The 144,179-nt window shown below is 39.8% G+C and overlaps 7 protein-coding genes across 7 annotated transcripts; 6 read left to right on the top strand and 1 right to left on the bottom strand.

The window, feature by feature from the left end:
- The first annotated feature begins 84,291 nt into the window (after positions 1–84,291).
- tbc1d22b (TBC1 domain family, member 22B) lies at positions 84,292–98,853 on the top strand. The gene is made up of 13 exons (XM_053317242.1): positions 84,292–84,562; positions 89,255–89,444; positions 89,568–89,742; positions 92,028–92,195; positions 92,816–92,886; positions 93,012–93,140; positions 93,283–93,348; positions 95,179–95,293; positions 95,449–95,555; positions 95,639–95,714; positions 95,971–96,098; positions 96,810–96,905; positions 97,117–98,853. Exons 1-13 carry the CDS (start codon positions 84,507–84,509, stop codon positions 97,243–97,245), a joined length of 1,506 nt encoding a protein of 501 aa, XP_053173217.1. The 5' UTR covers positions 84,292–84,506; the 3' UTR covers positions 97,246–98,853.
- A 1,347-nt stretch (positions 98,854–100,200) lies between these two features.
- Positions 100,201–102,681, top strand: si:ch211-148l7.4 (uncharacterized protein LOC563603 homolog). The gene is made up of 2 exons (XM_053317696.1): positions 100,201–100,330; positions 100,757–102,681. Exon 2 carries the CDS (start codon positions 100,782–100,784, stop codon positions 102,363–102,365), a length of 1,584 nt encoding a protein of 527 aa, XP_053173671.1. The 5' UTR covers positions 100,201–100,330; positions 100,757–100,781; the 3' UTR covers positions 102,366–102,681.
- Positions 102,682–105,227: 2,546 nt separating this feature from the next.
- Positions 105,228–107,489, top strand: snrpg (small nuclear ribonucleoprotein polypeptide G). Its single transcript, XM_053317672.1, has 4 exons — positions 105,228–105,341; positions 105,533–105,555; positions 106,539–106,663; positions 107,250–107,489. The coding sequence occupies exons 1-4, from the start codon at positions 105,310–105,312 to the stop codon at positions 107,298–107,300; spliced, it is 231 nt and encodes a 76-aa protein (XP_053173647.1). The 5' UTR covers positions 105,228–105,309; the 3' UTR covers positions 107,301–107,489.
- A 2,181-nt stretch (positions 107,490–109,670) lies between these two features.
- Positions 109,671–113,558, top strand: plpbp (pyridoxal phosphate binding protein). Its single transcript, XM_053318163.1, has 8 exons — positions 109,671–109,810; positions 110,576–110,683; positions 110,798–110,833; positions 110,919–110,994; positions 111,071–111,211; positions 111,311–111,453; positions 112,526–112,624; positions 112,776–113,558. The coding sequence occupies exons 1-8, from the start codon at positions 109,721–109,723 to the stop codon at positions 112,947–112,949; spliced, it is 867 nt and encodes a 288-aa protein (XP_053174138.1). The 5' UTR covers positions 109,671–109,720; the 3' UTR covers positions 112,950–113,558.
- A 556-nt stretch (positions 113,559–114,114) lies between these two features.
- tmed4 (transmembrane p24 trafficking protein 4) lies at positions 114,115–118,275 on the bottom strand. Its single transcript, XM_053317238.1, has 5 exons — positions 118,103–118,275; positions 116,868–116,968; positions 116,638–116,763; positions 116,027–116,173; positions 114,115–115,909 (listed from the first exon to the last, which is right to left on the bottom strand). Exons 1-5 carry the CDS (start codon positions 118,239–118,241, stop codon positions 115,760–115,762), a joined length of 663 nt encoding a protein of 220 aa, XP_053173213.1. The 5' UTR covers positions 118,242–118,275; the 3' UTR covers positions 114,115–115,759.
- Positions 118,276–119,720: 1,445 nt separating this feature from the next.
- Positions 119,721–133,896, top strand: ikbkg (inhibitor of nuclear factor kappa B kinase regulatory subunit gamma). Its single transcript, XM_053317268.1, has 13 exons — positions 119,721–119,987; positions 120,501–120,641; positions 121,496–121,770; positions 123,890–123,964; positions 124,782–124,967; positions 125,974–126,035; positions 127,927–128,124; positions 128,234–128,386; positions 129,357–129,429; positions 129,620–129,754; positions 130,909–131,045; positions 131,319–131,395; positions 132,743–133,896. The coding sequence occupies exons 2-13, from the start codon at positions 120,503–120,505 to the stop codon at positions 132,907–132,909; spliced, it is 1,677 nt and encodes a 558-aa protein (XP_053173243.1). The 5' UTR covers positions 119,721–119,987; positions 120,501–120,502; the 3' UTR covers positions 132,910–133,896.
- A 998-nt stretch (positions 133,897–134,894) lies between these two features.
- Positions 134,895–142,189, top strand: sephs3 (selenophosphate synthetase 3). The gene is made up of 8 exons (XM_053317786.1): positions 134,895–135,306; positions 136,805–136,908; positions 138,324–138,431; positions 138,585–138,739; positions 138,939–139,029; positions 139,154–139,253; positions 140,713–140,925; positions 141,516–142,189. Exons 1-8 carry the CDS (start codon positions 135,030–135,032, stop codon positions 141,764–141,766), a joined length of 1,299 nt encoding a protein of 432 aa, XP_053173761.1. The 5' UTR covers positions 134,895–135,029; the 3' UTR covers positions 141,767–142,189.
- Positions 142,190–144,179: the final 1,990 nt, after the last annotated feature.

Raw genomic sequence — 144,179 nt, 5'->3', positions numbered from 1 at the left:
AAGGAGAAGGAGGAGGAGTGTTTGGCGAAACCGGTGACGGAAGACTGACAACTCCCCCCCCCCCCACCACCCCACCACCCAAAAAAAAAAGAGAAAAAAATTACCTTGCGGACAGCAGATGCCAATTAGAGGAGCGCTGCACAGTTCCCTACAAGGAGTGGACGGCTCTGCGTGGCCTCCATGTTAGATCAGCGCACGGTGAGCCCTTCCACAGTTTCACTTTAATAATTCACATGAGGCAGAGCGGAGCGGGGAGGGAGGGAGGGAGGAAGGGGAGGGCATGTTTCTCACTTCATATGCGAAAAAAGACAGCGCCCCTATAATGGGTCAGATGTGTGTGTATGTGTGTGTGTGTGTGTGTGTGTGTTTATTAGTCGTCCTGATATGATTTGTGCATTCATAGCTAAACATCTCTGCTCTTCTCATCTGCTCTTATCCTAATAAGAAGCTTCTATGACAGGTATCACATGCCAAACAGATGGGGGGGGGGGGGCTGCCTCCTCAGATGATGGAGTGTTTGAAACTGACGCCTCCCTCTCTCTCTCTCTCTCTCTCTCTCTCTCTTTCTCAACAGCAGAAATCAAACCAAATCAATAAAAGTCATCTCTTCAGATGAACCTGAGCCATCGGGAGGGGGGCGGGTGGGGGGGGGGCAAAACAACTCTTACTGGGCCCAGGGGAAAACAACCCCCCCTGACCCCTCTGCCATCCTACCTCCCCCTCCCTCCTCTTCCACCTACTCTCCTCTCTCTTTCAATCTCCCTTCAATCCCTCCATCTCTTTGTTAAGTGCAGTCAGTTGTGATGCACGGAGGAGGGGACAAGGAGAAGAAGAAGAAAATAAATAAAGGGGGGGGGGGGCAGATGTTTTGCAGAATAGAGAAATAACCTTGGATTGGCAGTAATGTGAGTGAGAAGTTTCAGACTTCTAAGAAAGAGAGGAGGCAGGTTAAAAAGAGAGGAAAAGAGGTAGAAGGAGAGAGGGACAGTATTTTTGTACTCTGCTGATAAGGAGTAATATCATGGACCAAAAAAAAAAAATGAGCAGCTCAAGGACATCCTTTTGAATTTCTTTTTTTATTGTATTTCACTACAAAAAAAAATCCTGTGAAGTGAAGTGAACTCAGCAGCGGCGGTGAAAACGCTGAGCTGTGCCATGCTGAGCTTAACTAAACTGAACTAAGCTGAACCAAGGCTGGATGGGCAGGGCCAAGCGGGAGATTTGATGTGCTGTTTGATTCATGTGTTTCTGTCTGGCGTGGCCATCAGCGCCCCCCCCCCCCCCCCCCCCCCCTCCTCCTCCTCCTCCTTATCCACTCCACAACACACACACAGCCTGCCTCATCCCTCCATCCCTCCATCCCTCCATCCTCCCTCTGCCTCCACCCTTTTTTTCTACTTTCCCCGCTGAGTTAGGGATTGGGGAAATGCCCAGGAAGCAGAATCAGGTTGGCGGTGGGGTGTGCAGGGGTTAGCGGTGAGTGCTGAGGGGTGGAGGAGGGGTTGAGAGAGGGGAGGGAGGGGGGCAGGGGGGGTTGAGGGGGCCTTGTCACTCACCATGATTGGTCGACGGCTCTGCAGTCTCTGGGAGGCCTGACAGCGGCTGCTGGTCCTCTCGCCTCGTGTCCACCGCTGGTTCACCAGCTCACCCCGAAACTCATTTTCTAACAACAGGAAGAGAGGAAGAAGCGAGGAGGTGGGACGAAAAGGGGGGGAAGGGGGAGGGAGAGATTTTACAATTTGGAAGGTGGGGAGGAGAGAGATGGGGATGGAGATGGGGGAAAAAACAGAGGGAGAGGGGGGAGAAAAAAAGAGAGTTGTCATACTAAATCATCAGCATCAGCACCAGTGGACAAAGAGGTAGTTTTTGAGGAGGGGGATTGGATAAAGGGAGGAAGAGGAGGAGGGTGTGTGTGTGTGTGTGTGTGTGTGTGGGGGGGGGGGGGGGGGGGGGTTGCTACTTTGAGGGACGGTCGGGGCACTCGAGCATGCTGCACACACACCTTTATTAACTAAAGGAAGTGTGTGTGCATGCTTTAGACACACACACACACACACACACACACACACAGCCACAGTTAAGTGCCCCAGCTGGGGTCCCTGTCAGTCTGCTATTAGAATCAATCAAATTTGCGCATTTTTATCAAGCTTTTCAGGGTGCATGTATAAGCGAATGAGGGGAAGGGGGGGGGGGTGATGTGAGAGGAGAGGGGGTGAATGGTCAGTAAATAATGAATCATCCATAAATCAAGCCTCTTTTTTTTTCTTTTTTTCTTTCCTCTCTCTCTCTCTCTCTCTCTCTCTCTCTCTCTCTCTCTCTCTCTCTCTCTCTCTCTCTCTCACTCACTCTCTCCTCTTTTTTTTCATCAAGGTAATAGCTCTTCACTTCATCTTCCTGATCGCCCAAGAGAAACATACTAAATCTATTCCAAATCCCTTCTCTATTCTTCCTACTTTCACAGAAGCTTGCTGATGTGAGGATGTGTTAGATATAAAACAGGGAGTTGTCCTAATAGTTTTTTTTTTTTTGTTAGTTTTTTTTTCCTCTTCAGTTTTGAGTTCAGGGAGAGTGCCGAGTATTTTTCTATGAATGCCCAAGGCTGAACTTTTCAACTAGTGTAGCTTTAAGACACTGAAACAACCGGATGTCGCTTCCTCTCTCTCTCGCTCTCTCTCTCTCTCTCTCTCTCCCTCTCTGTTTTTTTTCTTTTTCATATGCAGGGTTGAGCTGGCGCGGTGAAACCTGATTCTCTTTCGGATATATATACACACATACACATCTATACTCTTTAGTTTTCAACCTTCATATGGCTCGTGCGTCTCTGCAGCGGGCAGCAGAACGCGCGCAGTGAAAGAGGAAGCGCCCTTGAGTTTATAGAGACTCTTCTTCTTGTATGGGCTACCTCTCTGTCTGGTGTTCCTCAAGAACATCAGAGAGAAAATAATACTCAAACAGAGCACGGTTTGGGTCAACGCACTCTTGAATCCACTCCATTGAAAATGCAAATTGAAGCGGTGATAATTATTCACAATGCATGGTTTTACACACAGTGGGAATTCAAGGCGAAGTGTTATGATGATTTGAATTCTGACATTAAAAAAAAAGAGAAAAGAATGTTCTCCTGTAATACAGCGCTACAGAAATAGACTTCAATATAGATATAAGATCCTAGCCTTTATATGGTGTATTTCACTTCCATCATCTATCCATCATCTCTACCTTTTCATCTCTCAGTAAGTTCTTTCTCTCTGCACATGTCTGTCCTGCGCGTGAACCCAGCAGCGCAAAAAAAGAGGAAAGTGCTCACTAAAGAGACAACAAAAGGCTGCGTGTTCGTATATTTGGGAGGGGGGCACGAAGCAGACCGGCCCTACCCTCCACCCTCTACCCTTCATCCTCCAGCCGCCCCTTCCTCCATCCTCCTCCTTCTCCTCCTCCCCATCCATCTCCGTGCCCATCCCTACTTTCGCCCATTACATGCAAACCCTCGCCAAAGCCCAGCCAGCACTCTGCAAAATGCTTGTTTATCAACTTTCACTACCCCCCCCCCCCCCCCCCCCCTTCAGCCAAGAAGTGATTACAACAGCAATACTGTTGGTTTGCATCTCTATCTCTGTCTCTCTATCTCAGCTATCTCGCACAGGCATGCATGCATCTAGTTTGCTTTTTTTTTTTTTTTTGGAAAATGTTTTCTCTTCTCTGTCTTTTTTTTTTTTTTTTTTTTTTGTGAAGTGAGCATCCGTCCTTGTATTGTTTGTTTGGGTGGTGGGTGGATTGGGTGCAGTGGGGGGGGGGGCAAGGAGCTAAGAGTCCTTCCTAAATGCCAAATATATAACAGCACTCTATTAGGACGCGCTGCCTCGGGCCATGTGTCAGCGGCCCTGCTTACTTTGTTCAGTCCTGGCCCGCTGCTGCTGCTGCTGCTGCTGCTTCAGAGAGACAAAACACAGCTGATCATCCTGCGCTACATATCTGATCAATCGGCTTTTATCAAATCAGGTAATTAATCAGAGGAAAAAAAAGGAGTAGCTGATTTGACCCGTCTATACTTTCATCTGTTGTTTCATGTGAACGCTTCATGTCTGAATCCTGCACATATAAAAAAAAACCCAAAAAACTAATTTGAGCCTCGTCTGCTTAAGATACGTACTCTCTCAGGATCCATATTGTATTATTCTTTGATAAGATGCTGCTCGTTTCTCACCTAAAACACTCGCAGCTCGTTATTTTTGCGGTGAACATTGGGAGAAGTACAAGACAATTAAGCCATTCACAGGGGAGGTTTGCTTAATCAGAGGCAAGGGGGGGCGTGGGGGGAGACAGATGAATTCAAAATGAATGGATTAAACAAAAAAATGATTATTTTACTGCCAGTTTTCTTTGTTTTTATCAAAGCTCACATTGCTGTGGGGCAAAGTTTCTTGTTTTCTGCTTGAAAAACACAAAAACAAAATCTAAAAAAGAAAACATTTAACCTTTAAATTGATAGAAAAGAAAGAAAGCTTTTTACCTGAAAACAAAGTTTAGGCTTGAGTAATATCATTACCGCCCCACGGCTTACTGTACTGGGACAATGGAGCAAAGAGGCCTAAATCCATAGTTAGATTAGATACCAGGGTGAAGTGACTGTAACAGTATTAGTGTACATACAGGGGCCGGGCGGACCGGGGCCAGCTGTACACCCCTGCTCCTGTTAAGCAGGATTTAGAGACAACTTAGTGTGATTACAGCAAGCCAGGCAGAAGAGACACAGAAATCAAAAGTTGTAGCAGTATACAGTCAGTCTCATATTACTGGCTGCTTTCTTTGTGTCACAGGACTACAAAAAAAAAAAACCTCACAGTAACCAGATTATGTGGCAGATGTAGAAATTGGATTTGGGATGTAGCCTATAGATAAGCAAAAAAAAAAGAAAGAAGAAGTGTGTCAAAACCTTCATCTGCTGCTTAAAACATCCAGTTAAATACATTTTTAAAAAAGGTAAGTAGAAAAAGGCACCAGGACAAATGTGTGATGTTATCAGTGATGGGATGGGAGTTTTAGGGGTTGGGGTGTGGAAGGGAAAGGGAAAGGCAAGCGCCATGGTAACCAGCTTTTGGAGAGCCCCCCCCCCCTCCCTCGAGGGCCACCCTGACCTCAGCTTTCTGAGAAACAACACAAACAGAAAACATAAAAACACCAGCTCAGCGCACCTGAGAAAGTCCTCCACCTATGACTGCACATGTCATCTCCTCTCTTCCTCTGACCATCACACAGAGAAATATGCACATTAAACTGACTTTTTAATTAATTTTCTGTCTTCTTTCCAATTATTTATTTATTTCCTCTTCTTTTTTTAATGCAGGGGGCATGAAATTCATTATTTCCACTCTTTTCATTTGAAATGCCTCCTCTCCATTGAAAAGCCTGGCCGACCCTGACCTTTGCTTGTATTGCTTTAGATTTCTGATAGGCTTTTGAATGAGGAGGGTGCAATTTGGCCCCAGCTGCTCCTCCAACATGTTTATTACTCTCCCCTCCTCCGGCACCTGCTGTCCTCACCACGGGCTATTCAACCCTTCATAAATAGAGAGGTTTCCTATCATGGTAACTAAAAAAAAAAAGAAGAAAAAACCGTAGAGAAGTAACTTCATATGAGGGTCTGTGCTGCATGCTGCTCTATAGCCACTGACAGCATAAGGCACCAATAACCTAATTCTGTAATCCCCTGAAACTAGGCTACATTTCACAGGAAAAGTAAGCAGAAGAAAAACAATAGGTGTTTTATCTCCATGCATTCAATCTTGACCTTATTTTATCACATTATCACATTAACAATGGACATATAGCATCACTGTAACGGCTCCTTCTATAGGTTTAAACACAAGATTCATTCACTAAATAGCCTTAAAAAGCTTGAACTACAACTGCAGACTATTTTAAAGCTGCACAGCCCTGCACTGATTTTAAAAGCATCATCATCATATTTTATATAATTAACACAAAAACACATGAAACAATTAGGCGGCATTTACTATGAAATGACTTGCCAAACTTACATTATGTCATACTTTTTTTTTTTTAAACTGGGAGCATTTCAAACACAAATACAGATGAGTGGAGTCAATGTAACCCTAAACCTCCTTCCTCCCCTTCTCCCTTTTCTTTTTTTAAACTATCATCTTAAAGTTTCAGCGATCAAGCCTTACATATATTGATAGTAACACAGGATGTTGCTACAGAGGAAAAACTTAAAGAGCAGAGAAAAAAGGGGGGATGGAGGAGGGTGTGTGTGTGTGTGGGGGGGGGGGGGGGGTGACATAACGCTGCCTGTATCATCATCCCTCATCTCTTTTCCTCCATCTTAGGACGCAGGTGCTTTGACAGACCGTGGGGCACACACACACACACACACACTTACACACACAGCACATTACGTGGCCATCTAAGCAAAGCAAGGAGGGGTGGAGAGAGAGAGAGAGAGAGAGAGAGAGAGAGAGAGAGAGAGAGAGAGAGAGAGAGAGAGAGAGAAAGAGAAAGGGGGTAGTAAAGGAAAGGAAAACACAACGTACAGGCTCACATTATGCAGCACGCGCAGTACTATCGGGGGTAAGATGATGGGCTTTAAAATAAAAAATAAAAAAAAGAGAGAGGTGGTGGTGGTGGTGTGTGTGTGTGTGTGGGGGGTGGGGGGGGGAGATGTGCAGCTGGAGCCTGCCTTCCCTGCCTCTCCCCGACACCCGGTGTTTATTTCCAGCTAGCGCTTCTCTTCTCACCACTTTTTTTTTCTTTTTTTTTTTCATCATTTCATCTGCACCACTAAAGGCGGCTGACATTTGAAGAGAGCATCTCTGTTTTTTTGCTGCAGAGGATCAAATGGCCAACCCCTCCCTCTCTCAAACACACTCACTCCATCCTTTCCATCCATCCATCCATCCATCCATCTGTCCGTATACACATACGCAAAAACACACGCACGCCCACTGTAACGTCGTGATAACACAACACACGCCATTCGGTACTGAAGTCTACACATCGTAGGTATATCAAGGGTACAATGTGTGTGTGTGTGTGTGTGTGTGTGTGTGTGTGTGTGTGTGTGTGTGTGTGTGTGTGTGTGTGTGTGTGTGTGTGAGAGAGAGAGAGAGAGAGAGAGAGAGAGAGAGAGAGAGAGAGAGAGAGAGAGAGAGTAGATACAGTAAACGAGCTAATTTATTCCTGGAGATCCACAGAAGGTGAAACTAGAGGACAGAGTAGAGAATACACTTCAGGTATGAATCAGATCAGAGGGATATAATATCTACACCGAGTGTGTTTTCTTAACCTCCCAAACACACTCACACTATCTCACTCACACACACACACACACACACACTCACACACACACACAGAGACAGAACTATCCAGCATGAAGCGGAGTGATGAGTGAGGTAAACACTGAGGTTTCCGAGAAAGCGCCATAGTTGATTTATTCCTACTTATAACGAGGCAGCGATATTAATATGAACACTTGAAAGCACAAACAGCATCTCATCTATTTCAATTTCTAACATCTTGAATGTGTAAATAAAAAACGGAGACGCACAAAATCAGGTCAAAGTGTGGAGCGATCGCAGCTGGGAGTAAGTTTGGAATTAGAGAAATATTTTTTTTTTTGAATATAAGAAATAAAACAGTCGGTTAAATGTGTTAGTGATGCTTTAAAATAGGCTATACTGTGCGGTAACATCAAAGTTAAGCATTCAAAATGAGGCCTGATAGAAATCGCGATTCATATTTTAAAAATCACATAAATGATAACGTAAGCTGCATCAAAACATAAGCACGGTTACCTGAAATCAACAATATTTCCTTTAAGGGAGGAGGGAAGGGGGGTAAAGGTTTGTCTCTGCGTCCTCGCTGTGTTTGGAGAGTTGTAGGTCGCTGTCAAGTAGTTTGCTCAGTTTAAAAAAGAAAAAAAAATATCCCGAGTAAAGGCTTTCAAAAAAAAAACGATCGTCTATCCCGTTACAAAATGCCCAGATGTGGTCAATAATCAGAGCGAGCGAAGGTGTTTTTCTCTCTCTCTCTCTCTCTCTGTATCTCTCTCTCTCCCGGGCGGCCTCTCCCTACACAGCGAACCGGTGCACGGCTCCGGATCGAGGCGTTAAGACGTTACTTGTTTGTAAGCAAAAAACATGGCTTCATTTGCCTTTGTCAGCGAGAAAAAACGTAATATTGACTTACCTTTCCCTCATGAGCCATTGTAACCCCCCCTCCTCCATTCCCTCTCGCTCTCTCTCTCTCTCTCTCTCTCCCCCTACACACACACACACACACACACACACACACACACACACACACACATACACACATACCCCCCTCCATCCATCCTCCATCCACCCCCCATCCCCCCCACCCCCAATCTCCTCCCTCCGCCCTTTGCCATGACATCACGGGATGTAGTAAAACCTCCAGCATCAGATGGGCAGGGCTTGAGGTCCCCCCTTACTACACACTAACTCAATGGGCATATGCACACACTCTCTCTCTCTCTTTCAATCCCCCTCTCTCTCTCTTCCCCCCTCCCCTCTTCTATATCTCTCAAACATCATCCGGTAAAGCTGACAAACTTCAAAAACTACATTTTAACATGATCCTCTACATTTTTTTTTGTCTCTTCATCCAAATATGACACAACCCCCCCCCCCCCGCCGCCCTCGTCTTCCTCCTCTCCCTAAACACCTCTAACATCATAAACAGTCCGTCCACACTCTGTAAAAAGAAAAACAATCTGTGCTCCTCTGGGTTCTACACAATACGCCACACACCGGAATGAGCTCATATTTTATACATTTCACCCTCTGACAAGTTGTTGATGTTCCGCAACTGCATTATAGAGGTTATAGCTACTGTAATCCTTCAACTTCTCTCCTTTCCCTTCACACAACACACACACACACACACACACGCACACACACTCCCCCACGCATCCTGTTCAAGTGGTACCGTCCAATAATTCATTCAGGGGACTTTTCTTTTTTTTTCTTCTCCTCCATCCAGGAGTCGGAATTGATGTAGTAGTTGTATGCAGAGTTAGTGTATGCACTGACAGCATCTGATAATTCCTTCATATATGGAAAAAAGAAGGGTTTTAACGACATATAGGAAAGGCAAGCAAATCTCCAAGGGCTTTTTTTTTTTTTTACTTAAAATTATTTACGCTCAGGGGAAGTGAAGGGGATGGGAGTGCGATATCAATATGAATTATCAAAGAGGAGGAGGAGGAGGAGGAGGAGGAGGGTTGCTACATACAGATAGTTTTTGAATCAGGTTGCGACACTCTATTGGACGCCTGCAGGAGTTTAAAGAAGACTGATCCCTGTCTCTTAAAGTGATTTGTTGATACTTTTTTTTGAAGCCTCATTGAGAGAATAATACCAACTGTCAGCGCAAGCTCCGAGCAACAAACAGCTAGTATTAATAGTGCAACTTGGAGTCGCTCCCAAATGTTGCTCACACCGATTTTTTTTTTTTTTTTTTTTTTTTTTTTTTTAGCTTTGCTGTTTTGAAACCATTAGTGGAAATGACAACCATTCATTACAAGCCATTTGAGAATAGTCCCCACAAATGCCATCCTTTATCTGCTGTCGCCACGCCGCGTACGCAGGGAATATTCAAAAAGACCCAACCTTCAGCTTTCAGAAATTCTATTAAATTCTTATCTCTTTGCAGCAGGCTCTTTTTGTGCAATCCCATTGTTATGCATTGGAGCTGAAATCAATCACCGGCCGTGCACGCCGCATCAGTATGATTTCAGACTTTGTGGGTGCGAGAAAGAGGAGGAGGAGGAGAGAGAGAGAGAGAGAGAGAGAGAGGAAGGATTCGCACAACAACGCCGTTGACAATCGAATAAACAAAAGGAGGGGGGTTGGGGGATGAGGAGGAGGTGGTGGGATATTAAAAAAAAATCCAAGATGTAGTTGGGGGGGGGGGGGGGGGGGGCATGCACGTGAAAATTTAGGCCTACAGGTCAGGTGAGCGGATGTGAGTGGAGAGAGGCCACCAGCTGGGGGGGGAGGTAGGGAGGTTGGGAGGTTGGGGCTAGGAAGCTTGGAGTGTTTCTCAACATGAAAGAGAAGAAGATAGAGAATAACTGTCTCACACAAACCTGTAATATAATATAAACTCACATTGTTATTATAGTTTCCTGCTGTGTGATTTCAGGACTGCGGACAGCTCCAAACTGCTATGAGTGAGTGTGTGTGTGATAGAGTGTGTGAGTGTGTTTTCAGCACCGTGGACAGCTCAGGCCCCGCTGAGGCTCTCAGGCCCGCACAATACCTTACATAAGCTTATTGTTGAGGTAACAAAGGCTTTTGTCTCCACGCTGCTCTCGCTAACTATCTGCCTCATTAGGTGTTGCATTAGACTCAGTTTAATGACAATACGCTAAACTAGAGTTTAGGAAGTCATTCTGGTTTACTTCACTTTTTAAAAACATTTTATATTGAAGGAGGAACTGTGTTAACCAGCAGCTGGTAAATCAGCTGGACACTTTTTTTTTAATGTGTTGTTACGCAATCTATGTGTTGTGTGTTACTATAATAAAAACACTTCAAATGGGAGCTGAGTGCTAACGGCTCATATCAATTTACACTAAATTAAACTTTAACTAATGTTACCCTCTTCATAAATTGTTTTTTAACTGAACTGAAAAACTAAACTTAACTAAAGTCATTTTACTCCTCATCATCAGCTTAAATAGTAGTGTGTTACTCAAATAGACTAAATCCAAAGAAACTTCGCTTTCACTTTTACATGCTTAAATGTTCTACTAACCCTAACTAAACTTAACTAAATTAAACTAAACTATATTAAACTAAACTAAACTATATTAAACTAAACTATATTAAACTAAACTAAACTATATTAAACTAAACTAAACTTAACTAAATTAAACTAAACTATATTAAACTAAACTAAACTATATTAAACTAAACTATATTAAACTAAACTAAACTATATTAAACTAAACTAAACTATATTAAACTAAACTTAACTAAATTAAACTAAACTATATTAAACTAAACTAAACTTAACTAAATTAAACTAAACTATATTAAACTAAACTAAACTATATTAAACTAAATTATATTAAACTAAACTAAACTATATTAAACTAAACTATATTAAACTAAACTAAACTATATTAAACTAAACTAAACTAAACTTAACTAAATTAAACTAAACTATATTAAACTAAACTAAACTATATTAAACTAAACTAAACTATATTAAACTAAACTAAACTTAACTAAATTAAACTAAACTATATTAAACTAAACTAAACTATATTAAACTAAACTAAACTTAACTAAATTAAACTAAACTATATTAAACTAAACTAAACTTAACTAAATTAAACTAAACTAAACTTAACTAAATTAAACTAAACTATATTAAACTAAACTAAACTTAACTAAATTAAACTAAACTAAACTTAACTAAATTAAACTTAACTATATTAAACTAAACTAAACTAAACTTAACTATATTAAACTAAACTAAACTAAACCGAACTAAATTAGACTAAACTAAACTACAGTAGTAACAACCAAATTGTTACAACTAAAAACCTGAACTCTTTGATGCTTTATAATAAGCCAGAATGAATAAATAATAAGCTTTAACTGAATTAAACTACCTAAACTCATTTTATTCCTCATTACTAAGCCAAAGAAAGAAAGAAAGTACACAATTCACTTTTAGAAGCCTGAACTATCACTACTACAAAGAATGACTCTAAACTACATTGAACACTATTAGTTCAAGTTATTTGATATTTAATTTTTTTAAAGGATGAGATTTTGTATTTAGCCAAGCAGCTGGAAAAAAAACTTTCCTGTGTGTTGATACAAAGTGAGTGTGCAGATGCAGATGGCACGAGAGGCCTGCAGCACTTTAATGGTCACGTCACTCCAGACTGGGAGTTGTATGGTGGTTATATTGTGCGCAGATAGGCCGTGTAGGCAGCCAGTATAAATATTACATGGGGCAGCAGCTGACTGAGCGCTGAGGTTGGGACCGGGGGAGGCCCCTATAGTCCCTCGACAGATGGAACAAGCCGACAGACTAACACAACAAAAAAAGTTTTTAATAAGCCCGCAGCTTGGCATTGTCCCCACGGTACCGGGGCCACACGGTCCCCTAGGGGACCAACTGTCCTTTGTCTGGCCAGTTTTTTTTGTTTTTGCCACGGGGGTCGAAGTATAGTCCTAGTTAGTATAAGCTGGAGAGAAGTTCACAAGTTTATTATTTAGAAATATTTGTGCATGAATTCAGCCTGCAGCTTGTTGTTGGCACACAAGTTTTTAAAGTTCCAGCTGGTGTGAGCAGACACAACTATAAGCCTCTTTTAATCCGGAACAGAGACGGCTACAATGTCTTTAACGAGGCTTATACTTTCAACATAAACAGAGCTGCTGACTCGAGTGGATAAAACTTTGAAATACTTAGTCTGTGTGATATTTAAGAGTTTTATTCCATTAGAATATACGCAGCGTCATGCGTAAAAGCGGAGACAGGATAAGACAAACGCGCATAGATACTGGATGATTATTAAGTTTAAAGAGAGATGCCGAAACATAAAAGTTCATCTTCTAAGTTGCTGCTGTAAAGTTTAAAAGAAGTTATTGATACGAACCTAGAAAAGTGCGACACAGCTTCATGTTTGCGGTCCTCCTCTCTGTCTCTCTATCTCTCTTCAATCCCGCAGCGACCGCCGGCTGCTGCCTTCAAGTTTACTTTACTTCTGCCGGACAAAGTTGCTCAAACTTTACTTCAACTTCCCCGGCCAAGGGGGAGGGGCGGGTTTGTAGGGGCGGGGACGAGCAGCTTGATTGACGCTCCAGGCGAGCCAATAGCGCTGCGCAGTGTCCTCCTGCTGCCGGGAGCTGGAACCAATCCCAGCCTGTCAAGTCTCAGCTTTCAACAACAATAGCGTGAAGTGCAACAAAGAGCATCTGCTGCGCCCGGCAACTTCTCACACTCACACTAAGCTCCCTCAGCAATCTGATTTAAACAATATAAACACACAACTGTGACTACACACTCATACAAGTGTAGCATTTGGGAACTATTTTTAGATTTGTGCTTTATTTCTTTCTTACCTAGGCCTATTAAACTGAGAATAACTTCATAAGAATCATAGAAATGATATGATACTATACAAATATTACATAAAAACTACAGCTGCAGAGAGGAACCACATAAAGTCACACACTGCAATATTATGATGATGTGTGAGCAGAAAAGCTCATTCACACTTTAGTTTTTTTTTTTATTCAGTCTGCTTCATCTCAATCTACCTATAAGCCATCATTCATTTACACTACTCTCCAAAATGTGCCTATTTTAAACACAATCTCTCTGTGATTGGTGTCAATCATGTGACCAAACTTAGCAGATGCACAGCTCATTTAGGTAAGTTAGAGGAACATTTTCACTCTAACTCCAGGCCTATTCACACTGTCTGTGTCTGGGACAGACAGACAGTTCCTCCCTCCCAATAGCAGATGGTCTGCCAGATAATGAGCTCTCCCATTGCTCGCTCCCATTACCCCCATCCCCATCTCTCCGAGATGTAATGGGGGGTAAACCACCCTCAACACACATTCTACTGCTTTTCTTCTCCGCTTCATTTTATTTCATTCACATTTAATGATATGATTGTTTTTCTCTTGTCTGTTTAAAAGGATTGTACATTACAAAATAAATGTGTCTCTTGCCAGGAAGATGAATGAATAGTAGGTTTATATCCACCAATCACCAGTCACTTCATTATGTACACCTGTGTAATATAATGCATCTAATTTAAATTCTACTTGGACAAAGTTTTTGTTAACATTGTCAGAAAGATGACAATTCTACATTTAATTTATTATATGGGTTGTAGCAGGTGATGGTGGTGGTGTACTGGAGTGCCCCCCCCTCCCCCCTCACATATGTTAATGAGGTGGACAAAATATTAGGAACACTTTCAATATAATGCACTCCAGTACACCACTAACACTAACTATGGTACTGAAAGCAACTCAACATCTAAAGTGAAACCATTTCACCCTCATGTTACTATCAATCTAAATCAAACAAACTGAACTCAAATGAACTAACTAAATTCAGTTGACTCAGTGTGGAACTAAACTAAACTAAACTAAACTAAACTAAACTAAACTAAATTAAAATAAACTAAACTAAACTAAAAGCTCTAATATTTGTGTGCCATTAAACAAAAGTAAAGAAATTAGGCAAAACTAAATTCAGTCAATAAGACTGAATTATCACTGCTAAACTAAACTTAACTAACTACAAGCTGACTAAACTACCTAAGTACGTAAGTAAGTAACTGACTGACTGACTGAAGTGAATTCAACTACCTTTAAAATATTCTTTTAATCACATAAGCATGTGCTACTAAACTTAACTGAACCTCAACAGAACATACATTTCTGAGCTCTTTAGTATAAGCTGAGTAATTGTGTGCTACTCACTAAATTAAACTAATTGTGTGTGTGGCTAAATTCAAGTAAAAGAAACTAAATAAAATCCACTTCACCTATTTTTATATGCTTGGATTGTTTCTGTTAACTAAAACTAAACCAAACTAAATTCAGTTGAACCATTGTTTTAATCCTGAATTATTGTAACTAATCTGAATTTAACCTAACTTCCCTGTTTTCTTATAATAAGCTAAATATGTGCAACTAAATCATTATGAACTGAACAGAATGAAACTAAACTTAGTTTATTCACTATTTTAAGCCTAAATAGTTGCAATAGTTCAACTCAGCTAAACTGTCTCAATCTGTTATTATGAGCATGAGTAACTACTGACTAAACTGAACTAAACTCACCTCCTTATTTTATACTTCAACAATATGTGCTCTAAACTTAACTAAAGTGAAAGAAACCAAACACAATGTACTGAACGCACTTTCATAAAGTTGGATCACTATAAAGTTAACTAAAATAAAATGAGGTAAATTCAGTTGAGAGACTATTATAAACTGAGATTATTCATATTAAACTGAACTACTCTCACTTCCTTATGTTATGCTGTAAACAATATCTAACTTAACTAAAGTGAATGGAACTAAACTAAATTCACTTCACCCACTTTTGTAAGCTTGGATTGTCACTATTAACTTAACTAGTCAGTTGAGCCACTATTATAAACCCAAATTATTGACATTAACCTGAACTAAACCCAACTTCCTTATTCTTCAATAATATGTGCACGTCTAAACTACTAAACTTATCCAACTTGTATAAGCTTGGATCGTCACTATAGACTCAACTTAAATAAAATGAGGTAAATTAAGTTGAACCACTATTTGAATCCTGAATTGTTACTAAACCCATTTTATTTATTAGTGAAAGAAACTAAACAATTTTTACTTATCTAACTTTTATAAATTTGGATTGTCACTATTAACTAAAATACAATGAGGTCAATTCAGTTGAGCCACTATTATAAACCCAAATTACTGATTTTAAACTGAAGTAAACTCAACTTCCTTGATCCTCAGCTGAGAGGCTGAATAATGATGTCATGTGCAACTAAACTAAACTAAACTAAACTAAACAGTCTGACTCATGTAAAGATGGACACATCTAACTAAAGTGAATCTACAGTCATGACATTTTTAAACATTTATCTAGTAAACAATTCTTGTGTTAGTGCTCTTAATAAACTCCAGTATATGCATCTCCATTCCCATCCCTGCTTCCATGGCACACACACACACACACACACACACACACACACAATAATGAATTCTGTGCTTATTAAACTGGCTTTTGGTGTGTGTGGACAAAGAAGGTGTCGCTGTTAAGGAGGACTGCCGGGTCTCCACTAATGCCACGGCAAGTTTTTTTATCTGAGGATGCCAGACAGCCTCTTGTATTCTTCCTGAGCACGGTGCTCTCATTAGCCTATTAACTTCACCATTCACCCCCCACCCTTCTGTTCCACTACACAGATAGGACCATACACACACATATACACACACACACACACACACACACACACACACACACACACACACACACATACTGCACGTTCACAGGCATATGCAAACGCACAGAAATGAATACACACACACACACACACAGTCACACACATTCACACACACACAAAACCCCCTCTCTCTCTCCTCTTATTCTCTGCTCTGTATAACAAGCAGCTGAACTCTGACATAGCCTCCAGCTGTCCTGGAGACGGTGGTGACAATAAAGTTTAAACAAACACACTCACACACACACTAATACACATACGCGCATGCACACACACATACTGAAGAGCAGGAAACAAGACCTTGTTGAGAAAATGACCCGTGTGAGCTAATTAATGGAAATTTCACTCCGTCTTCATCATCATCATTATTCAAAAGTCCTCTTAAACGTTCACTCCTACGCTTTCATTATCATTATTCAGCATCTCCAATGGTAACAACTTTTCTACCGAGCTGGTGGAGAGACAAAGGGGTCACCGCTCCGCTGGAAGGGAAAAGTATTTTTTTTCTTCTTTTCTTTTTTTTTAATAAATGTGCAGATTTGTGTTTGAAGTGTAACAAAGAAAGTGGAAGTTGTGTATAATTTTGGAAACACAAGAGGAACTTTGATCTGGAGATGTGTGTGAATTAAAAGAGAGAAAAGTGTTTTTTTTCTTTGCAGCTTTTCTTTGCTTAGTGTTGGACTCACACACACAAACACACACAAACACATATATATATGCACACACACATTCACACACTCAAACATCCTGGGCTCATGCACAGATGGACATTTGACATCAGAGTCCTGCTCCCAGTCTCATGATAACAATCAGGTTCATAACACCATGGCTTTATTGCCCTCTCTCTCTCTCTCTCTCTCTCTCTCTCTCTCTCTCTCTCTCTCTCTCTCTCTCTCTCTCTTTCACTTTTCACACCCCCAACCTCATTCTCTCTCTCTCTCTTTCTCTCTCTCTTTCTCTCTTTCTCTCTAACATCCGTGCAGCATGATCATACCCATATCTGTCAACTCCCATTAGACACAGCCAAGCGATTCACCCACTAGTACACAGAGGAAGGGATTTTCACTAAATCTATCTTTGTATTTTCGTTTTCAGCAATCCGTCCGACATAGCATGTTTGCTAACGTAATCGACTTTGCTATAAAAATATATGCCTGCATTGCATGGCTGCCTTTTAACATGATAAAGACACGAACCGCCTCTGGCTCTTCATTACTCACTTATTACACTTCTCCTTCCTCTCTCTCTCTCTCTCTCTCTCTCTCTCTCTCTCTCTCTCTCTCTCTCTCTCTCTTTCTCTCTCTTCTTTTTTTATTTGGTGGGAGTTATGAATTTTTAACAGGCACACACACACACACGCACAAACACACACACACACATTCAAAGTGAAAGGAAAAGGCCAAGAGACAGACAAAGTTTGGTCTGGGTGCCACTTTCGATGACCATCATCTCTAGAGACTTACACCCCCCCCTCCCCTCCTCCACCCTTCCACCCTTCGCCGCCCGCTATCTTCCCTCCTTACCCCACCCTATTCACAGCTTTTTTTTTTGGGGGGGGGGGGGTCTGATTTGGTTGAGGGAGGGTGGGAGTAGAGACACGTGGAATGGGGTCAGCTCTGCCAAAGGGCATCACATCGCTCCACTCATGTTTGTGTGTGTGTATGTGTGTGTGTGTGCGCGTGTCGCTGCACCTCTCCTGTCACACAAATTCTCTGAGCATCTTTCTTTATTCTCTCTCTCTCTCTCCCTCCCTCTCTCTCTCTCTCTCTCTCTCTCTCTCTCTCTCTCTCTCTCTCTCTCTCTCTCTCTCTCTCTCAAACTTCTCCCTCAAAGATCTCTTCATCTCCGCGGCGACACCTCCAGCCACCCAGCATCTGAAGGGAGTTGTAAACAGGCTCTCGTCACGCCCCTCCTTTTTTTTTTTTTCTAACCCCGTGGTCCAGACTTGCATCGCCAAGCTCGCCCTCCCCTGTGTCCCACCTCCGCCTCCTTCCTCCTTCCTCCTCCTCCTCCACCTCAGGTCGACTCCCTGACTCTCCATCACCCTCAAAAGTCAACATTCTTCCAGGCCTCCTCTCCACTCTCCTCTCCTTGCTTTCTTCACTTTTTTATCACCTTCTCTCCACACTTGACCCTCCCATCCTTTCCCTTTTTCCCTCCACATCCTCTCTCTACTCATTCCCTCTCTTTTTTTCCACCTCTCTCTGTGCTCTTATCTTTTCTCTCGTCTTTTGGTCTACCACAGTCCGACCTCCTGCGTTCTCCCCGGCAGCAGCAGCAGCAGCAGCCGGCTGGGCAAATATGCACCTTGAGCAGCGGTAAATACAGGCAGCACTTCACAAACAAGGCCTGATTACAATGACAAAGGCTGCCACACTTTAGGGAGGAGCTTGGAGCAATTTGGAGGCTGCGGGGGCCATTGAGCGAGTGGCATACTTAATGGGCTTTGTGTGCCAGAAGAAAAGGGTCTGAGCTTCTGGGCCCAGCTGTCACTATGGAAAATATCAGACTGACACAGCACCCGATGCTCTTTGGCTTGCTCTCTTTTCTTCTTTTAAACCCCCCCCCCCCTTTTTTCTCCTCTTCTCCCTCCCTCTTCTCTTCTCTCTCCACTCTTTTTTTCTCTAGTTAGCGAGCACAAAAAAGTGAAAGCTGTTGGAAAGAAAGAAAGAAAGAAAGAAAGCGAAAAAAAACTAAATGAGAACTCCTTCTCTTGATCTCACACACACATACACACATGAGAGAGAGTAAGAGGAGGGGGGGGGGGGGGGGGGGGGAGAAAAAAAGCAAGCATGCAGTCGCGGTCACACACACACACACACACACACACACACATACACACACAAATATAATGCACAGTAGGCTGACTCTGCAGCAATTATTCAAACCCTAAAACCCAGAGGGATAAATGACATTATTACATTTCACTACTTAATTACGTGTGTGGATAGTTACTAAGTGTTAGCCATCATGCATGCATAATGTGGCAAGATACAGTCACTTCGCTTCATAAAGCACCCTTTCATTACCAAATAGAAAAACAAATGCATGTGCACTGGGAGAAGGAGGGAAAAAAATGCACACGATACCTATATATATATAAGAAAAATAAGTGGAATAAATACACATTAAGAAAGAATATATGATTGTAAAAATAACTCAAGCACTTAAAGGGTTTTTTCCACCAAGCGCCAAAACGACAGTTTATTTTCTGGAAACGATTTCTCTCCAGTGATAATGGGTTTGGCTCAGAAACACAGGAGATTCTCTGAAGCAGCTCTCTGGTTACGCTTTCTCAATCCTTGTATGTGAAGGAGAAGAAGAAGAAGAAGAAGCGCCTCACACTCCAGATCCAACTGTATTACACCAGCTCTGTGACTTTATGGCACTGTAACACCGAGCATAATACACACACACACACACACCCACGTACACAGCTGAGCTTGTTCACTGGAGGCGAGCACAAACACACACACACACACACACGCACGCATGCACACACACACACACACACAGTCGCAGAGCGCTGCATTATTGAAACACAGCACAAAGCCAGAGTTGGATGTTGTTTCACCTAATCTCTTTGATACCACTGTGGTGCTGCTAAGCTCCAGAAAATCAGCTTAGCAGATGTCCTAAAGTGTAGGTGGCTTGTTTTATGAGGCAACAGAAGAAAACACTACAAGAAGAAGAAGAAGAAGAAGAAGAAGAAGTAGTTGAAGAGGGAGGGGGAGTGGGGGCAGGGCCACAGATTTGGAACGGGGCCCTGACGAGTCTAACTCAATCCCCTTTTTACTTCTGTCTGCCAGGCGCTGTTGTTCCAGCAAACTCCAGTTTTTTCTTCTTCTTCTCCCTCTCTCTCTCTTTCTCAATTCACCCATCACTCCATCCTTTTTTTCTTCCTCCCCCGACCTCTTACTTACTTTTCAGAGTGCTCACATTACTGCCTCTGTGTGTGTGTGTGTGTGTGTCATTTATCCAGGCCAAACAAGTTGTTGCACTTCTAGAAAACGGTGAGTGTTTTTTTTGTTTTTTTTAAAAGGTTGAACAAGCCCTAACCTGTACTCAGATGTCAGCTGATTACAGTCGCAGCCTACACACACTCTCTCTCTCTCTCTGTGTCACGCACACACACACACACACACACACACACACGTTGCATTATCAGCACAAGTGAGACATCTGTATGCAAATGTCATTATGCTGGAGGGGAGGAGGCTCGCAGTAGGCCGGGGTGTGAGTGATGTTATGATAGTGAAGGGTGGAGGGGGGGGCTGAAGAAGGTCGGGCTCTAAAGGAGTGTGTATGTCAAGAGCTAGTGCATATATGTATGGTATCCATAGTAACCAACTAACCCAACTCAAGATGGCTTACTGATACTGTCATCTTTTATCTTTTTTTTTCTCCGGCTTCATGTGTTGCACTTGTTTTACATCACAAGCCATCTATTGATAGTACAGCACACACTACTATGCTTTAAACAGATTAATAAATAAAAAATATCTTTCATTGAGATACACTAGTTTAATGGAGAGATGAAAACATGTTAATCATCCCAGGTGTTGCACATAGTGTCGTATCTATTGCCTCTCAAGTATCTGAAAAATGTACTTTATCTTCTGACTGTGAGGTATGGGTATTTGGCGAGCCAACGTCCATGGCGACGGGATGCAAAGAGGCAAAAAGGAATGAAAAGTGATGGAGAGGGGATGAAAAAAGAAGCTCTCATGACTCTAAAAAAGACATTCTGTGGCCACACCAAACAATACAGAATGTTCCTTTTTTTTCAGCGTGTGCATACGCCTGAGACGTAGAACTATAAATTGATTTACATTATGTATGTAGGTTTCAAAGGGCAGGTCAGTGTGTGTGTGTGTGTGTGTGTGTGTGTGTGTGTGTGTGTGTGTGTGTGTGTGTGTGTGTGTGTGTGTGTGAAAGCCTCCAAAGGTTTTTCTCTGTGTGTTTTTTCCCCTGAGGAAAAAAAATTCAAAAAAGACACATTTATTTTAGCATGACTTTAGGGGAAATTTGCGCCAATTAATTTAGAATGGTACTGAAACGATGTTGATGTGATGTGTAAAGTAGAATCTGGTTAATCCTACAGCCAGCAAGCTTTAAAATGAATTTTTAATTACTGTGCATATGCAACGGTGTAATGATGGAGTTATTAGAATTTGAAGACTTGCAATGGAACATGTAAGACAGAATTAAGCCAACTAAAACTTTATTTGTCTTTTTTTCCTCCAGCCTTTTGTTTTGGATTTATAAGTTATGTGTTCTTATTAAGTCTGCTCTGCTACATATAGTATTGCTGTTCCAGGTTGAATGTATTTTATGTGTCTTTTGTAGCTCTCATTACACCTGCCCAGGGACTGCAGTTGAAGATGATTAAAACTGGCACATCTGACTCAGATTATTATCATTGTCACAACACTAATATTACTCTTGTACATAAAGTTACTATTTATTTACTATATGTTTTACTACTATTGTTTTTATTGCTTGTGTACTTATTTATTGTTCTTTATTCTTTTATTGATGCTTTTTTCGATTTTTTTCTATCTACTTGCTGCTGCAATATTGTACATTTCCTCACTGTGGGACTAATAAAGGAATATCTTATCATATTGTATCATATCGTATTGCGTTGTATTGCATTGTATTGTATAGTATCATATCATATTGTATCATATACTATTGTATCGTATCGTGTAGTGTTGTATCATATTGTGTAATATTGTATCATATCATTTCTTATCGTTTCGTACAGTATTGTATCGTATTGTGTAGTATTGTATTGTATTGTTTTGTATTGTATAGTATCATATCGTGTAGTATTGTATAGTATCATATCGTGTAGTATTGTATAGTATCATATCGTGTAGTATTGTATAGTATCATATCGTGTAGTATTGTATAGTATCGTATTGTGTAGTATTGTATTGTATTGTATCGTGTAGTATTGTATTGTATTGTATCGTGTAGTATTGTATCGTATCGTATCGTATCGTGTAGTATTGTATCGTATTGTGTAGTATCGTATTGTGTAGTATCGTATCGTGTAGTATTGTATTGTATCATATCGTGTAGTATCGTAACGTGTAGTATCGTATCGTGTAGTATCGTATCGTGTAGTATTGTATCGTATTGTGTAGTATCGTATCGTGTAGTATTGTATTGTATCATATTGTGTAGTATCATAACGTGTAGTATCGTATCGTATCGTGTAGTATTGTATTGTATCGTATCGTGTAGTATCGTAACGTGTAGTATCGTAACGTGTAGTATCGTAACGTGTAGTATCGTAACGTGTAGTATCGTATCGTGTAGTATTGTATTGTATCGTTTTGTATCGCATAGTATCGCATAGTATCATATCATATTGTATTGTATCATATCGTATCGTATTGTATCATATCGTATCTTTACATAAAAATGTATTAATGTGCACTGTCCCTGTAACTTTAAACTGTATGAATAAATAAATAAATGAATAAATAAAGTATTCATGCTAATTGGCGCAATACATGAAAAGATGTATCTTCTACAAAGAGATTGATGTAAAAACACAAACACTATTTTTCACTATCTCAATAGAAAGAATATAGTTCTGATGAAATCAACTTCTCTTCAGTATCAGAATTAGAGGTAATGTTAATATCTGCTTCATCAGGACTGTGTAGGTTTTGATTGACATGTTGCTAAACTCTGATTGATTGACACAAAAGTACAAGACATCATCTCTCTCCTACCAAGTCTTCCTTCATGTAGGATTCCATCACTTGGAGATCTGACTGAGGAATCAGGTTTGAGGGCCTTTAAAACTGCATTCATGGGCCTCATTACTCACTGCAATATAGAAACGACCCTAATTCACCACTGTCTACTTGTATTTCCAACCACTGAGACTGAGTCAGACCATTTCACTTACAAAAGGTAATGATCCCCCATTTCCAAATATAAAGTAGATGACAGAGCAGATATTATTTCTGTATCCTGTGTGGTGGTTTAACTCTTCGCTGTTGGTTTCAGTTGGCTCTCGGCTCTAATTAGGCTCCATTTAGGCTCTAATTAGTTTACTTTCCTCTGTTGTGAAAATGGACTGATAAGAGTAAGCGATACGTTATATATTATAGTATTTTTATTCCCTTTTGTCTTTGATAGAGGTCAATAAAAAGTTGATATACTGCACCCACTGTAAAAGTCAGCATATCAGTGTACACCACAGTCAAAATGAAACCAATGAAAAACACTTACTTATTAATTACACTTATTAATAACAGCTGTATTTTAGACTCCAACCAGCTGAAGAAAATACTACTTTAATGATGAAATGTGTCTGTAATTTTTGCCATTATATGATTACTGCTATTATTATGATTATTACTGCTGCCACGAGCTTCATGTGGATCTATGTTTTGTTGGTGGAGAAAATTGGAAATTAGGGAAGTCAGCTGACAAACATTTCTGCATTCATATACAGTCATTTCTTACAGATATGATTATACAGTGAACAGTTATGGAAGATGAAGAATTATTAAGCATTGGTAGGTTTGGCTCAACCTTGTTGCTTTGTGTATGAAAGCATTCATAAATACTAATGTGATATTTCTTATTCTTATGCAGTATTTCCTATTTTAATATTAGGACACAGATTGGACAGAGCAGTGTTAGACACATAAGGATTAAAAGCACAAAATAGAAGAATAACATGAAATGCAATTATGTTTAGCCTAAATTTAAATATGTTAGATAAAAAACAAAATTAATATATTTTGATAATGATCAAAACACAACTATTGCATAATTATTGCTGTTGAGTTTCTCCTCTTCAATGCATGAAAATTATTCAACCTCCCAAGAAGGAAACCTCTCTGTTAGCGGTTAGCATCTACAGCAGGGGTGTCAAACATATGGCTCGTGGGCCAGAAACCAGCCCACCAATGGGGTCCAATCCGGCCCACTGGATAACTTTGCAAGGTATGAAAAATAATGTGGTCATATTTAAACCATTTATATATTGAACATTGTGCAAAATGTTGTTAATCAACAGCTTCTGTGCAAAATAATCTGTAAAAGACAAAGAGACATAATATTGTTGAAATTGTATGAAAAGTGTTAAAAGTGATAAAAGTGTTATTAAGACATCTCAGGCTGTTCATCTGTTTTGTAAATGGATAGTTTATTATAGTACATTTATGATATATATATTTGTAGGTTATTAGGCTAATAAATAATGATGAAATAATAATGACATTGTTTCATGTGGTTTAAGCTTTGCCTGTATATGCTTAGTAATATAACATACAGTTGCACATAATACACTTACAATGGAAGTGATGGAAGACTAAATCCACAGTCCTCCTTCTGTGTAAACATGGACTTAAAAGTTGATGTGAAGCTAATATGAAGCTTCAGTCAAATCTTCATCTTCTATGTTTCAACGTTACAGTGTTTTTAGTAGCAAAGTCTTTTTGTTACTATACTTCCACCACAGCTCAACAGGAAACACTAAGAGGGAATTTGATGCTAAAAAGACTGTAAATGTGTCAGATATCACTTGATATGAATAACTCACACGGATGAAGCTCAATAGAAGCTGGTCATCTACTTTTAATAAAACCTCTTTCACTGTTTATATGGACACCTGACTGCTGTTTTAAGACAGACTTGAAAAACTGTGAACTTATCCTTTAATGGTTTGAGACACACACCGTTAATTTCTCACTACCTGCAAGAGCTGTAGCCTAGTTAGTGTTCTAACTAGCTGCCATGTCTCAGGTGTCCCATGTATCATATTACCTAGCTAGAGTAAAGAGATGCAGTAGTTTAACAGTTTCATCTCTAAAAAGTCATTTTACTGGTTTCTAGCAAGTTGTTTTATTTTGAAATACAGACATACATAATACCTGCTATGATCACATTGTGGCCATATCCTTTCTACCCTTTTGCTGCAAGGTCTTCTGTTTATACATGCTGAACTATTTGTCTATTCAAATCAAGTGTTATGAAATGGAAAACCACGAGAATAAGAACTCAAGTGCATGTTTCTGAAGAAAGATGAGAGAAACGTGTGAGTTACATAACACATGATACTTCTAATGACCTTAAATGTGATTATTATGATAACTAGACAACTACAAGATGAAATGAATGGTATTGATGTCTCTCCATTTGTTTTGGGATAAATACAAGAACGTGTGAATGTGTGAGTAGGTGTGTGAGTGCATGGTGTAAATAGACATCTTTCTGCTCAGCTTTTCTTCTTCTTTTCTCTTTAAAACACTTTTTTAAAAATATATATTTCAAAATAAGATGATTAAGAAATCTGAGGCATAAATATTATTATTATTATTATTACATATATGGATTATGTATAAGAACCTTGGTCTTTTTGGGGATATATAACCATACATATATAAGGAAATATGTGTATATTTTCACTGTAATATTATAGGTACATTATATAGACAATTATTATTAATGTGTAGTTTTTGTGTACGATAGATAGATAGATAGATAATAGATAGATAGATAGATAGATAGATAGATAGATAGATAGATAACATTACATAGAAACATATTTCTGACTATCCAATGGAAAAAACTAAAAAACTTACTGGAAATTATCCAAAGATATATTTAGAGTAATTAGTAATAAAATACTCAGTGTGGAAAAAAGTGCCAGTAAAAGTGTACTGCATTATGTAAAAAAATATTTAAAAGATGTAACACCTAAAAAAAAAAAAGCGTTAGTTCAGCCTACACCTTTTCGGTCAGGAACTGCTTTATTTATTTATTAAATTATTCATTCATTTCCTATTTATTTATTCCCTTTTGGTTTGTCATTATTTCTTTTTTTTTAATCCTTTTGTGTTACCGTGTTGAAAAAACACAATACATATACATATTCATTATACAAACTTTACCCCCCCTTTTTTCCTCCCCTTCCCCTTTCCTCATCCCACATCACCAATATCTGAACAGCCAGACAAAGGAGCGAAGGAACAAAATCTAAATTTAACAAAACAAAAAGAAATGCGACACACATACATACATACTGACATATAACATACTAAAAGTTCATTTTTGTCCAAATTCCCATTTTCAAAGTAATTTAAAAAAGGTTGCCAGGCAACAGAGAATTTCTGAATTGACCCCCTTTTTTTTGTAAATTGAATCTTTTTTAGTTGAATATAGTACATGACCTCTCTCACCCAGTGTCCATATACAGGTGGGAATGCTCCTTTCTATTTTAGGAATATCATTCTTCTAGTTAAAAGAGTACAGAACGCTCTAAAGCTGACATTTCAGTGGACGGACAGTGGAGCATCTTCTCACACAGGCTGCTACAGCTCCGCTGTGGAAGGGACTGATACAAGAACTCTTTCCTGCCACATGCCATCACACTGTATAATAACAGCTAAACAACTCTGGTCATAACTTACAGTCACTACACACTTTATTTTCTACACACAGTTATGCACATCACACATTTTTTATACTTTTGTACATTACAGTTTTTTTATTTTATTTTATTTGCTATTGCTATTTTGCTACTTTATTATGTGTAGTTTGTTCTTTTATTCTTATACTATATGTTGTTATCGTCACTGTGTGTAATGCTGCTGCTGCACTGTAATTTCCCAGTTTGGGATCTATCTATCTATCTATCTATCTATCTATCTATCTATCTATCTATCTATCTATCTATCTATCTATCTATCTATCTATCTAGTTGAAATAAAATAAAACTACAACTTTTTCTTCTCTCTTTTCAGTCAGGAGAGCTCATCATCACACTATACTGTACAAACTCACGAGCTCTTTGCACCAACAGAAAGTTTTTTTGGTGTGCTGCTGCAGGGAACATAACATTCATCATCTCACCCTGTGAGTTTCACAGGATAGGTCTGCTAGTGTCAGAGAGAGAGAGAGAGAGAGAGAGAGAGAGAGAGAGAGAGAGAGAGCGTAAAAAGCTTTAATGAATCAACTGTATCTCTGCTGTGTGCTACCAGCGTGAGAGAAAATATGAGAGGTAGAGCCGGAGATAGAAGGTTTGCGGAGGACACACTGCTGCGTGCTTTCGGATTAAAGTGCCTGTGAAATGGCAGACAAGGAAAACGAGTGCACCCTCACACACACACACAAAAAAAGAAGGGGGAAAAAAATGAGTGGAGATTTGGGGAAACATCAGTTTGCGAGAGATAAAAGACAAAAATAAGGAATCATCTGCCCCTGTCTGCTGCTACACACACACACACACACACACACACACACACACACACACACACACACACACACATTTTCTCTCTCTCTCTCCTTCCCTCTGTCAGGCTGATGGGTAATTGAGGCAGTCACAACACAGATCGGGACGCAGTGTCATGCTGTGCCCCGGGTCTGGCTCGCTGCCCCGGCCCTCTGGCAGCTTGCTGTGACACACTCTGGAGTGTGTGCGCGCTCACACACACACACACGCAAAACAAAACAAATGGTCGCTTCGCACACATACGCACACACTCATAAAAACACATGCTCGTTATGCACATATAGAGACACGTGCACACTTTCACAAATGTTTATTACCACCAAATGTGAACAGGCTGTCTTTACACAAGTGTGTGTAGTCACAGACGGACACACACACACACACACACACACACACACACACATACACACACACATAGGTCTGAAAGTCTCACTTCCATCCATTTTTCCATCACATAAACAACATCATGCCCAGGCAAATCACTCAAGTCCTCTCCTCTTCTTATTTGTTTTCCATTCCTCTCCTCCTCTTTCCTTAACACTTATTTCTTCTCCTCTCATCTTCTTTCCTCTTTCCCTTCTTCTCCTAAATTTCCTCTACTTTCCTCTCCTATCTCCTCCTCTCCTCTTTCCTCTCTCCCCCTTCTCTTTCTCCTCTTATTTACTCTCCTCTCCTTCTTTTCCTTTCCTCCTCTCCTCTCTCCTCCCTTCCTCCTCGTCATTTTCTTTCCTTTCCTCTCAACTCCCATCTCTCCTTTCCACCACTTTCCTCTCCCCCCTTTCTCTTCTCCTCTTATTTATTCTCCTCCCTCCTGTCCTCCTCTTCATTCTCTCTACTTTCCTCTCCTCTCCTCTCCTATCCCCTCCTTCTCTTTTTTTCCTTTCCTCATCTCCTCTCTCCTCCCTTCCTTCTCTTAATTTCCTTTCCTTTCCTTTCCTCTCAACTCCTATCTCCTCTCCTCCTCTTTCCTCTCTCCCCTTCTCTTCTCCTCTACCCCTTCGCTCCTTCTTTTCATTCCCCTTCCTTTCCTTAACTCCTATCTCCTCCCATCCTCTCCTCTCCTCTCTTTCATTTTCTTTCCTCTCCTCTTCTCTCCTCCTGTTTGTCACACCCGAGGCAAACAGGCTTGGCCCTAGGCAACACTGAAGCCTCTTCTGCTCCTCTTTACTTTGCTCCCTCCCTCCCTCCCTCGCTCCATCCCTCTTTCCTGGCGATCCTCCAGTTTAAACAGAAGGCTGTGCTTGGGGAGAGAGTGGGATACAGAGAGAGAGAGAGAGAGAGAGAGAGAGAGAGAGAGAGAGAGAGAGAGAGAGAGAGAGAGAAAGAGAGAGAGAGAGAGAGAGGCCAGTTGCTTGTGTGAGTGCTGCATGATTCATGTTGCCCTGTAATGAAGCCGGTCCAGTCTTTTAAGTGTTTGGTGTGTAATGGAGTTTCAGGGACAGGCCTATCATTTTCTCCTAATAGCGCTTTCTCCGCCGCACGCCATGACCCCTCTCTCCACACCCCCGCCCCGCGCACCCCTACTGTGGTAACTGCACATTACCCAGGCGCACGCGCACACATACACACACACACGCAGGCGATTACCGACAGCTGCGGGAGTTTCTGAACGGCAAAAGTGGCCAATTTTCTCTCCCTTCCATTTAAACAACAAACAGGGCGTCATGTTAAAATGGGCAAGGGAAGAGAGAAGGGAAATTGGGCTGATAAGGGTTATTGTGAATCAGGAAGAGAGTGGGTTAGCTACTGGGAAGTAGCAGTGCGTGGCGAGCAGTGATTTTAATATTCTTGAGGAATACTTTGAGAGAGACAGCACTCACAATGAGAGACCATAAAGAAATAATGTTCAACGGATTTTTCTTCCTCAGTTAGAAGCAGATGCTCCGAATCAGAAAACACCAGTGTGTGTTTATGCGTGCTTTTGTCTCGGATCTCAAACACTGATTTTTATATTTAGATCACATGATGGACATTGATTGTGCAAAGTTAGTTTTTTTTAAATAAGTTTTGGCTTAAATTTTAATTAAGGATTAGAGTTAGAACACTTCACCGAGAAGTGCAGTAAATCAATGGTCCTCATAATGATAGATGTACAAGCGTGTGTGTGTGTATGTGTGCAAGAGGAGGGAGGGTAGGGCCAGTTTTACCGGAGCAGATTGTGGAGTGTATGTACAGACCAGACCTAGATTACTGAACAGATTGCACAGCTGGCAAGCAGCCCTCTCTACACACACAAACCAGCACGCGCACACACACACACACACACACACACACACAAATGCAGAGCAAGAAAAACAAATATTGACAAGGTATTGATCCTTTGGGTGTATTGGTCCATATTGACAAGGCACTAATGCCAGGAATATCATTCTGGTCCACATGTTAAATCACGAGTGGTCAAATTCCCAACAATTAGCAGAGGAGTATTAGTAACAAAGCAAATTCCACAGTTCAGATGAGATTATAGAAGCTCTGGACGCCTCGTTTAAACGGATATTTGAAGGTTGAGTTACGGTTAAATGATTTAAGTCGTTTTGTTAGGTGTTAAAGTTTGCCGACACACAAAGAAATCAGTGTAGGAGTAACAGTGTAGGTGTAGCAGCTCTCAAGTGATCACATGATTAATCACATGTGTGCTAACAACAGGAAATGTCAATAAGAATCAAGGACATGACCCATATCTGCCCAACTGTTCATTCTTCAAAACAACGAAGCAACCTTAGATTTTTTCATGTTTTTAATTAAATATATATGTATATATATATATATATATATATGTGTGTGTGTGTGTGTGTGTGTGTGTGTGTGTATATGATGAAATCCTCAATGTCTCTAGTTGCATTTAACATATTTGTGTGTTATGGTTTTTCCATCAATAAAAGTTCAACTACCTAGTTCTTAAAATGACGTACTGTATGCTTCTTTTCCCTTCTTGAAAATTCCTCAATCAATGGATATGCACAGATTGTTCATATCAAAAGTTGAACTACTGTGCAGAACCGTGACTGGCTTCTAAACTAGTTGTGAAGTCATAAATCACGTTCTTATGTAGGCTACACGTGTCAAACGGAGCTTTAAGGAGAGCAACGGAGAAACTTTTTCTTCCAACAGCAGCAATGTGAAAAGCAAACTGTGCACATACATCATTGTGCACAGAGAGGAGAACAACATCCAGCTGAAGGAACAAGAGGAAAAACACAGTTTTGAGTAAAGGGATAGTCTACTGAATAATAGGAAATTGGCTGAAATGGAAGCAAAGTGGAGCAGAAAATAAATTCTTCTGTTGATTGATGAGGTGCAAGATTTGATCCAATGTTCAAATCAAAAAACAACCTTATCTGTTCTTTATTACACATGTTTCAACTAATTATATTCAATACATGTCTCAGATGATATCTGAAGGTACCTCTGGATCTCTCTCTTATTTTTAAGGGTCTGCTTTTCAGCTTCTTTTAAATGCTTTATTTATATATATTTATTGATTTGGCATGATTGTGTATGTGTGTGTTTGTGTATTTATTACTGTCTATTAAAAAAAAAAATCAAGCACGGCACAGCAAATTTTGTTGAACTTCTTGTGCAATGACAATAAACTATTTTAAGTTATGGTGATTATTTGTAAGTTTATGACTAGGAATAAAAGTGAAGCTTCTTCTATCTTAAACATAACTCTAAAATGTCACTTTTAGCAGTTTGGTAAATACTTCTAGAGATTAAAGTTGATACAAAAGTTTTGCCAAAAGTAATACATGGGTCACTTTGTATGTGTGCACAGTACATCTGCACATGCTTACACATGCTTTGCCTTATCTATCAATGACTACTGATGGCTTCATATCCTTCAACTTATAGAGAGGAAAAAAGTGTGTGTGTGGGGGAGGGGGGGTGGGCGGGGGGGATAAAAGTTGGCTTCCAATTTTCCCGTCCATGGAACACCTGCCATTCCATGCCATGCCATCCCTGACATGTGGAGCCTGGCTTTGTTGCTGCGAAGGATGCAGGGGCAGTCGTGTCTTTGTGTGTCTGCTCTTTGTCCCCCCCCCCCCCGAGGGCTAAAAGAGAGGGGACTTCTCTACGAGTTGAACAAATAAACAGCAGAGAGTAGGAGGGAGGGAGCACCTGCTGAGGGCTTTGTGTCTCTTAATAAGGCACAGTACTGTCTAAGAGTGCACAACCCCCCCCAGCCTGAACACACACACACACTGACTGGAACTGCAGATATGTAAACACACACACAGACATATATATATATTTATATATATTTACGTACAATCAAAAACAAATCAAAACAGGTTGTGCACTCACAGACATACAAATATCGACAAAATAACTTTTAGTGTAATTTATAATAAAACCCCATTAAACATAAAGTAAAAATATACTGGAATCTAAACTATATTTTACTATATTATATTGTTGACATACAGTAACTTTGAAATGGCTATAATCACTATTTTTATAATAACAAAATATGAAATGATGGTGTGTAATGTGTCTCATAGTGATGAACCTACAGAGATTTATCAGTGACTTTGCAGCTTCCCGCAGCTTTATTGGACTTTCAGCTCAGTATTTAGCCATCCTGCTCCATCTTTTGGTTTATTCTTAGTGGTAGCATTAAAAAAAGCTTTTAAAAAAGTCACTGTACTCTACATGCTGAGCACCTAACAGCAAACATTAAGCAGCAAAAGAGCCACATATTTCCCTCAGGAGTCGGTAGAGAGAAAAATCAGAGCTAAAAGAGAGCGAATATTAGAATTAGAATCAGCAGGTGGATAAAAACACAACTCTAAATTAATGATAATGTTGCTCTTAAACTGCTGGATGTGTTAATAAGTAACTGTTTGCCAACAAGTTCAGCATATCAACTTCAAAGATGATAATATTTCAATGTTGTGATCACTACTTGTTTCTGCTGCCCCCTACTGGCTGCAATTCCTGTGATACCAAATGGATAAAATCATGTTTTACAATGAGAGGATCTTAATGTCCAACTTTCATGTTGTTTTTCTTTCAAGGTTGTTTTATAGATTGTTTTCTACTTTTATACACATGTGCTAACTGTGTTCTAAGACTGCAAATGCAAAAAAGCTTTAACTCTATGTTTTGTCTGTTTATCGGTTTTTGGTGGGTTTTCTTGGCTGCAAACTGTATCAACACATGTATTCAATCATATGTACATTTTTTTCTTTATTGATTATATTATTTTCTCTTGTTGTAAATGTAGTGTCTGATTGCATGTGTAGCCCCCACTTCACTCTATCTATAATCAGTATGAAATCCCTATAGAGGTATCAGTATAGAAGCAAATAGAGAATCAGCTGTAATGAAACGGTGTGTGGGAAAATCTACACCCTGATGTAAACTATAAGCATGATGTGGTATGTCTAAAATATTTATTTGACTTTATTTTTTAGCATTTGTGTCAGCATCCTCAGAAGCGAGCTGTTTCTGACATTGCATCAACACAAATGGAGAAAAATCATAAATGAGCATAAAGTGCTCAAAACATGCAGCGAGAATAAGGAGAAATGACAAAGAATGCTTTCCCATGCCTCCTTTTCCTTCGTGATGGTGTTATGAATTTTATTACTCTGGTTGTTCATGAGATGCAGCCGTAAGGAAGTCACATGTACATATGTGTGTCTTCACAGTGTCTTTTAATACGTTCGCATTTCCCCCCCTACATATGAAGGCAGTATAGTTTTATGGTTGAATGGGACTGTCAGTCATAAAAGCGTAGCAGCATTCACGTGCCATATATAAATGGAGATGCTATACCTCTCTGACATGTTCTTTATAGTAGCCTCAAGGGCCAAGGCCATGCAGATATGTGCCGAACCTGGTGAGAAACAAGACGAGTGCAAGGCTTTCTTCATCTGAATTCATCCAGAGAGCGAAACAAAAGAGGGCAATTAAAAGGGATGGGGGGGGGGGGGGGACAAAAGGACAGAAGAAAGGACTAAAGAACAAAAAAAAAGAAGGAGAAGCAAGAAAGCATAACTTGGAAAGATGGAAACTGTTCTCGAACGCAACAGAACTATGTGTTTTTTTAAAGAGAAAACTTAAATCACACCTGAGCTGCAATTTTTTACACAACTCCTATGATCTTCTTGTTTTATGTTCAGATGAGTTTCACATGTCGCAAAGTGTGAAAACTGCTGTGTATTTCAGAAATGCTTCTATACCATCATTTACATTAGAATTCTAATTTACATCAGAACTTACATTTCTAACCCTGCGTGCAAACTTTCATCATCTGAAACAAAACTTTAAACTATCATTAAATATGACAACACATGAACACACATGAAGCTTAGTGAAAGTTCATCTTTTTACACGCTCATGATGACACACCTTCTTCATCAGCCTATCATATCACAGCTGTCTTTTTAAATATGCTTTCCTCCTCTCTGCTTTAGTGCTTTCTTGATGCTGTTTAACGCATCACTTCATCAACCTCATCATGGATCAGTCTCAGCAGAAGTCATCAGCACCACCAGAGTCTGGACTCCATGGGGAGATCTATCTTACCTTTGATTCAGAATCTCCCTCCAGAGTCCAAGCACCAAATACTTTTGATAATACTTCATCATCAATATCATCTGCATAACAAATAACTCTTTTTGCTTCATTCTCTGATCTCTCCTGGTTGAACTACATACTGTTTTTCAGGCTGGGTCCTGATTACTTTGCTGCATTAGTAGAAAAAAATGCATCAATTCTATTTTCAAGCATCAAGCAACCGTTTTAATGAAGGGGACTTTTAAGAATTACAAAAATAGGTGAAAAAATAAACTTTCAGGTGGACAAACACTGTTTCTATGTTTCTGTGCAGCAGTTCTAACATCTTGTTGCATTCATTGAGTGCCAGAGTAGACTGAGAAGCCAAGAGGCAACAAGGACAGAGAGAAGGGAATGACCTGCAGCATTGGTCCCTGGCCGATTCGAACCAGGGATGCAGTGATTATGTGGCATGCGCTCTAACCACTAGACCACCAGAGCGCTCCAGGCCATGGCAGCTTATGAGCAGTCCCATACGCAATCTGCACACCTTTTTTTTTAGTTTTCTGCTTGTAATGTGATAAATAATCATTTATGTAAGAAAGATAGTTTTCAGGGAATTAATGCTCAGCCACATTGTTCTGTGATTTTGACCACTAATATCAAAACACATATCTCTTCCTGTCTTTGTATGGTTTTATATGTCCAGTGTGTAAGATTTCATGACATATTTGGAATATAATTAGAGATAAATAAGCTATTAACAAAGTGACACAGGGTTAAAAGTGGGAAAAGGTCATTCTACAAGTTTTACAAGTAGCATCTTTATTGGTGTAAAATCTGCTGAACTCTGTGGAAGTGTGATCAGAATTCTGTGTGGGCTTGCTTATGAGATAATATCAGATGATATCAGCTCCACATCAGCTAGTGATGTAGCAACTCCCAAATCAGTCCACCTTTCGCCCCCCCATCCCCATCCACAACACTCAAACTCACCTCACTAGTAACCCTCCCCGGCCCTTTAAGCCTTAACACTCCTTCGAGGCTGCAAACCCGCAACACTGTATGAATTCTTTACGGGGGGGAAAGCCGAGCCAGAAGCCACAGATTAATAATGCAATTTTCTATCTAAATTCTTATTTATGTGAAGCAAAAAGTTCCCCTGAGATTCTTGTATTATTCATAAGCATCAGAGAAGAGGAAGAAGAGGAGGAGGAAACAAATCATTTAGCACAATGCGTGTGTCTGTTTGTTTGGATGAGTCTAAACATCCAGTACAGTAACACATCAGCAGCATCAGCAGCAGCAATAACAACGTGTGTGTCCCTTATTGCTTGAAATATGTGCATTTTTTGCTTCTGCGTATCTATAAGAATGCATGCTTTTTACCTCATGTTTGAATAGTTTATGTTTGTGATATGGGTACGCTTTTGTGAGATTGAAAGGGAATTGGCGTCTGTTTATGTGTGAATGTATGTATGTTTGTGCATTGGAGTGATTATCTGAGAGGGGAGATACGTGTGAGCATGAATGTTAATATGTGTGTTTGTGAGTGACAAGCAGTCGGGTAATGGAATCAGGATGTACGCGCGTGTAGTGTGTGATTGGTCGTAAGTGGCGGGTGCTGGCGCGTGCACGTGCATATATGCGGCTATAGGTTTGGGTGCTAATATGAACACGCGCAGCTACTTGGTATTCGGCGCGACTCGTCTCTTGTCTGTCAAGTACGCGCGTGGGGATCGCAACTGGAGAGATTGAAAGTTTGAGGAGCTGAAAGGCCTGCATGCAAATGAGACAAATACACTTGTTTTCTCCCTCTAAACCAACCCCTCCACTTTCTTCTTCTTCATCTTCATCACCGACCATTTTGCCATCATCTCCTCTTCTCCTCTGCTTCAACCTTCATTTTACAGTAGGTTTTAAAGTGAAGCCTCGCAGCATGTGTGCTAGAGGGGAAAAAAGTGAGGATTTTTCTTCTCTGCCATCAATAAAACTAGTTGTTCTGCTGCTCTTCTCTCGCTGGGAGTTGATATAAAAACGCTCATCAAAATCTAAAAGCATCTGCTGGGTGAGAGGATGATTTCCATCTGTGATCTAGTATTAATGGAAGTGTTAATAGGGGTGGCGGCTGCATGTGGAAGGACTGACAGAGAAACAGCCAGCAGCAACTAGATCTACACATACACACATACACATACGACTAACAACTACACACACGGTGCATATACAAACATACAGGGCACACACACACACACACACACACACACACACACACACACACACACACACACACACACACACACACACACAACACTAACAAATAAATAAAGAAGTACACAAGGGGGAAATTCGGAAAACTTGGAAATAACAAGCACACGCGCCTTTAAATTTCATGGAGGCATACAAATTTCAGGGAGTTACTTATAAATAGCGTGCATGTAAACATACATATAAGCACAGTCACACGTGAATGTATGCACATCCACACACAAACACACAGTCGCACCCAGGGGAGTGACAAATAAACAATATTACACTCAGAGCGCTTATTAAGAGCTTTCACACATAACACACACACAGATGTACATACAGTACAAACATGCATAAATACAGATATGTGAGGGAATTATTGAGGAACTTGATTACTGCATAAAAAACATTAAAAAAAAACCTGACATGTTTTCATAATCTTGTGTTTGCACGCATTCCAAAGCAAACACATGATGCATGCCAATATTTATACAAGCACACAGGGAACAACAGAAAAGAAAGACAATGGATTTGTGAAAGAAAGAAAAAACATCAGTTTACAGTAAGTAGGAAATTGTGTGGGCAAGCTTGTACATTAAACACTATGGATGCCCCAGTGTGAGTCATATAAAAGAGGGGATGAAAAATAGAGCTGGAAACATCAGTCAGTTTTTCTCAAACACAACCTGCTCATGCCTCACACAGTCTTCCTCAGTGAGCTGCATGTTTACAGATGGACAGCAGTGTTTTTTTGGCTTCACAGCTCACGATTAAGTCAAACACAACCTGATGCTGAGGCAGTAGAAACCCATCAGTCTAGATTCAGAGTGCAACCACGGTACTAGCTTTACTGTCTTTATAGGAGGAAACAGGTGATCATCTATATTCTTCTAATTTTCAACAAATTCAACAAAAAGACCAAATCCCCATCTTGTCAATGGCTTTCAACCATAAGCCTGCTGGTTTTCTGAAGAGGACAATCTTTAGTGGTTCACAAGCATATAGTGTATATAGGCCAGGCATGTCCAAACTATACCATGATCTACTTGACCAATAAAAATGTCTGAAGACTGGGTCGTGTGCTTGCAGGTTTTTGTTCCAACCAATCGAGAGCACACAACTGCAGCTTTTGTGGCTGAGAGCAAAGTTGGATGAGAACAGGTTCACTGAGTAGATTAGCTTCAGTCTGTAACGTGCCTCATTTAATTAAGTAACGTAACGGCGTTGTAACGATGGAAATAGTAATTAGTTACATTACCCGTTACTGAAAAAAGTAACGCTGTTAGTAACGCTGTTTATTTAAACAACGTTATTCCCATCACTGGTGAAGACTGAGCTCAGTTGATTAAATGAGTCAAGTCTGGTGTGCTCCTGCTTGGTTGGAATGAAAACCTGCAGCTACATGAACCCTTATGGAACAGTTTGGACGTGCCTCGTATAGACACTTCAGTCTTTAGCAAATGTTACTCAAACAGCAGTACATTTTTGTTGGAGGCTATTTTCATTGTTATAATAACAGCAGCACACTTAGACCCTGCTTAGAACTGGATAGCCGAGATGCATTGCTGTCTCAAACTGATCACTTGTGTCCAGATTTTGTTCCTTCCTATATCTCACTTCCACAAGGTGGTCAAACGGGCCTGTGCACACATATTATGTCAGTCAGACAAGTGCCAGATTTGTTGTTAGTGTGGGCTAAAAAGCTGATAACAATGTTTCAAGAACTCATAACCATGTATGAGCTATTCCAGGAATGTCCAAACTATTCCATAAGGGTTCATGTGGCTGCAGGTTTTCATTCCAATCAAGCAGGAGCACACCAGACTTGACTCATTTAATCAAGTGAGCTCAGACGTCAGACAGTTGATTGGTCAAATTGTGTGTTATTGATTGGTTGGAACAAAAGTCTGCAGCCACACAGCCCTTTATGAAATAGTTTGGACATGCCTGAACTATTCCAACTGATCAGATTACTCCAACCATGTACTTCTGTGCTCATCTACATTATTTCAACCACCACGTCCTACATTGATGATGTATTTTTCTTGACACATGAGTGTTTACACTACAAAAAATAAGTAGTCAAATGTGTCTCAGACTACCTCGGCAAGTGGTTTGAGTGACATGACCACAATGTGTCTCAGAGTTCATTTACACCTGTATTTAGAGCTGTCCACTTGTGATGGGATCGCCAATGACACATGTTAGTTCCAGGTATCACCAAGGTGTCAGTAACCCTGGCTGACTACACTTCTAGTCTAGTGGAAGTTGGGTGGAGTTAGACCAGGGACTACCAAATCATGCATATAGGGCCGTTTCCACTACAGGAACTTCTGGGTAATTTTACAGGGCCATGACCGTTGGCGCGTGTTGTCATACTGTAGCAGGAACCGCCCCTGACAATCTACCGGTCAAAACTGTTGCACAACATGATGATCGAAACTGTTGAATGATTAGGTCACCTCCAGAGTCCGGTGGGTCCTACTCTGCAATGGAGACACAACGGCTGAGAAGACCTGTAATGCTCCCGTCTCCTTAATCTTACCTGGAACTTCCCTAATGGAAACGTGACTGATAAGAAAGGTGTAAATTGTAGGAAAAGTGAAGAGATGCCGATTAAGTACAGACTGCACAGGCTCACACAACCCATCTAATTGAGCAATTGAAGTGAAAACACCTCTGTGGGAGGACAATGAGCCTGTGGGGGCTTTAATAGTTTTTAGACAATACAATGAATGGCTTCAGCACTGTAAAATATATCAGTCTGTGGATACACACGCAGTAATTTTAATTAAGATCAGTTCATTGTTGCTTTTGGTCTTTTCATGGGCTTTGTTGACAATAGGGAAAATATTAAATATTAGGGACTTATTCTTTAATTCTTAAGCCTGAAGTGTCTGGAAACAGAGTCTCAATCTCCATCATTAGGCCTACTCAAGTCTGTTATGATTGAATAGCTGAAAATCTTTTTGCTTTGTCTACCTTACTCTAACTTTAATACTAATCCTTCTGCATGCCTGAAAGGTTTAGACTTTTTTTCTCCCCTAGACATTCTAGATATTGTCAGTATCCTATTAATTGTGAAAATGTAGTACATATATTTTTTATTGCAAAACAATAATTTAGCCATTTTTGTGCTTTCTTAGAGGGTCTCTGGAAACTCATCTGTAGGTAATTGAGTAATTAGCAGTTATTTGGATGTGTGGGGGTGTTGAATACATGTGAAATCTTATTTAATCTGGCTACTTTTCCAGCAAAAATCTATAAAACTTACAAGCCTCATATGTGTGTGATAAAAAAGATCAGACCAGTCAGTATTAAAGCTTTTATATAGTCATATTTTCTCACACCGTTCACTAAACATCCTCCTAAAACAGACTGTCCAATCATAGCTGAGCAACCTTAAGTATGCCCGTCAGCTCTGTCATGCTTTGTCAGAGTGGTGTACATGGGCCTCTATAAACAGTGATACTCTGTATATTAATAGTATGGAGGGTCAGAAGAGCAGGGGTGTGAGGGAAGGATGAAACAAATGTGTACTTGAACTAGTTATCTACACTAGTGACAATGCATTAAGGCCAAGAGTTATCATGAGATTAGCTAACTATATTTTCTGTGAGGTTATATTCGGTGCCACTTACCATTATATCAGAGGTTAGGGTAACATTAGCTCTTTGCTGCTCTGTATTAGATTTGGGGAACTTTACCTAAGATCATTTTGCCAAACACATCAGTTAATTGTGATCTTCAAAGCCTTTTTCTCATGTAAAAGTGAACTTTTATGGTATGAATTTAACATTTGAGTTGTTTGTCCAGGTAACTAAATAGCTATTTCTGTAGTCATATAGAATGGCATGGCATTAGAAAGAATGATCAGTCTGATATTAACCTGATCATACAGCATTAGAATACTGGGGCTTATTAGCTTCATGTCTACTCCATGTTTAACTGGTGAGGGTGGCATATGGTGTCACCCATGTCATTTATTGAATACCCCCCTTGCCCCCCTCGCTGTCTGGGATAATGATTGGCCTGAAGTCACATGACCATATCCATCATACACCATATATATCGGCTGATACATATCTGGATGCACATGATAGGTTATTTTTTGGATATTCTTTGAAAATCTTGAAAAACATGAATAGCAAAAAAAAAAACTAAGGAGGGCCAGGCTTAGCAAAGGGTTAGTTATTAATTTGCCTAATGCTAAAGAGTTAGCCAACTCTAACAGTGATGATTTACCCTCTTAGCCATGTTGTGTTAAAAGCCAAACACCTGACAAAAGTCAATGTAACCCTTTAAACTTGAGGCATATTTTTAATCTCTGGTTATTTAATATGCCATTCCCGAACAGTTTGTATGGTGTATTATTGTTTGTATACAGCAAAAGGAAACTGAAGTTTGAGTGCAAAGTGAAGTTTGACAGGTGTGATTGGGGAGAAATGTAAGATTATTTTCCACAGAGTTTTCGCCTTCAAGAATTTCTCTTCATATATAATTCATGCATTAAAAAACATCAGGCTTTGAGCAGTTGAGAAAAGCTCAACAGTAACCAGCACACTGCAGAGTAACCTGTTCACTAGCTGCAGGCTGATCGACATGTATTCACTGCCTCTTCTCGGTGTTTTGCATTTACTGCTTGAGAGATCACAAGCGTATCATCAGCAGTTTGCATGTTGCAAAATGTCAAGCCACGCTAGAGCTTTTATATCTCATCGCTGTGAAGTCAGAATTGAATGAAAAATTGACTGAATGAACTGACTGACAGGATGAAAGACAACAGAAAGTGAAAGTCTTCTATGCATTATCCACTGCCTGCTGAGCTCTGAAACCCAAAGTGTACGACCCAGGGACTGAGTCGGAGCGCAGCCTGGAGCTACAGAGGAAATGTGAGAAGAAGAAAAGCTGATGTTTTCATTCACTCACAGTGAACAAACACCAAAATGAAGTCAGCAGTTTGTCCGTAGTATGAAGAAAAGCTTACTGTTCTTTAATCTGTCACTTTTAAGTCAAACCTTGGTGATTTGTATTGGCAGAGGAGAATTACACACTCCTCTGTGCCTTCAAATAATTGGATTAAGTTGTGGTCAGCTCCAAACTAGGCTGAAAATATGACACATCAGAATTGTGAGAGTTTTACCCGATGACAGTGACATCCAAATCTTCCATTCCCTTGATTATTGATGGTGATGATCCTGTTAATTCGGGCCTGACTTGGCGTCGCCGTTCTCATTTAAACCAAGATCAACAGCAGATGCACCGTCGTGGCGGCAGAACATGGCACTGTGATATGACATCACACCCCTGCTAAGAGTGTGGCAAAAACACAACCGGTCCACTGCCAAACAGAGGGAGAAACATGGCACTAATACAAACACAATGTAATGAGTAATGAGTGTTCCTGGCGATACGAGAGGGCTGAGAACATGCAGGATTCAAAATCTCTCTGTCGAGACGAGTCATTGTCTCAACAAATATTTAATTTCCTGATATTTAAATTTGTGCAAAAGTGGGAGATTAAGTCGAAAGACAAAGGAGCAGGCAGGCTACCACTTTTTTAGGTTTTAGTTTAGTGCATTGTACGTGTCTTCTGTTTTGAAAAATAATCATCCTATTATCATTTTATGTATTGAGAAAGATTATGTATTCTTTCATCCATTTCTGTATTACCACACTCAAACTAATCAGTGCTAATCAGAACTATTATACTGTACTATGTGCTGTAGTAAGATAGGTCTACTTACATGTTTATAAATGGATACATACAGGCTTATCTTTCAGTCCCTATTCATGACTTTAGGCTGTCTTTAATAAGTTGTCTGTATTATGTATTATGTCTATTTATTCCATTATTAAATGTGTGAACCCAACTATATATTTCTTGTAATGGCAAAATGACTATAAGCCCATTTGTCCATTCCTTATAGCCCTTACTTTTACATTGTCTTCTGTAAATGGACTTATTGAGAGATTCTGGGGGTATATGTTATGTCTCTTGTTGTGATATTTTTCAAAAAGCCTTTTTTCACATAAGACACTTCAAGAGGCCACATTAGGAAAGCACAGGTGTAAATAATGAAATTAACAATGGCTGAATTCCATTTAGCTGCTCCAGTTTCATCGTCCTGGTGTTGTGCATGGTTTACGGGGACACTTGAATGTAACAGAGCCATTGGTGATATTATTAGTAACACCTGTGATTTTTGTACTATGACAGGTCAAAATGTGTGCTGTGAAAAAGCTTAACGTAGCATGAAGACTGGAAGCATTGTTTCACTCGAAAGTAAATAAGAAAAAAAAAACTCTTACCAGCACTTCTGATTGTATCTTGTTTGTTTAGGAAGATGCTCTATGCTAAGATAAGCACATCATCTCCTGACTCTAGATTCATATTTAATGGCTCTATCTCTCTATCTTTAACTCACTGTTATTAGACCACAAGTTGAAATGTCTGTTACAAAAGCCAATGTTTAGTAAGTTGTGATTTTTTAAGTATGTCACTGATTGACACTATGTGTGTATGTAAGGCTATATCTGTGATACTTGTCTTAAAATTTGCCTTGTCAATTTTGAATTGTGATTGCATCATTTGGCGATACAATCAAATCATAGCAGATTATTGTGAGTGCAAATCTTCACAACACATTATCGACAGAAAACTCAAGAGCAGTGACATGTTAAGATGCTACAAGATAAATAATTTCCGGGAAGATGTGCAGTATTAAGTGCTTTGTATCAAAGATGTTACCACAATACAAAATAAACAAATACAAAGTAATGACCACATCAAGACAAAGTGGTTCTTTCCCTGGCACCCTGCTGAGAGTTTGATGATAAGTGTGTATATAGTCATAGTCATGCAGTCTATAGTTGTGTTCCCTCTTCCTCTGCTATATATGTATATATACATACATATATATATATATACATACTAGTGTGCAGTGATGTGTCACAGTAGTATATCACACTACTTTAAAGCCTCTTTGTCCCCGTGCCTCCTCCACTCTCGTCCACTCCCCCATGTCCAGGCCCATTATCCCAGGCAGCTGGTTTTGGGGCCGGCTGGCTGGAGAGGAAGCTGAAAGTGGAGTCTAATTCACTTATTGATTCCTGTCCTGTGTTGCAGGATACTTCACAGCTTTAATCAGTGGGCGATTTTGGGCTGGGGGGTGGAAATAAGGGTACAGGGCAACCAGATGCACTTTTTGCAGGTGGGTACAAACAAGATTTTACGAGTGACCGCATTGGGGGGGGGGGGTTAGGCTTACATAATCGCTCAATTTCTGTTTGTAATTTGACAGAACACCTCAAAGAAGTTACTGAACTGGATCAGCTGATTGTGCATCTATGGACTAGAGGTCAAGAGGTGATGATAGTGATCATTTGTGGGTGAAGAGACAAAAATGTTTTAGGTTGATGAGGAATCTTTTTTGTAACTCCTACACTGAATATCATACTTAGACCCACAGAGGAGGAGATAGTCCAGCACAAGTGACAATGGTGGTGGGGGGAGATACAGTATTAGGCTACTGTATTTTTAATTTCATCTTCTTCTTTTTTTTTTAAATAAATCATTTGAAAAGACGAAAACCGACAATGTGTTTAAGATTCTTGAATTGTGAATTTGCCCTGTTGATCAATGGCAAGCTGTTTTGACAGCGCTGACCTTTGAAGGAATGGAGAGCCACAGACTCCAAGATGAAGGAAGCTATCATTGTTAATTATCTGTGTCGCACCACCGACTTTAATTTAACCTCCTCTGTTGGAGTGTAAACTGCTTGACAAAACAGGAGTAGTTTTCAGACAGCAGTTGATAACTTGTGTGAATAAAGTGTGTGAACATCTTGAGCCATTAATGACCAAGGGAAAGGGAAAGAACTAGCGAGCATGCTACCTGACAGTTAGCATGCTTGTTAGGAGAGCTTTGTTTCCCCTTCAATAACTATTTATTAAATTAAATGATGTACAGTCCGGAGAAGAAAATGCCAAGTTCAGAGAAAATAGAAAGAAGCTGGGACTGACTAGTGTTAGCATGTTCTAGGCTAGCTAACATGTTAGGTGCTCTAGCCCAGCGAGAAGTACCTTATGGGGCTTTTCCATTATACACTTCTAGCACTACTTGGCTCAACACGTTTTTTTTTTTTTGCTTTTCCATTAAAGATAGTACCTGCTACCTGGTACTTTTTTAATACCTGCTCTGGCGAGGTTCCAAGCGAGCCGAGCCGATACTAAAATGTGACGTCAACAGAGAGTGTCGTCACTGGAAGAGTCATGAGAGTGACGTCCCACACTAGAATCAAAACCTGCCATTTTTAAATACCAGCAACAATAGTTACAGCGAGTTTCACGTGAGTTAACATGGTAGTACACCATCGCCTCCATGTCCTCCATTGTTTGTGTTTGTGTCGCGTATAAAACAAAGTCACACCAGTTTCGCGCAGCCGTGCTATGACGACCCCGCCCATGTTGAGTAGGTACTATGAAGTAATGGAAAACAACGTACCTGGTACAAAACCGGGTAGAGTCGAGTCAAGCCGAGTAGCGCTAGAACTGTATAATTAAAACGCGTCATAAATCACCAAGCTTCTAAAACTCCATATTTCATAAAAACTGCTGTACTTCTTCTAAGAATGATCGACAAATCGACTGTTTCTACTGAAGGTGTAGATCTTTAAAAACAGGTCACTAGTAAATTGTTTTTTAGTATTTTTTTAGAAAGGCTCAGTAGCTAGCTTAAACAGCTGAGCACTGTCATTATTTTAGCAAATGTTATTCAAACAGGAGGAAATTTAGAGGGACTATTTTCATCTGCTGATTTGTATTTTCAGTGGCAGAATAATGTGTGTGGGATTGAGTCAAAATAAACTAGTGTGTGTGTTCATGGTAATGCAGAAACATGTCACCCAGTGCAACAATGAGGCTCACTGTTTGTAATGTTGTTTTTGGACAACAATGGAGCTCGATGTCACAGAGGAATAATATATCAGTAATACAAATACTGAATATTCTCAGGTGAGTCCTTCAAAGCTTTTGCATTCACCTCTGGCTCAGGTTATAGTACGCTGACACAGACAGCAGACAGATCCTTATATCAGAGATTACAGTCAGTGCTGAATAATCCAAGTTATTTACTATTCACTCGATGCAGGGCTCATGTTTCCATTAATCTTCAATTACAATGCTGAGAGGATGACAAAAAGGGGGAATAAAGAAGAGCAGGAAACAGAAAGGAACACACTGTGCAGCTATTGGATAAGAGACACAGCTGGGGAAATCACCTGGGAACATCGACTCGACACTGCCGTCTGATTTTTTTTTTTTTTTACGATGTGGCACTCCAGATTCAAAGGCTGTGTGATGTGTTCCCTGATCGCAGCACGGAGATCAGAAAGGAACAAAAATCCCCAAATCTGTGATATTTGTTCATATTTGATCCAACCTTACCTTATAGAAATGTGTGTGCATAGTGTGCTGGTTTGACTTTTATGTTAACAGATTAGGTTATTAGGTTAGGTTAATAACACCCTTAAACACCAATCTGTTCACACACTCTAATCAGCTGTTTGGAGCAAACAGGGACAGGGAATACATCTGAAAGTCGATGCACTTTACTCAACATGTATTTAAATATTGAATACTTCTGTAAACTAGCTGCGAAGGGATCCTCAGAACGCGCAATATCACGTTTCTTTGTTTGTCGACTTGTCGTCATGGTCCCGATTCTGCCTGTCTTTTCACGGCTTCGGAATCTGCCACAAAGCTCATGTTCCTCAAGAGGTAAATTATGTTTGCTACTAAATTGAAAAATGCATTAATGAAACTGTGCTAATTATAGAAAAAGTAGCCACTGAGATTCCTTACGTGATTACATTTAGGACTGGGAACAAATATGTAGCCGCTGTGCCAACAGAACTCCAACTGTTCCTATTTTGTAGTATAATCTATAATCTCTGAATAAGTGACCTCACACACCATCCACTGCTTGATGACTCTTGTGCTGTCTGTCTCTGTCTGTGTGGACAATTGAAGAATGAAGGTAGAGTGCGTCCATCAGGATATGGTCACAGCCTGGACACCCGCACTAAAAAAAAAAACTCTTAACCTCTGAACCCCCGTGACCCCTCACCTCAGAATCCAACCTTTCAACGGTAATAAAGTTATTGATCAAGCACGTGCCAAAAAGCAGGATTAACGGAAAGAGAATAAAAGCAGAATAGAAGAGAGAAATTGAAAGAATTGTATATGTTGTTTCTGCTTTTAAAATAATAATAATAATAAATGTATTTCCTGTTTTATTCATCTTGACAGCAAATCTCATGTGGGATAAAGAAAAGAAAAAAACAAGAGAAGAATAAAGGCAGGAAATTGGAAGAGAGAACTGAGGTAAACATGTATCTAAATGTATACACATCTGCACACACACACATAGAGGAAAGTGGTGCGATATATTCACGTACATGAAATCATGATGCAAATCCTCCCCAGCAACAAAACAGCCACGGCAGATTGACCGCAGCTCAATCTTCACACCACTCTGACTGGCTCTCATTGATTTCCATGGTGTTAGATGGAGTGGCAGGGCCTCTGCGGGCCAATGAAAAGAAAAAGGTGCACGTGTGAAAGACTCGTTACGGCAGAGATTATCTCCCTGTGGCACACGCACGGGCCCATCCAAACCCAGCTGGAGAGGAGCGTTGACTATAATGGCACCTGGATCCATATGTGTATCCACATGCATTAAGACACAAATGTACACCTGTGTCTCTCTGTCTCGTGCTCCTCTCTGTAATAATTTCACAAGCCCCGCCTATCGCAAACACACATATAAACACACACACAAACACACACAAACAAATAGGCAATCAGAGAAATGCAAATCTGATTGTGTAAAAGCTATATGCAGGTGCGTAAATACCATAATATACTTGATAAACAGCGACACACACAGACGCACTCATACACTCGCAAACACACACCAGCTACTGACTAACAGGTTATAGCTTGCCCCGTGCATTTCAGTAAGTGTGTTATTTTATTGCCTCTTTTCATCCTCTCCCCTCCCATTCTGCTCGGTGACAGGGGGATATGTGCACCCTACTTTGTTGCCATGGATACCACAAACACCCCACATAGAAAATTCTACACAGAATAATAAGTGGCCAATTGCGTCTGTTTGCTCTCCAACAAACCTCAGGATTAGAGGCATTTTCTTGTCAGAGGCATAAACTATTTTTATGTTTGCAGGGGGAAAAGAGAAGGAGGGGGGGAGGAAAAGGAAAGGATAGGAAAAGGAGGGAGGAGGAGGGGGGGTACGGGTAGGAATAAAAAAAAGAAGAAGCAAGAGGCACAGATATGAAAAGAGCATACTAATGCTGCGTGGTGACAGGTTTCTCCCTGCTCGCTGAGATGAGAGAGCTCGAGAACAGAGGAGAGAGGAAAAAAGGAAGAGAGGGAAAAAAGAGATGCTCTTAAAAAGAAACTCAGGTGCTCAGGGCACCCTTAACAAATGAAGGAGAACATGACAGAGAGAGAGGGGGGCAGATCATTTCAAGTCCAGTTAACTGGGGAGCGCTGACATTTGTAACAGTCGAGCAGAAGCGAGGTGAAAAGCAGGTTGGCGTTTAGTAGGGCAACCTGAAGCTAAATGTTTGCAAAAAGCTCTCTGGGTTTTTTTTTAAAAAATGTGTGTGTGTGTGTGTGTGTGTGTGTGTGTGTGTGTGTGTGTGTGTGTGCGTGTGTGCGTGTGTGTGTGTGTGTGTGTGTGTGTGTGTGTGTGTGTGTGTGTGTGTGTGTGTGTGTGTGTGTGTGTGTGTGTGTCTTTTAGATTAATTGACAAACACTCATCTGATGCCTCCTCCTAATTTCTTCCTCCTGCTTTGAGCCTCAGAGAACATAACCCCAGTGTGCAATGATGTCATTATGATACCATCTGTTTTCTGCAATGGCAGACGCAACATACATACACACACACTCACACACATACACACACATACACACTTTGCATGAGATAGCCGTGGATCAGATAACACATAGAGAGACAGAGAGAGAGAGAGAGAGAGAGAGAGAGAGAGAGAACCTACGACATTTGCACAATGCACTGTAAATCACCACACACATACACACACATACACACACACACACACACACACACACACACACACACACAGAGAGAGAGAGAGAGAGATTCCTGCTGCATGTTTAATGGAGGCTTATAGTAAAGAGTAAAGGTGACTGTTGACAGGCTACAGGCACTTTCTGTATCTCAGGATCAAGTCTAGACTCCTGCTGTCTCTGTCTCTGTCTCTGACTCTGTCTCTGTCTCTGTCTCTGCGGTCAGAGGACAGAGCTCTTTCCTCTACTACTACACGCTGTAACCACGCTAGTATAACACCACGCCTGTCAAGGTCACGAGGCAAGATGCTTGATGCGGATGTCTGTCAATCCCCCATCCCCCCATCTAGACAAGGACACTGCTCCCAACCCCACCCCAACCCCCCAATTTTTACACCTTTATCATTTACTGTTGGCTCGATCCAATATATAACACAGAGGGATGAAAGCTCCAAACCAGTCCACTAAGATTGGCCTACACTCAGATTACAATACAGCACAGATGTGTAGGGTTGGTTTAAACACTGGTAGTTAGATACTTATACTTGTTCTGTCTGATTGCTTGATTGTGCAAAACAGTTGCTTTGTGCAGTGTGTACTTGCTTGTATACAGATATATAAATAATTAGCCAAATCATTTTAAAAATGATACATCACATTTTATTTGATGTAAATCTGTGACAAGTGTACTACTATTTAAAAATGTACGTGCGATTAAGTTTCACACTGTCTTCAGTTCAATTGAAATTACTTAATTTGTCCCTGTAGGGGGGAGAATTAGAGGCAAGTCTAAAATCTAAAAATATGACACGGTTAGAAAGAGTTGAAATACATAAAGGTTAATGGAAGTGGCCAATCTGTAGCTATTAGTGTATAAGTGTCAAAAATTGCAGGTGCATTTATGAATCTAACACAAGGTGAACTAATCATTTCTGACTGTTCACAAATCTAATGGCACAAGTTTAAAGTAGTCATAAAGGCCTTGTGTGGAGTTGTTGATCATGTTTTTTTAGGATTTGTTCTAGCATAAGTATTTGGGCACCAAATCATTACAGACTGCTAAATTACCCAAGAAACCTACTGATGGCTTATATGTGACAGTATAGCAGTATAACAGTATAGCAGTGCTTAGTACAGATAGAGAATATTTATATATTTTATAATGTGGCGATGGGTACCCATAGTGCACCACATTTTCCCATACTTCTGAGTGTGAATGCACTTATGCACTCAAAATATTAAGTGTAAGTATAAAAGTATGAGATTTGAGATACAACATTTGTGTTTTGCCAATAATTGAAGCTGACGTTAACTTAACTCTGATATCAGTTATTTTCCTTTTCACAAAGGAATGTCAAAAAGCAAATAAATGAAAGAGTTAGATTTCTCTCATCGACTTTAAAAGAGTTTAGTTTAGATAAATATTGGAAGCTTTTTTTCACAATGACATCCGTATACTCATGAAATCACAGTCTGTCATCAAACACAGTTGGCACATATTTTTAATATTTGCTGTCATTGTTCTGACAGACCTATTTCCAGTGTTGAGGGTTGTCAAACCTTTTTCAGCTTTCACCCTCTGTGTCACACTTTGTTGTCTACCTATGAGAGTAACCCACTTACAGACCTTGCAACTCTACATAGACCTAACTGGTTAATGTTGAGTTAAAATGACATCATTTGACATTGCTAAAAAATATTGGTAGAGATCATTCAGCAGCACCCTTAGAATTCATACCCAAATCTACACCCATGGTTTCACAACATAAAACAAATATATGTCCAAGTACAAGGTTTCTGATTGAAACAACACCTGATGTTAGAAGAGTCAAGTGGAATTTAACATGTGTGTATTCTGTACCTTACCCATGTTGGACTAACCATTTTGGCTTATGCATTAGATGTAGAATAACAGCAGGTACAAGTAAAGCCACGCGGGCAGACGGGCGTGCGGTGCATTCATGAACAGGCAGAACCGACGTAGCAAATGAATTTGGAGGGGCGTAATGAGAGACGGCGCTGGGCTCCAGGCCGATTTCACAGCCACATCATTAGGGTGAGGCGGCCCCGGCCCCCTGAATGAACACACACACACACACACACACACACATGCACACATGCACACACACACACACACACACACACACACATACCCGGCCCTAGAAAAGACGAACAAGGTCAGTTGCCATGCTGCAGTCTAATGAGAGGTGACAGGTGAGAAGAGACACTCCAGACTTTACCCATTAAACTTACATTTTTGGGGAGTATTTGTGTGTCTCTGTGTGTGTCTAAATCATAACCAAATCCATGCATGGAAAGTACTGTATGCACACACACACACACACACACACACACACACACACACACACACACAGACATGAATACCCTCTGTGTGACCTTCATGTACTTCCTGGCAGGCAGGTGTTAAGGCTGTAGGGGCTGAGTTGAGTGGCCAACAGGAGATTGTGCTGTGTTATTTATCAGCATGTCCAGGCGTCATAAATGACTCTGTTCGCTGCAGGTAGCTCAGCACACACTGATGCCACTTTAGGTGTGTATGTGAATAGAACAGCTAGTATTTGTATGTACTGTGTGTTTGGTTCAATGGTTTAAAGGGTTTAAGGCTGGGCTTTCTCCATATTTTTCTTATTGTCAACAAATCTCATGAAATTGACAATGAACTGATCTGAGCCCGGAATATCCTCTTCCTTTGTACCTTTTCCTCTACTAAAAACACATCAAAAAAAACTCACTGGGTGAATTATTCCTTCATTAAAATGCTGAACTATTCCTTTATTTATTATATTCTACTTATTTATTTTAATTATTCGTAAGGGTTATGTCCAATATTGAGCATAAATGTTTAATAGGAAACACAGCACAGTTTAATATTGTTAATTAGGGCTGCAACTAACCATTATCTTCATTATTGATGACTCTGTTGATGAATTTTCTTGAACAAATGGTCCATAAAATGTCAGTAAATGGTGAAAACTGGTGTCACAGTTTCCCAAAGTCTATGATGATGTCCTCAAATGTCTTGACCAGTTTAGTGTCATGGAAGACTAAAGAAAATATTAGATTTGAGAAGCTGGAATATGAGATTTGACGTAAAATTATTCATTGATTATCAAAATAGTTGGCAATGACTAACTGATTAATCAACTATTAGTTGACAATTTTGTCTACTGTAAATGTGATGTATTGTACCACAGTTAGATTGAAGCTTAACATATGTACAAAGGTGTTTCATACTAAATGAACAGGACAAGACACATAATACAAAATTAACATAATATAAAAGTTGGTTAGTTAGTTTGAAGCACAAATGACCCTTGATCAACAGAGAAACACCAGGCCAGAGTGTTAAAATAAAATATATTAGGCTCTAAATGAGTCCTAGTGCTAGACTATAGAGCAAACTTGGAAGAGAAGGTTTTTCTTGAGCCTGCCTCTCACTGTAGATTTTGAGATTAGACATCCAGATGCTTTTGGAAGTTCAGGACTAACTTAAACTGACATCTGAGGGAATAAAACTACAGCTGCCTGTCTGATGCTCTTCACTCCAATGACGCTCGTCTGTCAGTTGAGCCAGTTTGTCGGTCTCATTACAACGTTAAGTTGTCTCACACTCACATTTGTGTATGAGCATGCAGGAGTGACTCTGCTGGTGTCCAGATGGCTAACCTTAAAGACAGCACTCCACAGCTGTCCTCACTGCCGTAACTCTCTTGATGACTAGTAACACGGGATGCATCTGACATTTCTGGTGACAGCCTGGAGCTCGACAAAGAAGCGGCAGCGGGTTGATAATCGCCACGGTGACACCATTAAGACGGCATTTAGGGGACCTCCTTGAGACATATATCTGAAGATGAAAGAAGATGAGTGAAAACCCACATCATCGTTTCATCTCTGCAGTTAACTGTCATCGTAAAGCTTCTCTCCCCATCTTGGTCACTGACAGTAGCGTCACCGTCTTCCCAAACAACACACTGACTAACACTTGTGATTGTCACTGCACTATCAGTTTCTCGGCAGAACCTCCGTGAATGACTACATCCTCTCCTCTACTCATATCTTACTCACTTTAGATGTTTCTCTTCAGCCTCAAAGCACTGTCCCGGAATAGACTTATTGTGGACGCACAGGTCTCTTAAGAGATTTTGTTATGTGACATTCTCCCTTTTAAAGCTGAAAAAAGCTGCTTTGTCCTAGAATAATGATACAATGTGCAATGTCCTTGAGACTCAGTGGGTTATGTATGCTCTTGAGCTTCTCAAAATCTCCAAATCGTTTTTCCCCCTCTAGTTCCCTCTTTTATTGGCAGCCTAGTAAGGCAGAAACGCCATAAAAATAATCTTTAAAAAAAAATAATGAGAAATCGTATTGAGGTTTTTTTAAAAGGCCCCTTCTTTTTTTTTACCAGAGGTGCCCTGAGTGACTTTCCTATCCTGTTAGTCACTGTTGTAACATCATGTTCCCTTACTAAATGAAATTAAATCAATCACAACATGATCATCAGTTGCCTTGGTGTTTTCAGCCGTCCACTTTTCTATTTCCAACTGAGCCCCAAACTATATTAATAACTTATTAAATCGGATAATTACATTACAGGCATGCGTGCATTTATATATGTGAGCACATCGTCTTCTCTCCGATGGATTTGCCCCACAAATCAAGTTAATCACAGCATTGAAAGCAATAATGAGTGTGGCATGCTACTCAACAAACTAACAAACCCATTAGCTAGTCTGCCTGTCTCCAAATCCAAAACCTTACATTCATTAGACAGTAATTCAGAGCAGAAAATGAGATTGAGATCCTTGATGCTACAGAAAAACACATCCCCTTCCACCCCACCCCACCTAAAATAAAAACAACACCGGGATGGCCGAGACAAGATCGAAAAACAAATTTCTAATCTTGTCCATGAAGTGAAATAGGAGTTGATAATTAGTCTGAGATAAGAGGGAGATGTTACAGACACACACGGCGTAATCGGTTTTCAATCCATTCCTCGATCCGTTTGATTGAACACAACTGCCGGAGCCTATAGTGGCGCACGGTACTGTATGAGCTTATGTAACTCCAGGAAGCATGGGTGTGAAAAATGGTGTTGTGAATCCATTTTGTAGGTTTTCTACTCTTTGCTTTGGGGATTTAGGGTACTCCTGGAGTATGGCGGTACATCACGATGATTCAGTTCATAAGGGTTCCTCTAGGTGTGTGTTTTACAAAGGAAGGCTGTCAAGTGTCTTAATAAATCTCTTTTTCTATAAATGTTGCGTGTGTTTGGAAGGACATGTCATGTGGCTTCCCCCCCCCCCCCCCCCCCTTCTCTTCTTCTCCTCGCATAATGTCTACGACCAGCGGCGCTCCAGACATACATAGATATCAACAATAACCATCTCATCTTGCCACTCCATCAATGCCCCCCCACCACCACCCTCCTCCTACCAATATCTCCTCCATCTTCTACTCGGTCATTTTACCTGTCAATCCTTCTCTCCGTCAACCGAACCCCCGCCAATCCCAACGCCTTTATCTCCATCAGTCTGTATCTGTACTGGTGAACCTATTCGAGCCATCTTGTCATCTACAGCAGCTGTCCATGTACTACAAGTCTACCTCTGCCTCTGCTTTACAAGCCGGCCAGGGCAACCATGGAAGATAGAGTAGGAGGAGGAGGAGGAGGGGTTGGGTTGGTTTTTCAGTGGTTTAGAAGAGGTTTCAACCCCCCAACCTGTTCTAAAGACCATTTTGCCGATCTGTAATAACTATAAGGGTTGCAGGTTATGGTAATTTTTCAATTAATCCAAATGAAATGCGGGTAATGTTATAGGAGATGCATGTATGGCGAGTAGCTGTCCCTTTTTATAATTGGACTTATAAAGGGAATTGAATACAAGAAATAAATAACAGTAATGGTAATAAATGTCTGTGTAATGGTCATCACCCTCATCACCATCAAATTATCTCCAGTTATAAGGTATTTTCATGGAAATGTAATATTATATTTAACGATGACTGCAGCTGTACACCTTTCACTTTTGGTATTTTTGGTTCACGTGCGACTACATAGAGTAGCGGCGGCGGCGGCAGCGGCGGCATCTCCACTTCCACTTCTTCTCTATCTCCGGTCAGAAGAAGCTCCGTCTTTATTGTACATTCACACTCTGCCATCACACTGACATTCTGCTTGACATTCAGGTAGCATAGCAACATGACAACATGCCCCTACAGCCTGGTGTGAGAATATAGATGCTTTTTGAAAAGGTTGACAAGAGAGAGGGAGAGAGAGAGAGAGAAGAGATGGAGGAGGAGAAGGAGGAGGATGCTGGGGGAGGTGGAGAGTGGAGTGAAGCCCTCCACAGATTTGCGTCTTCTCCTTTTCAACCCCACTCTTGAATCCCATTTGAAATTTAAAGCACCTTTTTGTGTGTGTGTGTGTGTGTGTGTGTGTGTGTGTGTTTCTGAAAATACCTTTACACGCACTGCCATAAATACTGCCCAAAGGGAGAAGGCTTCAGTTCTCCCTGCCGACTTGCATGATTCAACAGGGATGAGCAACTATAATGGAAGACACACACATGCATACATACTGTATGTGTACATACTCGGTACGTAACGTTATAACCAGACTGTATAGAGAGTGTGTGTATATAGAAATGTATATATTCATCTTAAATGGATTTTTTTTGTTTGTGTTGTATATATGAATACACGAGTTGGCACTAGTATGCATTGTGTTGATTCTGTATGCATAAGGGGGATAAACGTAGATGAATTAATTAGTTCTGTTGTAAAAGCTAGTGAAGAGACAGCAAAAGAAAAAAACTGAGCACACATAAAACATGAAACATTGGTCAGAGGGGTTATGTAAATGCAGATTTTTTTCCCCCTCTCTCTATTCCTGACCACGGAGTACGATTCATAATTCATAAAGATTAAAGATGAATTTCATATGAGGCATTGCCCCGTTCGATTGGCCCTTCTCCCCATTAGAAATGCCGTAGCCCAAAGAGCTTCTCCTTCCTCAATGATTAGAAGGAGACCAGATCCTGTCCCTCCTGACCAAATCAATACATCTCCTGATTTGATCCTGCCTGTTAGCCTCCAGTTGCTCGGAGGAAAATCAGCTAAGGATGGAATATCAGCGTCTCCAGTGCTACTCAACCTCACTACTCACCTGTTAAGGGTCAGTAAGAAGCACCATCCCCCTTCTAGTTATAACTGCCACTGCACTGTTATTACCATCTACATAAAGTATTCATTATCATTTTTGGGTCATCTATCATTGTCCTCTTTCTTCAATAAAATAAAAATTGCCGGGTCTCGTACGCCACATGAATAAGACAAAGGCAGGCCTGCTAGTAGCAATAAAGCCTGATCACAAAGAAATAGTGCCAAGTCGAGCAGAACTCCTTCTGTCTGGAACAAACTTACGCTCCCACCATGACCTACGTCTGACCTCCAGCAGAGTCAAACTTTCCCTTCCCATTGGACAAGATCCATCAGAACACACAAAGGATTCGCCTTCCTGAAACACGCCTGAAACAACCCCCCAACTTGGCTTCCAGATGTTAACATGGCTATAAGGTAGTGACCATGCTACGTTAGTTACCTGTAACTAAGCAACAGAAGCTCAACCTATATGTTACAGAATCTGAAGAAGACATCTCTACAACTCAACCCCTCCACCTTTCCTGCAGAAGAAAGACGAAGGATAACCTTTGTGTCCTGCTCTTCTTTGAGTGAGTTAATTCCACTGATTGTGAGAAGACAACCATGGCCATAGCTACCATTGAGGACACTGAGGTCATGCCCTCTGTATTTTTTTCTTCAAGTTTTGCTTCATTGTGAAGTGAAAATAGCCGACGAGACAATTATCCTTGCATCAACGGACCGTCATGTGACACGTACTTGCAGATACCATTGCCATGTCAAAACAGAAGTAGTCGGCTATAGCCAGCGGCGGAGTGAGGCCTTGAAATCCACCGGAAATGTTTTCACTTTCACATTTTTGAATTGGACTTGACCCGATTTTGCGAACTGGTCATTGATTGGAGGCTGTGCTCCATTCCACATTTTAAGAACAAACAAAGAAAATAAATATATATTGTTATCATTTTTAAATAATACAACAATGGAAGTTGTAGAATACTGAAAAAGGAATAAGTTGCAAAATTGGAAGTGATAAGAAAGAACTGGAGCACAAGAGTGACCATGAGTGAGAAATGCACAGCAAGAAAGCGTTATAAATACATCATGGATTTCATTGAACTGATATTTATGATGTGGTCTTATTTTTTACCTCGGTATTTGAAAAATCCTGGCTACGGCCTTGAAGACAACCCCCATCAGGATCCAGCTGAGGAACTTAGTTTGGACCTAACCGATGGACTACACAACCACGTACTCGCTCCCAAGTTAGATGCTTAAGTCTGGGTAGAGATAGGTCACTAAAGTGTGTGTTATTCTAAGCTTTATTGCTGTTGAGTTAACAGAGCTTGAATCTACTAGTTGTTGCTGCTAATAACATGTGGAATTATTATTATAGGTAGATGTATTGTAGATGTTTGCTGCTAGTTTGGCTTGTGTTTATTGCCAGCTTTCACTATTTAACCACAGCTACAGTTTCATTGCGGTCTACTCCACTCACTACTGTGCTATTTATAACAGTTGTCGCATGTGGTTGCTTGCTTTAGTGTAGTTGCATGATAGATGCTCATTGATTGAAGTATTCTTGATTTATACTGTAATTGATATTGTTAATGAACTAAAAAGCATTTAAAGAGAGTTTCCTGTGATTGTTGCTACATACTGTGATAACAGCTTGTGATGGGGTTCAGGATGGTGCCCTGTAATTATGAATTTATAATAATCTTTCATAATTATTCATTTTGCTAACAATCTACTTATCATTGAGTCTAGACAACATACATAAGCTCAAGGAAAATCGGGTTTTTGTTGTTGTTGATGTCTTCTAGTGGACATAATGGAGATGAAAGTTTGTTCCCCAATAACTGCATGCTGAACAGTTTAAAGAGTATCCCACCAATTTATCATCCTGCTACTATAACACTGCTGGACTCATAATGGCCTAATAAAAAAAGGAACTAACACAGTAAACATTGTCTTTTTTTATTCCATCATTCCTCATCATAACCTAGCGCCTACATTAACCATAATGATTCATTCAACTGTACAGATTCACTTATGTTATAGGTTACTAGTAGCGGCTCATATGGCCTCAAGCAGATCTGAGGAGTGGGCTACAGAGGTCTGGTAACCTCACTTCTGTCTGTCTTCACACCCACACATTTTTTCACTTCATCATTATGGATCAGCTCCCTCTGGAACCACAGAAGGCTTTATTCTACTGTTCCCACATATGAAGTAAAACTCCCCAATACATGGAAACCCACTTTGAGTGGTAATACCAGTAGAGTTCCCTTTTAACCCTTACATACTGTTTGGATCACATTTGTCCTGCTTTGACGTTTGACAGCTGTAAAAACACCCCGATTGTTGTTCTTTTACCCTGAAATTTAATGATTTTTCCTAAAGTGGACCAAATTCAACAAAAATGAAATTTTAAAATGTTATACTTTTGTAAAGGTGCTACAAATTTGACCTGTATCTATTGACATGGCTTTATGTTAAATGAATAGTTAAAATAAGATAGTAGATGAGGATTTCTTTTTATGATGTAGCAGTGAAGACTCTAATGGTTATACAATAAACCCCACATTTCCATAAAGTTCTGTTCATTTTCACTTTACATTAAATGCATTTAAATCATTATTGCTGTTATATTTTCATGTCTTAGGTAAAATAGGACATGATATTGTGTGATAGTAGCTGTTTTTTCTCCATAAATTTGTGTAAAAGCTAAAAAAATACACTCTCTCTGCTCTCTGAAACAGATCTGTGGTTCAAAATTTGTTGTAGACACATTTTATGAAAGGATTCTTTGACCGGGTCAAAACTGATCTGGAACATATTGTGAGGGTGTAGAATAAGGACAGTATATAAGGGTTAAACACGTTTAAATTTCTGATTTCTGCAGCTGATGTCCTGACTGATGCAGGTAACAGAAGATTTGCTTTACTTTTCCACTGCAGCACAACTAAACTAAACTGACCCAGAATATACTGCGAGGGTGTAAAACAGCAATGTAAGGGTTAAATATTGAATATGCAATATACATATTTTGTCAAACTAAAATCAGCAAATGGATTGATTCATGTCAGAAACCAAGCTATTAAACATCTCAAGTTGCATATACTTGTTGCTCTGTAGTTTATATAAACATTTAACTCCATTTTTGTTTTTACACCTTTTTTCCTCAAAGCTATAGCTCATTTTCACACAACAGCGAATTCATTTATTGCTGCTTTCACAGAGAATTGAAACATATAAATAAAAATGTCTATCTATAGTCAGTCTATGTGATAAAAATAGATAACACTGGCTCTCTAGTGAACTGTAACACTGTCATCAACACGTTCAATGTGCATGCAAAATATTTGAGTCCACTGTCACAATCTTTTCAAACGCAAATGTTTCACAAGCTCTGCTAATCTGGTAAAGTCATTAAACACTAACAGCAGATTCATCTTTACAGTAAATCCAATTAACATCCTCAAATTTTAGTGCAATGTATCACATGTTGTCAAGTTCATTTTTTCATGTACTATCATCTCTCAAACGCTAACAACTGCAGGGGATTAAAGTGAGTTCTGCATAGAGCTGCTAAACATCAGGGAGCAATAACAACCCTTGAATTTTACACTGCAGGAAAAATGTGAATTGTGAATTGTGTGTTGTTTTGGTCAGAGGGAAAAACAGACACAGAAAATGAGACAGAGGCAGGATGGAGCCTCGCTCATGTTGAGTACGGATGCCCCATGCTGACAGATTTTTGAATCCCGTAAAGGGGAAACATTAGAATAAAAAAGATGAAATGTGTCCAGACAGCAACATTTCTACAACAGTACTATAACTGACATGAATTTGCTTTACGCAGACGTTGCTGTACAATATTATGACAGCAGTTTTTCGGAAGGTGTTTGATGTGGTTAGACAGCGAGAACCCTCAAAGTAGCTTTTGTGGCGCTCCTGTTAATGAATTTCTTTTACTTTTGACACATCGTTTCAGTGTTTTGAGTGAGTGATGGCCTCTTGGTGAGCAAATGAAGCGCACATTATACAATTATGTGATTTCTCTTAATGTTTTCTTGGACTATTCAGAGAAAAAGGCTGTTAAAATCTTGTTCATTTTTCATTATAGCAGCATAGCAGGCTAATGTATACTTCTTATAACTTGTACATTGCCTTATTGGAACTGATCCTTCTCTATGAAATCTCTATATTAACATCAGCCCTGCCACAGATCTAGATATGACAAAGATATGAAAAAAGAGATAATTTGATCATATATATTCCAAAGACTCTTCTTCTATCTTCCTTACCAATCTAACCTAGATCGTCAAGTCAAGCTACACGTTGACTGGAAATCAAACCAAAACCCATTTAATGGATTTCCCGCCAAACTTTAAGATGGGGGAGGGGGATGGGGGGGGGGGAAACTAAAAGGCCACAAAAAGTGCATCATCTTCCCAGAAAGGAACAGCAGGCCACTCCAGACTTTATCACTGACTCCATGATGCAATTAGCTATCATGGTGGTGCAGCTGTGGTTCTGCTGATTGTATTAGAGAATCAGTGATGTCTTTCTGGACAAAACCCCAGAGATTGGGAGAGAGGGACACTCACACAGCCCCTAAAACACAATAAAGTCAAGTGGCAGAGCCCACAGCTCTCTGAGGGTCTGCTCTTGTTAGGGCCAGCCCTGAAAAATGAGAAGTTTTTTTTTGTTTGTTGTTGTGGTGGGTAGGTTTTTTTTCTTTTCTTTCTTTCTTTCTGTGGTTTTATGGCCCAGGGGTCGTTATCTCTCAAACGCAGAGAGAAACGAAGAGTTGACTTCAAACAATGCACATGCGCGCGCACCGCTGCACACTCAAAACTTCCAGAAGGCGGCAGGGCAGGGGGACTGCCGCGAGGAAGCTCCCCCCTGGGGGGTGAAGTGACTTTTGACATGGACAGCAACATATCATACAGAGATCGAGCGTCACTCTCACCCCTCCTCACCCACCCCTGGGGGGACAGAGAAAGAGAGGCAGGCTGGAGAGATAAGCTCTGACACCCCTGCTTTTACCCCCCCTAACCCCTCCACCTCCCACCACCACCTTTCTCCTCTTCATCCAATTCAACCACCCACCCCTCCACTTCCCCATGTTCCCTGTACGCTTGCCCTGTGTGGAGAGAGGGCAACCTCTGCCAAGTACTGTATGTGTGTGTGTGTGTCTGTGTGTGCTATCTGATCAATCTGTGGCAGTGACACACACACACACACACACACACACACACACACACGCACGCACACACACACACACACACACACACACACACACACACACAGAGGTAAAAGCTATTACTGCCCTGAAAGCCACTCCGTGCAGGGACAACAGACCCCCCTCCGAGAGGCCGCGGCTAAAGTTTACAACAATAGGGTTAGAGTAATTAGAAAGGCACTTCCCTTCTGGAGGAAATACAGGGAAGAGAAGGTGGGGGGGGGGGTGAGAGGGGTAGAGCGGGGGATGAGGGGCTGGGCAGAGAATACTGGACAGAGGGGAGAGGAGAGGGGGAGGGGGGGTTGATGTAGAAAGAGTGACAAAGAGAGTAGTGGCAGAGTTGAGCTGTAAGATAGACGGAGTGAAAGAACCTGGACGAGGAGAAAGAGAGATAGAAGAGGCCCCCAGAGTACAGCCATAACCCTATCTATTCACTGCAAAGGTTGTAAAAGATGGAGGAACAATCAAGGTGGAGACACAATGAAAAGATAGCTGGAGGGCAGGGAGAGATCACTCTGCGGTCATGACATGTGAGAGGAAAGGTTTACTGCAAAGAAGCAGTATAGGCATTACAATACTGGATCTGAGTGAGAGCTGCTGAGACTCAACAAACTTAAAACCAACAAACCTTCAAAGATGCAGCTGGAAAAATGGGTCAATCTAATTTGACGGTGTCTTCAAATTTCACTTGAAGCCTCACGTGCTAAATTGTAAACATGTTTTTGTTCAATTTGACTTGCGCTTTGCCAATTATCTTATTCTAAAAATTAGTTTCAAATCAATCTCCAGCCTAATTTTTTCCTGTTTCTTTGTCGGTGTGTGACCAGCAGCCTAACATCAGATCTAATTACACAAGTCAATCTCTGTGCTATCAACAGGATGAGACTAGAGATTAGGCTTGGACCATATGGCTTGTTGGGGTAACTGTGGCTTAGACATAGCACTGTGGGGTGAAGTTAAATATCACACACACACACACACACACACACACACACACACACACACACACTCATGCATACTTACAGGAACTTTGGCTTACTCATACCGCATGAGGAGAAGTGCGTTATCCCATGCCGTCAGTCCAATATGTCCATGCGATGACGCCATCCGGAGGCATTTTATATGAGACACTTTTAAATATGAATTGATGCTCTCCTGGAGAGGTTAGACATGACTCATTTTAATGTGTTAAATACAGTCTGAATAAATTCATGTGGCAAAGATCTGCTTCCAAGGGGTACTTTAAAGGCCATTCTGCAGAATCAGTAAATTTTCTATTCCTAGTACATTACACGCATTAATATGCATGAAAAGTATACTACATTATATTATCAAACAGAGTGTCCTGCACTTTGTCCTAATTGCAATTTTGAAGATACATCATGTAAATCCTTTAAAAATATATATATACCTAAGACACTGAAGAGGAATTTCAGCCTGTTGCCATTCTTTAATACTACACTTCAACATCAACAACAAATATAATGATTAAAATTAAGATCTTTTTTTAAATTATTATCATGGTACTCTATTTCTCATTTAGATGTAAAAATACATATTCTCATGGGAAAACACAATTTGTTAGTTAAAATATACATTTTAGTGTTTTCACTCAGTCCTGTCACCCTGACACATTCCCCCCTCTAAAAATGTGGGACTTTCCACAAGCCACATGATCAATAGGAATCTCCTGAAGGCCAAGGAAAGACCAAAAGTAAGTTCTTTCACTTTCATTTTATGTATTTTTAATCATATTGTAACTTAGAATGTCAATCTCTACAGTTCCTGTTACATCAATTCTTTCTTAGATGTAATACTATGCTTTTGTTTTGTTTTGAAGATAGTTTTGGTAAACCATTTGAGGGTGCTAAGTGTACCCATGGTATTAGCATTGATGTCATGTGGCTACCTTTAATGCATTTGTTAATGTCCTGTTACTTTCAGTCCTGTTACTAATGTGAAGTATTTATCATTTAGAAACCTTGCAAAAGACAAAAGACTTTTTGAGAGAGCTTAATTTTAAAAAGTTACAACATGCAAATAGAACTGATTCATCTGAAGTCTCTTCTAATGCTCCTTGTTACTGTGTGTAAATATGATGGTAATTTTACATCTGAGTCACCTGTACATAAAAGTCAGCACAGCAATCAGTAGAAACTTTTCTCTTTCTCACTTCAAACTCAACACAAATCTGAACTGACTGGTTCAAATGAATGCACATCATTAAAATAAATGCACATCATGTTTGCCATAGTAAGGCTACTATAATCTATATTTCTATATTAACAACTGATCAAATAATAACTTCTATGTGAAAAAGGCCACTCGTAATGATAAACCCACAGATAATTACTACACACTCTGCAGTTCCCCTCCAAACTCTACAAAGTGTTTTAGCATCTTTCAGCTCATTGTTTTGGTTTTCTGGCCGGCGACTTTACTTTTGTTTTGGTTGAGTCTCATCAGTCTCATTAATAGTTCTTAAAACAAACGTAGCAGCCAATTACGTAATAACAACCGATAACGTATAATGGTCGATAACGTAATAATTTTGTCAATTTCTTTTATGTAACAAAGCCGATAATGTAATAACTTGCCAATAACACAACATTTCTGAACTAATACCCAATTATTACGTCATCTGTCGTTATTACATTATCGGCTCCAGTTATTACATTTGTAAAGGATTTTTAAAAATCTGGCCAATAACTTTTATTTACATTATTGGCAAAAAGTTATTACATTATTGGTTCAGAAATGTTATTATGTTATTGGCCGTTATTACATTATCGATTGTTATGACATTATTGGCTGCTAATACAGAACCTGCTCAGCACCAAACAGCAGACAGACAAGAGCCACATATTTTTCTGGGGAAATGGTACAATAATTATAATAATGATAAAATAGGTTTAAGAATTCTCAGCAAATGTATCACTCAATTATTACCTCCTTCACTCAAAGAGAACAAAATCCCTTCAATAAACAACAAAACACTGTGAATGCACCAGTTGTTGAGGAGATAAGATTCTTATGTCAGGTCAGTCTTAAAAGAAAACACTTGTAGAAGCATAATAATAATCAGACCAGCTGCACAGCAGTATAAACACATTTCCAACAAAACTCTCGATATGGATAAATAGGAATTAAATGAGAGTCGCAATTTTAAAGTCTTGTCGTTCTATTCTTTTGTAGTTGTAGACATTTTAAAATACTCTGCAGAGAAGATGTATTAGGGGGTGAGCATCCCTTGTGCTTACAATAGTCTTTAATTAAGGCAGCAAAATATCTTTTCAAAATCCATCAGTGATGTGTGAGCGGACTGAGAACACTCTTCTTCCTTCATGTTATTACTTTTCAACTGACTGCTCCCTCTTGTGCATGGCGAGCATTGTGGTTCTTTCCATAAAGTTCCTGTTAGATCTGAATAAAGCCGTAACCAAAATGTACACTCATGCCTGAATGACAAAAAAATCCATTACGGTAACAGCCAAAAATGGCGTGTGCCTGCATCTATTGTGCAAAGTGGACAATCAGCTACTGCCTCAGGATTTCTGTGTACAAGTGGCTACAGCCTTTAACGTAAGTCTAGTCAGCCTTGAAAGTCTCTCGGCTGATGCTTTTTTCCCCCTGCAGGCTCAGGTTGTTGTTAATGGTGTTTACACCTGCGCTGCTATAGGAGAGTTTGCTCGTTTTGAAAACCGCAGTCCGACTTATAAATCATCTCCTTTGGCAAAAAGATATGGCAGAAACATTGTTTTTGCAGGAAAAGTTAGTGGCATAAATAATGAGTAAACCCTGGTTATGCCTGTTTGGCCCTGCAGTTGGAAAGAGGCTAATTAGTCCTTAAGGGAGAAAAACACATTTTGAGCAGAAAACGAATGATCCCGCACTAATACAATGCAGCGATAACAGGAAAAGAAACCTAGAGTGAAATGATCAAAACAACAAAAGACTGATGCAACAGTAGCTAATGCACTTCAGAGGGTATAAAAAAACTAAAAAGAATCCAGTTATTTACAATACAGCCCTAACCTCCCAAGAATAATGACAGCATAGGTCGTAAATCAAGCGGCAAAAAAACCGACATGTAGTCACATTTTGAGTGACAGACGCCATCTAGCGGCTGTAGGAGTTATGACTCAGAAGATTTCAAAATAAGGTAACAAATTTCATTATTAGGAGGAGGGGGGTGAGGGGTGGATCGCTTTATAGACAGATGGCAAATAGCTGCAGGAGACCAGTCTTTGCTTCCTGTTTGCAACTGAGTGTCATGTTTCCAACAGTGAGTCCAGACAGTTTCTTTAAAAAACATAACTACAATTGTCGTCTTCTTTACTGTTGCAATGACGACTAAGGTATCCTAACTTTAATGATCTAGTATCTTTAACTAACTTGATTTTTCCCTCAATCTAACCAGTAGTTTTTCTGTAGCTAAACCTAACCAAACCTCGACCAAAGCCTTATCACACCATAAAACATCTTTTTTTTAATGATTTCTACCGATAGACGCGGCAGATTAGATTAGATTCTGGAGTCCATGGTACATTTGAACTATGTGGTCATTTAATTATGAGGATGTTTTGTTCCAGTGAATGTAAAAGTCCTCTCCGTCCGTTGGCTACATGTATGTTATTGATGGGCGGCATTTACGTCAAAGAGAAAACAGAAGTAAAGAGGAACAGATGCAGAGAGACAAGATAGGGGATCCAGATCAATAATTGGGAGAGAGGGTCGTTGAGTTCAACACACATACACACATACACACACACACACACGCACACACACACACACACACACACACATTAATAATGTCTTAAAGGCCAGGAAGAGAAATACTAATTCATGCTGTTGACTGCAGGACAAACTCAAACTGACACACAAACAGATTCATGTGTGTTTGTGTGTGTGTCCGTGTCCGTGTATGTACGTCAATGTGTGTGTGTGTGTGTGTGTGTGTGTGTGTGTGTGTGTGTGTGTGTGTGTGTGTGTGTGTGTGTGTTTGTTTATGTGTAAGGTGAGGTTTTTGAGACGTGGGATCAGTCTGGAGAGGAGGCCAAGGTAACACATCACTGTCATTATAAGAGCCTTGGGCCTACACACACACACACACACACACACACACACACACACACACACACACACACACACACACACACACACATTTAAATGGAAAAAAGAAACAGAAACTTTTTACAACCTTATAAGGCCCATAAAAATATTCCTACAGGTCTGAGTTGTTTTATTTGTCTCATTTTAGCCTCTGAGCTTTAAGCTTTACTGATCCAAGTGATAATGGCATTCATGGCTTCCCCCTCCTCCTCTTTCCCCACTTTTTCTTTTCCTGCTACTCCCCTCCCGTCCTCCACGCCATCCATTTGTAAAGGAAGGCACTGCATTTAAATTACGCAGGCAGTTTACTGTAAGAGTCCACCAGGGAAATCGAAGAAGAGACAGAAAGAGAAAAGAGGAGGGAGGGAGGGGGGGGGGGGGGGGGGGGGTAAAACAGTTATGGGAAATAGGATAGAAGGCAAAGTATGTGGAAAGATGGCATAGTGGGAAGGCTCTGAGTGGGCGAGCGAGGGAGAGAGTCAATGATTGAGCAAAGGGAGAGAAGTGAATGGAAGGGGAAGTGAGGGAAGGAGGGGGGGGCAGGTTGAGTGAGTGAATGAGTGAGGGACTTATGATGGAGAGAGTCAAGAAAAATGAAGTCAAAGGGTCAAGGGAAGAATTAAAATTTGAATAAAGAGGTGAGAGAGAGAGGGGTGTATAAATAGTGAGGAAGAGGCCAGGAAGTGGGAGAGAGTTCACGGTCTATCCTCCATCCCTCATCTGTGCTTTTCTCATCATAGATGGAAAATCAGTTTGTCCACACACTCCTGCATCTTTTCACTTTCTTTCCTCCTCCTCCTCTCTCTCTCTCTTTTTTTCACGTTGTTTCTGTTGACCACACTGACCGCCGTCCTCTCCTCCTCCTCCTCCTCTTTCTCTGCTAACAGATGACAAACAAGCACAGGCAATCCCAGAATGCTCTTTGTCGTCCCCGCAGCGGCCCGACTGGTCTGGTGCGGCGGCGCTTTGGCTATTTACATGCAAATTGATCTCACCACTCCCTTCCATCTCACACACACACACACTCGCACTTACACACACCTTCCATCAACCCCCGCCTCTCTACTGCATTATAGTCATTTTGTGCATTGTGTTTACTTTGTTTCAGAGGTGTACTTACTGGAGTGTGTGTGTGTGTGTGTGTGTGTGTGTGTGTGTGTGTGTGTGTGTGTGTGTGTGTGTGTGTGTGTGTGTGTGTGTGTGTGCATGTGTGTAGGTGTGAAACGCTGTGGTTATGTTAACCTGCAGGCCATGGGGCTGCCTCAATATGAATTGAATTTCACTTTCTAGGCAATTAATTCTACACACAAGATCATATAACAACAAAGCCAACACTCAAAATAGAATATTCAGAGTTTATTAAGTATGTAGAAGCAAACACAACTTCAAGTCTTTTTACATAAAAGCCGGTTGTACTTGAAAACAACAAGTACATCTGTTGTTAGTACATCCATGGCCGGATCTACCATATGGGCAATCTGGTATCCAGGAGAAAGGGAGCCCTCAATTATGAGAGAAAAAAAGTGCAATTTTTTTTGTCAGGTTCCATAGAAATATAATCAGACTAGTACAAGGCTTCCAATCAGAACAAACTAAAAGTTGTTTCCAGGAAAATAAGTCTCATGATTAACTATTTTATTTGTCAATTTGCTAGCTGGTGCAAGTGATGGCCAAATGCACTGTGGGTAGTGTGTTTTGATGAGTGCATGGGGAAAAAATATCAACTATCTGAATGAGCATGAGGGAGCCCCTGGGAGTACTAATCCAGCCTTGCCTCAAACCTAAACCCCATTCAGACTAACACAGGGTCAAACCCAAGTTGGGGCTCTATCTGTGTGGGTAAACCCTCATTCTCAGATTTATCAGTAAGATGTGTGGAACTACATAATAGACTATAGTGTCTGTTAACATTAGCATTGTGACAACTGTCTCATAAGATTGCATCTGAAATTGTATCAGTCTTATTTTATCTATACAGCTAAAAACTACCACTGTGTATATGTGCATGTGTTTTTTAAATGGGATAGACTGTGTTAGTGATAATATCTAGCTGTTATGTTGAGACTTACAGAAATTGCAGTGGGTCATGGCTGTCTATAACACTGGGCAGGTTAAAGTAAAAGTTTACCTAGGAAGAGGTATCAGTAGAGAATAAGTGGAACTGTTGCATCAGTCATGTCCCACACTGGTAGACATTTAAGTACAAGCGAGCCAAAGAAACTAGGTGGGTATGAAGCTGTCGTAGTGGGTATCATAAATGGTTCAATAGATTCACACTCAGGTGTTTATTTCTCTCCTAACAGTCTAGTCTCAGCTGCATATAAGATAAACACTCAGCATCTCGCAGGAGCACCTACACTAAGTGTGTGTGCAGGAGAAACAACCTTCTGCATCTTCAGCACTGAAGTAACATTATTTCTTTCCACTGTGATGGAAAGCTTAACTTGAAATGTTGCAGTGGCAGAAAGCAGGTGGCTTTAGCTGGCCAGGCCTCCATAATTGCAGCAGATATGTTTGCTATAGAGAAAAGCTTATTTTAGTTTACAACCAATAATCGAGCGTTCAGGATTGTGTGCTTTCTCTTTTATTAAAGGCTACATTTGCTGTCAGTCAGGTCAATCACATGGACCCATAATGTAAGATTTTATGTAAGATTAATGGCAGCACAACCATCTCTTGCACATTTTTACTTCAAATTTGGAGGTGAAGTCCACAAAATGACGATAATACCACCAACATCCCCACACACATCCTCTGCGACTAGCCTACTTAAAAGTATAATGTGTAAGAATTGGCCAGAATTGTAGTTTAAAACAAATTAACTAAAATTATCAACATAATGTAAAGAAATAATGTTCTGACATTATGTTAAAGACCTAGATGTATTGTGTTGCAAAGATACTGAAGATAGCATGCTAACCAGCTAACTTCGGCCTGTACTGTCTTGTTATACCACGTTTTACCACAGGGGTAATAGTGAGTTAATGCAATGCCCTCAAACCAATATGAGAAGAAAAAAAAGTTTTTTTTTTTTTTTACTTTCAAGAGATTAATATTAACAGCTGTAACTTAATGTTAGCGGCACAGACACTATTGCAAGGGCAGGACAACTACAGCGAGCTAACAGCTAACATAGCAAACAGCTGCATCAAAATTCTTAACTTACACTGTATAAAGAATGGGTTGTAGGGTTCTTTGTAGACTACAACAGTCACTGGCTGGGGCCCAGGCCAGATCAACAAGGCTAGCATATAAGCTATAATGCAGCTAGCTCAGTTGTCAGCTGCTAGCTAAAATACTGTGGTTAGAGCAGGACTGAAACATAAAATATTTAATTGATTGCACATTCTACGGCAGGTGAGGTGGACATATATTTTATTGACAGTGTCTTTCATCATCTATAAACCAATTTAATTCTTGTGGTTTTCTATTGATTTTGTTTTATACTGCTATTTTAGATTAAAGTCTATGGCGACTGTCATTTGTTTTCCCTCAAAAGGAGCGGGAACATGTTACAAGCCAAAGTTATATATGCTGGTCACATGTTTTTCATTACTTTCCTTTCCTGGTAAATGTAAGTGCCTTTCAAACTCTACACCCCCAGTTACAAACATAGACTCTTTTTCTCCAAGTCCAAGCCAAAATAACCCATAACTTCTCATAATTGACATAATTATATTTTTTCAGTCTTTGAAAAACTCCCTCCATAGCCACAGGAATGTTAAACTACTGTTTCACACATTCAATAGTGATAACCTTTTTGACAAATAAACCAAACTGGATGTGAAAATTGTTGGAGTGCCATTTTAGAACTATTCCATGATGACCAAAAGAGAAACAGACAGATGAGAAAAGAGGAGAAGAGAGAAATGTTAGTTGAATGTAAAATCGCTGAAAAATAGAAGCGAGCAAAAGGCTTTTTCTTCACATGGACCTCCATCGCTCCTTCCTTGCTTGCCTCCTCTTCTCCATCCTTCCTTCAAACCATTACAGGGGCACAAACAGGCCATTATGCCAGACAGGCAGACATGATTTCTCTCTATCTCTCTCCCTCTCTCTCATACAAACACGCAGCACACAGCCCCGCCGCTTCCTCTGCCTGTGAATGAAAGAGGAAGTGCACAGGAGACTGAAGTGTAAAGACTCTTCTGTCTCCGCTGCCTCTCTCAGACAGGAGTGACACCACAGCCGACAACAACAACAACAACAACGACAGTGACAAGCGATGCTGCCGAATTATTCATGAGGGCTGAAGAACGCAACCGCAAAAGAGCTCAGTGTCTACAAAACTCACTCACTCAGCAGCCTGTGTGTGCGGTTTTCAAAGCCGTCCCGTTCATGAGTTACAACCCAAAACTTGTACCCTCCCACAAGAGATTTCCCTCTCAATGGCACCCACCTGGTCTGAGAAAGGAAGGCACCGAACTAAAGATTAGAGTATCAAAGTATCTATTCTCTTACTTGGTTGAAAAGTTTGCAGTTTGTCACAAGTGGCGCTCTGTTGCAAACAAGACAACTTTGTGTGACACCTGAGCCGGTACAAAGCAGCTGTTAAAACAGTGTGCTGGTGGGCGATACGTTTCACATCCGTAATGAGGTGATAAACAAACTTTGTCTCCAGTCACTTTTGGTGGCTCAGTAAAACTTTAAGTGAAAGTTCGGAAACAATACTTTGCCCCAGAAACAGCATTTCATAACTAGACTGATTCTATAAACACATTTACTATCTCTTATCTTTAAAAGACAATTGTGAAGCCTTTATCTAGTAAACTGCATCTGCTTTAGTGGTTTATTTGTCTGTTTTGGCTGACTGGACCTTAAAAAGCTCTGAGCCTCAGTGGAGTGAGCAGGGCCAAGTATTTATTGTTTGTCTTGTTCTTTTTATTTCACAGAATGTTCATGTTAAAGGGGAAACTTCAGTATTTCTAAACCTAGAACCTATTTTCCCATCATTTTGTGTCTCACTGACAAATAGTGACAACTAAAAGTATGTTACTTGACTGCTCTGGTAGTTTTTGCTCTGAATGTAAGGATCATTTTTGAGATTATTTAAGGATAAATATTTATTTCTTTAGATAGTTTACAATGAACTGAGTTTGCAGATGTGATGAGTTTTCTTAAAGGGCAACTTATGTATTTTTCAACTTGGGCCCTGTTTTTCCATAATTTTGTCTGTAATTGACTAACAGCTTTCAACTTTTGAAATTTGTCCAGTATGGAGCGAGAGCGCTTCAGCTGGCAGCTGCAATGTAATTCTTTGGGACAATTGCACCGAATCAATGTACATCCACTAAAAGTGTTTGTTTTACCACTGACACGCTGATAAGTGTCTGACAACATTATAAAAAAAACTTTAAAGAGAAATTAAATGTTTTCCTTTACCTTTCTGGTTTGTTTGTTTGTTACTGTGTCTAACCAAGTCTCAATGAATAGTTTTGTTCTGAAACTTGCACTACTTGAGTTATTGTTGAAATCAGCTAAATATTCAGCCATGACAGCAGTGGAAAGAGGAGTGGCAGAAGGAGTTAGTTGTGTTGGAGTACAGGAAGCGTAGACTTCTCCTTGAGCCAGATTTGATTACAATAACACAATAACTTTTAACTAATTGACACAATAACTAACAGACCAGATTAAGTGAAAAGTAAATAAAAAATGTTCTATTTCTCTGTATGGTTCACTCCACAATGTTGTTGGGCACTTCTAGTAACAATCTGAGCCTGTCATGGTAAAAACAAGCACTTTTAGTGGACTAACATTGATGGGGTGCAATTGCCCCAAAGGATTACATTGCAGCTTGCTTTGCACCTGCCGGCTACAGTGCACTCACTCAATCCTGGACCAGTTTCAATAATTGTTATCCCCATTAGTCATTTAGAGACAAAATACTGGGAAAATAGGGTCCAGATTGAAAACTACCAAAGTTACCCTTTAAGAAAACTCATATCACATCTGCAAACCCTTCACTGTAACTGTCTGAAGAAAACAAATCTTTAGCCCTAAATAATCTAAAAAAAATATCTGTATATTCAGAACAAAAAACACTAGAGCAGTCAAGCAGCATACTCATGTTTAAATGCTAAGCAAAACCAGAAGTAACTCACTCATTCATTCATTTTCTCCCAGATGGTTTACGTGACTCCTAGTGGCTGTTAGGAGGCATTGCAACATCTGTAGATGAGGGTAAAGGGGTTAAAGGGTAAATTCACATTTTTTCAAGTCATAAGTCCTATTCAGACAGGATTTATAGCTCCAGGGGAGGGGAAGCAATTTCAATATAACCTGTGTTGCTCAGTGATTTTAATAATCCCATCAAGAGAGTATACTGTATGTCCGTGACTGTTAAGCCCCCACCCAAATAATATATATGTCGGCTCCCAAATTCCAAGTGTATCTCTGTGGACTCACTGGTCCTCCTGTAACTCAAGTCCAATCCAGAGAAACAGACTGAAATATCTCAACAACTACTGAATGTATTGCCATGAACTCTAATGTTTCCCAGACAATGAATCCTACAGAGTACGGTGATTACTTAACTTTTCTAGCACCACATGCAAAACTACTGGGCAGCATGGACAGATAGAATAAATAACAGTAAATAAATGGGAAGATAATGGGCATATTTCCCCATTGTGGGACTAATAAAGGAATATCTTATCTTATCTGCACTGTATAAAGACAAACTTGAAAAAAGGAGAGCTCAAACTGAGCATTTTCTGAAAAAAATGTCTTGCATTGGGAAAGGTAACTTTTAAAATGTATTCTGTTAAAAAATATTAATGTTATTTCACTGTCTGTACAACTCAGTGTTTTGATTACTATGAGTTGCTAGTGGAAACAAGAGTACTGGAGCTGTATCTGTGTAATAAAAATCTAATCCACTAAAAATCAAAATTGCGAGAATTAAATGATTTAATATATATAATGTCCACAAAGATATTGTTCATTCATAAAATTCTGACATTTGATCCAAATATTTTACAGTTGCTCTGACAGAAAACACATCAGATTTTCCATTTAGATTGCTGTGGCTGTGATGCAGGTATGCTGGATTCAGCCAACCCTGAAACTCCCCAATCTCACCGTCTCAATAGCAACCTCTGTCAAAAGTGGAGTTGTGACAGTGGAAACAAGCTGCATTAATAACTGCAATCCCCCTGGACAGGATGGAAGCTCCAGGGTTCACAGGCCGCAAATTTTAGAGTCAAGGCTCAGCTACGGTGCACCATGCTGGGGGCACGTCTCCCATGGAGCTCCCTGGAGGCCCCACAGGGTTGGATCTGATGAATTTGGGTCACAGGGAGCTCCCTGTCTTTTTTTGTGTTTCTCTGTGAGTGTGTGTGTGTGTGTGTGTGTGTGTGTGTGTGTGTGTGTGTGTGTGCATGTATGTGTGTGCGTGTGTGTGTGCGTGTGTGTGTTTGAGACAGTCCACACTCAGACAGCCTTTGGGGTAATAACGAGGAACGGACCTATTTCTCAAAGCAGGCAGTGGAGCGTAAAGAGGACATACACATACAAACACATGAAACATGAACACCCAACCACACGCACGCCCTCATGACACAGCCAGTCACACAAAAACACACAACTATAAGCACATGTGTACATAGTGCATGGAGACACATCCATACAAAAAAGGGGGAGAAAAAAGCAGAAAATTTGAACCCTCAAATATATCAAAATGATTAACACTTTGGCAAAGGAATCTGTTTCACTTCGCAGATCACGCAGCAAACAGAAAAACACACAGCGGATTTACGGCGTGTACTGTTTAACTCTAACAGTGCCCTGCTGAGCTGCTTGCAGCGCACTTCCACCGTGTTTGCTGTTTCTAACATCCTGCCTCACGGATTCCCGTGACTGAGCCATGAATACTGCATGGCTTTCCTGAAAGCACAGGGCCCTGTGGAACTAGCAGGGAAAGTGTGCGGGTTCCTCTGCAGGTCACTGTGCCAGAGTGTCTCTGCTCTATATTTACTCTACATGAACCTGACTGTGAGTGTCTGTGAGTGTCTGTGTATATATATATATATGTGTGTGTGGGGGGGGGGGGGTGTGAGTGGGGGTGTGTATGGGTGGGATGAGAGACGGTGAAAGATCGTTTGTATGCAGGCGGGTGATGCTCGTGTGTGAGCGTGTGTATGCGCATATTTATGTGTTTATGTGAATCTGGGCATGTGTGTTTATATGTGTGTATGGGGGGATGGAGGCACACATGCATAGAGAGTGTTTGTGTTTGTATGCACATGGAGGTGAACGTGTGTCTATGCATGCATGCACTTATAGGTGTGATTATGGTTGTTTTATGAACCTGGGGATTCAAGTGTGTGTATGTGTGTGTATGTGTGTGTGTGTGTATTACTAAGATGGTGGTGAAATAACACTCTTTTCCTGTAATGTCACATGTTTGCCTGCATGGACCAATGCTCAGACTGCATAGAGAATGTATTCAGTGTACCAGAAGAATCATGATGTCTCACACTGGGCAGGGGTGGGGGAAGGGTGTGTGTGTGTGTGTGTGTGTGTGTGTGTGTGTGTGTACATGTGAGAGAGACAAAGATGACCAAACACTAGCTGCAGACAATATGTACACCACATTTCCCATTTCCTTGTTGTTAAGGGGGGGGGGGGGGGGGGGGGGCTGTAGCTCTTTCGGTGATAATAGCAGGGAATGCAGACAATGGCGAAGGTGATTCAATAAACAACCTAGATGCTTCATTCTGAAACAGAACAGAAACAGAATTTTGAAACACACACACACACACACACACACACACACACACAATATAGGTGCACAATGAAAACCTCCTTTGCAGAACTTGACATATGGCGCACACAATTTCCCTCTCAATTTCAGATCCAACTCCCACAGACGTCCTCGCACGCCAGCAAATTGCCACCCCCCCTCCCTCTCTCCTCCCTCCCTCCCACCTCCTTCTCCTCCTGCTCCTCTTTTCCTCATCTCCCCATCTCTTCATCCCTCCCTCCCTCCCAATTCACTCCTCTTTCTGAAAGTCATCTGCTCACTAAGCAGTAAGCAACATCGCGGGCCGCTCGCAGAAATGAGAGTATACAAATGATTTGTGGCACAGGCGTCCCACTGGCGCCAGCCTAGATGGCTGTGAGGAGGAGGGGGGGGGGGGGGGGTGTTCAGGGTGGGTTGGGGTGGGGGGGTTGGAGGGGGGGTTATAATGTCACTTTCACCTTGTGTTTTCTAGCAGGCCCATGATGATCATTTTTCCCCATTTTCATCGCAAATTTGTTTCGGGCAAGGGCTACCGAGGGAAGAGAGAGAGCAAAGGAGGGAGAGATGGTGGGTGAGAGAGAGCCCCCTATGTAAGGAGAGAGAGAGAGAGAGAGAGAGAGAGAGAGAGAGAGAGAGAGAGAGAGAGAGGGGGTAAACAAGAGAAAAGGGAGGAGGGTATATGTGGGTGGGTGGGGGGGGGGGTGGAGGAGCAAAGAGGAGAGAGGTAGGGGCGTAAGGGGGGCGCATCTGCACAGTGACCTTTTTCTGATCCAATCTCACTGATGAATCCTAATGAAGGATTTAATAAAATCACAGTTTACAATCTGTCTCTGCATCAAAGCGTGCAATCCAATTCAAAACATAGGCCCATCTACATTTCAAATATTGTTGCAAACCCATCAACCCCACCAAGCCCTTCCCCAAAAAAATAAAGTGAGTGCATGAACGTGTGTGTGTGTGTGTGTGTGTGAGAGAGAGAGAGAGAGAGAGAGAGAGAGAGAGAGAGAGAGAGAGAGAGAGAGAGAGAGAGAGAGAAAAAAAAAATTGGCCGGGCCTGGGAGTGAGCGGCTGGCGCATTTGTTCCAGCTGTAGCCTAATGTCACAACTCGTCATATTCATTTGGCCTTCTAATGAGGCTAAAGTCAACAAGGTGCAGCATACATGAATGGAATTGCTGCTGCGGCTCACTGCTAAATGAACAGAGAGGAGTACACAGCAGAGCGAAACACATGAAGGGCACGGTAGTAAGAGAGAGCAGAATATGGGAAAATCATTTCAAACTTGATCATGCCCAGGCCTGCCGTGAGTTCACACGAACGCACTCTACACGCACATGGACATGAGATTGTGCTGACATTTCCCCCCCCTTCCCGAAATCAAAAGGGCACACCTGTTACACTGTCAGTAAAGTCTGAGTCAAAATAAACAAGACAGATGGATAGATCAATGCAACCGTTTGAATGTCTATAGATTGATGCAGTGTAGTGAAGAGTCTCCAGACCTGTGAGACGCTCAAAATACTTTGAAACAGTGACATCTGCTGGCAAAAAGTTATAATAATGGCCTTTAACAGGAAGAAAACAGGAGGTCTGAACTTACTCCTACACATATAAAATAATCATTATTCAGTTTATTAGTGGCACACCATTAATTATAAACATTAAGATTATTTTACTCATCAGAAGAAGTTCTATACAATTTATGAAATCAGTTGTATGGTGTCTTCTGTGGGTTTGGGGGGAGCTTTGCAAAGTCTGCTATTTGCAAAGTCTGCTATAACATGCGGGCTTTGAAGGAAATATACTATATAGAGCTGCGTTATAGGAAATGTAGGATCCTTTTTTTTGTTTGTTTTTTTTGGAGTTTGACCCATAGAGACTAACTCTATGTCTGAAATCACTCCCATATTCACTCATTCACTACTCTATCTATATAATAAACACTAAATAGTTCACTCAATACTGAGCTGCAAATCAAGATTTTAGATGCTCATTAATTGTCATCATTTTGTGTTGCCACCATCAGCTGTAAAGTCGCACGACAGTAGTTTTCACATCTTTAAAATGTGGAGGATTGCATTGTGGGATTGATAGCAGAAAGTACTGTACATGCCATGGACTACTTCTTTTTGTTCCATGGTAAAATACTTGAAGGCTTTATATAGTGGATATATTTACACACTCAGCATTCAGACACTCAAATAAAATGGCTGAGGGTAAATGTAGAGCACTATATAGTAAATAGGGAGTGATTTCAGATAGTCTTGGCATCTGCTACTTCTTTTTTTGATGTATTAAGCCTTTAAATGGAAATAATTATAGCAGAGAACACTTAAAGGTCATGAGTCAAGTAAGCTAAATAAATTGAATCTGGAAGATGAGGAAAAATAAAATAACAGGACAATTAGAGATTGAAAAACTAACACACAATTCAATAGTGTATTTTCCAAGAGTCATTTAAAGTCAACACAAAGTTAGTTAGCTGGCTCTATTATCTTAAATCTTCTACCTTGTTTCAGAATAAGCTCATGTTTAATCTTTTAACCTTCCATCAGATAATAAACACTTTTTTTTAATGTTCCTTATAAGCTTCCTTCCTTGTCTTGCTTGAGAAACTACACCTACACCATCCTTCACCTGCACAACAATACAATTACCAAGCTAACACTGCTTCACTGTTATGATGTGTTATTGATCCCTGTGGTGAAATTGTTTTTCCATTTGTCCCCCTCAATATGAACAGTGCAGGTTCAGTTACAGAACAGATGACTTGGAGTTGAGAGTGATTTTGTGTATTGCTAAAGGACACTTCAGCACTTCCATATGCTTGACAATACGAAGGTACAACCTTGGTTTTCTGGTTGAAAAGCAACTCACTGACTACACCACCCTGCTTACCCAACCAGAACCCTCCATTGCTACATCTGCACAGTATGTTAATGAATAACATAACTCCATCTGCACAGTATCAAGATGAATGAGACTGAAGCCATACTACCAATACCACTGTATAGATCAGTGGTATCTCTTAGGAATAGGTGCATTGATTGGATATGAGATCTAATGTTTGACTGCTGCCTGCATCTGAACAGCTGTAATTCTCTCTGATTAGACTTCAGATTGCAATTACTTTCTGTATCGACAGCACATGTTAATGAGACTGTTTATGCCAAACTCCTGATTTACATGAATTGCACCTGCAGCATGTATGGTTTAATATGAAAGTTTAGGTGTTGGGTATGCACTGATTATTTGCTAAATCTATGTGTGTGTGTGTGTGTGTGTGTGTGTGTGTGTGTGTGTGTGTGTGTGTGTGTGTGTGTGTGTGTGTGTGTGTGTGTGTGCATGTTTTCATAACCTCTTAGGGACCTTAGGGAAAAGTAGTCCTAATGGGGACCAAAGCCCAGTCCTACTGAGGAAAAACCCTAACCTTAACCTTAACTCAGGTTAAGGTTAGGGTTATGCATGAATTGGTTATGATTAAGGTTAAGTTTAGGGTTTGGGTTAGGCTCTCCACAGTGAATTGAAGTCAATGCAATGTCCTAACAAGGATAGCTATGCAAACATATGTGTCTCTGTGTGTGTGTGTGTGTGTGTGTGTGTGTGTGCGCGCGCGCATGTGTGTGTCCAGAAGGCCTGAGTTGATCAGAGTGTGGAGCGACAGCTGTGCTACAAATCAGAGCCCATTTACTGGTGACAGAGTCATTAAAGCCTGCTCATCTCATAAAACACAATGCACATGGTCAAATAGCATTCACTCCATTCACGCACATAACTCTACTCACTACACACACGCTAACACACACAAAGGCACATGCAAAAACACACTCACAGATGCACATACAAACACACAATCTCTTTCAAAGCTAAACCGACTATGTCAGTTGGAATAAGTATAGGGGTGCAGTTTCCCTTGTGTGTGTATGTGTGTGTGTGTGTGTGTTGTTTGTGAATCCATAATTGGGTGTGGTGATAACGACACAGAGGTAAAGATTGATATTAGGTAAAAGCACAGCAGCAGTAAACACTGTCACACTTTGTCTAAGGGTTGTTTTATGATAAGTGCACATCCTCTCTTCTCCTCCTTCTTCTTCTCTCTCTGACTACGACACAAATACACAAAAAATATAAAATTATATGTAGATTCATGCAAATTGACGGCATGGATAAAATTTGTATGTAAAACTCTTGGTTTTATCCTTTCATACACCATTTTCCACTACATTTCTTCATGGGAATACTATGATTTCTTCTGTCAAACAACTTCTATCCTCTGCATAAGATGTAACTTAATAAATAATGCACATTTTAAATCTATGGAAACATCATAGTATTGGAGAGATGCTGAAAAACTGTATCTAAGTAGAATCCATATCGTATAATTTTCACCCAAAATACACACCTATTCAGCATCACCACTTCACCAGTCAGCAATGCTAAATATACAATGTTTATGCCTTTGCTGGATACAGAATTAATGAATTACTTATAATAGCTTCTACAAAGGCAACACTAAAGAATAAGATCAACTACAAATAAATGTTTTCTTCTGTGTTTTTTGTGACTTACAGTGATACTGAGGACTGAGCACCCCCCTGCTGTTGAAGGAGAGTGTGGGTCGGCCTTCCCCCCTCCACAGATTTATACACTGCTTTAGAGGGTGCTATCAAAGGATTAATGTGCCATAGGCAGGCACTGAGGTGTAAAATGCTGCTAACCTCAATCTGATCTGGGGTCAGTTGCCAGACACCCAGAAGGTCATCAGCCATGTGTGAGATTACAGCAACACCTGGGCTGAGTCAGTGCAGCAGTACAGTACGGAGACAAATCTCTGTCAATAGTAGTGGTGAATGAGTGTTTCGTCATCCAGAAACAAAAGCAAATAATGAGATATATAAGACCACTAGTGAATAAATGTGTGTTCCTGTCTACAAACAAATACCACCTACCTTGATTAATATTGACTCCTCATATGATACTTTAATCATTTTTGACCTCAGTATTGCAACATTAGCAGCTAAGAAGCTATTCATGTCACATTAACTAAGCAAGTAGAGTCCTCCAAGATTTAAAGGTAAATAATTCTGTCCTGGCACAGCAGTCTGTGTTTTTACACAAGTGTAGCACCCACTCTCCAATCCCACCACCCATTGGCACTATTTCACTGGTTTACAGGGGGTATGCCACAAAAAGCAGCAATGCGCCACAAAAATGAGGGAAAAAGAAGATTGTTTGCAAGGAAACTACTGTAATGTATGTAAACAATGTAGGATTCAAATGTTTAAGAACAATTGGTTTGGCAAATGTTCTATGGGCCTCAGGGATAGAATCAATGCATTTTGGTGAGTAACACTGAATGTAAATAAAAACTTGGTTTGTTTACAACAAAACTTCACAGTGTGCCTTTAACTTGAGTTCAATAATCTAATGGATGGTTCAGGTGCACATAAATGACTAAAAATATTTAAAACCAGTCTAAAACATACTGTAGCTCATCAGACATAATGTACAGATGTAATATTGACATTTATTTATTCACAAAATGTAATTTTTGATCTTGTATTTGTCCATTATGAAGCATACATTTGTCACGACTAGTCAGACCAATTTTTCTCTATCATTGGCAGTTCACAGAATGATCCAGAACCACATGAGTCCAGTACATGTGAAAACTACATGAGCTCATATACTGTGCAAACTCAGCTCTCATATAGCTCTAAACATTGAATACATAAAATAGTGAATTTCTACTTGATTCTGGCAGATGACTAGATTTAAATGCAGATTTCTGTTACCATTAAGCTGATTGATTAGCACTAGTGAATAATGTGGTAATGGCTGCAGCTGCAGTGTAATTAATGTCTATTTATGACAGCTTCATAATGATAGACTTCTGCCACATGACATGACACATGTAGGAATCCGTTATGTAGACTCATTTATACTTTGTAGTTCTAGATAAATACAGTGTTATGTAAAGGTCAAAATGTAAGAGGAGGAAATAATAAAGCTTGTACAAAACACGTTTGTAAAGAGCACTCATGCACTCTCACAGAGATGTCTTCTTACCTTTCTCAGAAAATTTACGATCCTTCATGGCCTTGTCACAATCGGAGCGTGTGAGTACAGCTATTGATGACCCATAGACCTTCAGATGAAGAATTCGGCTATACATCACCATGTGCCTGAGGAGAAAACTACAAAAATGAGTGTTTCTTCTATGGATCAGCACTGCGGAGACACTTTCTTAACAAATTAAATCACATTTCACTATAAGTTGCCATTACAAAAAATGGTTTTGTTGTAGTTGAACACATTTTAAATGCAAAAGAGACATAACATATTATCATAAAATCATAAAAATAATTGTTCACATGAAAAAAGAAAAAAAAACTTACCTCTTCTGATAAAAAACTTTTACATAAACTCCCACCTTGACGTTAAAGTCTGACTCCAAAAACGTCCCACTAAGTTCTGTGCAACTTTTTTCTCAAACACTTTAAGCTCTGTCTCCTTTGTTTGTTCCCTAAAGTTTCTGAGTGACTACAGAACTGAACACCCGCACACAATGACAGCACAACAAAAGAAAGAAAAAAAAGTTCCTCTTTTCCTCAAGAATGTTGTGTGGTTTTTGTTGCCATTTAAGCATCTGCGAAGAGAAGTCACAATGCTATCCTTTCAGGGGGTGAGAGAGGAGAGCAAAACAAGGGGTCACACAAATCTAAAATATAGCTAGGGGCTTAAACTTAACTGAGCATGTGCCATAGAAAAAACACATTATATATTTATTTTTTTGGGGGGAAAAAACACATCTCTCTACAGGGGCATTCAAAATCATCTTTTTAAGGTTGAAAGTTAAACGCCACAATTGCGTCCACAGGGATGTAGAACTGTCTCCCATCTCAAAGATATGTAATAAACAGCCATGGTTGTCTGGCAGGAAAAGTTCAAAGTAAATAGGTTTAGGGTTTGTTAAACCACACTCTGGTTTAACAAACTGTTGTGCCCCAGGCAACTCCAGCAGTCCCACACACAGTTCCCCATTGTCCTGCCTTGTGACTATATTAGTGTATCTCCTCTCAGCCTACTCCTTTTCACAGCACTATTTTCCTCAGTGAGCCGGCCGTACCAAAAGCAACCCAGAGACAAAAAGTCACAAGACCTGCTGCTTGAGGCAGGGTTTGAATATATCTCTCTCTCTCCCAGAATAAAAAAAAGTCATTACAAATGGATAATCCTAGAAAATGTGTGAATGGAACTATTCTCCACTGATAATGACATTAGATCCACAACATGGCATGTGTTCCCGGCCTGTGAAAACACTACGGATCATCAAAAGAAACATTATAGAACGAGTAGCAAGTAACCCAAAAAGTACACTCTCACCTGGATTTCTGTCAGTTAAAGTTCGTTGGATGCTGGTGGAGGTGAATACAGGTGGGGGTAGCTGCAGTGATTTCCCTAAACAAACAGACACAGGAGAGCACCTGCAATTCAAATACAGACTGGCATGTAAAAAAGGGAATTAAGTCATGTCCCCAAAACCTCCATTTGCCTGCCTCTATTTGAATAGGACACTTCCAAATGATGCTCCCAGTGAGTCCTTGGATCAAATGGATTATGATATACAATAACTTTAATTGGAACTGATAAAATGGCTTATATCATCAACACATTTCAAAGCAGCTGTTTTTATTTCTGTATAATCAGCTATCTGTTGTTGATATGTACTAAGCAGCATGAGTGGTAAACTCATTTTTCAAACATTTACAGTAAATAGGAGGTGGTTTGACTGGTTTCACTCTGTAGTTGTGTTGAGCGGTAGCAGAAAAAGCCTGCCCCCATGTGGACAGAAGCTCTATGTGCAGCGTCTGGGGAAAAAAAGAGAACTATTACTAAGCATTAAATCAGGAAGAATGGTTAAAATACACAGGAAGGCTTTTGATTTGTGGTTTGTTTAGTGTTTAATGTAATAAGTGTAGTTAGAGAGCATAGACAAACTTCTTTGTTTTCCTGTCTTTTCTTTCTTCAACATGTTTAGTCTGCTTCCTCGTTTTCTTTCACGTCTATGATTAAATGTTCTTTCCATGTGTAACCTCCAGGGAGCTCAGAGGTCATTTACACAACAGCACTGGTCAGGTGTTACATCGAAATCTGTGACCTGTGTAATTCTGTGAAGATCAACTGTATGAAAAGGTCCAAAGTGTCGATCAGATACTGACGATTGAGGTGTAACTGACCTTTAGACAAGTCTTTGCTATCACAGCTACAGTTAAAATGATGCAATCCACTGAAAATTGATGCAACTATTATGATAACTGATACATTATTAAAGTCACTTTACAAGCAAACCAAAAAGTGTGCTTGCCCCTGCTTCTCAAATGTAAGGATGTGCTGCTTTTGTGGGGGTTTTGTGGTTCAGCAAAAGACATCATTTCTAGCTCTATAGGAAACTGTGACTGGCATGTTTCCTTATTTTCTGTCATTTTATAGACAATGATATGATTTTTAAAAACTAATATAATAATAAGAATAATTATGCTTATTTTGTCTGATTTAATACATTTAGTTTGCTATAATATAAAGCCAGTGGTAGAAGCACATTTAACTACTATAGTACTGTATTCAAGTATACTTAAACTTTACTGTAGTATGTCCATGTGATGCTACTTTAGTTACTTTTCACATGAAGATTTGACACAATGGATAATATAACAAGTTTTAAAAATACAACATATTGTTAAAGATGAAACCAAAAAGCAGTGTGTAGTCGGCTCACATTTCAGATGTCTATGAGTTGTTAACAGCTCCACCAAATAGTGATTTTTCCCTCTAAACTTCTCACATGCTTTCATTTCAATAAATGTTCAAATGATCCAATATTTCAGCAAAAATCAAAGATTAGAGAAAAAGTGAAACAAAAAGTGAAAACACATTTGTGTATCAGAACGTTTTTTCTTCTTTCCTCTCCCATTAATCATCTCACCAGCCCTCACATTTATCTGCTGACCCTTTGGAGGGGCCCCACCCCTAGGTTGGGAACCAATGGACTAAACTTGCTAACTGGATTTAAAGTAGAATATCAATCACCCAGCCCAATATTCTGCCAAACTTGTACTTCTATTTTTAATATGGAACATTTTTACACTGTGGTATTTCTGCCTTAACTTAAGTAAATGACCTGTGTTCTTCTTCCACCTCTCATACAGTTCAGCTGACACTTTAACTACTTTCAGCACATATGCAAACTCACACTTCAGCTGCCTACCAGGCTAAATTTTCAAATGCTTTCAGAGATTGATACACACCAACTGAGTTCACCTACTTCAAGCAATTACACTTCACATAACACATCAACTCATTCTAATAATAGGCCTACTTCAACTGTCTACCTTTCCTTTTCTTTTTTAGATAGCCTATATTTATTTATTATTTATAGTATTATTATTATATTTACCTCTATGTCTACCATGTTAAATGTATCAACCAGTAGGAAGTGAAGTCATGTGTGTTATCTTATCTTTATTTTATGATGATACTTGTTATTTGTTATTGTATTGGTGTCTCACATTGCCTTAAGAGACAGTTTCTATAAATAAAGAGACAAACAGACAAAAGCCCCCCAACTTCCCCTGAGAACAACAACAAACTTGCCCCTACCAGCATGAGTCAAACATCTCCCTCTTATTTTTTTATGTGTTTTTTATTTTTTATTTTTTTTATGTGTGTTATTATTATTATTTCGCATCCCTAACGTCACTCCGCCAGCCTCTCCTATTGGCCACTTCCACTGCACCTGTTCGACCCTCCCTCCAATCACTCGAGTCGTTCGGTGAGCTCGAAGATGGCGGTTTCCAGCGTTCCGTATCACACATCATCGTGTTTGATAGCAGCATAGCTTAATTTCCCTACTCTTTCCCCCTCACCGGGAAACAGAACAGAGCGAGCCTAGCGGAGCTGTGCCCCTTCCAGTGAGACGCGGTACCGGTGTCTCCATGGTTTGTTCGTCCGAGGAGCCGGTGTCCGTGTCGGCCTGACGGAGGTTGCGTTATCCGAGTATGGCCACCGAGAACAGGGTTCATTTCTGGAGGAGAAACGCAAAGGTTCCCGGAAGGTGCGTTCTCGCTCTGTTTGTCTTAACCAAATAGCAATGCATTCATTCTTAACGTTTCACACGAATACTGCTTAAATATAATAGAAATGACCACTTCCGGTGCGTTCAGGGACACAATAGTGATATCCTATTGTAGCTAGTATCAACTCATAATGACACACAGGAACAGTAGCTTGAGGCATCAGCTCTTTAGCCGACTTTAATGTAGAAACTGTCGCTGTACGTGCCACAAGAAAACACAATTAGGTGACTATGGTGTATGTTAAGGAATTCACTTGGACTTTTCCGCCCAGTGTACAGTCTATTTTTTCCTCATTGTGTTTCTGTATACGAGCCTCCAGCTACGTGAGAGACAGACCTGCTTCTTCTATGTAGTGGAGGTGTCAGCTGTCACAGTGCGAGCACCGCCCGTCTTATGCTCTGTGTGTGTGTGTGTGTGTGTGTGTGTGTGTGTGTGTGTGTGTGTGTGCGTGCGTGCGTGCTGACAGAGCTGTGTCACATAACATGCTAGCTGCTGAGAGACAGAAAGAGAAAGAAAAAAGAGCGGACAGGGAAGAAGAAAGGTTGCATTCCCGTGATGAGGATCTCCCGCAGTAATCTTAGATCAAAGTATAGCTCATTTTGTTTTATGTGTTTTTTCTATCAGATGAATCATAAGAGCTCACTGACGAACATCCTCTTTCTTTTTCTTTTTTTGAGGTAGTTTGGTTTGTATGATGACACGGGTTTTTTTTTAGCAGACCTAGACCTTTTGACAGTTTACCCACAAGACACATTTGACCGGGCCATGACTCATATTTGGTTAACACATGATTGTCAGGAGAGCTGCAACAATCAACAGAAAGTAAACTACTAATTTGATCTTTAATAATTTAGGTTGCAGCTTCTTTAGTGTGAGGATTTGATTCTTTTCATTGTCACATCTGATACTAATCTTAATATATGTGGACTGCTTGTAGAGTAGAACAAGCTATTTGGGCAGTGGGGAAATAGAATGAGCAGGTCTAAACTCTATGAGTAATGAATATATTCATCAAATAATCAGCCACTATGTGATGTGTCATGGCAAAAAATAGTATTAATTCATGAGGAGTGAGGAAGCATGTATACCATTACTTCCTTTTTAATGAAAGGCTTACAACTAGTCTAGTCCCAGCCTGCAGAGCCTGCTCAGTAAGCATCATTATAATGGGCACTGAGAGCCTGAAGGTATTCTCACACTGTCTTTACACATGTGATGCTTAGTGGGAAATGAAACCAGGCTTCAATGATAACACATGACCTATTTATGCTGTGTGTTTATGTGTTTATTCCTGTGCTTTTGTGATTATCGGGACTGTGAATGAGTGTCTTGCCCAGGCTCTGTGTAGCTACTTGAGAGAGAGAGAGAGAGAGAGAGAGAGAGAGAGAGAGAGAGAGAGAGAGAGAGAGAGAGAGAGAGAGAGAGAGAGAGAGAGAGAGAGAGAGAGAGACTTGTTTGGCAAAGCAAAAAAGGGAGGATCTGTAAGAAGAGGGCATTGCTGTCTTTGTCACACACACACACACACACACACACACACACACACACACACACACACACACACACACACACACATACTGATCTCCCTCTCTCTCACACAATATAGTGGGAGGAAAAAGGCTGGAAACACAAACCCAAACATATGTTTGAACAGGAAAGCCAGCAGCTCGTCTTGCTGCCTGGCCTTGAGCAGCTCCTGATAAAACAAGTCTGAGGCTGGTAAACAAGAGACTGTGGCACTGCCAGATAATCAGCAGGCCCTGTTCTCAGCCACCAGGCCCACTGTCAGTTTGTTCATGCAAAGGACACGAACCAGGCTGACTCCTTTGAGCCTCAGGTGTGAGAGGAGAGGACACAGTTTGATAGAATATCACACACGAGGAGTGATATTTGCTGCTTTGTGATATTCACAAAAGCCTCTCAGCTACTTTAAATGAGGAGATTATCAGGAGGGAAATTTCTGCTGCACTGACACTTATTTTGGGATAAATGGTGAGATTAGATGTAGAGTTTGACCATTACTGTAGCAAAAGGAAAGAATAATCCTTAGAAAATTCAACAGATGCAATGATTAGTTAATTAATCAGTTGCAGACTATTAAGTTAATTGCCATCTATTGTGATAATTGATTCATCTTTGGAGTGAAATGTAAATTTTTCTGGTTTCTATGACAGTTAACTGAATATCTTTGGGTTGTGGACTGTTGCCAAGGAACAAAGAAGACATTTAAGATGTCAGCTTAGGCTCTGGGAAACATTGTATTTGTTTGACATTTTACAGGCCAAATAATCAAGCAAACAATTGATTAATTTACGCAATGATCAGCACATTAAATGATCAAGAAAGTAACCATTAGTTGCAGCCCTAGAAAATTCCTTTGGTCCAAATATGTAAACAAAATTCTTGTCAGAGGTCTCAGGTATGGTTCAGTCTCCATGTGTCTTTGTCTCAAAAGTGAAAACAGGTTTACAGGAAAATTCCTGTTTTACTAGACTGTAACTAATAACTGATTTGTGCAGTTAAACAGGCACAGACTTGCATCCTCACTTCAGTTATAATGCTGCATGACTACAATTTAAAGTAGAGTTTGACTGTTGTTGAGCAGGCATAACTGAATCCAGCGTTCAGTTGGTAGATAACAGTGTGAGTGTGGTTATGAAGTCAGTGGAGGCAGCTGCTGCTCTTGGCTGTTCATGAAGGAAAGGAGATAAGGAAGGGAGCGTTGTTGGCTCTGTGCCCTCATTGTCAGTGCAGAGTGTTACTGGACCAGGTGTCATCATACTGTACAACCCTGCACTGTGTCTGCTCTGGGTCAGAGATTCCCCACATCCGCTGAACATACTGCACACAACAGGGAGGAGGAGAGAGCTGGAGCTATGCAAGCTGTCACACAGTTACTGCAACATACTTTAAAAGTCTGAAAAAGTCTTATGTTAGATTTTCAGAATACGTCTCGTTTTTAATGATCATAGGTACATTTTGAAGTGATGCCTGGTTGCATGATGAATATAGCCAACTCTGTGAGTGTGAGAACTTCTTCAGAGTGTTGTCAGAATGAACAATTCTAAGCAAATTGTAATTAAAAATTAGATTTTCAAGTTAAAAAACCTTTTTTTTTTTTTTTTTAAGATTTTATTGGCATAGACGCCTTTATTCATCAGTAGTTCGACAGGAAACATGGGAGAGAGAGGGGGGGTGACATGCAGCAAAGGACCTCCGATCGGGATTCGAACCGGGGTTGGCTGTGTATATGGCATGCACTCTAACCACTCAACCACCTGTGCACCCTAAAATACTATTTTTAAACACTGCATAACAGTGGAAGACAATTCATTATATTTGCCATTAATTTGATTACTTGAGGTGATTATACATATATTGTTATGTGGAGATATACAAATGTCCTTGTTATTAATAGGCTACTTAATTATACTTAGTGGATACTAGGGCATGACCAATACTGGATTATTGAGGCTGATACCGATGTTAGGGAGCAAACATGTTTTGATATCAATGTCTTGGCTGATAATGTTAAATGTAGAGAATATATAGATAAGCACACTTTTAAAAAAATAAAAATCCCTCAGATGTAATATAATGAAGGTATGATATTTTATGGTTTTAACATTAAAACATTATTGTATAAAATGACATCAGTGCACTAAAACAGTAAACTTCTCTGGGAATTTAATAATTACAATTAGCTATGAATAAAAAACAACAACAAATTCACTGATATCGATAAGTCTGTGATAGGTCAATATCGGCCAATAATATCGGCTGACTGATACATCGGTCGGACTCTAGTCGATACTCATTCTTTTTGATGTGAAAGATCTTAGAAGGCATTAAAAGTGTTCTCCAACCCTGATACACAGTAAAACTCAGATAGTCTTTAAACAGAATATTTATCTGCAACTATTGATTTATCATGTTTGGACAATAAACTGAATGTATTTGTGGTTTTGGACAGTTAGTCAAACAAAACACACAACAGTAAGAAGTTAGCTTGGACTTCATGACATTTTTCACCATTATCTGACATTAATTGACTAAATGCAGATGAATTAATAAAGAGATGAATTATTTGCACTGGTAGATTGAGTGACTTAGTGCATCTACTCAGCTAATGAAAGCATGTGTAGGACAGGCGAGGTGTCAGCCAGCTCTCCTCTGTGTAATAACTGATGAGCAGATGTGCTGAGGAGTGAGGACAAACACTGTGAGGCTGCGTGTGTCTTTCAGCATATCACATGTCGTCTCCTACAGCGTGCAGCCCGTATACGGAGCGCAGCACCCGCCTCTCGACCCACGACTGCGACGCACGTAAGTGCTCGGCTCAGCCCGGACTGCATGGTGTCTGTCGTGTCGTCCACACCGATGCTTTTTGTTTGTGCGTCACTCCCGTTTTCAGTTTGGTTTGCAGCTGATTATTTCATGCTTTGAGTTTTAACATGCGTGTTAATGTGACATAGTGTTTATTTCTGTTGTTGAGCCTCTTGGAAAGATTTTATGTGTTTTATTGCTCCTTTTTTTGCACCTCTATTTTGTGTTTGTTTTGTTTTTGTGTATTTTTCTTTTGGCAATAAAATCACGTGAAGTTGCCGAGTGAGATAAATTCTCAACTTTTCTTTCTTCCTTCTGTTCTGATCTCTCCTTTTGTCCCTCCGCAGGTATCCCAAAGACACAAAGCCTAAATTCAACAACATCAAGTCTAAAAAGGCGTCCAGCTTCCACGAGTTTGCCCGCAGCACCAACGATGCCTGGGACATCGATGACGAGGAAGACGAGGATTTCCTGGGGATCCCCGCCCCCACTTCATCCCTGCCATCAGGCCCACATTCAACATCTACACAGAACCAGGTAACTGCCACACACTATACTATTTATTATCTAGGCTGATAATGGTATTCACTTGACTAACGACCCTCTTTTAATGTGATGAAGTGATGTTGACACCGGGGACATAACTTTTTGTCCACTTAGCAGCAGCAGCAGAATCAAGCTGATGATGCAGAAGGCGAAATGTCCCAAAGACTGTCTCCTCCCAAGACAGACGGTCAGACCCTGCAGGACGTGCAGGAGGAGGACGGCGAGTGCAAGCACGTCAACGGCAAGGTTGTCAAGTCTAACAGCGAGGCCCAGCTCAACACGTCCTCAGGTAATGTGTGTAATATACGGCAGCAGTTCATTGAGCATTAATAACCACTGAGCAGCTTATCAGGTGATTCACAGTGCAGCTAATTACAGACTTTGTCACAGTGCAGTTAGAGCAGGTGGGATTAGATCAGGCTGTGTAGTTTGGTATAGAATACAAATGAAATGTTTAGCTCCATGTGCACTCATAAATACGTGATGGGGCAGCGGTGGCCTAAAGGTAAGAGAAGCAAGCTTGTGACCGGAGAGTCGCTGGTTCATTTTCCTTGGACCAGAAGGATAAATCTGGGTGGGGGAAGTGAAGCAGCACTTGCCCCTCCCTCATTACCACCACTGAGCTGCCTTTGAGCAAGGCCCTTAACCCCCACCTGCTCCAGTGAGGCTGCTCAGTGGTTGTACTGGGCAGCTTCCAGGTGTGACTGTGTGTAACTGTGTGAATGTGATCAGGGTGTTCCTGGAAAAGAACATCCCGCTCAGTGAATTTCACCTGAATAAATAAAGGTTGTTGTTTTTTCAACTAGTAATATAGACAAATGCTTCTGGTCAAACTACCAGCAGCTTTATTAACATTAACACAATAGGACAGTGTAGTAATAGTGTATGTTAATCTGTTTCATTAAAGCTTAGCTCCACTCTTTAAATGAATAATACCTTTTGGTTTTAATCTCCAGCAGCTTCACTGAACTGTGTTTGTACTTAGCTGCTGCTGTATGAAACTATGCGATTGTTATTGGCAGGAATGCCAAAATATAAATATCATCAGCTGTCAGTAGTCCTGGATTATATTGACCCATGTTCCTATGAGTGTGTTCACGCCTTAGATACTTGGACAGAGCTTCTGGCTGTTTACAAGTCCAGCTGATATGCAATGGTACAGCTGACTGTTGAAGTGTGAGGGTATTCAAGCAGTCACCCGCACCTCTACACAGAAGTCACCTGAGGCCTGTACTACGAAGCTGGATTAACCTATCCAGGATCTCTCTCCGTTGCCTGGGTTGACTTAACCAGATCTTCGCAGTCCAGGATAAGCGGTACTACGAAGCTGGTTATCAACTCGGTAAATCAACCCAGGGTTTTCCAATCTGGATCTCTGCGCGTTCACATAAAGGGGAGGCGTTTGCAGCGTCTGACCAATCACAAACATGCAGAAACCCTGCAGAGCAGCCTACTTTACCATGGAGGAGCAGACAATTATTCTTCATAAATATGAAGAATTCAAACATCATCCAGGCCAAAAGCAACACTGTTGCTGCAGCAAAAGCCAGGAAGGAATGCTGGCAGAAAATTGCCGACTCTGTTAATGTGTAAATTCACAAGATCATACAATATTAATTTATCAGACAATATAAACGGACAGCACTCTGATCACACAATGCCACTTTATTACGGCACAGACGTTTCAGGCAGATCGCTTCCTCAGTGCCCTTCCTTTCATAAGAGACATTAAGTTAGTTTAATATTCAACATTCAAAATACAAACCTATTATGCGCTTCAACCATTTGAGTGAATGATTTCAAACCAACTGTATAACATACAGAATAATATCCCTCATGTGCCTCAATGATTATTTTTTAAATATATATTTTGGCCAATTAAAAAATTGCATCTATCCCTAAAAGCTCATTCTCTCCTAAGCGCTCCTCTCACGATCCGCGCACCAATGTTGACAGCCAGGATCTTTTAAGAATGGGCAGGTCATTTTCTAAGAGAGCTGATTGGTCAGGAGGTGGTGCTTTTGTACTCATTGATCTCTTATCCAGAACATAACCTGCTCCGGAGCAGGTTAGCTGTTCAGCATAAGTTACCATGGTGATTTACCCCGGTAAGAAGTGAACCAGCTTCGTAGTACGGAAAACCCAGGGTTAACCCTGAAGTTACCTCGATAAGAGAAAATCCAGCTTCGTAGTACAGGCCTCTGGTGTCTTTAGTATTCAGGCTATTCACTAGTCGCCCACTGAGCTTATGACATCAGGGCCCCAAGGCTGAAAGAGAACTAGCCTGAGGGCCTCGTAAACTGTCATACCTTAAATCACCACCTACAGATAACCCTAACCCATTTCTTTTTGTTTTTTACCAAATGAAGACTAAGAACTGATCTATTGTCATCCATTTAAACAGAGTGTTACATTAAACATATTTAATTTGAGTTTTTAGGATTTTGTTTTGAATATAATGTTGTAGTTTCTTCTTATTTAACTAGTTTATTCCATGTCATGTCTATTTCTCTTTTATTATTCATGTCTGTATTATTAGATTTTCTCACTGTGCTACTGCGTCTCTTCCTCCAGTCCGCCTCACCCTGCAGAAGCAGCAGTCTCTCCCGGTTCGTCCCATCATCCCGCTGGTGGCTCGCATCTCAGACCAGAATGCATCAGGGGCACCACCCATGACGGTGAGGGAGAAGAGCCGGCTGGACAAATTCAAGCAGCTGCTGGCCAGTGCCAACACTGACCTAGGTAAGAGAAGGACAGAGCCACATAGTGTAGCTACTGTGTTGATAATGTGGGTTCACCAGGCGGGGAGTTCCGGTCCTCTGAAATGAGGCCAACGCGGAAGTAACTTAGAACTGCATTCTATCAAAAGGCCACCAGGGGGCGACCGTTTTGGTGTCAAAAGGACTTCTGTCTCTAGACAAGTCAATGGAGAATTCACCAACGTCTCACTTGATTTCTAACCGTTTTCAAAATGTGTTTATGGTCTCAGTCGCTAGTTTAAAGCCTTCTTCAATGCAGTGTGATGTTCATTTGTGAAATTTTGGCCTCCCTGATTTTATATTTGACGATAAAGGAGGATATGCATTAGGGCGTGGCTATGTCGTGATTGACAGGTTGATTGCCCAATGTCCTCTCAACCATACCAACGCTCCGCCCATGGCCCCGCCTCATGCCCATATAAGTAGAATCCGTGTTTTTATTTTGCCCAGCATGCACCTGAAATTTTCAAGATGGCGCTGCCCAGATTCGAAACTATTGGCTTCCGAGCAGCAGTCCACAAACCAATGGGTGACATCACGGATGTTACGTCCATTTCTGTTATACAGTCTATGGTGTTCACGTGTTGCTTTGTGTCATTACAGAGGAACTCCGAAAGCACAGCTGGTCAGGCATACCAAGAGAAGTCCGGCCAATCACATGGAGACTTCTCTCTGTAAGTCTCATGATCTCTACTTTTTTATAATATCACATGTGCTGCTCTTCATCTGGGCTCCATTGATCTTCTTTTTTCTCTCAAACTGTTGACATCATTAAAGCTTGTGTATTGGTTTAACAAAGGGTTACCTGCCAGCCAACAAAGAGCGCAGAGAGCTGGTGCTGAAAAGGAAGCGAGATGAATACTTCGGCTTCATCGAGCAGTATTACCACTCCAGAACAGACGAGCACTTTAAAGACACGTATCGACAGGTAACACTACACTTAACACTCGAGGTGAATAGAGGTACACCTTGACTGCTACTATTCATCTGTAAAGGAAAAAAAAAATCAATACAGCATGTTGGGTTATTAAAGGAAACATGCACAAACCTTTATTATCTCTTCCTGTTAGATCCACATCGACATTCCAAGGACCAACCCTCTGATTCCTTTATTCCAGCAGCCTGCAGTACAAGAGGTAACATTACAATGACTCAAAAGCACTTGATTTAGTTACAGTTCAAATGTATAAGTTTTTTTTTTTTTTTTTGAAGTGAGGAAGGATTTGCAATACAAATAACCTTTCCACATATTTGTCATTCCTTCTAGAAATTAGATGACATAAATTTGATCTACTTAAATTGCCCAACCATTATCTTCCATACAATCACATTCAGTTGTCATCAAATGTATTATATTATCCTCACCTACCCAATTATATACACACACTTTACACATACCCCTAAACTCTCAGATACAGACAATCACAAATACTCATACAGCAAGCAAAAAGAGCCAATCGCAAACACACACAATGTCATATTTTAAATGGCAAACATAATAACCTAAACACTCATTTATAACTATTTCTATAGCTTCCCAGTCTATTGTAGATGTGTGATTGTGTTGCATATATTGTATTCCAGCACACTGAATCTCACTCTTTCCTTTCTGGAGTTTCAAGTTGAAATAATCTGCATGTAAAAAAAAAGCTCTCATGTTTTGTTTTATGAAATGGGTTCCATGGTAACTGTACTGTAAGATTCATTGTTGTGAAGTCAGGCAGCCTTAAAGACACAGCTGAATTCACCTCATGAATGGAAACAGCACATGACTTTGCTTTAACTTAAAATAGTGATGAGTGACATTTAGACAGAAGAGGAGAAGAAAAGGTTCAGGTTTCTTTTTTCCTGTAATTCCAAGAATATCAACGTAAATGAATATCATGAGTCCAGTCATCATTTAGTTATGAGTAACAGCTGAGTGTCAGGTGTTAACATGTGTCCTCTTTAACTTTGAGTAAGATCATTTTGTCACTTGTGCAGAACTCTGGCCTAGTTTCCAACAATAAGGTAATAATCTTTGCTTTTATCTGTCGCACACTGTAGCGCGACATGATGGTCTTTATCTGACCAAAATATGTAACACTCCTCTGGTTTAAAAAAACACACCTTCCACACAATCAGTGTGAGTTCTGCTTTAGATAAGTCATGAATGAGACTGTATTGTTATGTGGCTTTGTATTGAGCAGTAACTGAGGAAGAAGATGCAGCACATTAACACACTATAGAGGAAGTTTGCTGTAAAAAGGAACTTCATTGAGCAAAGTTCATTCCTCAATCAATTACTTCTTTTTTATTTATTTCTTTTTGTGATTTTTCAAAACACCAGGTTTGTGTTCAGGTTTACTGGAAACTGTATTATTTATTATTATTATTATTATTATTATTATTATTATTATTATTATTATTATTATTATTATTATTATATAAGTTGTATTCACTAGTATTGCCTTTCTGTGGATGCATATCCTAATAATATATAAGTATGAATATGATCATATTCACATTTGCACCTCAGAAGTTTTTTTTGTTTTTTTTTTAACTTTATAGGTGAAATAACAGAGAGATGGTGAACTCGAAGATATAAAAATATAATAATGATACAATAATAATAATAAGAAACCTAACACAAGATAGTTTGATGATGTAACTCATATTGAATTGTTTTGTTTAACCCACAAAAGCAGATTGATGTCAGCTGTACTCAATACAAATATTCTAAATGTATTATACTTTAATAAGCCAATAGTGGGCCTTGCTGACAGTGTCATATCAGCTGCTATAGGCTGTGTGATGGCTCAGGTGGAATTAATCAGACTCAAATGAGCAATTTATGACAAGTCTGCGCAGTTTAGGGACTTTGTTAAATCTAAATCAAAACACTCACACAAAGAAGTCAGGAATTTTTAGAGAATGTGTAAACGTTGTTGCATGAGGCCTGATGTGTGATTGTGTTTGTTTCTCAGGTGTTTGAGCGTATCCTGTTTATCTGGGCCATCCGTCACCCAGCCAGTGGCTACGTTCAGGGAATCAACGATCTGGTCACACCCTTCTTTGTCGTCTTCTTGTCTGAGTTTGTCAGTAAGTAGCTTTTTATTTGTCACATGTTCAGGCTAGATGATGATACCGCTGCTTATATTTTGCAGTGTTGTTCTTGAATCAAATGTCAACAGAGAGCACTGTTAACTGTTAGAGTCAGGCTGGTTTGGTTACATTGTGTCATTTTGATGTTCCAGCGGAGGACGTAGAGAACTTTGACGTGGCAGCTCTGCCTCTGGACACACAGAGAAACATCGAGGCTGACAGCTTCTGGTGTATGAGCAAGCTGCTGGATGGCATACAGGTCTGCTCTTTGCTCACACGCAGCTCACTCAACACAATAATATTTTTAAAACTGCAAGTTTGCTGATATTGATATGCTTTCAGGACAACTACACCTTTGCTCAGCCTGGAATCCAGAACAAAGTGAAAGCTTTGGAGGAACTGGTCAGCAGGATAGATGGTAAGTAGCTCATTTATTGCTTCACCTTCGTTATCAAATGTCTATAATGCTAAAGTTGAAAAAATAATGTGTCACATTGACTTTTAAGTTGCTTTTACTTTGAAATGACGTGATCTGCTCTTTCCTCTTTCATCTGTGTACTATGAGCCTCTGTGTGATAAGAAGATATAAACAGGAAAACCACAATTTTAACTCTGTGTGTGTGTGTGTGTGTGTGTGTGTGTGTGTGTGTGTGTGTGTGTGTGTGTGTCTTCAGAGGATATTCACAATCATTTCAAGAAGTATGAGGTGGAGTACCTGCAGTTTGCTTTTCGGTGGATGAACAATCTGCTGATGAGGGAGCTGCCACTTCGTTGTACTATCCGCCTGTGGGACACTTACCAGGTACAACATGTTTATGTTTAAGTTTATTTACAATATGTAAAGAAGAAGAAAACAAGAATGACAAAATTAACAGGAAACATATGCTGCAAACAACATAAATAAATAAACATGTCCAGAAAAGAGCAGGAAGACAAATGCACTTATATGGACCGTCCAACCACTTCATAATTCAAACAACAATATTTATAATTATATCATATATAATTCACAACCAACTATCCAAATGCTATAATGTACAACTAAATATCCACCCAGTGTCAATCAGATATCATTTACTTCATAATTTTTTCTGTTTTTTAATTTAAATGTATTTAATTCTCAGTGAAGTTTACTGTTTCAGTGCACTGATATCATTTTACTCAACTCTCAACTCACAACTCTTCCTATGTAATAATATAACCTCTGTGCCTTAAACTGTTTCATTTGTTTACATATAGCCTACTGTTACAACAAGCATTGCTGCTGTTTGCACCTTTTTAGATTGCACATTGGACTTTATTGCCCTTATAGATGATTAATGTTTTATTTATGTCTTAAATAGTTTTTAATCGTCTTAAAGGTTTTATGCCTCAGGGAGTGCTATCTAAATGCTATTATGTTGTTGTCTGACCCTCAATATAATGACAATAAAGCTACTACTACAACAAAGAAACACCATGCCTCTATTACTGATCGGTCAAAGCTGAGCTGTAATTCTTTTGTTTTCCATAGGCTGAAGCTGAGGGTTTCTCCCACTTCCATCTGTACGTCTGTGCTGCTTTCCTCATCGAGTGGCGTAAAGAAATCCTCTCCATGATCGACTTTCAGGTACACACGTCTTTGCAATCACCCACATTGAAACAGTACAGTGTAGTATCTGACTAAGTGATTAGAAGTATTCAGTAGTAATTAAATGACACAATGAAGTATTCAGATGCATGTAGGATTCAATCCCTTACAGCCTGAGAGCTAGGTTTTACAAAATAATCCACATACTGTATATATTTGTGAGACTCATTGGGACGCATTGTCTCTCCAGGGCCTGCTCATGCTACTGCAGAACCTTCCCACAATCCACTGGGGTAACGAGGAAGTGGGCCTCCTGCTGGCTGAAGCTTATAGACTGAAGTACATGTTCGCAGACGCGCCCAGCCACTACAAGAGATAGGCCCGGAGCTTCCATCCATTCATCCAACATCACAGCTCACACTGTACTTTTAACATTGAGATCAAACTAGACTGTGACTGGATGGACCCACAGTATGTTGTCTCTGAGGTCACATGGAAGTGACTGATGTGTGCACCTTCAAGAGACCTGCAGGAGATGAACCTCTGAGCCTCCTAACAATCTCACTTAAATGATCCTGTGAAAATGAAGTCAATGGGGTTTATGATTCAGTGAATACAGGACTATTTTGCAGTCAATATTACTGCAGTGTATTAATGGACTGTTACAGCATAAACAGCCTCAGCTATGCCATCTTGTTTTTAGTCACGCAACATTTGATTGTCTCTCTAGTTCGATGTACGTTCAGAATAACACGCTGTAATATAAAGGGATGATGAATGTTTGTGAGATCATCCTTTTAGTCAGAGATGGTATCTACAGATTCTATTTTTTACAGATTTGTTCTTAGTAGTTGTTTTACAAGGGAAAGAAAATATTAGCTGCAAACTTGAAGCCTAATCATTTAATCTAGTCTGACACTGTCCCCTTCCTTTTTAGATGAGAAAGGTTATTTCTGAGAAGACCTTTGTTTAAGTTTAGGCCTACCAAATCTGCACTGTACAATCAACCAATCAAAAGTCCTCTCCAATTCAAAAAAATATGAACTCTTAATAAAAGGGATCACTTGATCTTAAAATTATCATTTTTGGGGGAAGAATATGTACACAAGTTCATATTTTGTGTAGTTTTTAGATATAAGCCCCAATAGTAGAAGATAGTAGGTACTATGTTATATTTCAGAGTTTAGAAGAACTGATTTAGTTTCAGTTTGGTTCCAGTATGAACTAGCTGACATTAGCTGATAGCTTTAGGAATCCACATTCATATTTCAGCCTGTGTGGGTCTTATTTGTTGGAACTGACTAAGAAGAATCTAAATTGTATTCTATTTTAGTTGTACATACAACTTTAGTTAGAGATTGTTGCACATTCTTATAACTGGTACTAAATGAGATCGGTAGCTACTGTTTTGTTTTTTTGTTGTCGTTTTTTTTTTTTTTTTTGGACTGATGGTTTTAATTTGACCAAACTTTATGCAGAACAAGAGTATCAGTCTTATAAATGATCTTTATGATAATCTGTAAAGTATCTCATTAGATACTTAACGCTATTAAAAACTGCATTTTCATAACCAGTAGTTAAACTGTTCCATTTCATAGCAACACCCTGAGTTTTGAGTTGTTTGAATAATGACTTGTGTTGATGCTTGTTGGTACTGAAGGACATTGATTAGTCATTAAACATTCAGTCATGCCATCCTACTGTACTTGAGACAGTCCTGTGGACACATCGCAGCTTTGAATCTATGACGATGCCTTCTGTTCTGAGCATTTGTAATGTATTCCTGTCTTTTGTAACATGGTAATGTAACATGGACACATGCTTTGTCATCATTAATGCTTGCTCTATATGTTTGTTTCAGGTTCAGGTTACTTTGCTCTCATACTGTGACAAGATCCTTTTTTTTCTGTGGGAATGTGAATATGTTACTACTCATCTACCTTCAGTTACAGTGATAATTATAACATAATATATGTTTTAAAAGATATGCCATCATTTCCCTACAATTAGAAGTGGATTTAAAGTTTTTGATTTGATTAGCTTCAAATCTGAAAATGGAGTGGAAGCTAATATTTTGTTAGGCTGTAGCAAAGTTTCTAAATCAGATCTCATATACTTGTCATTGTACAACAACTCCAGTGAAGATACATTTTCTTGGCTAGAATAAGTCTTAATGTTCAGGAAATGTCTCTTCACTCATGACCTAAAGATCTGAGTCAGTTATTTGCATTATGTAAACCTGAGTGCAGCACTACTGAAGTCACCACAACACTTCAATGAAACATTTTCCTCTAAATTAGTCTGAAATACTTTTGTGACATTTATTAATCTATTTGTCGTCTGTTTTTTCTTTGTCAAGCCATCTGTAATCCTACATTCATCAACCTCATTTAACTCATGGGAATCATTATTCATGTTTGTGTGAGCGGTCCAGTATACCTTTTAGCCTTAAGTAGAACTTCTGCTTTTTCCTTTCAGGTGCGCCAGCTCCTGGTGTTAATGCAGGTCGTAATATTTTCACTCATGCCTACCATGATGGTGTTGTTGACTCCATGCTGTTTTTTAATGTAAAGGTCATGTATGCTCAAGAAATAATGTGGCTGAGAAAACATTAGAATTTGTTTAAAGTGTTCACGCTGTTTCAAATAATACATGCCAAATCTTTCATTGAGCCAATACAATCTGTGTAGAATGCTTCAGTAGACAGTTCTGGCTTCAGCCTTAGAGGATGAATAATTAAAGTATTACAGTACTTGCTGTATATTAACTTTTTTTGTTTATATTAAACGATTGGTTTTCTTCATGTGTGTGTGTGGGGGGGGTTGTTTGTTTATCTTGTTCTGGTATTATAATGAACCTTAAAGGAAATGTTGGGCCTCTACCACCACAATAGCTGGACAACACCTACACCTACAAATGGTGGACATATTAAAATTGAGGCTTGTAGAACCTGATAAAATAATGTAATAAAAACACATCATAACTCAATAAAAAATGTAATAAAACCTGATAATGTGATAACTTCCTGATTATGTAATAAAGTGCATTTCCCAATAATGTAATCATTTATTATATTAATGGGAGATTATTACATTATTAGGTTAACATTATTTTGTCAAAACCTAATAATGTAATAATTTCCCAATATTGTAATACTTTATTACATTATTGGGTTTTATTACATTTTTTATTGAGTTATGAGTTTTTTTTAATTACTTTATTGGGAGTTATTACATTATCAGGTTCTACAAGGCTTTTATTTTAAAGGGGGTGGGGGTAAGTGACGTAAGTAACGGAAGTGATGCCGAAGCTCAGTCAACTTAACCCTCACTCACAAACTTCGCTTTCACTCCTGCAGCCATGCCAGTGTTGTTTGTGAGAACGAAAGCGTATGTTTTCTCCACGAACCGCTTCAAGTCACCGTGTTGGCGGTAAAGCTGTGTGTCTGCTGTGCGAGAGTGAAGGTAAGTTACGTTCGTAGTCTGAAAGCTGCGTTATTAAACCGCAGCAGCGCAGCTAATGATAGCGACGAGCTAATGTTCGCAAACAACAGTCTGTGCTCGACTCTCTCGCATTAACAGGCTCGAGTGATAAAACGTTACATAATTCTTGCTAAGTGTGAATTTAGCTGCGCGGTTATTATTTAACACTACTGAAGTTACCGTAATATGAAACTTTACCAATTATTTGTAACGTTAGCAGAAAAGAGGAACAAGCTAACGAGCAGTTTCTCTTCTCCTTTCCGTGTCATAACTCAGCTAGCCAATGACAGCACGTCACTTCCACACAGCTGCAACTTTCTGCATGAATAGCTGTTTATCGCAACACTGCTGACTGCCTTTTTGTTTCTGTCATGTCCAAGCTAATGACTTGACACTTTTCCACTGAAGCAGGAAATCAGCTGGGGAAGGGAGGATGGATGGAGTCAGCTGGAGCACCACCAGGGCCCAGGAGTCGTTCAGCCGCTCCAGGACGGCAGCAGACACTCTGTCCAGACTCGCCAGCTTCATAGCGCGTGCTGACACCAAACAGCACACGAGAAGCCAGAGGCAGCAACCGTCCCACCTGCACACATATGTTTGTCAAGAATGTGGTAAGGTCTTCCCGTATGTGACGGAACTGTTACACCACCAGGAACTGAAACACACGTTACCCAAACCCCACAGGTGTCCTTCCTGTGGGCAGGAGTTCTCCCTGAGGTCGTCATTGCAGCTGCACAAGTGCGATCACGGTTCCTCCGCTTGTGAGCTGTGTCACGGAGGGCCACAGCTTGGTTCTCCGTGCCCTGCGTGTACAAGTCACACTTTGGATCCCGACAGGCCTCAGGACAAATCAACTCATCTCCTGGACAGAAGCCCGTACACATGTGCTCCATGTGGGAGAGGCTTCAGCCAGAAGCAGGCTCTGCTGCACCACCAGCAAGCTGGCTGTAGTGAACCACCATCCTCGTCAGATACAGCCGATGCCGGCAGCCCTCCGGATGATTCTCCGCCAGTTTCTGAAGGAGACTCGGCCCGCTCTGATTCCTCAGACACACCAGGGCCCAGCTGCAGAGCTTGTAATGTGTGTCAGTTCTGTTTGAGAAGCTTCCGCACAGAAGCTGGACTGCAGCGCCATAAGCAGACTCACCATGTAGAGGAGCAGCGGAGAGCTCCACAGGAACTTAAGACCAAAGATGAAGGTAGTGGTGGAGAAGTAAGGAAAGGAGGGAATAGTAAAGTAAATGAAGAGCCAAATGAAAGGCCAAAATCCAAAAGGAAAATTCTGAGCTGTCGCTCTTGTGACATGGTTTTCAGAAGTACGTCAAAGCTGTACATACACAGAAAAGAGAAACACAGCAGAGAGAAACATATTAGGAGAGAGCCACGTCCAGTCGTCACCAAACGCAGGAGAACAGACACGTACCCATGCCAAGTGTGTGGCAAGTTATTCTTCCATCATTTGTCACTTAGGGCACATTACAGACAGCACACAGCCTCAAGTTTCACCACAATCAAAAACAAAAACCAGTGTGCTGAAAGTACCACCAAAGACTCCAGCTTATTAGAAAATAGACCAAATAAAGCAAATAGCCGCCTGGAGGATAAGAAGAATATTAGAGCAGGTCCAGGGAGGCCTAGGAAAGTGCCCAGAGTAGAGAACAAGGTCAGCGATCCAGGGAAATGCAGAGAAGTGCCTAAAGTGGAAGAAGAGGAGGTGGAGAAAGAGTTCCCGTGCCCCTCCTGCGCCGAAGTGTTCACCGTGCAGTCACAGCTGAGGGAGCACGTGGAGCTCCACCAGTCGTCCGTGAAGAGGAGGCAGTGCAGCGTGTGCACCAGCAACATGACCACCATGAAATGGCCCGGCTCTAAGAGGCAGAGGCTGTACCACTGCGTGCCCTGCCAGCAAGGCTTCTCAGCTCTGGACTCTTTCCTAGAACACTGTCAGGAGCACCTGCGAGTCCGAGTGGAGGAGGACAGCATCACAGAGGGCTACGCGGCTCAGGCCAGCAAAACCTGAGATCACAGTTTGAATGTCGTCAGCGATTTGCCTTTTTTTTTTGTTTGTTTGTTTTGTTTTGTGTTTTCCTCCAAGAGTTTGAGGGCAGGAATTTGTTGTTCATCGCTTGAGCGTTCACAGACCATACATTTATACTCACACTGTTGGTTTCATGTCATTCAGACCAACAAATCAGATGTTAACAAGTTAATAGCAAGTTTCAGAACAATACTGGGGTTTTTGCATGTTTTAGAATTTACTACAAGTCACATACATACTGTTTTTCAAAGTATACCACAGCTCCTTTTAGATAATGTCTCAGTGGACATTTACTAACTCAAACTTTTATTTCTTGCAGAGATGATCACTGTCGATTCATATGACAACCCTGAATATGTTTCAAAGGTTACCTGCAGAGAGTGTGTGTGTGTGTGTGTGTGTGTGTGTGTGTGTGTGTGTGTGTGTGTGTGTGTGTGTGTGTGTGTGTGTGTGTGTGTGTGTGTGTGTGTGTGTGTGTGTGTGTGTGTGTCAATGGGAAGCTCCTCTGTTTCAGATTTGAGTTGCTATATTGCTGTAAAATCAAACAAGGTTGTGTACACTAATCAGGAACAACTATTTGAAGTTAATTGCAACATTAAGATAACTTTGCATGTTCACTGTGAGGTTTTTTACCTGTCTATCCACTCTGCCAGTACATTTGTACACCTGAACACTGAAACCTTTGCCAGCCACAAAAGCTGAAAAAATGAAAGAGAGGAGGGAAAAACGTGCAAAAACCACCAGTATGCTTCTTTGGTAGTTTGGCATGTTCATTCTATTTTACTGTCACTGACTAGCCGATATTTCAAACAGTTGAGCTCTGTTCTTCAGAAACATTGTAACTTTTTTTTTTTTAAACCACACATCTTAAAGTGCTTTAGCTGAGTTCGAGGCAGGTCTGTCTCCTGCTGTATTTTGGTTATTTTTCATACAATTCAGCAATAATTAGTTATAGATTGGATGTATCACTTGCTGGATTGTCACTGTTGTGTGTTGGACTTTGGTATCTGCATCTGTTAACATGACTGCAAAATGTTAAATCACTTGATTAATTTAATAGATGGCGTCTAATTGATTAATTATTGCAACTCTACCACAAAGTATTCACTTTGCCAAAGTCCGACTGCCATCATAAAGTGTGTGTGTGTGTGTGAGATTTTTCATGTTCCAACATGTGGTACCTACTGCCATCATCTACAGAGTGATCAATGTTTCTAATGGCTGTCACTGATCATTATACCCAATAAACTGCCTTTTTTAAAAATTACTATTACGGCCTGTCTTTTTAGATGGCATGAACGCCCCTCCAGCTATGCAAGCAGATAGACTGATGGCAGCCCTTCAGTATGTCTGTGATGCTTGATAAGTGCGCTTTGGTGAATGAACTAGTATCAATGTGACTTTTGTTTGTTTGTGATTTTTCAGCCACTGTTTTCAAAATGCTACTGTGAAATGTAGGTAATAATTGGGTTTTTGAAGCTTCCACTTTTTCAAAGTGTTTTGTAAATTAGTTTATGGCTCTTTATATAACATAATTAAAACTTAACAGTTCTCATGACATGCTTTGTTTGTCTTATTTTGTGAATGCAGTCAGGTTTATTATACAGGGTCAACTGGATACTTAGTTCTTGATCACTCTATGTTCATTAGCTTCCTCTGTTAAGTATACCATCAACTTACATTTAAAAGTTAAAAACTGTCCACACACTTTACAAAAGACATGTACTGATGGATGACCACAACACGAGTAGTGGTAGAACAACAACAAAAACTTGTATGTAAAGATAATTCATAAAAAGTAATAAGACATTGTAAAGCTGTTTTGGGTGGACATTGGACACAAAAATGACTTCTCATCAACAACAAAATATAAATTACATTTAGAAGCAGTGAACAACTCAAAACTTTGTCGTCCATTTGTAGCATAATGTCTGCTCTTCCTGTCTGACAGACTTTAAAGTCCTCCCTTCCTAAACCCTACCTTCAATAACACTGATCATCTGCTGCTGGTTTATTGAAGCCTTTGTTAATTTAACATCAAAACTATGGAAACACTACCTTTATTTATATATATAAAACAATGACTATTTTTAAAAGAAGGCTAAAGACTTAATTCTTCAATTTAGCCTTTAACTAGCTCTTCTCACAGTCATCCTCAGTGATAAACTACTGAACTTCTTTTAAAATGTTCTATTTTGCTTTATTTTATCTATGTATTCTATTTCTTAGCTACTTTTACAATGTACTGTTTTTTTTTTTACTATTTTCAATTAAAAATATTTTTCCATCTTATATTACATTCATTTCTTTTTTAGTTGTGTTCTTTTTTAACATTGTTTTATGCTCCTTTTAGGTCCTTTTAATGTGAAGTACTTGGTGTATGCCATTTCTTCTTACTTAAAGCACTTTGAACTGCATTTCCTGTATAAAGCTATTATTATTATTATTATTATTATTATTATTATTATTATTATTATTATAAATATAACTTATAACTTAAATATTAATTCACCAGATATAGTTTTTAAAAATGAGGTCAGAGGATACATTATATTAGCGTAGAATACAAATAAAAACCAGGTACCAAAACTCTAGGTCACTTTGGAAGAATGTAGTATACGTTAGCTAAAGAGAAGGTATTGCAAGTTGATATTTTATCGAAGCATACGTTTATGTACTTTTTCCTTTTGTTCCACTTATTTTTATATTCATAAAATATGTGAAACATATAAGTTTCGTTTTAACAAAACGAGAAAAAAACATGGAAAAAACGTACCGGCTGAATTCCTCCTGGTCTTATGGGGGCGCAGTGATATATCGCGACGGCGTTGAACTTCCGGTCGCTGAGCACACGCTGTCCTTCCGCGGGTTTGTGAAACGGTGTTCATACGATCCGCTGTGTCGACCTTTATAAACCACAGACAAAATGAGCAAAGCACACCCACCAGAGCTGAAGAAGTAAGTAACGTAGTATGTTTAGTGACGACTTTAATTTGAATATTCTTATTATTTTATTCACTTAACGCTGTAGTCGCATGTCAACCGACTGTATTGTTAGCAATGGTTAGCAGTCAGAAGCTAACAGTAGCTAGCCTGGCTGACCGACTAATACGTATCATCTGCTAACTAATGTTATTTTCTTCTTTCAGGTTCATGGACAAGAAGCTTTCATGTGAGTATATCTGAAAACCAATGGAGTCAAATGAAATAACACAGAAAAGTGTGATATAATTACCACTTGAATATGTAGCTTTCAATAATAGCCCTGTATTAAACCTACCCTGTTGATCACCCTGTGAAATCATAACTATGAATGATAATATGATAGTGACTCAGAATACTCAGTGTGGTAAAGACTCGTTTTATGCTTATGTAATATCATAGTAATATGACCCTGTTAAATGTGGTCATATCAGTATTGTGTCCTCGTTGTTTTTCCAGTCAAGCTACCATCATTAACTTGTGTGTACTTGAACTCATTGGTTGAAATCCAGCTTACTATCTATTGTTAACTGGGTCACAATAAAGCCAGACAGTGCTAATAGGAATACACTCGAGTGCAGAAAATAGTGAAAAAACACCTTTCAGAAGGTGCCATTTTCAAAATGCTTGTTTTATCCAATTAACCATTCAAAAGTCAGATATTGAATTTACTATTATGTATCATAGATATGAAGTAAGAATGATTTTAGTAGCTGGAGCCTACAAATGTCTGTTTTTTTATTGAAAGATGACTAAATGATTAATTATATCAGCTGATCAACTCATAACATCAATGACTAATTGCCATGTTAGCCTTTGATTGGATAATGTGTGTTTTGGTGAAAGACTATGATATTGATGGACTTAATAGACCTACTGAATGCAGCTTATAGGTGACATCTAATTTGATAGGTTTATATGAACTATTCCTTGATTACAAGAGCTTGCAGATGCGTTTATAATCATTAAGCAGAGGTAATAATGACTAGTGCAGTGGTTGTAATTATATCTGTTAAAAGAAGCTTGTCTTTTTTTTTAACCTGAGCTGTGGGCATTTTACATGAATACTAATAACACAAAGCAACTAGAGAGTGAAGTATCAAGGCAAACATTCAGACTGAGCAGAGTGATCGGTGCACGATTGATCACAGTGATGTCATTTTTGTCCTCTAGTGAAGTTGAATGGAGGCAGACACGTGCAGGGCATCCTGCGAGGGTTCGACCCTTTCATGAACCTGGTGGTGGATGATACTCTGGAGATGGGCCCAGGTGGACAACAGAACACAATCGGCATGGTGGTCAGTATCCATCTTTTGTCCTCATTCTTAAAGGAAAAAGACAGTTTGAAAAAAAAAAAAAAAGTCAACAAATCTCATGAAAAGACCAAGCAGGCGATGTGTTGGTGTGTCTTAATACTTAGACATCCACACTCTGTCTTTGGCTGAGTGAAGACACACATCTTTAAAACCAGTTAATACTTGTTTTTTATGACTTTTTTACTGAGATTACAGTAAGAGGTGAAACGACCTCAGGGTTGAAGGGGAGAGAGAGATGGAGATTCCAGTTTCATTTAATACTTTAATTTAGAGAGTAGAACAAGAGGAATAAGATACATCAGGTTTTGGATACACACACAATACTTGTTAGTAGATCACTTCATTGTTGGTTTTGGTCTTTTCATGGGATTAGTTGATAATAGATATACCATTACCAGATTCTTGTTTGATTTCTACATACATAAATGTAATGCAACCACAACTAGTTCCACCTGAGCTTTTTCTGCTTTGATGAGTTCAGAAATCTATCCTGAAAGAAGCCTGTTTGTTTTGTTACACCAGACTGACTGAATGTAATGCAGTAATGGCGTGCTATCATTTCTCATAGGTCATCAGAGGAAACAGCATCATCATGTTGGAGGCCTTGGAGAGAGTATGACAGGAGAGAACTGGGGGCGGATACACCTTTTTACATTCTTTTTTTTTTTACGTTCTTTGTGTAACAGAAGCAGAGCAACTGTATGTCTTTGAATTGTAAGACGTCTAAATTTACATGGACAGACATGTTTTGTTTGGAAGCATTTTGAATTGTGTGTATTCTTGTGAATAAATCTTTTTCTTTTTGGTATTTTGTCTTCAGTGTATAGTGAATTATCATTATGGAGTTTATTTCCTGGAAATATACACAGGTTACTCTAAGCAATATGCTCTACTCAACCTGCTGCTGTAGCCTGTGGCTTTGGTTTTGTAACAGAGGTAGATTATAAACTTAAACTTTGGTTGAACATTAGATCTGTTGGGTTTGTTAGGCTCTTGAAGTCCCCTCCACTCAAACATGTTTAGGTTATTGTTTGAGCTTCACTGTGCAGAATGATTCATGCGCAGTTTGACACTAGGAGACATCACATCCATCTGCTCAAAGTTTCTCTGCTCATAGAAAATCAGATTTGAAGAGGTGGACCTATGAGCAGGATTTGTTACATTCCAACTAGTTTGGAAGCTAATCTTGTACCAATGTTCAATTTGCACAAGACTGATGTGTAAACCTTAAGCCTTCAGTGCACACACTGAGAATGGGCTTTACTGTTAAATTTCTGAAATGAACAGTATTTACATTTCCACTGTTTCTGGATTTTTCAATGATAGAAGGTGTAGTTTTAAGGATTTTGCTGGAGTTTTTTTTTTTTAGTAAAAGCCATATCAGACAGCATTTTTATATACCTTACAACATATCTTGTTGGTCCCATCTCACTCTGAAGCATCTTCTCTAATGTTTTATGAATATCTGTGATATGAATCATCATTTTATATGCTCACGGCATGGAGCAGTTTCTGCTATCTTAATTTGTCACGTTTTAGACACTAAATTATCTGGAATGGCTAATGCTATGTGTCTTCAACCAGCCTGTCTCCAGTTACTCCCAGGTCAGGTATCTTTCAGAACAAAACATGATAACTTCTGTTGACCTTTTGTTAAGTTTCATATTTAAAAAAAGATTCAAAACCAGAAGTGTGGTATTTTGACTGTCACCATCGTGGAGTTTAGGAGCCAGAAGTGACCATAGTAGTACCACAGAAAGGGTAGAGCTACTAATACTATGCTAATAATAATTTGGGCAAGTGAAAAACAGGTGTAAAACAAAATGTACTTACTGGAAAAAACTTTGCAACTGACTCCTTAGGGTGTAGTTTAGTACAACCAAACTAGCAAAATATTAAAATAACAAACAGAAGTAATGACAGCAACATTTTTGTTGAACTGTTTATTGAGGTAATTAACTTAGCAGTACACTCATTTTCTTGTTCACTTCCGTTAGAATGAATGCATCCATACTTTGCATGTAGTGGAGTCGCCACTATGTCTTCCCCTACTGGCTACTAGAGAGAATGCAGGTTTAAATTCCATGTGTTTGCTTCACTTTTTTTCTTTCTTAACAAGTTTTCATTTTAATAATAAAACTGATAACACCATGGATGTATTATAATGTATCCAAGGATAACACATATACATATACAGTGAGTCATTAATACATACAGAGCAAAGAACATAAACCACAGAGCCAGGAGGATTTTTAAATAAAGATATGAAATATAAAACAGAAATCAATTGTTTTGCAGCTTCTTTTTTAAAATTTTTTAGAAGGCCTATTATATGTTTTTTTATATATTGCTTGATTTCATTCTGAAATGTGATACATAATGGTTTGGACTTGCTAAATTTAATATGGAATTTTGATAAAACAATTATTCAATTGTTTATATACTTTTTTTTACAATTGTTATTAGACAAACTAAAAAATAAATGTTTCCAATGAAGAGAAAAATCAACACCGTTGTTTCTATGAACATTTTACAGGATGAGCAGTATTAATTTTTCACCATGACCATGACACCAATTTTTTTCCCACAGGATGGCAAAGTTATGACCCGCCCTACTCTGCCTCTGATTGGCTAGTACCCGCTACCTAAATTGGTTAGGTGTGGATATGAGGAGTGGGATTGATTAGAGTTAGGGTAACAATATCAGGGTAAGCCAATCAGAAGAAGAGTAGGGCGGGTTATGTCTATGCTATCCGAGGAGAAAGAAATACATCTCTTCCGGGACATGGATGTATTATAAGAGCTGCGTACCGGGCCAGAAATGGCGCACATTCAGTTCTATAAGAATGGCTCTGCTCATGTATGTATTATATACCTTATAATACATCCATGACTTATATATACAAGATGAACTGCTGCAGCCGGGACAGCAGAGGGCGATCCATCCAAACCTCCCACTTCCTCTTTAGTTGGACTTTTATTTTGAAAGCTGGCTGTCGTCACGTTTCTTTACGTTCTGTGTCGTAGTCGTTTGACGGTATGTGGAAAGTAGCAATGTCGGAGGAGGTTGGGAAAGCGCTTCAGTCTGTAGTGGAGCGGGTGAACCAGGCGGCGGCACGGCGGCCCAAGGTAAACAGCAGCCCGGGAAGCTCCTCTCTGCAGCACCGCTCTCGGCGCTCCAACCCCGGGGTCCCAAAAAGTCGTGTTGCGGCAGAACGACTCGTTATGTTGTCGTTATGGATGTTATGTAAGACTGCCAGATACCTCAACCTTTGGATGGGAGACATTCTGGCTTGTGGCAGCACTTTCATAACACCACGCATGGCGAATGAGTAGCAGTATAATAGGCGTGGGAGCAGGATGATGAAGGCATGCTTCTATGTTGAATCTGCATGCACGGTGCTGCATGGATATAGAATGCCTGGAAGCTACGTTTGGCTTGTAATTTGCATTCTGGTGTGTTTACCGTCTACATGACCACGCTTTAGACTTTAGAGCGCCTCTCTTCCCATTATAGCTCCGAAAAATATGCAGCAGCAAAGATGACATTTTCATGAAGTGCCCCCCCATTAAAAATAGCACCAAGGTTGATATCTAGGTCAAAGCACGTAGGAGTGCACATCATCCTTCTCCTTCCATTCAAATGTCCCTCAGATGGTTGTTATTGATAATCTAAGTCATTAGTAGAGGTGGCAGCATGGTGCACCACAGCATCTGATCATACCAGCTGCCACTATCAGTGTTGTCACTGTTTTTCTATTTTGCAGGATCCTGACAGGGCTGACTCACTGTTCTGCAAGACTTCAGCTAACACACTGCTTCACCCGCTGAGCTTCTTTACCGATACGTTCACTGATACAGATGGTAAAATAAGACTGCTTTGTCCTCCCTCAGACAATACCAGCTGTGCCGCCCCGCCTCGTCGCCGTCAGCAAGACAAAACCCCCGGAGATGGTCGTGGAGGCCTACAGACAAGGGCAGCGTAACTTTGGGGAAAATTACGTGAGTAGAACGCAACAATGGGTGCATCCCTCTGCTCCAAAGTGTCGCATGAAAATGAAATCTTAAGAAGTGGAGATAATGTTGATCGACTGCGTCTTTGTGTCTCCAAACCAGGTTAACGAGCTTCTGGACAAATCTTCAGATCCATTGGTGGGTTTACATGTTTGATAAGGAAGAATTGATTGTTTTATGCACCCCAGCATCCTTAAATTAGTTTTCCTTCTCCCTCATTCAGATTGTAGAATCATGTCCAGAAATCAAATGGCATTTTATCGGCCATCTACAGAAGAATAATGTCAACAAACTTTTGGGTGAGTGATATTCAGCTCTTCCGCCTTCTCCTCCTGAAGCTGCGTGTTACTAATTCGTTAATCTTTGTGGCCCTAGGCGTGCCGAACCTGTTCCTCGTGGAGACAGTGGACTCTGCCAAACTGGCCGACAGGGTCAACAGCTCGTGGCAGCGCATGAGAGGAGCCAGCACACAGAGGTTAAAGGTCATGGTGCAGATCAACACCAGCGGAGAACATAGTTAGTGTTTTGTTACTTTTCTGTCTGTGTGAGGTGAACACAAAAAAAGGGTATGTTCAGAGTCGGTTGTTTTACACGTTCCACTGTATGCAAATGTAGGTAAACACGGCCTGCCGCCAGAGGAGACAGTGAACACGGTGAAACACATAGTATCTGAGTGCTCCGCCCTGCATTTCAAAGGACTCATGACCATCGGTCGCTACGGCTACGACCTCACCCTGGGGCCCAATCCTGACTTTCAGGTACGGAAGTCTCTTCTGAAAACTGAACGGTTATTAGAGGAGAGTGTTTATGTGATGTTTGCTGTGTGCAACCAGCTCATATGTTACATCATAACAACCAAACTGCCTTGTGTAATAAAGGAGTGGATGTCTCTAATCTCTCTAATTTAACATCCATCTATCCTTACTTTACTTCTTTCCTAACTTCCTTCCCTCCATACTTACTCCCTTCCTTACTTAATTACTTCCTTCCTTCCTAACTTAGTTACTTTCTTCTTTCCTTCCTTCCTTCCTTAATTCCATCCCTACTAACTTCCTTCTTTCCATACTTACTTACTTCTTTCCTAACTTCCTTCCTTCGTCCCTTACTTACTTTCTTACTTGCTCCCTTCCGTCCTTCCTTCCTTCCTTTCTTACTTCCTTCCTTCCTTACTTAGTTACTCCATTCCTTCCTTACTTCCTGACCTTACCTTACTAACTCACTTAACTGAAATTCTTCTTACCAGCCAGATACTGTTTTGCACATTAAGTCAAATTTCATTGGCCCACTTTTTTTTCTTTTTTTTTAACCTTTTTTACCTTTTTTATCTTTTTACCTTCCTCATGTTTACATTATTTTTGACACCAGCCTTAATACATAGCTCCATGTGAATAAGGGAACACTGCAAAACTCAGAGCCTTACTTCGGCCTAAACAACAGGAAAATCCTGTTCAACTAAGCATGGATTACACACTACAAAACCAATATGAGGACAGGTGAATGAGTTTGAACTCCAGACACAGAGAGGGTTACATTCTCTCTGTACATGTGAAAGAGATGTTGTGCCCTCTGACTGCTGGGTGAAGCCTCAGGTCCTCAGGCACTTCCTGTCTAGATTAAGTCATTCTACTCGACTCTGAAACAGCTTCCTGCAAAGTGAGAGAGAGGCTGAATAAGTGCGCATCTTTAAAAGCATCTTAAAACCCTTTTTTCCCTTTGGCTTTTTCAATTTGTACTTTTATATAATGTATTCTGTGTCAGTTACCTCTCTTTCTTTCCTCCTATAAAACACGTGTTTTATAAAGTGTATAAATGAAGTCTGCTTGCTTGTAGATGCTGCTGAGTCGGAGACAGGAAGTGTGTGATAGTTTGAAGCTGCCACCTGAGGACGTAGAGCTTAGCATGGGCATGTCCACAGATTTTGAACACGCGGTGAGTATCACTCCTTCTTAGCTCTTATAAACCCTGTCTGCAGAGCATATGGGATAATGCCTATGTGATTAATGCATGTAAGTCAGTATATCATTCTATATACTGTCTCATTACTTTTCTTCTTTTTTTCTCACACTCCTATGTATTTTAGATCGAAGTGGGCGCCACCAACGTGCGAGTGGGCAGCATCATATTCGGCAACAGGGAGTACCCCAACAGTGCTCCCAACACTCCCAATCCCAGTCCCGCTCCCAGCCCGGAGAAAACATCCAAGCAGGTGTCAGAAGCGGCCGCCAAGAAGATGACGCACCTCACTGTGTCTTAACACTACAAAACACCTTTAAGATCATTTAAAAAATAATAATAATTAAAAAAAAATAAAAGTCTTCACATGTAAACTGATCAGAGCAGTGGAGCAGATTTCCACAGGGTCATGTGGAGTTGAGATCATTTAAAAAAAAAAAAAAAAAGTCTAATTTGCCTAATCCTACTCAGTTTTTTCGTGCGCACTTCTTGCTCTTTTAAAAGCACTGAAAAAGTGGCATTCAGTACAGATCTAGTTTTACCTTTTTTAAAAGTAGCGTCAAACAGGTGTCAACTAACCTATAGTGCTTTTGACTTCCTCCTCGTGGAAAACCTTCAAGAGATACAAGACAAACGTACCACTACTGACCTACGGAGAGTGATTTCACACTAACAGCTAACAGATAGTGAGGATTAGTTTGAGAATTTGTTGTGCTGATGTGATATTTTCTACCTTTCCAACCCAACATGTGACAATACCAAGAAAAGAAAAAAAAACTAAACAACATGCTTGAGTGTGTACAGTTGTGAGCCAGAGATCTGGAACTCCACACAGTACAATGTACCGGTTTTGTTGTACAGATGAAACAAAGACTTGATTTAATAAATCATTTATCCCTTTATAATGACACATAGTATTGTGCGTTTGATATTGTTTTTGTATGGAGTGCAGTCAAATCTCTATTCTTGATATAAGCAAATCCAAGATATATGTGTGTGTAAGTGTGTGTAACAGTCTTCGTTGTGTCAATGCTGTGGTGCGGTGAGTTACTGGAGATGGAAAGTTAACCTATGCAAAGTGGTGATCTTGTTTCAACTCCTTTTTTCTTTTGGTTTGTTTCGGAGTGCGTTTCAGAACACCGCAGCTATTTGCCGGTGTCGCGGTGGTTTTCTTCAAAGATGTCACGAGGTCAGTGTGTTTTTTCTGTCTCCATGAAAAGTGCTTTCATTGTCACAGTGATGGGGGAAAAAAACTCAATTAAACTTGTGGTTAGACGTATGGTTGCTGTCTTTAAATAGGCGTTTCAGCATTTGTTTGGTTCTGAATCCGGCTCTTAAAGGGAAGCCAAAGCCAAGCAATAAATTTTACTTGTTGAAAATATTGTGACATTTTTCTGTGTATTCTTCTTTTTTTTTTTTAGTTTGGACAATGTGGCACTAAAGTAAAACCAGAGGCATCATTTGGCCAAAGTCTCTTTATTAAGCACATGGAAGTGACATCAAAACCACAGTTTAAAAACGGGAACATTTCGATTGAACTTTAAAAAGAACTGAGTGCATCTGAAGAGCTGGACTCACTTTATTCTTTTGTGATATTGTTAAATTCTTCCTCATTATTAATGTATAAGTTAACAGAACTTGTATTAAAAGGAGATGGATGAATAGAAATCCTAAATAATGTATCAAATTACAGTTTTAGCTCAGCGATAAAACAAGCTCCGACTGCTCAATAAATAAGCTGTGATGAAACAAAACAACAACAAAAAGCTGTATATCATTTAAATTGTAAAAGGCATTAGAAAATGAACAGGACAGTCCGTCAGCTGTTATTTACCAGAAAGAATCCTGTTATTAATAGACGAGTATCACAAACTGTATCTACAGATCTATTCCGGTACAATGTGCAGAAAACTGGACTCTAGATAGAAACTATGTACAGTCTGGTAGAAGGATGGATGGCAATGCTTTATTTTAACCCCATAATTCATATTTATAACCAGTATATAAACACTTACAGTAATATATGGTTTATAGTCCACTATAATGTGGGTGTAATCAGCCTGATGAATGATTGACAACATTTGTAATCATATAAACTTTATTATATTTAATGTGGCTGAAAGCTCCAGGATAAGTCTAGTGAGATTTTTTTTTTTTTTTTTTTTTTTTGTCAAACTCCTATTTTTGAGGTAAATTAACATGTAATTACATTTTACAATAATTATCATTCAAGATAACATTGTACGTGTATTAACACTTAATACATGTGTTATAACCCACTCAATGTGTTCATGTATGTATAAATACATAATTGGTATACTGATGTTATACTGTTAATAATCATTAATTGTCATATGAGAAGTTTTAATTGTTGAGTCATAAATTATCAGTTAAAATGTCCTGCGTGCAACATCAATGTGTTATAAACCATTAATAAGCATTTATACATGCTTTATAAATGTGAAAATGGGGCTTAAAATAAAGCGTTTCCATATCTGATAAATCAATGCCAGTATATTAGCATAAGTGTGACCACTTATTATACACAGCACAGTTAAAAGCCTGTGGTTAGAACGTACCAAACCGCAATAACGGTAATGGAAATAAACTATGTGCAACACAACAATAAAAAAAATAACGTAAAATCAGAGTATCGGTAACCGCATCCATTATTACTTGTAACAGCTTTAACGTTCTTACGCTCTATTGTAGTGGTCATTCCTCTACGACCCCGAAAAACACACGACGTCGCTTCAATAACGTTGCCTTCTCCGCTTACTAGAAAGATATGGAAAGCTGTCCAGTGTTATCACGAAAACACAACCAACGAAACGAGAAAGGCAAGTGGAATGTTGTGCTACGGCGTTTTTTGTTTTTTTTTGCTAACGGAAAAAAAATTAAATAGTAGCTTTAAAAACATTTTGGAAGAAAAACACATTGCCCAGGATTGACAACCATTTCTCTGTGAATCTCCTCTTAACTATTTTATAGCTGATATAAAGACCGCGTGTCTCCTGGAGTCTTCTGCACTTCTGGGTTGGCCGTCTCTCTCCGTTCCGGTAAGTCAAGTCTGTCTTTTCATGTGTCCGTTGTCTTCCTCGTTGCTCGCGTTTACACCAACTTCTTGGCCTCGAAAAAGCTTTTGAGGTGCTTCATCTGCCAAATGCCGGTGACAATGAGGATGAGCGTCTGAGCGATGGACCACCACAGGACGCGTTGGTTGGTGCTCTCGCTCGTCATGCGAAACCGTTCCTCGCGATACTGTAGACGTAAAAAGACACATGCTGAACTCACTGGTACCAAACTTTATTAAGGAGTGGATGACTTGGTGTGTGTGTATGTGTGTGTGTGTGTGTGTGTGTGTGTGTGTTCACTGACCCTCTGGTAGTTTTGCTCCTTCTGGATCTGTTCCACCTGGTCTAGAAGTTGTCTTACTCGAAGCTGCAGCTCAGTGAGTTTGTCCTTAGCTGCAATTTCAGGGTAATTGTTGGTATGTTCTCCGACCTGAATGTCCAGATGAACCCTCTGCAACCATGTCAAAAAGACAGTTTGAAATCTGTGTGCTTATGTGATAATAGTCTAATAGTCAAGAGGAGTATTTCATTAAAAAAAGCTAAAAAAATGTTTTTTTTAAAGTCTGTTTTAACAAGGATTAGCACTTTCATAAAGCCATTTGAATTATTAGATGTTTTTGTCCTATTATTTCCCCATTAAAGGGCAAGATGACTTAAAAAACAGCAAAAAAAATATTATCAAATTTATAGGAAATACTTCATTTTCCACAGTACACGTTAACCAATATGTGGCGATACATAAAATCTCATAAAAATCATTATTCAGTCCAGTACAGCACATGTCAAAATGCAGCAAGTACTGCAAATTGATTCGAGAGAAACTGAGTCAATTGAAGTTTCCATGGTAACTTAAGTCTGGCTTATTTAAACCTCTTTTATACAACAGAGATTTGGGAGGAATATAATGTTTCATACCAGTTTCCCTCCTGCAAACAGGGCCATCTTGGTGGAGTTGGAGTGCAGACAGATCTGATGTTCTCCGGGAGTATGGGAGGTGAAGGTGAACCGTCCGTCTGACCCATATTGACGAGATAGAATAATCTGGAAGAGTTGTATTAGAAGAATCTTTAGATTATCTTCATATATATATATATATATATATATATATATATGCAGGTGTGTTTACTACCTCCTCTTTACATTACCTTTGTATCTGGGTCCTTGATCTCCACATGCATCCCCAGGCCAGGGGTGGATGGAAGGAAGGAATTGGTCTGTTTGTCCCACAGCTGAGTCCTGTACTTTCCTGTCGGACAGGCAGAAGGAGACACACCTCGTAATCAGATCCTCCAGTAATCATTCAAAGCATTCACAGTAACTTAAAAGAGACTGCTGCAGATTCAAAGTTACAAGGACAGCTGAATTGTAATATTAGTGATAATTGTGTGTGGGTTCATCACTACGAGTACACACAGTCATTTCATACATCACAAATATAAAAATATTGATTATGACAGTGTTTAAAAAGACAAATGTACTGGTTCAGAGATATGTCAGACTGTCTTTTAAAATCATAAATCAAACAGCAGCAAATTCAAAATGAATTCAAAATAAAACCTGTTAGGGAAGCTGCAGGGCAAACAGTTACGGTCTTCTTCAAAGGGCCCACCCCAGTTTTGTTATATGATGATTAAATGTAAATATATTAAAGAATATGCAGTTGGTAAGCAGAATATCAGGCTCTTTTTAATATAATATCATATTAAAAAGGTGTTAAAAGTAGATTTTGGCAAAGTTCCAATATAAATACTATAATATAATATAATATAATATAATATATGTACAGTACCAGTTTAAAGATTGGACACATTTGAAGGTTTGTCCAGAGTGACTGGTGCTGTATAAGCACAGGATGAAGTGCAGTGTGCGGGTAATGTGTCATATAGACAAACACTATGTGTAGATTCAAATAAGTGATGACGAGTAACTGTGAGCTCTCTATTGAAAAAACGTTATTCATCATAATATTATTGTCATAAATAGTGTACAAATGCAATTTACGTTACAGTGCTTAATTGTATATATTAATATCTACACAGCAACAGTAAACACATGTCGTAAAATGCAGTAAACAATTAACGTATTATGTTCAATGTTTGATAAAGCGCTTTGCTGCATATAGTGCACCTTTTATTCTAGATACATAACCTCAGGTGGAATTCTACCTCACTGACTGAACCTGTGCAACAAGAAGCTAACTCGCACAGAGAAGCTCAGTAGTGGTTTAGAACTTGCCAGAATAGTGAGCCTCTTTGTGTTTATTCCTACATTGTGTCACAGTGGATGCAGCCTGCAGCATCTTCACTGAAGCCAGCTGGTAGCAGCGTTAGCCTGCACTGCTAACTAGCTCCGTGAAGCTGACGGCCCAACAGCAGCTTACCTATAACCATGGTCTCATCTGGAATCTCCTCAATGAAACATTTCTTCTCCGTTTCTCCAATGTGGAAGTAGAGTGCATCACTTGGATAAATCCAAGCTAATATGAAAACAACTCCAGCAGCAGGGACAGGTAGCATCATGTAGCTTCTTTCACTTTGCGCACATCAGCACAGCTCGAGCCTTGACGCTGACATCATGACGTCACCTCTACCGCGGGAGGAGGAGGAGGGGGATTTCCGGAGAGAGGATGGTTGTTTCCTGTGCCCTGAGTACAGACTGTCGGGCAGGATTCAATAGACCTAGAGTAGACACACTGCTAGTAACAGAGGAGCAGTGAGTGAGTGACAGCATTGTACGTTCTCAAACCTTACCATTTTGTAATAGTAACAAGAACAACAACAATAATAATAATAATAACAGGTTTAATTTGTACAGCTTTAAACACAACACAAACATAAAGACAATGATACGTATTAAAATGATAAAGCTATTGTTACTTAAATACTGCTACGTTATAGTGTTAACTTAACATTCAACTTATTATATATGGCTATACTAATTATTAATGTGTCTGTATTCAAAATGGAAGAAAGCTTCTGTGTTTACATTCTAGGTGAGGATGGGAGGCAATCAGCTTGGAGATGTTTCTGTTAAGATTGGATAGATGGCACTATTATTTATCTATGTGTTTATGAGATGATGGAAAACTGTGTAACTTTTGTTTCTGTTGAAAACCAATAAAATGTTGTTTTTTACAAAGCCTGAACAGAAAGGAAAGGAGACTAGGGTCTGTGTTAACCTAAGATGGTCAGGAAGGCTGTTCCACAGGTGTGGTGCAGCAGAACAAAAGGATCAGTCCTCTATAGTTGCAGAGCTTAGTGCTGAGGGCCTGGAGGAGCAAGCTGGCTACTATAACAAGCTTTTAGAATACAACACATTGTTAAAGACAAAACCGTCTTACAAAAAGCGGTGTGTAGTCAGGCTCACATTTCAGATGTCTATGAATTGTTGACAGCTCCGTCTTTTCCGTCTAAACTTCTAACATTCATTTCAATAAATGTTAATATATAATATAATATAATGTAAAAAATAAGAATCAAATAGTGAAACATGCAAATACATGAAAACATACATACACACACACATAAAAGACAAAAAAGCTCATGACCACACTGTGTAGTCTATCAGCTGTTAGGAAAACAAGTTACAGTCCAGGAAAACACCCAGATTTTTGTAACTGACTCAACGTTGGAAGTGAAGGGGCCAAGGATGACATGATGATATATAATGAATGATATATAATAATATATCAGTAAGAGATATCAAATCACTATGTTTACTTTAATACTGTAATTAGGGCCTACGTGTTATTGCTGCTAATATTTATCTACTTTTACTGAAGTGGGATTTTTCATACAGGACTTTTACTTGTAATGGAGTATTTTTACATTGCTGTATTGGTACTTTTACTGAATTAAAATACTTTTTACACCACTGTATAAATGATTTATAACATACGCACAGGGGGCGTAATTGACAGTGTGAGAGGAAGTTGTGCCTGACAGGCTAACCTCAGGGGAAAATAACCTCATATATTTCCTGAGCTAACAACAGTCGGTTCGGCTTTGACAGATAACCTTTAACCCATCTTAAATACGCACAATATAGAGGTACAACCTTTAAAAACAGGGCAAAATGTCTCTCGGAAGACATACAATTAGTTGATATGGGTCGGTGTTTATGTCAGTCAACAAGTGCCTTCAACTATCTAGCTGCTGCTCTGCTCGCTAACGTTAGCTCATAAGCTAAGACGCTAATAGCTGTCTGCCATTAACCAGGATAAATATCGAGTTATTCCGGATAATTAAAGTGACAAAGAAGAGCGGGTAAGAAAAGTTTATAGCTTTAATGTATTTGTTGTCAACTAAAACATGTTCTGAAGTCATATTTAGTCCTCAGAAGACATCATGGTTGAAGCTAGTGTTTCATGCTTATTTTGTTTTTAAATCACATTAATGGCTCTAATTGACGACTTGTCGTTTTTACTCATGGCGTGTTGTTAATGAATCTATAACACAGGCTTTGTGTCTGAATCCCGCTCTTTGCCGCATGGGATTAGCGGATGACGTAATGTTTTCCTCCCGTTCTCGGACACCTGTGTGCAGGTGGCTCAATATGAGCATAGACATTTAATGGTTATCGGGGCCAAACCTGTCAGCAGGCCAGACGGCTTCCTCACACATAAAATGAGCCATGATTTTGATGAGGGATTAAACTGAAAGTGAAAGTGTCCGCGTGCGAGGATGAATACGATGTTGTTACTTGTGTAGTGATGCAACACACTGATAACGGTTAAATAATATGTGTGTGGATGATACTGTGCATGTGTTTTTTTCCAGGGATGGTGCAGCCCCAGCCTGATGGCCCCATGCAGTGGGACATGTCAGGAGAGGAAAGCGGTGGGGCCCTCAGGGTCCCACCAGAGCTGGCCGCCAATGAAGTGGTGACCAGGCTACTGGGTGACAACCAGCAGCTCAGAGGTACACTGTATAACCATCATTTAATTATATAAAGCAATGACCCAGTTTTTAAATAGCATGTTTCTGAACAGCAGTGACTGTGGAAACTATTGGTGACAATGTTTTTCATAGCAGTCTTTGGGTGTGTTGAATTGTGTAATTATGTGTTTCATCATTTAATTCAGCTTTGTTTGTTTTTTTGTTTTTTTAAGGGAATGTATTATTCCTTCTTTCAAAAAGTTGTTTACTTTTAAAGGACAGGTTCACAATTTGTAGTCAGTCTTAAAACGGATGTCTATATGAACATTAAAGCTGTTTTTCTTGCTGTAATCATTCCACCTGTTCATACTGACCATTAGATCCCTTCATAATGCACTTATAATGGAAGTGATGGAGGACTAAATCCACAGTCCTCCTTCTGTGTAAACATTGAGTCAAATCTTCATCTTCTATGTTTCAACCTTACAGTGTTTTTAGTACCAAAGTCTTTTTGTTACTATACTTCCACCACAGCTCAACAAGGAAACACTTAGAGGGAATTTGATGCTAAAAAGTAAATGTGTCAGATATTATTTGATATGACTAAGTCATACTGCTGAAACTCAATAGAAGCTGATCATCTACTTTTAAATGACTGTGTGGAAACAGTGTGGATTATGTCTCCTATTACTTACACTGAAAGCACATTTGAAGGAGATCTTTTAATAGTCAGTATGAACAGGAGGAATGATTACAGAGAGGAAAACCTCTTTCACTGTTTATATGGACACCTGACTGTCCACCTCTATTAAGATCCAGCTGCTGTTGAAACTGTCTCTCCATATTACTCTGTTTAACATTCTCCTCCTTTCCCCCTCCACCCTTCTGTCCTTCAGAGGCCTTGCGGCGCAGCAACTTCGCTTTGCGCCAACGCTGCGAGGAGATGGAGGGCTGGCAGAAGAGGTCGAGGGAGGAGAGGGAGTTTCTCAGCTGTCGTTTCCAGGAGGCCAGGGCCCTCGTGGAGAGGCTGGCTCAGGAGAACCACTCTTTACAGGGCCTGGTGAACGGACCGGCCGCCTCCACCTCCTCCTCTAGCCACTTCTGCAGTTCCAACCAGACCGAAGACCTGCAGAGCCGCCAGGCCAGGAACGGACCTGTAGAAGCTTCACAGGTTAGATAGTCAACATTTACACATCTGCTACTTCATATTCACACATCGTCAAGACACATTAGGTATAAAATACTGGTATATGTATACAGAGATCATATGGATTATTTCATATCTTTCTAATTGCATGATAGCTAGTTTAAAACAGTAGATTTCAGCATTTCAGAGGATTATTTTAGCACAGTGTATCTACCAGAGAGAAAAAAAGGTAGTTATAGGTAGTTATAGCATGGTAGTTAGTTTATAGCATGTGCTGAAACCTCTTATGTTGTATGTGCTTCCACAGTAATAACTGTATAGCAAACTCCAGCACATAACAGGTTGGTATGACACTTCCCATAGGCTGTGATTGAGATGGAGAGTGCCATTTTTTTTTAAATAGGAGGGGAAATGATACACGCACACACACGCACACACATGCACACACATGCAGTAATTTCCCCATCAGGCTCTTTATGACTTTGTTCTACGTGACAAACAGCGTGTCCAGGACTATGTGTGATTTTTTCTTTTTTTTATGGAGCTCAGGTCATTGTAACATTATTTGCTTTTTGTCTTTTTAAAGGATCAGTCTACTTGTTCGGCAGCTTATAAAAACTTACATCTGGGCTTTACCCACCACGCAGCAGCTTTTAAACATTTCTTTGATGTTTGCTAGTGGACAGAAGCGACTAAGAGGCACCTTTACTCAATAAAAAATCAACAGTAAAACATAACTTGGTTTTCCCCTCTGGAGTGGTCGGGACTTTTTTTGCGCTCTTTCTCTATTTCTCTATGTAGGTAAAGTGTGCAAATGTGGTCAGGTTAAGACTATCTTTATGCTGGCTGTGGCTTTTGCTGAATCATCTCACATCTTTGAAACCTGAAATGTACTCGAATGAATGTAAATGCCATCATTTATAGCATTTGACTTTATATCTATATTTAACCATATAGATCATGTGTTACTGACCTTATATGGCTTCATTCTTTCATTTTTTTTTGCTTGTAGTTAATGAGTAATGAGAAGAAAGGTTAAAGTGAAAGAGAGGGGCTATCAGAGTGGGGTTTCCTGTCGTGATTAAATCTGGTTTTCAGTTAAAACCACAATAAATTGAGTCTCAGTAAATCCTGCTCTCTGTGGCCTCCTCCACTCAAACTCACAATGGAGTTGTTTTGTATTTGTATTTTTCGACATTTCTTTAAGTATAAAGGCGACTCATGCATATTCTCCCAAGCTACAGCTCAGTGTTAATGTTACTGATCCAGTCATTATTTAACCATTCATGACATTTGACCAGACAAACGTAAATATAGGTAAACAACAACAGCAGCAGCTGTGTTCAATCAATCTTTATTTATATACAGGTTCATGAAGTTCAAAGTGCTTCACAGTTGATTGACAAGCTGATAATGAGACGGAACAAGTGACAGCATAAAGAAAAGGAATAAAAATGACGAGGGAATGAAAAGAAAGAACACATTTCATAGAAAAAAAACTGAGACCAATGCACGCAAGAGAAAATAAGAGTTCAGAACATTTACATGAAGTGAAATAAATAAGAGAGAAAATAGAGTTCGTATTTAAAGTCTGAGTAAAAAAACTAGGTTAGAATAAATAGAAAACAAAAGTAGAAATGAAAGAGAGAGAGAGAGATAAAGGTTTAATAAAAGCTGGATAAAACTAGGTTAAAAAAGAGATGAAATGACAAAAGAAACAGACGAATAAAATCAATAAGATAAAACTGATAGAATGATGATGATGACGATAATAATAATAAAATAACACAATTTTAATACATCAAAACAAATATAATACAAATATAATTTTAAAAAAACACACACGTGGACATTAACACACAACCTGAACATGAAGCCTACATTTCACTCTCCATCTGCTCTGTGTTTCAATGCAACTGAATTCATTATTAAGTTGTTCTCTTACATTATTATGATAACAACAGCCACAAAGCGTCCATCACTACATACAAACCGCCTGTGTTAAAGGGCTATTCAGTGTACCTCTCTATACATATCTAATCATGAATAATGAAGAAATGTGGCAGCTGTGTCTGAACCTGGCGTGACATTCACTCTTATTTCTGTGTGTGTGTGTGTGTGTGTGTGTGTGTGTGTGTCTCAGACTCTGGATCACCAGGATAAGAAGAGAGTGGAGGAGTCAGATCAACACACGCAGACCACTCCCCCTCGCAGCCTGGTAAGAACCATGGCCCAGGAAACGCCTTCAATCCTGCCATGCATCTCCTGTTGTGTGTGTGTGTGTGTGTGTGTGTGTGTGTGTGTGTGTGTGTGTGTGTTGTTGTTGTTTGTTTTTTTATCTTTCATCTAACAGGTGTGTCTGTGTGTCTAGGGTGATGCAAGTGTGTATAGCTCCTTGAGTAGCAACCTCCCCACTCCCCCCACCTCTCTTTCAGAGGTCTGTGGGGAGGTAGTGGGCAGGGAGGATCGTCAGGTGAGGCGGCTCGATCCTCTCCCGATTTTCACCAATCTAATCAAGATTCCTGGCACTTACCCCTCTCTGATCATCCCACTTCTAGTTCAATTCTGTCAGTGAGGAACAGAAATCCTGACTTCCTACTGAAGAAAAAAAGACGGAATGGCCTTTAGAGTGAGATATTTTGAAAGCAATTTAACGGCAATGGAACTGTGTTTTACATTCAGTTCACTAATCTCGAGGTCATCCGTGTTTTTTCTTTGGACTGCCGAGCAGGAATTCTGGAGACTGGATGGAAGTGTCTGCTTCTGACTTTGAATGGATGATTAACACATACATGTTAGCAACCACCAATTTAACCCTCCCACTCTGTCTCTAACCCTAACCCTCTCCTCCTTCTCTTTCTCCTTCTCTCCGCATCCATTGATCCCTCGTTTTTTTTCTTTCTTCCCCCTCCCTCTCTCTCTCTCTCTCTCTCTCTCTCTCTCTCTCTCTCTCTCTCTCTCTCTCTCTCTCTCTCTCTCTCTCTCTCTCTCTCTCTCTCTCTCTCTCTCTCTCTCTCTCTCTCTCTTCTCCGCAGCCTGTGGAAGGCCCTAACGACTTCCTGCAGCTGCTGAAGACCCACAAAGAAAAACTGGAGGAAGGGATGAGGGACCTGAGAAGGAAGAACGAAGAGCTGGAGAGGGAGAGGGACGACGGAGAGAAAGAGAGAGAGCGAATGCGACGCTGCATTGACCAGCTGCTGGCCAAACTGGCTCAGGCACAGGTAACGTTAGCTTGTTAGCACACAGATATAAGGAAACACATACAGCAGTTTAGATGAGTAATAAAAGTAAATAACAGATAAAGTAATGACGTGTGAAAAAACACTAATATAGTAGCATCCAGGACTAGCATCCACACTGGAGTAATGCTATTGTAAACACAACTTTAACATAGCCTGAAACTCATGGATGTAATATAAGAGCTGGATATCAGACCAAAAATGGCTCTCATTCATTCCTTTAAGAATTGCTCAGCTGGCACATACTCCAATACAAATTCTAGCTTCCTGTTTTACTGCCATGCTATGTGTCCCACTGCACATGCTCAGTAGTGTTTCCCGTAATCAGCCCACAGACTTTACATTGTGATGACTAGAGCCTGACTGATACTGGATTTTAGGGGCCGATATTGTTCTTAGGGAGCAAAAACATTCCAATATGGATGTATTGGCAGATAATGTTATATTTACAGAATATATGCATAAACACAACAATAAACTTTATTGTATAAAATGACAGTAAATACCGCTGGTAATTGAATCATTATAAATAGCTATAATTATATATAGGAGGAAGGTTTTACAAATATAAAACCTCCATGGATCAAAAATACACATAAACATAAAGACTCATAATAGACCTTATTTGCAGTTGGAGGTGTCTTGTCAGCAGTTTTACAGACATCTTTTACAATGGTGGTCTATGGGGAAAATACTCCTTTTGGCCACAGGGGGATTTTTTTTAGCTGCAACACCACGAGTGACCACTGGTCAAACTTGGCTGATAAACTGAGTGGCTTTTATAATCCTGTTATTGATTTTGACAGTAAGCCAGTTAGCCAGTCGTGCTCACTTTCAGATTCAAGCAGACAATCCATAATTTAAAATGCGGTTCCTGTGTTTTGCTTTCATCTCTGTACAAAACACATCACTGTTCTGGATATGAAGAGGAACCAGAATCAGCTGGGACTTCAACGGCTGAACGTGAATGTTTTTTTTATTTTAACAGGGGAGCACTGTTACTGAGGAGGTTGTTCCACATCGCTCTGAGGCACAGCACTCCTCTGACTGGTACCACTTCTTTTACCTTCTAATACAACTCACACAACCTTTAACACAGTCTTTCAAACTAACACCACTAAACTGACTTTCTGTGTGTTATTAACAGCTGTGCTACTGAATGCTGTTTAATTCATCTTAACTATATTTCAGAGCCTGGAAATGTCAGTGGAGAAAAAAGAACTTAACTTGTGCTTTTGATTGAATCATTTGTGCTCTAGATTCAGTCATTCTGCTCTTAGATGAAGTAATTATTCTTGTTATTGATTTAATAGTTAATGTTTACAGTAAAACAGTCTATTATCCCTTATAAGAAATCTCAGAGATAACACAGTATTGTGCTTAAAGTGTAGAGCTGCGTGTCTCTTAAGTCCATGTGATCCATAGTGAGGCTGTACAATAGATGAGAGACTAATTGAGAGCACAATTTATTTATTTATTTATTTTTTCATGGCTCCTTCCAGGCTCTGTAGTAAACATACCTGAAGACAATTCTCTTCTATGATAAGAACACTAGAATGTTTCTTTATTTTATTTCTGCCTTTCTTCTCCTAATAAAACCCTCACTTTTGAGATATCTTCCTCCTCCTCCTTCTCCTCCTCATTCTCCTCCTCATTCTCCTCCTCTTCCTCTTCCTCTTCCTCTTCCTCCCTCTCTGTCTGTTTTCCCTCTCCAGCTCTAGCCTGGCTAAACTCACAGAGCAGCTTCAGGCCACACAGGGCAGGTGAGCCCTCAGCTCTGTGTGGCTCTTCTCTTTTTCACTGTGTGCATGTGCGTGTGTGCGTGTGCGTGTGCGTGTGTGTGTGTGTGTGTGTGTGTGTGTGTGTGTGTGTGTGTGTGTGTGTGTGTGTGTGTGTTACTGACACTACCAGCCTGTCTCATTTTGAGCTTTATTCATTTGTGTTTGTGTTTGGGTTTTTTTATTGTTTATTTGTAAGTAAGTTAGATGGAGTCATATTGTGTTCTGATGTGTCATTACAGCAATTTATTGTTCTGTCAATAAATTAAATTTTAAGCATCTTAACCATATATTTGATTTGGTTGAGTGGCGGTTCTCCTCCCAAACGCTAGGGGAGCATGGCAAAGGCCGGCTGTTTGTTTTATTGTATCATTTATGTAATGGGGATAAAAAAGGAAAAACTGAGTACACATCTGAGCCATTAGCAGCCAGTAGAGGCTAAAGTAAAGGGCTAATGTGATTTATTATGATTTAAACTGCAATGATATATATATTTTTTTATAAATTGTAAGTGTAAAAATAATAGTATTAACAATGATAATAAACTTTATTTATAGAGCACCTTTCATACAGGGGATGTAGTGCAAAAAATAAGTTCAAATGACACAAATGAAGTGATTATTGAATTAGTTTTAGTATTAGTATTGTGTAGTCTAAATTGTATTAAACAAGGCATCAGGGCTGCAACAAATGATCATTTTCATGATCGATTAATCTGTTGAGCCTTCGCCACGATTCATGGACTAGTAGTTTGGTCCATAAAATGACTGGAAATGGTGAAAAATTGAATGAAATGAATCCAGAAAATGCATATTTGAGAAGCTGGAAGCAGAGAATTTGATTTAAAATGATTAATAGTTTGTAAGCAGTTAATGAATTGACTAATCATTGCAGCACTACAATGCATGATATGACCAAGCATAACCACACACTCATATTCTCTGTATGTGAATAGAACAGATGGATTTTCACAGGGAGAAAATTCAACTTCTTATTTATTTCTAGACTAAATAATTTAGTTCATGTTAATTTGCAGCTCTTGCAAATTAAAAAATAGGATTTGGATTAAAAAGCAATCAATTATTCAGTAAGAACATACAAATGCTTCTATGAGAATTTGGATTGAAACTTCAGTGTACTTAATAAATGGTTTGTTTTTGCAGGTATCGGGAGCTGGAGGAAAAGCTTGACTACTTGCAGAAGAGTTCGGCTCAGCGGGACAGAACTGAAGCCATGCTCAAACAGAAGGACAAAGACTGTGAAGCTCTGAAAGCTCAGGCCACATCTCTGTTAGGAGAACTCAACGAGAGACAGAGCTGTCTGGACAAAAGCGAGCACGAACGCAAGATACTGGAGGAAAAGTGAGTGGACGCTCTGAAACTGCTGCACGCTCGCCCCCCCGTTCACACTCGTGTGTGTGTGTGTGTGCTGATGGTGGCGCTGGTTGTGTGTGTGTGTGTTTGTGTGCAGGCTGTCCAGTAAGGTGAAGGCTCTGCAGGTGGCAGAACGGGAACTGGAACAGCAGAAGAAGCAGCATAACGTAGCCATGGACAAGCTGCTGCTGCAGACACAGAGCCTGGAACAAGCCCTGAAGACTGAGAGACATGTGGTCACAGAGGAGAAGTGGGTTCACACACACACACACACACACACACACACACACACACATACAGATAACAGTGGCCCAACTACTTATTAAGTTTCTTCACTAACATAAAGGAAAAGATTTCTCTCATAAACATTAAGTAGTATTCAAAGTATTTTCTCTAAACTTGACAGATAAGGAAAAATGTTAAAAAAAAATAAAGATATGAACATCAGGTAATGTAAAATTGTGTATATGAATTTTAATTTGATTCATTCATGTAGACTACAAATACAGGGCTTAAGTTGCAGTATTGGTATATCAGAACAAAATATGACTACATCTAAATCAATATGTCTCTTACTTACAAGGGACTGTACTCTAATTAAGTAGAGTAGACTGAAAAGCTTCAGAATTTGACATCAATAAAACTTTAAAATCAGAGAGAGAACATTAAAGAAACTTTTCACAAAATCAGATGTTTAAATACATTTAAAACATTGTTAAAAAATGTGAATGGGGCAATTAAGATTGTCATTAAGAATAAAAGGAGAGATTTATTAAATATAAAACATGACACATATTAAACATTCATTGAACAGGAAAACAAACCTCATGTGTGCAGAAATATTTTTTACACAAGAGAAGATTTTATTTTATTGTTGCATCTTATATATACAAGAATAAAAGAAAAAAATGGGGACTCTTTAAATTCTGTTAAGAGCTCCATACATAGAGCCCAGTACAGTATATTATACTATAGCTTGGTTACAGCAGCTACATTCACAGTTAAGACAGCCACACAATGGAAAAACTAAAAAAGTTACTTTACTAAAAATACCCCAGAATTGTACTAATAAAACAAATATATGTAATAAATATAATAAAATACTCCAAAATAACAACAAACACCTGTGTACAGAGCACACAGTGTAACATTAAAACCACAGATGTTACTTTAGTACATTAAACAGTGTATAACAATATTTCCCTATTTTGCTCTCTCAGGAAAAAACTGACACAGCTGCAGCACGCCTACACGTGTCTCTTTAGAGACTACGACTCTAAGCTGAAGAATGAGGTAACAACACATTGAAACATCTATCAATTCTCCTAAGGTTAGCTGTTTAGCATCTGGATTTACGTGTCTGTGTGTCTGTGTCTGTGTCTCTGTGTCTGTGTGTGTGTGTGTGTGTGTGTGTGTCTGTGTCTGTGTCTGTGTCTGTGTGTGTGTGTGTGTGTGTGTGTGTGTGTGTGTGTGTGTGTTCCAGGGAGGAGATCTGTGCAGCAGGCTAGAGGAGGCAGAGAGAGCGCTGGCCCTGAAGCAGGATCTGATTGATAAACTAAAGGAGGAAGTAGAGCAGCAGAAAGGCTCTCTGGAGACTGTTCCTGTCCTCACTGCACAGGTACATGAATGATCAAATACACACTATACATAATACTGACTGTCTTCACTTCAGTTGGAAGTGTTAGAGGAGAGTTTCATCTATTAAAACAGTCTCAATCTGTGGGCTGAATTTGTTGAGTGGCCTGGATATGGAGTTAAAGTGCAAATAGAAATTGGCCCAAAAATATTTAAAAAATATCTTTCATAGATAGAAGGGTTATTTTCTGGACACTGGGTGAATATTTGGGTTGTAAATAAATTGTGGATAGATATACATGATTAATGAGTGAATGGAGGAGTAGCGAGAAAGGGTTAGGAATCTATAAGTATATACTTCTTCCTACTTCCTTTTCAAACACGGTTTCATTTAGTTTTTTTCTCTTTTATAGAATTTTATAGTCTTTATTTTCATTTTCATGTGCAACGAAATTGAAAGCAATCCCCATGGTGCCATAAGTATAAAAAAGAAAGAAGGTGCTTGTAAAAGAATAAAATACGTAATTAGAACTAAAACTAAAAGGAAGGTGAAAACACATAATATACACACACACAAGACATTCCACACACTGCCATCAATATTGCACGATTCCCCTTTATATTACACTCAAAATTGTTGTTGCAGTTATTACAGGATCAGGTTTTTGTAACATTTAGAGCAGTTTTTTTAAATTCTCAGTAAATTCAAATTCAGTTCAAATTCAAACTTATTGAAACTATTTCAGCACTGTTAAAACAGCCAACTATCTGTAACAGTTATTACTTTGTGATTGTGTCTGTAGCTTTTAATTGTTAAGCATTAAATTACACACTTGTACATCTCAGATGAGCTTAGACCATTTCCACTAAGAGGAACTTATAGTTAAGTGGAATACTCCACTTACATAACACTGGTAGCATTGTCTGAATCATGAGATACAGGATTTTACATCTCTGGAAAGTTATCACCGTGGCAACTGTTTTATCAATTGCAGTGATACAGTGTTTTTCTAGAGCCCTCTCTCTGTTTGCAGTGAATGAACCATCACATTGTGTATATAGTCCCTAGTCCGGCCTCTCGAGCTGCTTGTCGATTCTGTTCAAATCAGCCTCTATCAGCTAACAGTTACACAAGTACATTATGAAACAGTAACAGCTGTAGGGGAATTAAGTAACATCTTCTTTTCATTGGCTTAGGCTGAGATCTACAAGGCAGATTTCCTGGCAGAGCGAGAAGCGAGAGAAAAGCTGAACCAGAAGAAGGAGGAGGTGCAGGAACAGCTGAATCAGGCTCGGGCTGAGATTGAAAGGCTCAAACAGGAAGCCACATCACGGTAAATCCTACCACACAATGCACTACACATCTACGTCAAAGACAGGTTATCCCCTAAGAAAAGGAACATTCACATAAAGGATAGAGAAGGATTCTGATCTCCTTAAGTCTACAGCAGAGTGGCTTGAATCAGCATCAGCATCTTGAAGTCACTTTAGCTTGTGACTGCAGCGGTCATCAAAAGCAGAGTTGTTGGCACGTGGTCAACGCTGCCATCTAATGGCTGCAGTCAGAACTGCACATTATACTCTATACATGTCTTCTTCTGTTTCAGTGCACGTATGGAGCAAATGAAGCTGAGACACGGGGACGACATTGCAACACGGCCCCCCTACATTAACCCTCAACCAGGTACATCACACACGCACACACAAATGCACACAGATATGAAGTGATACCAAGTGTTTTTCAGTGTTTTTCTTTTATGATAACTACAACAGAACACCAAGATAAACATTTTGTTGCCTAAGTATATGAATGTATTATATTTTTAATTATAAAGTCATGATTATTATGAGCCACATTCAAAGCTGTTCCAGGATACTGTATAAAAGGGGTATTCAGTTAAAATTCCCCCAGGTCCAATTAGTGAACATTTCCTCAAGTGAAGGTCCAGAACATCATAATGTTTGTTATTTTTCAGCATCTTGAAGTAGCATTGTAGTTCCATCAGCATCTGTGTCTAGTGGCTAGATTGTACACTGTCACATAAATACAGTACAATTCATTTATTAGTATTTACACTGAACTGGTGGGATTCAAATAGATAATAAAAGAAAAAGAAAAATACATTTTATTTTATTTTATCAAATAAAGATGGCATTTTAAAATAAAGTGTATTACAGAAAACATTTGATTGTGCTTTTTATATAAAGTGATTCATTTTAAAAATAAAAAAATAATCAATTTTTACTTTTAAACATAACTTAAAAAAAGGAGACATACTGAAATTAAGGAGAGAAATTGAAGCGCTGGAAAAGTGAAGAAATGAAGGCGGGACTGTTAAACAGACTATGTGTGGACCACTTGCTGTTTTCAGACCTGTTGTTTAGAGTCACACATCCCTGTACCAGCAAAGAAACAGTGCTAATATAATTAAACACTCCTTCAACAATTGCACAATTAATGTTGACATCCAGATAAATAGTAATTATCACCCTGGTCTTTAAGCATGATTGACTAGCCCGATTAGCATGCTTTCCACTGCGTCTGTGTGTTGCTTGGCAACCATTCCACTTAATGTCACTGAAGAACTATGTTGCTTGGCAAAATAATCATTATTTGTTATCAATAACAAATGTGTGGGGTTTTTTTTGAAATCTTGCCAGGTGTTTTATAAAAGCAAAAACCACAAGAGGCCGTGGTTTACAGTGATTTTATATAAGCTGGGGGGGGGGGCACTCTGCTCCTCATTGTGCCTAAAAACAGCCCTTAGCTGTTCTAAAATCACTGTAATCCACAGTATATTTTGGTTTATTGCTTAATTTGATGACATAATGGCATGTTATTGGGAAATGGCCGTGGTATTAGTGGAATAATAATTTTATCCCTTATCAGCCCTTTTTATTATCAGAGCTTTTAATGGCTCTCAAAGTTGCTACCAATTTTGTTTGTGAGGTAATGTCCGCTGCAGCTTTATTAATACTGATGTATTGAGTAGAGATCATGACACTAACTGTTTTTCTTTCCCTGCTTTAGTGGTGTTCCCCCCTTTCACGGCGCCTCCTCCCTCTTTGTTCCGCAATCAGCCTGATCAAGTTCCAGCTGGTGCTGAAGAGCTGCCAGATTTATGTTGTCCTAAGTGCAAGTACCAGGCTCCAGATATGGACACGCTGCAGATACATGTCATGGACTGTATACAGTAACACCAGCATAGTTAAGGACATCATCACATCACAACAAACATACATACATACATACATACAGAGACAGACAGACAGACCAGAGGGTAAAATACATTTGTTAGTTGCACCTTACTCTCTCTGCCATGCAAACAAACTGACACAATCATACACACTGTGGATCTTATTTGAATGGAATCAAGACAAGTGGCAATCAGATGAAAGTATGAACCAGTGAAAGAAAAGAATGACCAATTTTAATCAGCATGGTATTTCTCTAGAACTGCTCCATGGATTCAGTTTCTGCTGTAGCTTTTCCATCCTTTTTCCTCCTAGCACCTGTTTTTCTTTTTATTTCCCCTCTCCCTCTTCCTTGCCTCTGAGATGGCACATTGATGCACGCCCATCATAATTTGTACACCCCATGATATCTTTCCTCAGTCTCATTTCTCGTCCCTCTTGACTTCGCAGGCGTAGCAGCAGCTGAGGGAGGTAACTAGTGTACACACTGTGGGGTAAGTGTGTATACTTTGACTGTAGTACCCTTTGGGCTAAAGGTGACGAAATGTCATTTAAAAAAAGTGACAATTCAGAGGGGTCCCTTTACCACAAAGGAGGTGACACATGAGTGTGAATAAACTTGTGAGCTTTAAATAACAAAATATGTTCAAATATGTTTTGGTCATAAATGTTGCTAGTCTACATTACCTCAAAACATGTATTCTTATGTATTAGAGATGGATTTACTCTTATTGAAAAAAAGTAGCCATTCTCTGTGTTCTGTGCCTGTGTACACCTTTGACCTGACCCTTAACCCAAAACACTTTGTGCTGCCCCTTACGCTGTCTTATCTTTACCTGTAGCACCTAGCTATTTATCTATCTGAATGTAAGCACATTGAGGTTCAGTCACAGTTTGTGTGAAATCGTCTGTTATTATAGATCATTTAGTGCAAAGAATATTGTTTCACACTGTCTGAAATTTACGAAATAAATCAGTTATTCAACAACTCTAAAATTGAGTGTGTGTGTGTGTTTGTGTGTGTATTTTCTGTATGTACAGTCGTGTGAGCGACTGGGAAGAAACCATTTATGATTATTCAGGGGAAATTATAATTTTCCTTTTTATTTTCTTGTAAGGCTGACAATATCTAATGTAGTTAGTACTGTGTAATTATTTAAGTATCCTTTGGCTACTTTCGGTTGGTGATGGTTGGGGCAAGTCTCCAGGAAATTAAAGTAAGTCTATGTAATGTCCCCAGAAGAAACCATGACCTCATGTGTCTTTGTGTGTGTGTGTGTGTGTGTGTGTATTTGTGTTGAGTGAAGTAGAACAGCCATGTGTGCGACTGGGAAGAAACCATTAATGACAGTTTGGGGGGAATTATAATTATTTTCCTTTTTTTTTTTTTCTTATTAGCAATATTTAATGTAGTTATTATAATATTCTTTCTCAAGTAATATTCCATTAATTTAAGAACAGACAGATGGGTCTACTTTAAATATATATATATATATATATACAATGAAACACCTGACAGTGAGAGTAGATGGTGACGTTTTACAACCGCCGTTGAAAGCCAAGAGGAACCGGAAATCATCAATATTTCCCTCAAAATAAAATATTCGCTCCTACATCCATGACGATTTTTCACAGCGATGCACTTAAATGAACTGTTTCCAATATCCTGTCCAAATCGTTTGATCTACAGGCTCCTTCCGCTAAAAAATGTGTTTTTCTACTTGTTCCTTCAGTTGAATCAATGCTTGAGCTTCACTGTAATGATGCACGTACAGAGTTTGACCCTAAGAGACTGTTTTTATCATTCATCTGCTTTTTGTGACAAATCACAGACACACATCAATACTCAAAGCAGAATATTTAATATACACCTTACAACGTGTCTGGAGGGGATTTTAAGTGGTTTGTGTAGGATCTCTCAAATGTGCATATCACAGTAGGACTTTATAGTGAAAGTTTTACAGATCCGACAGGAAGTCGTGTTGACTGCGTTCACTTCACACAGGTCCTTCTCTGCCTGAGGGAACCGCTCACCGGACACACGACTCCATACATCCTCAGCGTCTTTGTATTTACCTTCGTGAAAGCCTTGCGTGTTTCAAGTGCACTCCAGGCGGGCAGGCATGTCGGTCTCAACCTCCCCGCCTCCCCCGGCGGAGGCTGTGGGAACCGAGGGTTGTTTGTTCCCCGGATACAAGCCTTTCAAACCCGAAGAGCACGGCCTGGAGCGCGGGTTCCGTCTCACAGCCTTCTCGGACCTAAAGGGATGAGGCTGCAAGGTCCCGCAGGAGGCTCTGCTCAAACTCCTGGCGGGACTGGAGCAGGACCGGGCCGACGGGATAGGCAAGGCCGGAGACCAAGTGTCAGACTTCGGCCAGCAGCTGCCCGGCCCTCGGCTCGGTAAGAAGAGTTTTTTTTTTTTTTTAGCGGCGGAGCTACACATGCTAGCTAGTGTTAATTCTTATAGCAGTTCATGTAACAGATGGACAGAGCTCTATATGCGTATAAATATAACATTTATACGTAAATGAATAAAAACATTTTCATTAGCCCCTCGGTTGTCTCATTTGCTAACAATATACTCCTAAACAATAGCTAATAGGTTGAAATTAGAGAAGTAAAGTTGAAATAACTTGTCAGTTTACTATGCTGTGTAGGTATGATTCAGCAAAATATTTGAGTTCAAAGTTCATGCTCGTAGTCAAATGTGTGTCTAGTGACGGTGTTCCGTAACTGTGAGTGGAGACACTGTAACGTACTTGTAGATGTGCAACAACCGGACCTCCAGCATGTAGAAATCATTGTATGTCGTAAAGCAACTCATACATTAGTGTCGCTTGGTGATTTTCCTCTTTATCTGTCGGTCAGTGTCATTGTGAGGTTAACCTGTGTTGTGTGACTTGTCCATCTGCCATGCTGCCTCATCATCCCCTTAGACGACTTTAATGTGTTTTTTTATCCCTTCTGTAATTGAATTGTGTGACAGGACTGAGTAACTGCAGTCTTGCATATAAACCTAATGCAAAAGTAGGCTTAATGAATGTATTAAACACTACCACAAAGTAGTATTTTCACTTGACTTTCAATTTCATAATTATTGTCAGGATCTTGTATTTCACAACATTGCAAGACATTGCATCAGAATCAGAATCAACTTTGTCATTATGCAGTAAACGCAGTGGCGATTTTAGACCCTTTGATCTCAGCTCCCCTAACAATAAATAAATAAATTATTATTCTATTTTTTTTTTCTAAAAATTGTTTTATACACCTTAAATTATTTTGCGAGCCTGTCTGTTAGAGATGGGACAAACACTTATGCTACAGGTTCAAATGCTTTTATTTTAACAGGTTTAATGACCTTTGGATAGTTCATTGTCATTAATATATAATCTTTCCCTCAGAGTTCATTAACTATCTTAGAGTCCTCTCTGTAGAAATCTGTGATTGTTTATTCTGAACTACTATTATTATACGTTATAGTAGACTAAAGGTCTGATCCTAGAATCACCCCTGACTAAAACAGCACAATGAGATTTACTTGTGCAGCCTCTAAAAACAATGCCCACACTTGCACACACACACACTCACACTAATTAAGTGCATCAGAAACACATGATGAGAGCAACAGTAACAGCAATGGAATATTGCACAACCCTTATTGCCCTGCCTAATCCTGCTACTCCATTTATTGCACTATCTCAAGTTTATAGATGTGTTTTATATATTACACAGTCCATGTTGCATTGAGTTCATATTGCACTTTGGGGGGGGGGGGGGATCATGATGGTTCAGCTCTGTGATGGCCCTGGGGAAAAAACTGTAAAAATGAAATGAAAATTGTATAAGTTATATGTTATATTGGTGTGTGTGTGTGTGCGTGTGTGTGTGTTGACAGGTATAGGAATGGACTGCTGTGTGATTCCTCTGAGACATGGAGGACTCTCACTGGCCCAGACCACAGATTTCTTCTACCCTCTGGTGGAGGATCCATATATGATGGTGAGTTAAGCACACTATCCAAGAAATACAGCAACACAACTACACAACAGGCATTCACACATGATGATATATATGCATATAGCCTTTAATATGAGTCATTTATAATGTGTAAAAACAGTCATACTCTACACACAGTTATATCAAAGTGTACAGATTATTTTGTAGAGCTGTTCAGTTTAATTATCAATTCACTAATTAGTAACAAAAGACTTTTCTTGTACTTGTATTTCCTTTTATACTAACCAAAATGTTATTTTTATGAGTGTGTTAAATATATATGTCATGACTAACAGATACTGCCGCTTGTATTTTTAGCAATGTGGTCTTAGGGTTGTGTGTCCTGGTTTTGTGAGGATGCACGCTCTTCAGCTGCATGACAGTCAGTAGTGGAACATAAAAATGAGGAAGGAAATCCACTTAACATGCTTGTTAGTTGTCCAGAATATGCAGTGTGTTATGGTGAAAAACACTCGATATAAGCAAAACTCCACACGCTGCCTTTTTATTTTTAGGGGACGTGTGCAGCTTGAAGTGTGCTTTAAGTAGTGTGTATTTTATGATGTGTTGGTGCTCGGTGAGTTGTGTCACCATATGCTGGCTCAGGAGAAAGTCTTGTTACATTTTTATGAAAAAAACCATTAATGATCAACTCTGAAGACTAAACACACCCTCCTGCCACAGAAATGTGTGAAATACCGCAAGAAATAACTTCACCATAAAACCAAAGTGTGTGTGTGTGTGTGTGTGTGTGTGTGTGTGTGTGTGTGTGTGTGTGTGTGTGTGTGTGTGTGGTTTTGTTCAACTGAAGACTGACAGTGGAACGTACACCTCTTTATTAAAATTGCACCAATTGACCTTTTTCAGTCCCAATACTGATACCTGAGCTCTGAGTATGAGTTGATGCATATTACTGATCTGATACTAGTGTTTACGTCACTCTGTGTGGAAGAGACTAGAATAATTCTTCTATGTGTAAGGCAACATCAGGCTTGACTTTAACATTGCTTTCCTAACTTTATAAAACAAAATGTAGCAAAATAAATACATGTCCATTTGCTAAATGGCTAATATTTAAAATATCTGATATCAGATGGGTTAACTGATACCTGATGTATCTGCATCTCTACTCCTTTTTTTTTTTGTTAAATGAAAGTTTAGACGGGAATAGCTGTTTTGCAGCTGAAAGTTACTCATAGTTATGAAGATAAAAACTTTTTTTTTATTAAACAGTGCCATCTCTGTGTCCCTTTCTCTAATTCAAATAAGCTTTATTGGCACAACAGATCAGAAATCAGTACAGAACAAGACTATGACTAACATTGACAGATAATTACAATTAAATATACAATATGAAAATATCAACTATCAAATACAATGTAGTAAAAGGCTTCTTTCTTTCTCTGTGTGTGTCTCAGGGAAGGATAGCATGTGCTAACGTCCTCAGTGATCTTTACGCCATGGGCATCACAGAGTGTGACAACATGCTGATGCTGCTGAGTGTCAGCCAGAAGATGAACGACAAGGTAACTGTGTGTGTGTGTGTGTGTGTGTGTGTGTGTGTGTGTGTGTGTGCGTGTGTGCGTGCGTGCGTGCGTGCGTGCGTGCGTGCGTGTGTATATAGATTTCTTTCATCCTGTCATGATTCAGTATCATCTGTATGTATATGTGTATTACAGGACCGTGAGCGCGTGATGCCGCTGATCATCCGAGGCTTTCGTGATGCGGCGGAGGAGGGCGGGACCTCTGTGACAGGTGGCCAGACGGTGGTCAACCCCTGGATCATCGTAGGAGGAGTAGCATCAGTCGTCTGCCAACCCAACGAGTTTATCATGTAAGTCAGTTCAAACATTACATTTAAAAACAAATAATTGTTCCAAGAGCCTCAGGACACATCTTTAAATTCATTCAAATTCGTGTGTGTGTGTGTGTGTGTGTGTGTGTGTGTGTGTGTGTGTGTGTGTGTGTGTGTGTGTGTGTGTGTGTGTGTGTGTGTGTGTGTGTGTGTGTGTGTGTGTGTGTGTGTGTTCCAGGCCAGATGGTGCGGTCCCAGGCGACGTCTTGGTTCTAACGAAACCTCTGGGGACGCAGGTGGCTGTCAACGCTCACCAGTGGCTGGATCAGGTGAGCCTCCTGAACTCCACTCACATCACTGTTATATAGACTGCTGTGCTACATATATACATTGACCTGTTTATGTTTCATCACCCTCTCCCCGTTCCTGTTTGTCACGTCTCTGTCTCACCAGCCTGAGAGGTGGAACAAGATCAAACTCGTTGTCACCAAAGAGGAAGTTAAAGAGGCCTATCAGGAAGCCATGTTCTCCATGGCAACGCTCAATCGCACAGGTACACCGCACTCTTTCTACACACTCTGCTGACATCACTGATCAAGAAGAATCATTAACTCTCAGCTTGTGCAGTAACTGCTTCTATGTTGTTCCACACACTCAATGTAAATGAACCCAGTCTGTCTGCTTTACTGTGAATTCTAGTAGCCTTGCCTTTATTTCTAAATCCCCTATTCCCAAGTTAACCCAATTCTGCACCTAATGATCAATTCGAGTCAATGCAAATATTAGCTTAACTGTGCATTACACAAGTAAACCAGGCACTGAATGACAATCTGTGACTTGCATTCTTTTATATGTGAGGTGGAGCTTATTGACACTTCTCACACATGATGTCAGCTATGGCCTTGAATGTTGGAAGTTTTACCAGAGCTCTAATACATCCATGGCTTCAGTGTGCTGCCAAAAAATAACTTGCTGTGATGGCCTGAGGCACACTGCAAAAAGTGAACTATTACCTGCTACACTGACCTTATGACACGCTGTAAAAAGTGAACTATTACCTGCTACACTGACCTTATGACACGCTGTAAAAAGTGAACTATTACCTGCTACACTGACCTTATGACACGCTGTAAAAAGTTAACTGTTACCTGCTACACTGACCTTATGACACGCTGCAAAAAGTTAACTATTACCTGCTACACTGACCTTATGACACGCTGTAAAAAGTTAACTGTTACCTGCTACACTGACCTTATGACACACTGTAAAAAGTTAACTGTTACCTGCCATGATGGCCTAACAGCAATGCCACTCTGTGACACCATCATTTTGTATTGTTAGGTATTTTTAATATAATAGTGAAATAATGACCATGCACGTATCTGGTTAATTCCTGTAGTGAATGATTATATATAAGTTGATCAATACTATATTTATTATATCTAATCAGATGGAAAGACAGATGGTTTGTACTGAAATTCATTGTGTAAATGTATAGCTACACCTCCACCAGTTGTTGCCACCCTGCAGTGATGCAGAGCATGATGGTCATTAAGTTACCATCATACTCCAAAGAAACCAGAAGATAATCAAGCGTGGAAAGCTGGAATCAGAGAATTTGGATTCTGTTTAGTAACGAAAATTGACTAAAAAAAGATTGTTGTTAGTTTGGATATTGACCTGTTGACTTTTTGTCTTGATAAATTAGTGCTGATTTCTACTGCACCAACGCCATCAGTACAGTAAGAGTCATGTCATGTCAACACTTGGTCCAGAATTTTCATATTAATGAGTCCTCCAGCCTCACTTTCATCGATGGCTTTTAATGTGAAAAAATATCAGGAAGTCATGAGTTCATCGAGCAGGGCGTCAGAAACTACTGGATTGACTTAATTAACTAAAAAGATGTTATAATGATGCAATTAGTGCTATGAAAATGGACATTATATTCAATGAATCATATGAGTGGTTATAGTTAGGCTATTCACATTGATGTCTTGCTTGGTCTCCAGCGGCTGGCCTAATGCACAAGTTCCAGGCCCACGCAGCCACAGACGTGACGGGTTTCGGGTTGTTGGGGCACGCCAACAACCTGGCAGCACAGCAACGCAACGAGGTGGCCTTCGTCATCCACAACCTACCAATCATAGCCAAGATGACGGCCATCAGCAAAGCCTGTGGGAACGCATTCAACCTGGTTCAGGGCTCATCGGCTGAGACATCCGGTATAAACACAGAACATTTAGTCTTTGTCTGAAGTTTGAGATGTTTGGTAGTATGTATTGTTTATATACTGTTATTAATATTGTGTACCATAGAAACCATTAGAATCCATTTAAATTGACCAAAGCTGCTGCTTCTCTGAGTTAAGCATGAAATAACTAACTTTTAACGGCCTGATTTAAAAGAAAAGATTTTAAAAGAAAAGAAAGATTTCTTGTGACTTGTTTGTTGTTTGTTTGTCTCATATTTTAGAGATTTGATTGTTGGCTTGTGTGATAATGAAACTGCCTCCACAATAAGAGCATGTTAGGATGAGTGTCATTATAACTGCTGTGTTGACTCTCTCTCTCTCTCTCTCTCTCTCCCTCTCCCTCTCTCTCTCTCTCTCTCTCTCTCTCTCTCTCTCTCTCTCTCTCTCTCTCTCTCTCTCTCTCTCTCCCTCTCTCTCTCTCTCTCTCTCTCTCTCTCTCTCTCCCTCTCTCTCTCTCTCTCTCTCTCTCTCTCTCTCTTCTCTCTCTCTCTCTCTCTCTCTCTCTCTCTCTCTCTCTCTCTCTCTCTCTCTCTCTCTCTCTCTCTCTCTCTCTCTCTGTAGGTGGGCTCCTGGTCTGTCTTCCCAGAGAGCAGGCGGCCAAGTTTTGCTCCGAGATGAAGAGCCAGAGCTCGGGAGCTGGGGGCCAGGGGGCGGCAGGCGGGGCTTGGATCATCGGCATCGTGGAGAAAGGCGACCGCCGCGCTCGCATCATCGACAAACCCCGCATCATCGAGGTCCCGCCGCGAGGAAGCCAATCGGCAAACCAGGACAACAGCTCCAGCAGCCCCGCTCCAGGAACCACCTTGTCATAGACACTGGCGCCCCTTTGACACTGTGTGTGTGTGTGAGAGTGTGAGAATGTGAGAATGTGTGAGAGTGTGTTGCCTTCCACTTCATCCCCCTTTTCAGTCAAAAGGCTGAGAGCACACAGACCAAAATCACTGTCATCTTTTCTTTCCAGTGGGGGAGGAAGTGGACAGCAGGCAGTTATTTATCAAAAGCAAAAGGCCTTCACCACTTTGGAATGAAATGTAAATTAATTCAGGATAATCAGCTGTACACCCACACCCATCTTTTTATTTTATTTTATTTAGATCTGCAATCCTTACCTTTTTTTCTAATCCATAGAGATGAGTTTGTATATTTTATCTTAATGACTTTCACATGTAAAGAGAAAACATTCCAAATAATTCTGGCCAACTTCAGCAAATAATGAAGTGTGTGTGAGATGATTTGACTGGGGTGAGTGGGGTTGCTTTGCTGTGTGTATGTGGGGGGGGGGGGAATCTGAGTACAATAAGGAAATGAAATGGTTCATCAGTCCCGGCTCCTGACTCCTGCTCACGCTGTCCAGAGGAAGGCTTGAGCAGCTTTCTCCGGACTCGAGTCGGGCTCGAGTCCAGAATGTCCGTCTCTTTTGTTGTTGTTTTTTTCAGCTGAATGGACCCCTTCCAACAACCAGTCCCTCACGTTTTTTTCCCTTTTTATGAAGTTCTGCCTTTTAAACCCCAGACGACGGGGGAGGGCAGAGCGGATGTTCGCTTTCGGAGCGGGGTGGGACTGTGTTTGCTGGAGGTCCACAGCTGTCTGTGTTTGTAGATTTTCTGCTTTTCACAATCAATAAAAACCATCATCAACTCAAAGTGAAATGTTCATGGTGTTTTGTTTATGATAGAATACATTATGTAATTTAAATACTTTACATTTTATCTGACCACTATCATTGCTCATGCAGACATTTTAATGACACCAGGAAAATCATTGGTGTAATGTTCCTACACTGAGTCCAAATAAAAGGAAATGTCACTTTTATCCAGAGTAACTTTGTTAATAAAACAGAATTTACTTCCAAATTTCCATAAAAGTAGAATAATGAAGTGGAAAATCCTGTCGGGTTGGATAACATTACACATCATAAGGAGTAATCCTACTTGAGTGTACTGATCTCTCTGATTGTCCAACATCGGAACCTTGCGTGTGTCTAAGGTTCTGATGTTGGCACAAGTGTGTGGCAGGAGGAATTGGAGGGATTAGAGGTTAACAAGGCACAGCTGGGGGAGGGGTAATCACACACAAAGATAGCATGGAAGAGATCAGAGGGAAGTGAGACTAAGCAGAAGGGGGAAAAAAACAAATATAGTACTGTTGCAAAGAGTTAAAGAACCCTGATTGAAGTAAAGTCATCCTGGAGTGTGTGAGAGGACCCCACCACACACACACACCTGTGCTGATTATTGAACTGAACTGAACTCAGTCTCAACCATTCACTTTTTTATTGTGAATGCGATTTTTGTTTTTTTTGTTCTTCTGTGAACTTTGGGACATAGTTTAGAATTCATCTGATCTGTCTTTTGGGCAAATGTTTTGATTTATGATTGAAAAAAGCTTGAGTTAACTCTATATCCTTGGTATAAATTATGTTTTGGTAAATAGTTTTTTGGGTGTGTGAGGTCATTTTCAACATTTAATATCTAGGCTGGATCTATACTGCAAATATGTTATTTCAAAATAAACATTTCACATATATCTTTTTAAACAGCTTTATTGCAACAAGTACACACACAGCACTAAGAGTTCACAGTTCCTTGTGTACATAACTTCAATCAATAAAATGACAAACTAATGGAAAAAATAAAATAAAATAAATCTTGTAAAGCTTGTAAAGCAGATGTTTGTACATTTAGAAATTGAAAAGATACACAGGCAACTCTGGAATATATATATATATATATATATATATATAAACAAATTAAACATTTTAGATATCCACAACGTCATTCTTCCTAGGACACATGACGTCATTACTGCCATTCGTGTATATTGGGCTTTTAATTTTAGATATCTGGAATTTTTACTAGAGGAAAAACTTATTTCAGATATCTACAATCTGATTCTTACGAGTCATAACTACGTTTGCTGTCGATGCCAAATATGGTCACTAGGTGTCGCAGTGCGCTTGTCCTAAACTCATGATTTTTGACTTGACCGCAGCGGGGCCAACCAAATGCGCATGCGCATGACTGACAGCTAAAATCAGATTAAAGTGTCAAAAACTAAACAGCTAAACAGTGCTGATCAAATATGAATAATCTGTTTATTTCTTACCTCAAATGTTTTCAGTGACTAGTTAATTGTTTTGTGCTGTTTTAGCTGTAGTATATATCTTGAAATGTGGATATATTTAATCACCATTCTGACCAGTGACGATGAGAAATACTATTATAG

Source organism: Scomber japonicus, chromosome 4, assembly GCF_027409825.1.
Source record: "Scomber japonicus isolate fScoJap1 chromosome 4, fScoJap1.pri, whole genome shotgun sequence".
Classification (NCBI taxonomy): Eukaryota; Metazoa; Chordata; class Actinopteri; order Scombriformes; family Scombridae; genus Scomber; species Scomber japonicus.
The sequence above is the reverse complement of the archived record's forward strand: the minus strand, read 5'-3'. Positions and strand labels throughout refer to the sequence as shown.

Bases quoted from the DNA above. Each gene is read 5' to 3' on its own strand.
- tmed4 (XM_053317238.1), bottom strand. From the start codon at position 118,241: ATGATGCTACCTGTCCCTGCTGCTGGAGTTGTTTTCATATTAGCTTGG. The intron at 116,174-116,637 runs GTATGAAACATT...ACATGGTTGCAG, and splicing joins TGTTTGCAGGAGGGAAACTG to AGGGTTCATCTGGACATTCA. The intron at 115,910-116,026 runs GTCAGTGAACAC...TTACGTCTACAG, and splicing joins AGGAGCAAAACTACCAGAGG to TATCGCGAGGAACGGTTTCG.
- ikbkg (XM_053317268.1), top strand. From the start codon at position 120,503: ATGGTGCAGCCCCAGCCTGATGGCCCCATGCAGTGGGACATGTCAGGA. The intron at 128,387-129,356 runs GTGGGTTCACAC...TTGCTCTCTCAG, and splicing joins CATGTGGTCACAGAGGAGAA to GAAAAAACTGACACAGCTGC. The intron at 131,046-131,318 runs GTAAATCCTACC...CTTCTGTTTCAG, and splicing joins AAACAGGAAGCCACATCACG to TGCACGTATGGAGCAAATGA.
- snrpg (XM_053317672.1), top strand. From the start codon at position 105,310: ATGAGCAAAGCACACCCACCAGAGCTGAAGAA. The intron at 105,556-106,538 runs GTGAGTATATCT...TTTGTCCTCTAG, and splicing joins CATGGACAAGAAGCTTTCAT to TGAAGTTGAATGGAGGCAGA. The intron at 106,664-107,249 runs GTCAGTATCCAT...CATTTCTCATAG, and splicing joins AGAACACAATCGGCATGGTG to GTCATCAGAGGAAACAGCAT.
- tbc1d22b (XM_053317242.1), top strand. From the start codon at position 84,507: ATGGCCACCGAGAACAGGGTTCATTTCTGGAGGAGAAACGCAAAGGTT. The intron at 93,349-95,178 runs GTAACATTACAA...TTTGTTTCTCAG, and splicing joins AGCAGCCTGCAGTACAAGAG to GTGTTTGAGCGTATCCTGTT. The intron at 95,294-95,448 runs GTAAGTAGCTTT...TTGATGTTCCAG, and splicing joins CTTCTTGTCTGAGTTTGTCA to CGGAGGACGTAGAGAACTTT.
- si:ch211-148l7.4 (XM_053317696.1), top strand. From the start codon at position 100,782: ATGGATGGAGTCAGCTGGAGCACCACCAGGGCCCAGGAGTCGTTCAGC.
- plpbp (XM_053318163.1), top strand. From the start codon at position 109,721: ATGTGGAAAGTAGCAATGTCGGAGGAGGTTGGGAAAGCGCTTCAGTCT. The intron at 110,834-110,918 runs GTGGGTTTACAT...TCCCTCATTCAG, and splicing joins ACAAATCTTCAGATCCATTG to ATTGTAGAATCATGTCCAGA. The intron at 111,212-111,310 runs GTTAGTGTTTTG...ATGCAAATGTAG, and splicing joins CAACACCAGCGGAGAACATA to GTAAACACGGCCTGCCGCCA.